At 46.1% G+C, this 101,726-nt stretch overlaps 1 protein-coding gene across 1 annotated transcript; it reads left to right on the forward strand.

Moving 5' to 3' along the window:
• Positions 1-2,004: 2,004 nt before the first annotated feature.
• On the forward strand, positions 2,005-93,041 carry CACHD1 (cache domain containing 1). Its single transcript, XM_058030076.1, has 27 exons — positions 2,005-2,217; positions 31,869-31,931; positions 40,317-40,465; positions 51,387-51,493; positions 57,764-57,890; positions 59,938-60,082; positions 62,128-62,344; positions 66,380-66,529; positions 67,549-67,782; positions 69,359-69,508; positions 69,997-70,120; positions 70,598-70,715; positions 71,505-71,673; positions 75,073-75,215; positions 76,488-76,669; positions 77,931-78,041; positions 80,595-80,717; positions 82,575-82,674; positions 82,763-82,879; positions 84,097-84,257; positions 84,830-84,916; positions 85,072-85,188; positions 85,782-85,933; positions 86,487-86,648; positions 87,568-87,645; positions 88,426-88,527; positions 91,002-93,041. The coding sequence occupies exons 1-27, from the start codon at positions 2,005-2,007 to the stop codon at positions 91,238-91,240; spliced, it is 3,840 nt and encodes a 1,279-aa protein (XP_057886059.1). The 3' UTR covers positions 91,241-93,041.
• Positions 93,042-101,726: the final 8,685 nt, after the last annotated feature.

Raw genomic sequence — 101,726 nt, forward strand, 5'->3', positions numbered from 1 at the left:
TTTGCTGCTCACTTGGACCCAGGGAAGGTTTTCCAGCGGAAGTCTAGAAGTTTCAGCATGACGGAAAGAAAATATCCTTGACTTTCAGGTAGCAAAGGCTGCTCCAGCAATGGAAATACAAGGTAACAACTAGGGCAGCTTTGGGAGGCATCCTTTGGGTGTGGATTGCTTTGGCTAAACCAAGATTCTCAGGAATATTGACTAAAAATAAAATAAAATTAAAAATAATATTAGGCTCATAAATCACCTAAATGAACAAAAACTGATGCAGCTTTTGCATAGGAAGAATTATACTTCATTTATTAAAATGAAATAAAAGAGAGTTTTGCTGATGTCCCTCAGAGATTGGCAGCAGGCGCTGCTGGGAGGAGCAAATTTCAGCTCTCAGCTCCCATCCTTGACAAAGTGGGATGAGGAATTGCTGTGGGCACCAGCACCTGGGAGAAGTAAAAAAAAAAAAAAAAATCAACCATTAGAGCAGATAGAAACCACATTTCTAGGAAATAGGATATGATTATAGTAAATAATACGTTGTATGAATGCTTGGAGGGATTGCTAACTCCTGGAATTTACTGCTACAGGACACAAGTGGCTCTGGTAGGACTCTTAAAATTTTAAATGTAACTGTGCATGTGGGTTATTGAAGCTACTGTGTCTCTACAGGCCAGATTTATTTAAACATTATCTACACCTGCACAATTATTAAGTGTTAATTAATGAAGAGTAAATCTGGAGGGTATGTGTTTCGTGTGGGCCTGGTTTGGCTTCTTGGGCTTGTAGATTTCTGGGAAGTACCTCCAGGTCCAAAATTTATTCCTTGTTTGAGTTTTTCTAACACAACCTGATGTCGTAGTTTGGTTCCTGATGGTCAGGAGTGGAGCTGGCACCTGGGGACATGGCTTGGTGCTGCTGGGTTAATGGCTGGATTTGATGATCTTGGATGTCTTTTCCAATTTACTTATCCCTGTGATTCTGGATTTTGATGTGCTGCTACAGGTTACTGGATGCAGGGCTTGTCATGCTGGCATATGGCATCCACACAGCTGTTACAAGGGCACAGTGATGGGACAAGGGGGGAATGTGTTTAAATTGAAGGGGATTAGGTGTAGATTAGAAATCAGGAATAAATTCTTCGCTGTGAGGGTGGGCAGGCCCTGGCACTGGTGCCCAGAGCAGCTGTGGCTGCCCCTGGATCCCTGGCAGTGCCCAAGGCCAGGCTGGAGCAGCCTGGGACAGTGGAAGGTGTCCCTGCTATGGCAGGGATGGCGCTGGATGGGTTTTTAAATCCTTCAACCCAAACCATTCAATGATTCTGTGATTTCCTGCCCCAAAGGAGATGTTTCTTGTCGTTTTACCCGTGTCGCTTTCCAGGGGTGCAGCAGTGTGTTTGCCGCCGTTCCTTCCATTCATTTATTTGTTTATTGCCCATGTCAGTTGCGCTACAAACATTTCCTCAAGGCTCGCTGCTCCACATGAGGCCGCGCCGGGCGGTGCCGTGGCCGGGGACGGACGGCTTCGCGCTCGGGGTTGCGAAAGGAGACGTCGAACACCGATAAAACAAAATAAATACAATAAAAGGGGAAGAAAAAAAGTTTTAAAAGAGTTTAAAAAGATTTTTAAGAAATCCGAGGAGGCAGAGCGGAGACCGCTCGGAGCACACTCAGGCCCGATGGAAGCCGCCCCGGTCCGGGGGCACGGCGGCCTCCGGGGCGGGGCTGGCGCGGGGGGCCCGGCCCGGCCCCCGCCCGCAGCGCGGCGGCCCCAGACGCCTCCCCCTGCCCGCGGCGCCTCCGCTCGGCCCCGCCGCTCCCGCTCCTCCTCCGCGCCGCAGTTTGCGTCTCTCCGTCTCTCTCCAGCGCCGGGGCCGCGGAGCGCGGGCCCCGCCGAGCGCCGTGAGCGCGGAGCCGGGCGCGGGGCAGCGCCCGCCGCCGTCCCCTGCATGGCGGGCGGGCCCTGAGCGGGGTGAGCGGGGCAGGCGCTGCCCGCGGCCGGCGCTCCCCCAGCATGGCGCGGGGCGGCGGGCGGCTGCAGCCCCGCGCCGCCGCCGCCGCTGCCCCTGCCCGGGGGGACCGGGGGCCGCTCGGCCTCCTGTGCCTGGCGCTGCTGTGCGCGCTGGGCGCCGCCGAGGCGGAGTTCTCCATCCTGGACGAGGCGCAAGTGCTGGCCAGCCAGATGAGGAAACTCGCCACCGAGGAGCTGAGGGTCGTCACCATGCAGGTACGGCCCGGCCCGGCCCGCGCCTCGCCTGGTTTTCCTTCCTTCCTCCCTTCCTTCCTTCGCTCCCTCCTCCACACGCTCTTCCCGATTCCTGCCTTGCCCTTTCTCTCTCCGTTCCTTTCTTTCTTTCTTCCATCGGTTCTTTTCTTCTTCGCAAACTTTCCCTCCCCTTTGCGCGGGCTGCCCGGCTTCTTCTGGCCCCATTCCCCTCAGCCCCGGCTTCCCCCGTCCCCGTTCCCCTCAGCCCCGGCTTCCCCCGTCCCCGTTCCCCTCAGCCCCGGCTTCCCCCGTCCCCGTTCCCCTCAGCCCCGGCTCCTCTCAGCTCCGGTTCTCCCCGTCCCGGTCCCGCTCCCTCAGCCCCGGCTCTCTCCGGCCTCGCGCCCCGCGGCCCCGATTCTCTCCGGCCACGGCTCTCCTCAGCCCCGGTTCTCTCCAGCCCCGCTCCCTCAGCCCCGGTTCTGTCCAGCCCGGCTCCCTCAGCCCCGGCTCTCCCCGGCCCCGCTCCCTCAGCCCCGGCTCTCCCCGGCCCCGCTCCCTCATTCTCGGCTCTCCCCGGCCCCGCTTCCCCCGCAGTGCCTCCCGCCCGAAGGCGAGCGGGGCCGTAGCGGCGGGGCACGGGCAGTTTCTTGTTTTATTTGCGATGTGCACAATAGGAGCAGCCACAACCGCCCCCCGCAGCCGCGGAGGGGCTCGGGGCTGAGCCCGCCGTGCCCCGGGGCAGCTCCGGGCGGGGGCTCGGACCGAGCATCCCGCGGGCAGGAGTAGGGGTAGCGATGGCTCCCGGCCCCAGAGCGCGGCCGGAGGAGTTTGTTGCGATGCTGGTTTCGGGGAAGGCTGTCCTGGTTGCCGGAGTTGTTTGCCGGGCTCTGCCGGGGCTGGTGGGGCTTGCAGGGAGCGCCGGTACCTGCGCTGCAGCCGGCGGCTGCCGACCCTCTCCGGAGGGGGGAAAAGTGAAATCGGATCCCGGGCGGCTTTCGGGGGAAGGTATGGTCAGTAGCAAATGCAGTTTTAAAAGCCTCCCAGATTGAAAAGGAGACACTTTCATAGGATCAGCGGGGGTCTCTACCCAAATGGCCTTTTATCTTCTCTAAACTGGCTGCATTCTCTCACCTCTGGACCATCATTGTGCTGGGCGGCCTCCTAGGGCTCGTTTTGTCCGGGCAAACACTGAGCTGTCTCTTGTCCTTGATGCTGAGAAGACGCGGATTTAAATGACTTCACTTAACAAGGTACATTATTGATGTACTGAATTCAAGGAAGTCCTTTTTTTTCCCCCTTCTGCCGTGCATACGCATGTGTGTATTTCCCCTCAAAAGATATAAGCATAATCCTTTGCTTTGGTGGAGTCTCTGTTAATGCAAATTAAGGCAGTATAATTGCATTGCTAAATCCGTTTCTGGCGTTAAAAAAAAATTATAATACGATCACCTCAACGCGTGTTGTATTTGAAAAAGCAGCTCACAGAAATATACATTGTTACAAGAATTAACCGTAGGACGAGCCACGTATTCTTTCCAAGAATTGCACCGATGATCCGAGCTCGGGAACAATCTGGATGCCAGTGCACGGAGATGCAAATAATGTTAAAATTCTGTTTACTATTAGTTGGATATTTAAGGCCCCGAAGTAATTTAATGTGGTGGAACTGGTAGTTAAACTGAAACCCTTTTCATACTCGGCTCTATTTTTATATGCTTCATATTTTGACTGTCTCAACTCTCATCACGCTAATGCCCAGCCTGTCCTTTGCTCCCCCCTGGAACATTGTTACAGCTGTTTAAGATTAAAAACCGGTGGGAACAAACCTCCCCTGATTTTAGAAGCTTTTTTTGCTGACCTCCTACAGTAGAATAAAAAATGTTATGACATGTGTCACTGCAGCCCGTGCTTCTCACTTGGTTTTAGGGCTGAAATTTCCAAAGCCTGCTCAGGCAGGGATGGGTGTAGCTGGCACAGAATTCCCCATTTTTTTCTGAGTGTTCAGGGCTGTGGGTGAGTGGTGGTGAGCACCTGGTGCCAGGTGCCACAGTGGGGATGCTTGGGATGATGCAGACAGGTTGTGTTTGCAGAAAAAACAGAAAAGAAAGGTGTGGGATTTCGGCAGGAGAGTGAGAACACTTCTGTGCTTTAAGTGGATACAAATCCAAGGGTGTTGTCCTGGTTTAGAGGGTGACAGGCCCCAAATCAGGACTGGAGAGGGGAAGCCATGGTGGTGGCAGGAAGGGTTGACATCCAGCCGTTAGTTTTATTTGCTCCATAAACCAGAGATGAGGAAGTGGCAGGAAGGGAGCTTCCCTTGCGTGCTGTCCCCACACTCTGTCCTTTCCAGCTGTGGCTCCACATCTGCACATCTGCTCACAGGCAGGAGGTGCTGGTGTCACCAGAGGGCTGTGCAGGAAGGGCTGGTCTGAGCTGGAGGTGGGCAGGAAGCATCCAATGAGTGCGGGAGCAGGTGGGAATGCTTCAGCAGAGCCAAGGTGAGAGGTTGCTGGGTGTGTTTTGAGTCTGGGAGAAGAGGAAGGTGTGGACAGAGCCTGTGTAAGTGCAGGAAGGCAGGATGAGCTGGAGACTCCAGAGCGGACACCAGAGGAGCAAGTGGAAGAGGTAAGAGGAGAAGGGTGGAATTAGTGAGCCTTAAATGCCTGTGAGAAGGGGCAGGGAGTGATGGAAGCTGTGGGATTTGAAATAAATCAGATTTCTGCAGGAGCTCTGGCGGTGCTGTGGACCAGCTCCTTCTCTGTCTGGTGTCTCCTTCTTGTGGCACCTTCTCCTTCTGCCTGTGCTCCGTGGCACTGCTCCAGCAGCAGTGAGCACTGGCTGTTCCTCATCAAATCACATCATTTTGCATTGTTGGGAGGAGTGAGGTGCAGCTGGAAGAGAGGATGGAGCTACAGGCAGACCGAGGATGAGAGAGGATTCTGGTGGCACACCAGTGTGACAATTGGTTTTGGCACTCACACCACTGCTTTCTATTTCCAGAGCCTTGCATGAGGGCCGTGTCTGAGCGTCACCTTTGGGGAGTGCTTTGTTTCCTTGCCCATGCAAGTGCTCTGGTTTCATTTAGAAATGTATTCCTTGAATGGTACTGCCTAGAGCAGCTGAGGATCATGTAGTGTAGGTGACAACTCGTGAGTTGCATCATTTGCTGCATGTGTTGAACAGCAGCTTAAGGGTTTCTTATTTAAATTTCCAATTAGAATATACATGTGTGTGCCGTACCAGGGATGCCCTTAGTGAGAACATGTGCTGGGCTCTGCAGTGTGTGCGTTCCTGGGTGTCTGCCTCTGTGCTTTCTCTAGGAGTGGTTAAATACTGAAAGTTCATCAGTTGTCTGATTTTCTCTGTTACTCTGATTAATTATTGCTCCCCCTCTGTTTGACAGTTCTGCCAAACCCCCAGTTAATGATGTTAATTAATATTCTGTGTCTTCCCTTTCACATGCTGGGGTCTGAGTGGTGTGTACATACACATCTTTACAGGGGTTTTTGCCCTGAGCAGCAGAGGTGATCTGTTTGTTTCTGCCCAAAGTGATTTCCCAAATCCAGCAGGAGCAACCACACCACAATCTCTTCCCTTCCTGTCCCTCCTGTGGGACGGAGGGTGCTGGAAAAGGATTGTGGTTTGTGCTGTGCCACAGTCGCCTGTAACTGTTCCTTTGTTTTTCGGCAGCCAGAGCCTGTTGGCAGCATCCCTGTCATTCCAGGGAACCCTTCTGGCAGCAGGCTGCATCCTTGGGAGGCAGGGTGCACTCCCAGCTCCGTGCTCTTGTCATTCCTCAGCAAATTCAACATCCCATGGCATGGCTTGCCAAGGGCTGCAGCTCAGTCAATGACCACTTGTGTGACAGTCCTGTAATGTGTGCTGCTGGGCAGAGCTGGCACTCAGCACTAATTAAAAGTTAAGAGCCCTTTTTTACTAAAATTATAACTGAATTGGTGGTTGTGGCATGACCTGGTCTGCGGGTGGAGTTTCACCATTGCTGTTACCTGGCTTGTCTGATCCCAGCTTCTCTGGCCTGGCTGAAATTACAGGGTAGGTTGTTGCTTGAAACAACTGAAATTCTTTAGTTGGGAGGTGAAGGCAGGAAAAGAATAAATCAGTACTTTTGTGAGTGGTTGGTTTGGTTTTGGTGAGGTTTCACCCTCTGAATCTGCTCTGCGTGAGGGGAGGAATATTTTTTGGTATTGTGGGTCAAGGTAACGTTTCCATCTCCAAAACAGGAGTATAATACTTGCAGCCAGAGTTGAAAGGAGTAAGAAATGCTTTGAAGATGAAAAGCATTAAATGCCTCTATAACTCTCAAAATGCATGTTGGTGTTTCCAGCCAGACAGTAACAAAAGTTGTAGGCCCAGAGGGCCTCGAATATTTGTGAAGGCAGCTCTGCCATCTTAATCCTTAACTCCCGCTCTGAGCACAGCCCTTCTCATTGTCTGCTGCTGATCTTGGGGGCTGGAATTAAAAACAAAATGCACTTTGAGTCTGAGAACAAAAAAAAAAAAAAAAAGGCAGTTTGGTCACTTATTTCCCTGTTTATTTTTAATATTAATGCTGTGCAAACAATAATATATTAATACATCAGGTGATGCAGTGATGTGTAAAATAACAGCTTAGTACAGGCTTCTCCTGGTTGACTGGCAAGCATATTATTTATTTATTTCTCTCCCTAATAGCTTGTCTGGCCATATGTTTTTCAAGAAGAACAGATTGTGCTCAGACAAGCACAACACGGAGACAGAGACACGTCCAAGGGTTTATATGGGCTGAAAAATCCACATTCTTTGAGGATTTTTGGGTGATGGCAAAGAGTTGGAGTCACCAGAACTGTCCATTTATTCAATCTTTTTGAAAATGAGTGCTGACAGAACGCAGCATTATTTATTTTTTCTAATGGGATGGTCTTCTGGCTAATGGATTTACTACTTAGAAGAAATAAATCCCATTTTGAGCTGTCCTGCAGACCAGTTTAAATGGCAGAATGGTGATCCCTCCATCTCTGAAATCACATTTCTCCACTTCTTTTGGTGGCTCTTTGTAAATAAATCTGTGGTGACTGCACAGCACGTGGTGTAAAACCCCACATCCTCCAGCTCTGCAACCTGGACCTTGTGCACCCTCACCACAAAAAAATGCTTATTTTTTTTCCCTATTATTTTCATCTTGTGAAGCTGAAATACAAAAAAAAACTCCAATAAATAAGGAAGGCTGTTAAGTGTTCGATTGTACCTTTTTGGGTTATTTTAATATTATTTGGCAGTAGTAATAATTACAGAGCAGAAACCAGCGGAGCAAAACCTCATCTGTTTCCCATGATTGTGCCTTAGTTCGAGTCCAGCCACAGCAGCTTTATCCGAGGCTCTCTGACATCCCAAATTTTTTATCCTTTTCCACACATATTCCTTTTTTTCCCCTACCATGAAACACTTCCAAAAGACAGCGAGAGGTCCTGGTGGAAGGGCAGGACCAAATCTGAATTTTTAACGATGCTTTGAGCCGCCTCTTCAAAGGGTCGGGGCATCCTTGGTGCCGTGGCACCAGCCAGGGCTGACATCGCACTTCAAACGCCGGGAACGCAGCTGGCCCGGCCAGATAAAAGTTGGGCAGTGCAGCAGCAAGGTGGGCTGGCAGATAACGAGCTGTGCCCCAGCACCCCGGGGACAGCAGGAATCCAAATCCCCCGGGAGAGGATGGAGGAGCTCAGCTGTGCCAGGGCTGATAACACAGGGAAGGCACACGGGGAAATGCACTCGGATTTTTTGGAGTGGTTGGAGCCGGAGAGGCTGCTCTGCTGTCATAGCCTGGGCAGGCACGGGGAGGAAAAAAACCTAATTTTTGTTGTGAAAAACGTCGAGAAATTCTCTTCTTTCAGAGAGGGAAGATGTGTTTGAATTGGAAAAAAAAAATAGCAAGTTTTCTTGTGTGTGTGCGTGTGTTTCCCAGTTTTTCTATCTATGTTTTTAAAGGGAGAATTAAGAATAAACAGATTTTTTTTTGTGGGTTTCTGGTGAGGAATTGACCAAGAAATGCTCGGAGCCTTGTCAGTTCATTGCCCTCCTGTGTGGAACTGCCCAGCTCTAAGGAATTACCCCAGATTTTGTTTATTTCCATTGTTGGGGCGCTCCATAGCTGGGACTGGGGTTTGGGGCTGGACCTGAGCTTGGGTCTCTGTGAGCCTGGAAATGGCAACACTTCCTAGATAAGGGTTGGATCGTGGCCCAGGAATGATTTATTTTGATGCATCTGAATAGGAAAATACTAGATTTTTTTACTTTCCAATTTTTTTTTCTGTAGATGAATAACATAACTTAATAATTGCAATTTTAGTGCCTTATCTGAGGAATCCATCTTTGTTTTGTATGTCAAAAATTTTGCTGAGGTTTTGATTAATAGCTCTTGTATTGTAGGTTTAATGCAGAATAAAGTGTAAAAATATAGAGAGCCTGCATTCCTCAATCATCATTTTCCTGTAGCTTGTTGTTGTTCAATACCATGTAGTGTTAGTGAAATCTGAAAGGATTTCCATGGAAAAGAGAACACAAGGATAACAGTATAAAAACACTACTGCTTATGCAATGTCTGTTGTGGAAATTTTCCTTTTCTGATATAAAACATAAGCCAAGTTATTGCTTGAATCTCGTGCTCTGTGTGTTCTTACCCTGTGCAGAAATCTGGATGAAATTATGTGTCTGCCTCAGCAGTGAAAATCTGAGCTGACTTTTGCAACAATCCTGGTGCCACAAATCAGGAGCACTCATTCCCAATCCCAGGAAAAGTGTTAATGGAGTCACTGCATCAGCTGCCTCCATGGAGAGCCTCCCAAGAGATTTTGCAGAAGTATATTTGCACAATTACAATAATTAGTAAAAGCAAACTGTTACATCTCCCTTTAGCAGCTTCCCAGCCAGGAGCAGCTGATAAAAACAGCTTTTTGTGGAGCTCTTGGCCTTTGAGCTCACAGATTTGCACAACTTGGACTGTTTGAGTTGAACTCCCTTCCACCTTTTGGATAAAAAACTGTAATTTTCCTTTCAGCATGTCTGCAGAACTGCAGCTTTGACCTTCTCCTGCACATATCCCTGCGATGCTGTAGGAACTTCTGGCTATACTTTGGCTTGTCACAGGTGGGAATGAGGCCAGGAGAAAAAAAACCCTTTAAAATAGACACATCTGGAAGTTGCCATAAAAGTTTCCAGGAGCAGGAACGCCTTAAGCAGAATTTCTGGTGTGTTCACCCATGTAGGGTTGTTTTGTGCTGTTTTTGGGAGATTTCACACCAAAGTTCATGTGGAGATAAGTTCAGCTTGGCAGAGATGATGTGGTGGTACCACAGCAAAGGGCTGAGGTGACCTCCCTGGCCCTGCTTCTCTCCCTTTCAGCAAAGGAAGCATTGCAAACATTTCCTTTTTTCTGTAAATAAATTTTTTCTGTGTGTCACCTCAGGACTCACATCAGACAAACCCTGGGGAGGTGTTTGCAGGGGTTTTAGGATGAGGGTAGAGAGAGAATTTTGACTCTATGTTTTAGAAGGTTGACTTATTATTTTATGATGTATCTTACATTAAAAGAAAATGATATATTAAAAATATACTACAAGAATAGAAGAAAGGATTTCATTAGGAGGCTAGAAAAGAAAAGAATAGAATGATAATAAAATGTTGTGACTGCCCACAGCTTCAACAGAAGTAACTATCACTAGTGTCAGGTGGGATTGCTCCAGGGTGGGATGGTGGCTCAGCTCCTGATGCTTCCCAAAACCTGGGAACTGGGATTATGGTTGTGTTTGACTTGTATTTGAAGAGAAAAATGAGTGGTGTGAGGCTTTTTGGGCTGCTGAGGTGTTGGATGTGTTGCAAGCCAGGAGAGCTTTTTTGGAATACCCTACAATGAACTCCTTGGGGTGGCTATGGAATTGTGCATGTTGTGGGAGCAGAAGAAAATTCTCCAAAAAGTAAATTTTGCTTTTTGTGGTTGCCTGTCCATGGCAAACCAGCCCAGGAGGAGGTGCTGGTGGGAGGTGGGTACAGGAGGAGGTCACATCAGGATATTTTATTGCCTTGTTCGTGGTCAGTGAATGAACAGATTGGTTTTCCTCTTTTCTCCTATATTGAAATCATGGGGGAGTTCTGACTTTTGATAAGGACTAATGAGAAGAAATAGAAGAATAGGAAAGAAGAAGGATCTCCCATCATTGCAAGGAGCGTGAAAGGAGGAGGAAAAGCCACTTCCGCTCCGTGGATCCTAAATTGCAGTTCATATTTTGTTACTGGAAGCTTAAAAAAAAAAAAAAAACAACCATTTTTTCCCCTCTATTCTCTATTTCCAGTTGGCAGCAATCTGGTCAAGCCCTCATGGACAGATGTATTCCATAGGGGCCAAACCAACATTTTGGAGACAGGATTTTCGTGTGGTGTGGAAGGCACAGAAGGATAAAAATAGAAGTGTTTTTAATTTGAGGTTAATACACTTAGCAGTTTTAACAATGAAAGGATATTTAATTGAAATCAGCTACAGCTGTAGGTAGTTTGGCTTCCTTGGGCACATTGTTTGCCCAAGGAATTGTCTGGAATATGAATTTCAGAATTGTCTTTGATCCCTTGTGCCAGTGGCTGTCCAGGGCTGCCAGGTGTGCTGTGGGATTTGTTCCCTTGCTCTGGTTTGGTGGAGTTCAGCTGCACGCAGCATTTAGAGGGAAAAATGCAGTTTTTGGAGCAGGCAGGAATAAGCACTAAGGATGCTTGTTTGTCACAGTAGGCAGCTGTGGTCAGGCAGCTGGCTTTAAACTGCACATTTCAGTCTTTGATCTCTGTGATTAAAATTAGAAATTCTTATTCCTGGGTACGCAGTCTCTTGTGTCTTCCTTGAAGGAGGTTTTGATTTTAAAAATGGAAGTGGATATTTGCATACATTGCAGGAGGAGGATGGGAATTGTGAACTTCTGAGAGTTTTTAGCTTCAGATGAGCTTCACCAAGGTGGAAGTTGCAAACCCAAACCCAATGGCACTAAGTAGCCAAGCTTCTCATTAGTGCAGGTGGGGAAAACAAGAAATCTTCTCTTTAATTTTTTATTTTTGACTGAGATGAGGCTATAATTGTAAATGATCCTATTCTGGCCCTTCCTTTTGAATTCTGCTGCTGTTATATTTTACAATCCCTAGATCATTTCAGTAGCTGCTTTGATGGATGTGCTTGATGGTCTTGAAGTTGTTAAATTCAGTTCATGGTGATGCAGCTGTTCTTGGCAGAGAGGAACCTCTGCTGTGCTGAGCTCACCACTGGGAACACAGGATTTTATTCCAAAAGTTGCGTTTGGTTTCTGAAATTTGACATACTGACATACTGGTGATGCTGTATTTCCATTAGAACTGCTGCCTGCAGAGCCAAAATTAAAGCAACCCCAACTAGGCCATGATAGGAGATAACTTGTTTAATAGAAATAGAAATGACCAGTTGTTTATTTTTATTTGGTGTGAAATTCAATCTCATGAATTTTAAAATATCGATTCACTGTGATGTCACATAAATAGAATTTTGCCTTCCCCTTCATTATTTATGTATTTATTCAGCAAGTGGTTGGCTGAAAGTCTAGAAATACATTTTTTTAAAAAAAGTATATTCTGGTAATTGCAACCTCAGACTTTGAAATGCTGCTTTTTCCTACCTTTCCAAGAATAGAACCTCAGCCTCCAAAAATAAATGAAGCCCAACATCCATCACCATGGTGTTCAGAGCTTGGAATGGTGGAGTTCTCCTGGAGGTGCAAAGGTGCAGCAGCTATTTTGGGAAGGGGAGATGTGGGGTGGGGATGGAATGAATGCAGAGCTGCTCTGGGAGGGCTCCTTGGACACCTCAGACCTGCTTGGGGTGTGTGTTGTGTTGTCTGGTGGCTTCAGAGCCTGAAAAGTCACTATAAAGAGGAGGAAAAATAAGCAGGGAAAGGGATATAGTGATTAACATATTTAGTGAAGGCACTTGTGCTCACTCTGCACAGCTGGGGTGGCCTGGTGGCAGCTCTGGTGTGGCAGGGACCTCTCCAACAGTATTATTTTTATATATATAATTATTTTTATATACATTATTATGTATACAAATTTTATATATATAAAATTTTTATCTATTATTTGAATATACATTATTATTTCTATATCTATTATTACGCATATACATTGCATATAAATTTTAAATATATTATTAATATATACATTTTTGTATATACGTTGTCATGTATATAAATTATATAGATATTTTTTATATAGAATTTGTATATACATTATTATTTTATATACATTATGTATATAAGTTATATATAATTTTATATATTATCCATATATACATTATTTGTATATACATTATACATTATTATTTTATATACATTATGTATATAAATTATATATAATTGTATATATTATCCATATATACATTATTTGTATATACATTATTATGTATATAAATGATATAAATAATTTTAACATATTACTCGTATATACATTATTATTTGTATATACATTATTACATTTATTCTATACTATATACATTTTTATATACATTCTTATTATTATTCCAATAGGGAATAATTATTATTATTCCAATTAATATTATTCCAATAGAGAATGGAATAACAGGATGCCACCAGATCCCCTGGAATTTTGTGCTTGGTGGAAGATATCCGTGGGGGGCTTTTGATGTGGAATGGAGGGATAGGAGAAGGAGGAATGGCTTGGAACTGAGAGAGAGCAGGTTTGGCTGGGATATTTGGAGGGAATTGTTCCTTGTGAGGCCCTGGCACAGGTGCCCAGAGCAGCTGGGGCTGCCCCTGGATCCCTGGCAGTGCCCAGGGCCAGGCTGGATCCCTGGGACAGTGGGAGGTGTCCCTGCCTTGGGATGGGATGGGATTGGAGGCCCTTCCAACCCAAACCATTCTGGGATTCTCTGTTCCTGCAGGGATGGATGGATGGATGATGGATGGATGGATGGATGGATGGATGGATGGATGGATGGATGGATGGATGGATGGATGGATGGATGGATGGATGGATGGATGGAGCACACACCTGATGCTGGTGTGCCTGACAAACCCCAGCAGTTCTGCCACCATCAGCTCTTCCTCCTTGTCCCATGAGGAGCTGCACTGGAGTTTAGCTGCTGCTGCCCCTAGGAGAGGACATTTCACTTCAATCCTGCAATAGATTCACAGCCTCTTTGGGATCCTTTTTGGGATCCTTTTTGGGATCCTTGCTCAGAAATGAAGTTACAGCCTGTGTCAGCATCGGGCCCTGAGTCTAAAAATATATTTAAAATATGGAAACCTTGGTGAGCAAGGCTGTGGTTTGCACAGGCTGGAATGCAAAGCTGGCCCACAGCCACACCCATGCTGGGGAGGATTCTCAGCTTCTGCCTTTGCTTTGATGATGTAGAAAGAAAAAAGATTTTTTTTTTTTAATTACTTTTTTAGAAACATCTTTTTTCCTTTTGTTGGACAGAAGGTAACATTCTCTGTCCCAGAGCTGGCAGGAGTCTGTACCTACCTTAGTTATTCAGAATCTCAGGAGATGCTGAGCCCCTGTGGGAAAAGGAAAGGGAGGCAAAAGTTGGAGAAAGAGGATAAAGTGGCTGTGCACTGCTTTGGTGTTGGTAAGAGCAGGAGTGGCAGCTCACCCGTTCATCCTGATCCATGGTGTAACAGCAAGATCTGATCTGTTATTTCTGTTATTTATTTATTTCTATTATTTATTTATTTATTAACTTTCTGTTTCCAGCCTGCCAGAGCAGCGATTCCAGCATCCTCAGAGCATCATGTTTGGTGCAGGAGCGCTGTCAGGGCTTGAATCCTCTTTTCCATGTTTTCCTAAGCAGTGTGAGGTGCCTGAGTGTCACCAAACAAATAAATGAAAGCCTTAAAACATCCAAAATCCGCCTTCAGCTGGGTCACCAGGCCCTGGGTGTTACTCAGAGGGGCTGTGCAGCATTCCCAGCTCCTCATTGCAAATCCCAGTTTTCCAGTGACAGACTTAAAAATCTCATTGTGCAGCTGAGTTAGTGACTGAGCCCTCACTTTATAATCACTTTATAAAGCGCATGCACATTAGCAGGACGTGTTTAATGGCCACACGGCCCAGATGAAAGGGCCCTTTGTGGCAGGAGCCTTTTGTGCCTTCCTGGATCCCTCAGCAGTTCCTGCCGAGCTTCCCAAGTCTGCCTGACACGGCGGGGCCGGGAAAAGCCCTGGTGGCTTTCAGCTTGAGTGGAGAATAATGGGGAGCAGGATGGCAGGGGGAGGGCTCCAGGCTCTGCAGCTCCTCCCGCCCCAGCTGGGGCTCTGCGTTCCCAATGACCTTCCCGGCTCGTGTCCCCACACCTGGGGACACTGCGACACCTTTTCTCTGCCTCTCAGGTTGGTCTGTGATGGCCACGTGCCACAACAGCATTTGATTTATTTAATATTTTTGTTATTTATTGTTTTTGTCAGCTGAGACTTGATGTTGTCTTTCATCTTCTGTTTAATCTCTCGGCTACGTTTTGTTTCCCGTCTGTGGCTCTTAAAAAAGCTTTTTCTAACCTTACCTTTCATCCTCAGAAAATAAGGCTGCAAGGTCATAGATGTGTTCAGCTTGGCCTGGCAATAATCTTCACAAGAACAAGAATATAGTGGATATATATTTAACTTTCCATTAACAAAAAGAGGGAAACTTCAGCAAAACAATCCTGGATTGTCTGATAAAGAAAAAAATCCTGATTGTTTGTTTTTGCTAATTCACGTGGTGCTTTGTGGGGTCACAGGCAGAGAGAGTTTCAGCTCCTGCAGAAACTTTGGGAAATCCATTCCAGTTTGGAAATTGCTGGGTATAGTTGAAGTGAGAGAAGATTATGAACAAAAAGAAAAAAACAAATGGTGGAGATGGGGGAACATACACAATAAAATGCAGATATTTAATTAAATTAGAAATTGGATAGATGTGATTGGAGTAGGGTTTCTAGTGTGGTCAGATCCCAGAATCATTAAGGTTGGAAAAGCCTTCCAAGACCATGGAGTCCAAGCTGTGCCCAATCCCCACCTCCAGGGATGGGCACTCCAGACCTCCCTGGGCAGCCCCTGCCAAGGCCTGAGCACCCTTTCCTTGGAGAAATCCCTGCTGCTGTCCCCCTGAGCCGTCCCTGGTGGGAAGGTCGGTGTGCAAACGCTGCTCATGTGTTCCTGGTGAGGAATCAACAGGAGCTGCTTGGGCAGCTTCAGGCAGACACGTGGGGATACCACAGTGACCCTCCCCATGCTCCTTGCCTTGGGCTGCCTGTCTCCATCTCATCCACGTGTTTGCTGTTGGTTTTCCATGCCGGAGATTCCATCGTGTGGAGGGAGCCAAAGTTGTTCTGTCTGCCTTGAGCTGAGCATCTGCAGCTTCTGAGAGGGCAGAGCTGTTGGTTGTGGGGTGGAACCAAGGGCTGGGCTGCACCCAGGTGCCCTCAGAGGGGTTGGGAGGGAATTCAGCTGGGAAATGCTGCCAGGGGAATGTGCATGGCCATGGGGAGCAGGAATGGGGTGAGAGGCAGAGGGCTGGGCTCTGTCCCTTTGGGGCTTGGGAGCACTTCTGTCTCAGGATCAACCAACATGTTCTGCACTGGTGGCATGGAGCTCTGTCCCTTTGGGGCTTGGGAGCACTTCTGTGTCAGGATCAGCCAACATGTTCTGCATTGGTGGCATGGAGCTCTGTCCTCCTGGGGCTTGGGAGCACTTCTGTCTCAGGATCAGCCAACATGTTCTGCATTGGTGGCACGGAGCTCTGTCCTCCTGGGCCTTGGGAGCACTTCTGTCTAAGGATCAGCCAACATGTTCTGCACTGGTGTTGTTGAGCTGAGGGAGGATTTAATCTGAATAACTGGAAGAAGTTTTTGGAGATGAAGCACTCAAGGCCTTTTTGCCAAGTGAACTTGTGGTGTTTTCTGTATTCTGTTTTCTGAAGGTCCTCACTCTGTAAACCAAGTGAGGACCTTCCTAGGTGTGCCCATAAATGGACGTGTGCCAGGTATTCCTCAATCTCCTCTCACAGAAGTCAGATCTGTGATTTAATTCCTCTCCAAGAGGAATTCGCTTGTAGTTCCTTGTTTTCCCCCCACTTAGCTGTGTTTAAGAAATCCATTCTCTGGGAATTTGTGCAAATTTTTTTTCTCTCCCTCTTTTTTTCATCAAAATAGAAGAAAATCTGGCAAAGGACTGAGGTTTTTTTTTTTTTTTTTAATTTTTAATTACATCTATTTATGACTTATCTTAAGTCCAGAAAGATCTCTGGTTCATGAACTTTCCCCCTTTTTTTTTTCCTGTTTTAGTTCTCAGTGCTGTCCTTAGCTCATTAGCTAGAATCTCCTCTATAATTATCTGTAATTTTCTATCCCACTTGCTCAGTGAAATACTTAGAGAAACAAACATTCTGTGGTAGTACTGTGAACTGGGCTTTTAATTTTAAATTCTTCATTAATTTCACTGCATATTTGCTGCAAGTTTTGTGTTCTGCATGTGATCTTCAGTTTTTTAAGAGAGTGTTGAACATTGAATTGAAATCAGCTTCTGCTTTGTCAGATGAAGATTTCTCATGAAAAATAATATAATTTTCCTTTTCATGCAGCTACTGCTTTGCAAGCTGGGAAAACAAATACTAATTTTTTTAAAATCAGCAAAAAAACCCTTCTATTATTGTTATTGTTATTGCTATTTTATTTTTGGTGACTGTAAAACTGCAACAGGAAATGACCCCAGCCACAGTTTCCATGACACCCTCTCACTTGAATCCAGTTTTCAAGCAGATGAAAGGCCCGAGCAGCCTTTTGATAGTGAGCAGCTAATTGGGTGCCTGATAGAGGCAGGTTTTGCTCTGGGGAAAAAATAAAGGAGCCAAGAAGTGGAACAGCTGTGTTTTGGTACATGTGTGTAATCCCAGATAAAACTCTCCAAGGACAAGGAAATACAGTAATACCCCACAGAAAGGAAAATGAAGAATCTTTGGAAACCTAAATGTGGCTTTTTTTGAGGGGGAGCTCATATTTAAAATAATAATCTGCTGGAGCGAGTGTGGTAATAAATTATGGAGTTGTAAAATCTGAGCAGAGCTTCTTGTTCTGTGAGATGTGGTGCTGGGATTTGTTTTTGTCTGGGCAAGAAAATGGCAATTTGGTCTTTTTTGTGTGTTTTCCCTTTGCTCAGTACATTTCTACCCCAAAAAACGAGTGGTTGGAGGCTGTTTCCAGCTCTTCTGCTCTCGGATGAGCTGCGGGTCATGGACTCCTCTTCTGCCACTGTGTGCTGAAAATGGCCCTGTGGAGAGGAAGGTAGAAATGTGTCTTTTTGGTGGAGAAACTGAAATCTGAGCAGCCTCTTCTGGTGGCTGTTGACCTCTGTGTAACCTCTGTGGTGAACAACAATCATCAATGGTGTGGCAGAGAGGAGAAATATTTAAAACAGAGGAAATAAAATCGCAGATTATTCTGAGTTGGAAAGGACCCATGAGGATCATCAAGCTCAACTCTGAAGTGAGTGGCTCATGCAGGGATCAGGCCTTGGTGTAGCATGAGGACTTTGTGGTAAATGGTTTGAATCTCAGGCCTGGTTTTGATTGGAGGGATAAATCCTGATGGAACCCCCTGAAATTTGAATTTTGGAAGGAGCTGGGACTGCTGAGGGGGCAGTTTCTGGGTCAGATGGTGATGATTGCTCCTGCTGCAGCTCCTGGGCGTGTCACAGAGCTGTGACTGATGGTTTCTTGTCACCTTGTGTGGGTTACCTTGGTTTTCCTGGGAACTTCTGAATTCCTGGGCAGGAAAGTTGTAGGAACAGTCTGAGATGGGGACCTCGTGCGCTCCCCATGTCCCTGTTGGTCCTGGAAGTGCTTCCAGATCATCAGTGCTATTTCCAAGTGTTGTGTTCTCCTTCTGAAGTTTCCATGCAGAATATTTAATCTCCTTACTTCAAACAAAGTGAAATAATCTGAGTTTTATCTCCTGAGTAATGGAGCAGCCTGGTCTGGTGGAAGCTGTCCCTGCCCATGGCATAAGGGGGAACTTCAAGGTCTCTTCCACCCCAAACCAGTCTGGGATTCCACAAATATCAAAGAAACCTCTTTTTTTGTTAATTCAGGGGTGTAAAATTAATGTAAAATGAATCTTCAGATCAGGTGGAACAACAGCTAATTAATAAGCTGTTAAATGCAATTTTGGGGTTTTTTAAATCAATACCTCTGTTTTCGTTAGGGTTTTGTCAGCAGTTGAATATTAACTTTTTAATTGTAGGTTAATTATAGCCACGCAGATTGGGTGTTGTTGTTTTGTGTGGGTTTGTTTTGGTTTGTCTTTCAGGGCAGTTTTAGTGCCTGATCAGGATATGCCAAACTCTAAAAACAAAACTGATTTTGCAACTTGTTAACTTCAAATGGCATTGACACTGTAGAAACCACTTGTCTCATTGTATCACCTCTCTCCACATCAAAATGAATTCAGTAACCCTCAAAGTGAATTCAGGAACCCTCCTTCCCCCAGTTTCTTCTGCACTTTATGTATTTTTTAGCTTCATTGTGGGAGTCTCCTGCTCTTTTTTGATTAGTTAAATGAGAGGATCCAATAACTTTTATAGATAGAGTAGTTTATGATTAATAATGGTGGACATTGGATGCAAATGCGTAAAAAAATATCCAATTAACATAAGCAATTAGTGATTGCTGAGATTTATCAATCAGAATGCATTCCTAAACTGTCCTGAATTCCAGTAATTCTCATTTATTAACCCCTGATTGGTGTTTGAGAGGATTGGGTTGGCATTCCTCATTTTCCAGGTTGGGGCAGGGCTCACCTGCAGTGTCTGTGAGCATGGGGAGCAGAGTAAACCCAAACACACCCTGGGTTTTCTGTGTGGATAATTGGTGTTTCTGGGACCTTTCTGTGTGGATAATTGGTGTTTCCATGAGACAATGCTCAGACTGGGAACGTTTGTGGATGAGAGAGGGAGCCAAGCCTGGCATGGGGGGATGAGGGGCTGCAGAGCCAGGAAATGTGGGAAAGACACTGGGAATTGGTGGTAGTGGCTCCTTGGGATTTTGGTGATGTTGTTATAGTGGCCACATTGTCCTTTTTACTTTAAATTTCGCCTAGATTCTTACCACTTATACACGGTAAGATACAGGCAGCTTCTTCCTCTTGCCACTTCATTCATCTGCAAGTGAGAAACAGGAGCACATCCCCTAATTTATAACCCTGATTTAACGTGTTATGAGACACTGGAGAAAGGATTTGCCTTGCATGGCTCTGAGAATTTTCATAATTTACTTTTTCTTCATGAGAAATTCAATATTCTTTCAATTCATTCTGACTCAGGAATTCTCACCCTTCATTTTCATCCTCTGTGGTTGAGGATGGACATCACTTTTTGGAATGTTTTGAACTTTTTTATCTCCTGATGCTTTTGATTTTGTAGCCTTGTGTTTGTGTCCTTGTTAGGAGTGAAAAACCAGGATAAAAGTCCAGCTGGGGAGGTGAGACAGGAGTTTTGAGCTCTTCCACTGTCTGTCAGTTCCCAATGCAAAAACTACATTGTGAAAACACACATGGAGTCTGGAAATTAAAATACAGATTCCATGCTGAAACAGAGACCTAGATTAATTCCTGGGTATTAGCAATTTATTAAAGTTAAAATTTATTCATTAATTTGTGGAGATAAATTATCACTATCAATGAAAATTTTTCAGCTCATTAAGTCTTTTTTTTTTCCCTCCTCCACTTCCTGACAGTCAAATCCTGCTAGCAGTGCAGGAGTAGCTGTGAGACAACAGGAATATTCATTCCCTGAGCAGCATTAATCCACTTCCATTCTCCATTCAAAGCAGCGTTAATGCCTTTATTTCTCCTTGGAGCCTGAAGTCTCTAATCCCGATCCCAAAGTGGATTATGGTGTCGTTCCTGCGTGTTCAGACAGATGTGCAACACACAGATAATTGCACAGAAAGGCAACAGAAAGGGAATTTCTTTAGTTGCTGAGCTGGAGGTGGTCTCTATCCAGCCTTAAATCCTTAATTCAATTTCAGGTTTGCCACTCAGTCCTGTTGGCCTCGTGCTCAGAGCGAGTTCTAATTGGAAAACTGCTTGGACTGATCCATATTTTATGTGCATCGAAGCATCCTCGAGAATTAAATATGAATGGATGTTAGGAAATGTTGAAATATTATGAAACATCTAATTTCCAGTGCAAATATCTGCCTAGGGATTCTTGATTATCTTTAATGAAGATGACACTAGCCATGATCAGCACAAGTGCCTCTCTAATAAGAGAGTTCATGGAAGGAAATCACAGCAGAGATTTGTTTGGAGTAAACGAGCAGCCTTTTCTCCAGAGATTCCAAAATACTTTATTTAGACAAAGTTAAACATGAGTGGAGATTTAAAAAGAGGTCAAATCATCCTCTCCTGTTTTGAAAGAGAAATTGGTTTGTGTTCATTTACCAGGAGCAGTGGATTTGCTTCGTAGTTTGTAAACATTTTGTGAAAAAGCAGCTTGTGATAATATTTATAGAGGGAATGAAAAATAATAATTGCCTCTGTCACTGCTTGAATTTTAACAATGTGTGTGCACTTGAGGCCTTTTTGATCTTTTTAATAGGTACAACCCAACTGGCAATGACATCACATCAGGAAAGGAATTAATGCTGCCACTGTCAACTTCCTGGCTTGGATTTTTTCTGAAAAGCTGCTTCCCTGCAGTTTAAATCCCTTTTTTTACAGTAGAAATCCGCTCCCACATTCTGTTGGCTGCCCTGTCCTCGTGATGTTGTGCTCTGTTGGCCAGAAATTACAAGTCTGTGTGGATGGGCAGGGACCCAGGGCTGTGCTTACAGGTTTGTGGCAAGATCTGCTGTGATTTAGGCTGCAGAACATGAATCTGATATCAATTTGAGATATTAATTCCATCCTCCACAGCTGGGATTGTGCAGTTCTCATCCCAGTCTCTTCCTGGATGTGTTTGCATTGGGGAGGTAAAAACAACTCAGAGCAGAGGAAAAAACAATGTTCCAAAAGAGCCCAGGCTGTTTCTAAACATCCTGAAAGCTGCTTTCTTTTTCCTCTTTGCTCTGCAGCTTTTTTGCATTGTGATTTTTGTGATTTCTCTCCCATGTTTTGCTCTATCTTTGATCAATAACACTGGCCTCATAAAAAGCCCCAGATGGGCAGTTTTTCCAAGCAGAGCCGAAGCTGCAGGTAGTGCATTTCTCCCTTGGAAACTTGAGGGTACCCGGTGGGAAATCTGGGATAACCCAGCAGAACTCTCCCCCTGCAGTGACCCCAAGGATGTGTGGCTGGAATTTGTGGGAATCTGGAGGCAAAGAGCATCCCTGGCATTGAAATAACTGCACAAAGCTCCTCCCCGAGTGGAAACTGAAAAAATCCTGCATAGGAACTGAGGGCTTGTGTTTGCACAGGTGAAATGCCTTTAGGGACATTTTTGGGGGGCAGTTCTTGCAAATTTCAGCTGCTAATTTGAGGCTAATTTCAGACACTGAAATCATTCAGGGTTGTTAATCAGAGCTCCTCAGAAGAGCACACTGTGATGTTTAAATTGGAGTTGAGTGTAGCTTCTTGCTGCTTAGTGTTTGAAAGGTGAATATATTCATTATCATTTCAGCACTGCTCATCTTTAGAAGGCTGGGATCATTATCTTTATTCAGGATAAACCATATTTGAAAAACCCCTCTCCATCCCTGCTGTGGTGGGACCATCCCAGAGCCAGGACCCCGGAGCCCCCACCCTTGGCTTGTTTGGAAAACAATGAGGGGGCAGCAATAAAATCAAGTCCCTGCTTTGCACAACATCTGATGGTTTTTTGCTCCCAAAGGCTGGATGCAGCAATTCCTGTGGGATGGCTGAGAAAGCACCGAGGCGAGTTCTGCTCCTCTCCTTCATCCTCGCCTTCCCTCATTAAATCTGGAGCTTTCTCTCCTTTTTCTGGGTTGGAATCCACACTGTGCTTGATTAACACTGGAGGTTTTGTTTGAGTTTTGGTTGTTGGTTGTTTTTTTGGGGTTTTTTTTACTCCCCCCTCTTTCATGTAAATGATGTCTTGCTATTTTGCTTGCTTTTTCCCTTTTTTAATTAGAAGAATAAATGCTTGCATTCATGCACAAATTGCTTTGAAGTGCTGTAAGAATTCAATTCATGAGCTTCCTCCAGTCTCAACCTTTAATTTTTTTTTTGCACACTGATAACATCTAATGGCTGTGCTCTTTCCAGGAGATTTCATTTGTTTTCTGAGGGCTGCTCTGCCTCCTCCTGTGTCCCGAGATAATGAGTTCAACACAGGGAGAAGTTCAGCAGCAGCTCCCAGCGAGCATTCCCAAGGTTTTGGTACTGGGAATTTTTTTGTGCTGGGCCAAAAAAAAAGAGGGAGGGAACAGTTCCAGGGCCTGTGGTGACCTCTGGGTGCTGTGGGACAGCTCAGCTCCTTGGAATAGTGCTTCCTTCCAGGGATTACCTTCTTTGCTTTATTTACCCAGGAATCATTTGCTACTTTGCACCTGTCTGTTGTTTTTTGGGCTGCAGGATGCAGTTTGTCAGTGCTGTCAGTGTGTTTAGGGTGTTGGTGGTGATGCCTTAGGATTTTGGCTTTTCTGTTTTTCTGTATTTGTGATCCTGCAGTTCTTTAGTGCACAACTCTAAACTCCATATTCAGTGTGAGCTGCTGCTGTCCCATTTTGGGCAGGCACAACAATTCCTCTCCAGGCCTGGCAATCAGGGACTCCTCACTGCCTCAGGCCCTGAGAGATGGAAACAAAAATGAGTTGGGGGGAGCAAACTTGGGGTGAATTAATTCATTACCTGAAGCTGTAATTGGGAAATTAACCCCCAATATAGGGGAGTTAACATGGGCCAAACTGATATATGAAAAATGTGACCCATGGTCCATTTTGGGTGTAGCCCCTGAGGGGGCTTTGTCTGCCCAAGATACACCTGAAGGTAATCTCCAAGAAATGTAGACAAAAGTGATTTGAGGGGTGCAAACTTGGGGTGAATGACTTCAGTACCTGAAGCTGTAATTGGAACATTAACCCTCAATATGCACATGGGCCAAACTTATAAAAATATGAAAACCTCTGACCCAGGGTCCATTTTGGATGTAGCCCCTGAGGGGCTTTGTTTGCATAAAATGTACCTGAGTTTTCCAAGGAAACAAATTTATGAGAATTGTGCTTTATTTTGCTCCTTTTCAGTCTTGCGCCTACTCCTTGTCCTCCCTCTGAGGCCTGAAATGATCCCATGGGATTTTACCTCCCATAGCTGATACAGAAATGTTAACTGCTTTTGGCCATCAAAATTAAGATCTAACTTGAAGGCCCCTCAATAACGATAATCACATTTTATTCCCTTAGTTTTGTCTGGCCTGTGTTTTTAGTAGCCCCAAAGAGGCATCAGTGGTTCCAGGTGGAATTCTGGCCATGGAATGCCAAGCTGTCAGATCCATCACCGTGCTCAATGTCTGAGTTCATTCCTGCCCTGTTTTGGGAGCAGAGGGGAAGAGAACCCATTTCCAGCGCTGGTGGATGAGTAATTCCCTTTTCATTAGCACTGAAGTGTGGCAAAATGGTGTTTCCTGGAGCCCGCAGAGCCTCCCAGGGGATCCCAAACCCCGAGGTCACATCAGTGCAGCTCAAATGGCCTCTCCTCTGCTTCTGCAGGTGTTTGGAGACTGACCCCCCCTTTTAAATGTGGGGTCACAGCCCTGGGCTGGCCTCGTGTCCCCAGGGAGCTGCTGAGGTGGCACCAGGCCTGCTGAGGCCCTGCTTGGCCAGGACGCCTCTCCTGGTGTGTCTGCAGTCACTTTGGAATGCTATTTTTTATTTGAAAATAACTTTACACCCAGGGAGTGATTGATAGAATTAATGCAAAGTGGTTTATCTTCTTGAGTTGTTTTTTGAAGTTCTTTTAAATTGCCAGTGAGAGATTCAACCTAAGAATGTAAAATCGCACAGATTTGCACCCCCCCGTTTCTGCTCAGGAAAAGAAGGGTGGGGATTATATAAAATATAATTAATATACAAGTATTCAAATATACAAATATCATATAAAAATGATGCAGATGAGGTATTTAAGCAGGCGACCTTAAAACTTCTGTACTTATTAATACAACTAATACTGTAAATGAAGGCAACCTTGTAGTTTTTATTGCAGACACTGACTCACAGGGAGATAATTATGTCCTGCCAGTCTTTTTCAGGTTACTACTCATAAATTATTTATCCCTTGACAAAAGTCTGGATGTTTTGGTGCAAGAACCTGCACGTGGACTGCAGTTTGTGTTAAAACTTTAAACGTGGGTGTCTCTGCAAGTGCAGGCACTGGGAGACAGCTCCTGTTCAGAGAGGTTGTAGGGAAGGCTTTTGGGACATTTATCCTGTGGATGCTGATGGTTTCCTGCTGAGAGATCCTGAAAAATTATACTCTTGGACATTTAAAGCAAACATTTCTGTAATTAGGTTGCCATCAGCCCATTCATTTCATGCACAGAAGTCCAGCCTTGTGATTTATGATCTTTGAATCCCAGGATTTAAGGTTGTCTGCTTGGGTATTGTTTTTTTAAAGTTCCTGTGCTGCAGCATTTCTCCAAGCAAAATCCTTAATTATGTAAAGCTGATGAGGGAACAATCACCTCTCTTGGTGTGTCTGTCCCTTTGTGCTTTGGGATTTTTTCCTGACTTTACTGTAAAATTACAGAGTCCTGCCTGGAATGTTGCATCAATTGATCCATGGTTTTTCTGCAGACTTGCAGGACATTGACTTCATGAGCGAATTGGACAAGCACAGTAATTACACTTAAAGTGGTATCAAACCCTTCTGGCTCTAGGATTGCAGCTATTTACAAGTCTTGGGCTGCTGCTTAACATTTTCCCAATTTTGAGTCATTTTGACATGAGTTTGAAAGCAAACCAGAAAACTGAAACCCAGAGCTCTCCCAATAGAATGAAGGCTCTGGTCAATTTTGCTCCTTGAAATGCTCAATTTTAGGTTCTTTTAAAAGGAAAAGGAGCAACAAGATGCAGTAAGGTGAAAAGAGTTCACTAATTAAAATGCTCTCAATCTGAAAAAAAACATAGAAATTATTTAAGTTTTACATCCTGGAGGCTGCAATGAGGAATAAGTGTAGGGAAAAGAAATCCAATGCCATTGAGAAGCCCATCTGCTTTGTATTTTAAGGGTTGGGTAGCATGACTTTCTTTTTTTCTGCCATACACATTGTCAGGAGAATAACCTTAGTCAAGTTACATTGGCTAAATGAATAATCTCTTGAACATGTGGAACTCATTTTCTTGGGGTATTTTCCCCTCTCACCCCTTTTCCCTTCCTCTGCTCTGCTCCCTTGAAAAAGAAGACCAAAAAAACCTGCTGGTTCCTGATTGCATGTTTTGGCACTTACTCAGTTTTCCAGAGTTTTCTCTCCTTGCAAATGCCCAGAGTTTTCCAAGGAAACAAATTCATCAGAATTATGTTCTCCTTTGCTCCTTTCAGTGTTGTGCCCACTCCCCATCTCCCCTCTGAGGCCTGAAATGGGATTTTACCCCCTACAGCTGATATAGAAATGTTAAATGTATATATTTATATATAAATATATAAATGAGATGCTTTTGGCCATCAAAATTAAGATCAAACTTGAATCCCAGTTCTCCTGTGTTGCCCAGAGTATATTCCAGTGCTGCAGAAATGTGATGGGCACCTGGTGAAAGGTGGTGGGAGCTTGAGCCTTATAGGGATAACACTCAAAATTTGGGATAAATCCCAAATAGGGATTCGGTGAGCAATCTTCATGAGATGAAAAAATGGGAAAGGAGATGATGATTTCCCACTTAAAACCTTAAATCTTGGGGAATGTGTGCAGCCAGAGGGTGTGTTATGAGCCTGCAATGTTCATTGGTTCTAACTCACATAATTCTCTTTATTAATTAGTGTTCTATCCTCTGCTGGTGATGGATTTCTCAGTTCTCATGCTAATTAATCCACATTTTTCAGTATTTTCATTATATTTTTCCCAGACAGGGAGTTTATAGCACATGCTGATTGTCTTTGTTAGAATCTTCTTTACCTTCTGCTTTCTGCAGCATTTCCTTGGAGGGATGTAAAATCTGCATTTTAGGTGTCCAGTTCTCAGCCTCATTGAAGCTCATCGGGGTTAGTTCAGCAAAACTTCAAATTTTGCAATTTTCCAATGAAACTCCAACAATATGAGTTTGAGAAGAAAGGTAGCTACATGCCAGCTGAAGTGGAAATCACACTGCTCATGATTAATTAAAACAATTGATTAGAAAAGTGAATTAGAGGCATTAATTAGAAAAATGAATTAGTAAAGTTCTAATTTCCTGGAGCCTGTGAAGGCAGACACTGAGCTGAGCTCAGCATCACTTTTCTCTCTGGTTCAGGTGTCTGTGGCTGCCCCACAAATCATGTAAAGAGAAAGAGCATTAATTAGTTAAATCCCTTCTGAAAACATGTTTTTTTTTGAAACCCACAGGAGGAGAAAGGCATTTGTGGGGTGGTGTTGGGATATTCCTTTCAGATCTGTAGCTGCTGCCCTCAGTGCTCCCATCCCTATGGATGTGCCTTTCCCTCTGTTTTCCTCCAGTTCACTCCAGCTTCTTCCCCGTCTCACTGGAAATTCCTGGAGGAAAGCACAGAGCATGTCCCTGCTCTCCTGGGAAGTCTCTAGTTAATGTTCCTTGGTTTTAGAAAATGGTAACAAAACAGAACACGAGATGGCTTCAGACACTGCAAAAATAAACTCCACAGGTTTCCCTGAAAACAGCCTCACTGGGTGAGCTCCACCAGGAAAAGGATCTGTTGGATATTTGTTGGCTCACCACTTTTTAAAGCATTAACCTTTCATGTAGGAACCAGACCCTGCTTAGGGGCTGCTTGAAGTTTACCAAGTACCACAGCCCTGCAGAGCTGAGTCTGCCTGTGTTGTACACACCTACATTTTATTATCCTGTGTAACTTCTTTAATGTTATTGATTTTTGTCATGGAGTCCTTACCCAAATATGAGAGCTAACAGCAATCCATGCCCCAAACCTGCAGAAAGCTGGATGCTTTGGGTTTTTTTGGGTTTTGTTTTTTTTGTTTGTTTTTTAAATGGCTTGTATGCATGGTGAAGCAGCTTCAGTATATTTACAGCTCAGTGGCTATTTTACTAATCCTGTGTTTGTTTTCCCTCATTCTCTTTGTCTCAAAAAATGTTATTTTTGTTGTCAGGGAGATGGATTCGTGTCTTGTCTGGCAAGTAAAGTGATGTGCAAATGGTTGAGTGCTCTGCAGAGCAGTTGGTGCCTGTGTTTGGTTGGGGCCTTGGAGATTTGGGGGTGGTGGATTTTCTGTTTGTTCTGATGCTGTGCTGACGGTCAGGCTGGGCCTTTTGGAAGTGTTTTTCTCACTGCAGTGCATTTTCATCCTGAGGGAATGAGCCAGTCAACATTTTACTTTTTATGCAGTGCTTGGTTTGGAGTCTTCTCCCAGATTTAAAACCGAGTTGCCTTCAGTTTCAAATAAATAAAAGTCTCTCAAGTAAGGAGTTTTTAGGATGCCACAGAGGTGAATTCGAGCTTATCTCTGGCTTGGTGGGAAACCTGACTCCATCCTGCCCTGAGATGGGGTTTGGGTGCTGGGCCCATCCATCACTGTCAGACCCCACCTGTGCCAGCCATTGGATGCTGGTGGCCCAAATCTTCCCTGTCCCAGCCCCCTGCCCCTGAATTCCTCATTCCTTCCTGATTCCTCTCTCCTATCAAATACTTGTCCTGCTGTCCAAAGCTACAGCCAGGCAGCTGGAGTCATTAAAGGGTGTATGGAGGTACCACAGAACAATTCCCTAGGAAGCTGCAGGTGCTTTGACCCCACCAGGTACTGCAAGAGCTTGGGAAAGCAAGAGTGGGATACTCTGGGAATTTGTGTTTGGAAAACAAACCTCAGCTTCCTCAGGGCTCCATCCAGGGCTCCCTGCAGGCTCACAGGACCACGTCTCCTGGCTTTCCTGAGGAGCTCTCATGGATCCCTGGTGTGATCCCTGCAGATACCTGGGTTTTCTCAGTCCAGGCTTGTGTTTGTGTGGCCAGGCAGGAGGGCTGGGCAGGGTTAGGAGCAGCAGTGATGTGCCCAGGATTTGGGTGTTGCCAGAGGCCCAGGGATGGTTCAGGGCAGGGTTAGGAGCAGGAATGATGTGCCCAGGATTTGGGTGATGCCAGAGGCCCAGGGATGGTTCAGGGCAGGGTTAGGAGCAGCAGTGATGTGCCCAGGATTTGGGTGATGCCAGAGGCCCAGGGATGGTTCAGGGCAGGGTTAGGAGCAGCAGTGATGTGCCCAGGATTTGGGTGATGCCAGAGGCCCTGGGATGGTTCAGGGCTTTGTGCTCAGCCCCTGGGAGCTGCACTGAGCCTAAACCTGAGCGGAGAGCTGCAGGTGCAGCCAGGCAGGTGCTGTGGCTCTCCAGTGTCTGAATAATTCCAAAAGAATCTTTAGGAAGGTTATAGTAAGTTTTGAAATGGTACAATTAGAGAATAATCAGGTTTGGAACAGACCTTTAACATCATCAAGTCCAGCTGTTTCTCCATCCCTGCTGGAACATTAAACCACATCTCCCAGATCCAGAACTCCTCAGGGATGGGGATTCCAGCAGCACCCTGAGCAACCTATCCCAATGCCTGAGCCCAAAAGCAATGAAAAAATTTGCCTCGTATCTAACTTCAATCTCCTGTCTCCGTTTAAGGCTGTTTCCCCTTGTCCTCTTGCTGTTGTGGAAAGTGTCAGGATAAATCAAACTCTCCAACACTGTTTTCTTAGTGTTGGAAAGTAGACATTGCTTCAGTCACAGTGCTGGGATAATTCCACCAGAATGTAAAAATAAAGGGGTTTTCCCAGTTAATTACTGCATCCAAAGGCAAATGAAGGAAAAGAGGGTGGCATTTGAGGGCTTGAGGATGTGTGTGCTGGGATTTTGGGAGTGGAGATATTCCATGGCTGGGGAGAAGCAGCTCAAGGGAAAAGGCTGAACCAGGGCAAGGGATGGATCCTGAGCCAGGGGAAAGGCTGGAAGGTGATCCAGAGGAAGGGCTGGATGCTGAATAAGGGGAAAGGCTGGGGGCTGATGCAGATGCTGAGCTGGGGAAGGGCTGGGTGCTGATCCAGAGAAAGGGAAGGCTGAATTCTGAATGAGGGAAAAGACTGGATGCTGATCCAGAGGAAGGGCTGGGTGCTGATCCAGATGCTGATCCAGATGCTGATCCAGATGCTGATCCAGCACAGCCTTCCCGCATTGGGAGGGTGAGTGCTGATGGGTTATGGCAATAACACCGGGCCAGCATCTCATTAAACACGTGTGGGGTTGTTCTGTGAGGGAGCTGAGCCTGCTGCCATCTGCTCCACAGAGCCAGTTCAACAAGAGGGGTGGGGAGAATAAAGTACAGATGCTAATGGGCTGTGTAAACTGCAGGGCAAGTTCTCCTAAATATTTAGACTGTTTTCCTGAGGTTGTGTGTGGGGCTGACTTTCTCTCTGCTCTGTGAAGTTCCCTCCACTTCATTTGAGGTTGCCACTTAGCTCTGATTGTCTGGCTAAAGTTGGGGCACTTTTAAGTCAGTGAAATTAGCTTAAAGATGTTTTTTCCCCCTAGGGTGGGATTGTGCCCAGGAATTCTTGAATAGGGAGCAGATATCCTGAGTAGGGACTGGACCCAGGCAGGGGCTGAGCAGTTCATGTGTAGCCTCGGGGCTGGATTCTCAATCCTTACTCGATTTTTACTGTTGGTTTACTCATTATATGTGTTTAGTTTGACTGAGGAATTCCTGCTCCCCCCTCTCAGCCCTGCATGGTGCTTTTAATTAAAACAACAGAATATACCAGAGCATTTTAAAGAAATTAACTAATTCAAAATCAAGCAAAATAGGTTAAAAACCAAGCCAAATAAATTCCTGCTGGCATCGTGACTCTTACATAACCATGGGCGATGTTCCCTGGCATTATTTTGCTAGTTCATAAATGGGCTACATGTGAAAAGGGTGGAAGAAGGTCAGCTTTGTGTTAGGGACAGAAAGCTCCATTCTCAGGAGCTGACAGTTGATTTCCTCCTTGTTCCTTTTGATGTCTGCACACTAAACGCTGCGTGGACAGAAAAATTCAATTCATTTAAAACATTTTGCATCAAAATGACATGCTTTAATGTATTTCCTTCTGATGTTTAAGTTATCTTTTCATCTCATGAGGGAGGGAAGAAAAAAGCCAACGTGTTTGTAGTTAAAGTACCCAAGCAGAACTTTAAACAAAGGTCTCGATGAAGTCTCGATGTACAGGCAGCTTTTAAGGGTAGAAACCTTTTTTCCCCCTCCCCTGCCCCCCCTTCTTGGCTCTCTGAGCCTTGTAAGCCAAGGAGATTTATTGCTGCCCTTCCAAATGCTTCTTCAGAATGAAGAGTTCACATTTTTGAAATTCCTCAAGTCCTCAGGAGGGAGAGGGATAAGGGCAAGTGATGATGGGGAGCGCACCAAAGGATTTTCCAGGCTGGTTTTGCTGCCTGTAACTGCTGGGAGGGAATCAGCTGAACCTGCATCAAAAGAACTCTTGGAGCTGTGGACTCCAAGAGTTGTCAGGGAGATGAATTTGGATGAAATTGGAACTTTTTAGTGATTGCAGTTGTTAGTGCTGATAATGCAGTCCAGGGTGCTCAGGAATCCCTGTCCTTGGCCAGATGCAGCCACGTGTGTGACTCAGCACTGACAGAACTGGGCTCCATCCCCTCCGTGAACCCCCAGCTCCCCTGGAGAAATGTCTAAAGAGCCTAAATAACCTCCATTTATTGCCATTACAGCTATTGATACCACTGATTGCTGTTAAGAGAGCAAAGGAATATTTTGGGGATATTGTACAGTTGTACATTTTCCAGTGGAGATGGCCCCACTGTCCCCAAGGGGAAAGCTGCCCTTGGCCGTGGGGAATCTTGAAAGAGAAGCTCAGGTGATCAGGCAAACCTTTTAGTAAAGCTGTTGGTGTAACCCCAAATCTTTCCAGTCTTATTTTTCAACTATTACAAGGTGTTGAGTGATTTTTCCTCTGTGTCTATAAGCAGGGATGGCAGCAAGGCTGTCACCTGTCCCCCTGGGAGCTGAGCTTCCCACAGCAGGACGCAGCTCTCACTTCTATCTTCTGATACATCTCCTTTTTTATTGCTATTAATGAGGTTGATCTGGTTGTGTTCAATTTGGGTCTCACTTGTCTCTTTTCCGCATATTAAATTTGTCTAAGTTTGGCTCCCAGCCTCTCATGTTTTAGTTGGAAAGAAGCATTTTTAAAAGTAGTTATATTGGGTTGAATGTTTAGCAAAAGAAGGGTTCATAGTTTGCACGTGGAACTATTTTTAGCACCTTAGGTCAGTTTGGTAAATAAACAGATATGTGGAAAAAAACCTGTTATGTCTTTGCCTTCCAAAGTCAGCCTCTGCATGCAGATCCCACATGGAGACGTGATTCCCTTGGGAAGCCTGGCACTGGGAGAGTCCCCAGGCCCTTCTCTGACCCCATTTCCTCACCCATCAGCCCCTGGAGCTGCTTTCCTGGGACATTTGTGACAGAAGAGCCTCTCACGCTTCCTTTCTGCTTTTTCTTGCAGAGGATATTCAACTCCTTCGTGTACACAGAGAAAATATCAAATGGAGAGAGCGAAGTTCAGCAGGTGAGTACAAAACCCCTTCACCTCCCCTGGCAGAGTCAGCTCAGGGAATTCTTTCTGTCCCAGCCTCAGATCACTGCCAGGAGCAGGATGGAAATGGGGATGGGTGCATGTGCTGATGGTGATGTTGAGAATTCTGCAAAGCTTTTCCATTGCTCGGTGTGGGGCTGTCTCTTGGAAACAAAATGAAGTAGCTCCCATTAATTGTCAGCCTTTCATGTTGGAAGTGCCTCTTTTTGAATTTCAAATTCAAAGTAAACCCATTGATATTGTTCTGATGTGGGAATATGGGACAGCCACAGCCTGGTGCATCCCAGGTGTGCTTGAGGGGTATTTGTAATTTTATGGGGTTTTACAGGAAAACATTTCAGCATTTAACACTGAGATACTACATGGGCAGTTTGCATTTGAATACATGTGTATATTTTTAAAATTAATTTTGGATCAGTTTTCAAACAGATCAATTAGGTCATGTTTCATTCTTTCAGAAATTAAAGTCCCAATTATGTTTGTGGTAAAGGTGATGGGTTCTGGTCAAAGAAATGGAACAAAGAACCAGCTTTTCTTCCCAGTCTGAGCATGGACTTGCTCAGCCTTCAGGAGTAACCTGACCTTCCCAGACCCCTCTCAAACCAGTTTGAATGTTCAGGAGAACCAGAGCTCCTCAGAGTGGGGCTTTCCCTGGGCAAGAGGGAGCTGCAGTTCAGCCCTCAGGCAGCCCCACTGTGGTTCCCAGAGCAGGTCAGTGCATGGCATGTTCACGTGGGCTCACACTGCTCCTGGAATACAGAAATAATTTACTCTCCCAGTTGTGCTTCCTGGAAATGGTGACATTTCCAGTCTTCTTTAATTGTTTTACTGAGGAAAAAGTCAAAGCAGAGCTGGTTCAGGTGGGATTGTAGGGAACTTTTAGGCTGGAAAAGACCTTTAAGACTATTGAGTCCAGCACTGCCAAGGCCACCTCGTGTCCCCAAGTACCACATCCACAGGGATTTTAAATCCCTCCAGGGATGGGGACTCCTGGGCAGCTGCGCCAGGTCTGGAGAACCCTTTCTATGAAGAATATTCCCAAATATCCAATCTAAACATCCTCTGGTGTAACTTGGGGCTGTTCCCTCTGCTCCTGTCCCTGTTCCCTGGAGCAGATCCCAAACCCCTCCTGTCAGGAGCTGTGCAGAGCCACAAGGGCCCCTGAGCCTCCTTTGCTCCAGGCTGAGCCCCTGCCCAGCTCCTCAGGGATTCTGCAGCCCCTGCCCGGCTCCTCAGGGATTCTGCAGCCCCTGCCCAGCTCCTCAGGGATTCTGCAGCCCCTGCCCAGCTCCTCAGGGATTCTGCAGCCCCTGCCCGGCTCCTCAGGGATTCTGCAGCCCCTGCCCAGCTCCCTCAGGGATTCTGCAGCCCCTGCCCGGCTCCTCAGGGATTCTGCAGCCCCTGCCCAGCTCCTCAGGGATTCTGCAGCCCCTGCCCAGCTCCTCAGGGATTCTGCAGCCCCTGCCCGGCTCCTCAGGGATTCTGCAGCCCCTGCCCAGCTCCTCAGGGATTCTGCAGCCCCTGCCCGGCTCCTCAGGGATTCTGCAGCCCCTGCCCAGCTCCCTCAGGGATTCTGCAGCCCCTGCCCAGCTCCTCAGGGATTCTGCAGCCCCTGCCCAGCTCCCTCAGCCTCTCCTGGATCCCCAGACCCTTCCCCAGCTTTTTGGAGGTTTTGGCATGCCCAGGTGGGTGCTTGCAAGCAGAGGGGCCATGGGAATGTAATTGTCACCTGAGTTTAACAATTTAAATCCCACCCCATCCCAGCATCCCCCAGGATGGGCCCTGTGGCTCTGTGCTGTGTAGGGCAGCATTTCCAGGAGTGTTTCTGGGTGGTCTGTGCACCACAGAAGGGCCATGTGGGCTGGATCAGACGTATCAGATGGCTTTTGAAAGGCAAAACTGTTTTTGGGAAACCAAGAAACTGGATTAAAACTTCTTTGAAGTCCTGACTACGGATTCTCTGCTGAGGAAAAGACAGTCCTTGTTTCCCAGAGCAGATGTCTGTGTTCATCCCAAGTGGATTTAAAGAGCTGTCCAAACACTGGAGGTGGGATGATGGATTTGGAGCTGTCAGGGGAGAGAACGGGGCTCTGCTCAAGTGTAATTACTGTGCTTAAAAGCTCTACACTGAAGTGGATGGAAGAACAATTGAGCACTTCTGGTTCATTAATAACCAGATCTTCTAGCCCTAACGAATCCCCAGCAACAGAACCTGAATTTTGTAAGAGTGGGACATTGAATGGGATCATCTTGAGCAAAGGCAAACAAATGTAAGCAGATGAAATCCCCTGCCAGAGAAATCTCATTTCTGCTTTGCTCATTCATTAACAGTTTTGTAGCAACTGATATCCAAAGGCAATTAATGACAGTTTTATGTCAGCTGGGATTTGGTTTTTTGGCAGAACGCTGAATTGTTGTGGGGGTGGTGGGATTTTTGTACCAAACCATGTAAATAATGACTCTCAGTTTATTGAAAAAGTGAAAGATTCCAGCTGTTGGCCTTCAGGCCTAACTGTTCAATACCTTTGGCTTGCTTTGTGCCACACAAGGAGCAGTTTTACCTCTCAGCATTGAACTGGTTACACTTTTAATGTCTGCAGTTACAGAATCACTGTGGCACCTGACAGATAAAACCTTTTCTGCCTGATATAGGTTATTAAAAATGGGATGGCAATGGCCAAAACTGACTTGGATTCCTTCCCTGGGAGTTATTTCAGTATCAGAGAGCTCTCAAATGAAATGAGAATGCAGTGCTGTGAGTTAGTGATGTAAATAAAGTGGGACAGGAGGAGTTTTATGAGGGGAAAATCTACATTAGCTGATTTCAAGGAAGTCAGTGTGCGTTCAGTGTCCTGCCAGACATCTGCTTTCTGTGATGTGGACAGCAGGGATCTGGGCTCCACACAGGAGAGGGGGTGAAATGCTCTCAAACAGGAGTAGATTTACCAATTTTGAGGAGAAAAGGCTTGAAAAGCTCAGGCCATGCTGCCATCGGGTTGGATTTTTAGTTTGGTTGGTTTTGGACTGGGCAAAGAAGCCTTTGGGGAGGAAATAGATCTGAAATGTGCTGAAAAAATTACATTTAGCTGTTGAGCACAGCACGTTCCCTGGCTGTGAAACGTGGTGTGTTCACACACATTAATAAATTGTGAGCCTCACAATAAAAGGCAATTATTGTGTGTTTAATGTGCTTCCAGAATGATTCAGCAATTGTGACCTCTCTCTAGGTTTTGCTGTGCATCCTGTTTAACATCTTCCTCGGAATAAGTCTTGGGAGGCTTTGCCAAAGGTACTGGCCAGTAGAAAACCTCAAATGAGTGCTGGTTTCCGTGACAAAATGCACTTTGGAAAGTGGTTTCCTGCATCCTGGTTGCAATAATGGAATATATTCTCAGTGTCATGCAGAGAAGCAGGAATGGGGGCTTTCCACAAGGGAGAATGGACTTGAGTTAGAGGAGGGGAGGTTTAGATGGGATTTTAGGGAGAAATTGTTCCATGTGAGGGTGGGGAGGCCACAGAAGCTGTGGATCCCAGTGTCCCAGACCAGGCTGGAGCAGCCTGGGACAGTGGAAGGTGTCCCTGCCCATGATGGGGTGGACCAGGATGATCCTTGAGGAGGTCCCTCCCAACCCAAACCATTCCAGGACTCCATGAATGGTTGGAATCCTTTAAAACAGAGGTGTGGGATGCAGCTGGAGGTGATTCTGTGATCCTTCCCTGAGCCATGTCCCTGCTCACCTCTGGCTCTTCAGGGTTGGTACAAAACCAGAGGTTTCTTCAAGAGCCACGTAGATGAAAAATAAATAACATTAAAAGTTTCCTAGATTAGGAACCTGTGGATGCACAGTTGTGATAGAGCAGCAGGACGATGAATCCCTGGTAGGTGTTGGAGAGAGGGGCTTTTTTCCCAGATTTTTCTGGTTTACAGAGGGAATTTAAACCTCCAAATTCTAACTCAACTCTTCCATGTGTAAGCAATCCTTTCCAAGGAGCTTGACAGTGTTAAATCCCTGTCTGTGAGTCCATCCTGGCATCACCCCACTGATGCATATTTCATATACAGGCTTGGAAACATGAAAAATACCTTGGCTTTCAAGCTGCAGCAGAAATAAAACCTCACCTTGGAGCTCTGCTTTCCCTCAGAGCTCCCTGCAAAGGGAAGACTTCAGAGCTGTGGAGCTTTGAGGGGGAAGAAGCTTTAAAAAAAAGCTCGAGGGAACGATGCAAATGAGGGAAATGTCTCTGGGAAAATTAGAGGAGCTCAGTGATGTTGTGATGAAAGGTTGTCAGTGGAGATGGTGACAATTGAAGTGCATTACCCAGGGGTGCTGCAGTAATAGAAACAGGTGTTACAGTCCAACCTGTCTGCAAACCCAAGGGCTTTGGCTGCGTGTCAGCTGCCAGAGGAAATCCAGGGAAAACAGGGCTAATGGCTGCATTGTTCACAGACAGCACTCTCTGCTCATTGTTTTGTTTGTTCAAATCAAGGAGAAAACACAGAAATCTGAAAAATGCCCACGGAGGCTTCCCCTTGCTGCTGTTTTTGAGATGAGACAAAGAGCACTTTGTGTGGGATAGTAATATTTATGTCAATCTCAAGGTATCCAGATTGATTTCAGTCTCCATTAAAATGGGTGAATTGGAGGATTTCTGTGGGAGCAGGAAATGTCTGTCACACTTGGTACCCACCCAGGTGTGGGACACCCCTGCCCCTTTCCTGTGCCTGACTGAGGGCAGGATTTTCCATTTTGCCTTAAAAATACTTCAGCAATTATGTAAGCACGGTTTCATAGTTCAGCCTTCTGTCCTTTCATTATTTGTTATCTCTCTTTCTCTACTTTGGAGGTTTTGTGGGTCTGGCATCCATCAGCATCCAGCAGCTCTCCAGCTCCAGGCAGGTTAAAAAAAGCAGGCTATGTGCTGGATAAAAACTTCAGGTTTTTATTTAGAAAGAGGAGAAGGTGATTTAAGCCTGCAGCTTTTACTGTGACAGGCTCCAGCAGCCGAGTGCATCACCCTGCAAGGGGAATAAAGAAAGTTTGGGAGGGAAGTGAAGCCCAGCTATGGAAGAAAGGTTTGTTTTGTTAGGCTTCATCTGGGTGATGCTTCTCAGTTTGATTAATTAGAACCATTTGTTTCTAGTATTTCATTGGTGGTTTACCCTCAGTTTCTTATCACAGTTTATTCATTTGAAGAACTTTTCAATGGAAAATTATTTTTGGATCATCTTCTCCTCGGTGACTTTATTGAGCTTGCTGGTTTTGAAGCGGTGTGGATTGTTGGGAGCATTGTCTCGGTATCAGAGGGCAGTATTTTTAGAGTTCTTTAGATTAGACCAAGTGAGATGCTGCAGCTGTGGGCAGGGACGGTGTCTGGAGCTCTGGGAGGTTTCAGATCCCTTGCTGCTGACACGCACTTGACTCCCGCCCCGACCAGGGCTGGATCCCCTTCCAGAAAAATAACGGAACGACTTTGAGCCACGCAGAGCTTTTTCCATGGGAGACGCGCGTTGGGAACAAAGCATTTGCTTTTTGTCAGCTTCTGAAGTACAGGATCTTCTGAAAAACGCATTTGTCAGATCTTTAGACTCGGCACAGCAGGGTGAAATTCAAAGGCTGTGGGGTGCTTTTATCGTTCAACTTAGAAGGTGAAAACTCATCAACACCAAACCCTCAGCTTGAGCAGCATTCATTTATCAGAGAGCTGCTCTGATTCCAAACCAGAGGCCTTTTGTTCTGGGGCCCTGTGATGGTTTTATGACTGTTAATGATGCTCAGCAAACTTCAGCTCTCTCCCCTCTTCCTGATTTCAGGTAGGGAAACCGAGAGGGAAATCTCAGATTCAAATATCTGGTTTGCCTTGGCATTTCAGTTGCCCAGCCTGAGAGGAGAACTTTGTATGCACCAAATCTAAATGCTTTGATTAAGGAAACTTGGCTTGTGTTTGTTTGAGAGCACAAACAATTTGTGCTGTATGACTGCTGCACCATTCCCCCATCCATGATGGAGTGAGTATGAAATTCTGGAAATCCTCATGCTGTCATTTAATCTACAAAGAAAATGAGGATTTCTTTGCAAAATAGACTGAGTTTTCTGCTGCTTTGGATAAAACCAGAGAAGGCAAAACTCCAAAGGTGCCTCTTACCTTATCCTCATCTTCTTCTACATTTCTCCCACACCAGTTTTTAATGGTGGGTTTTAAACAATTCCAGGAGAATCCACTTCTGAAGAACACATTTGAGGGGTACAGCCAGACACAAAGAAAGCTTACTGGAAAACAAGAGAAGGATCTCCCCAACAGCTTATTATCCTAACAACTGGGAACAATTTAATAGTGCTGGATGCCTAACATGGAGGAGCCCATTAGCAGTCCTCTGGTGCCTTGGCAATAAATCATTCCACAGAACTAATTAGGTGTAATTCTGCAAGTCATTTGAGCAGGGTCCTATTAAACCTGTGCTCCTTGGAGCCCTGTCACGGTCCCCAGCATTCCCTGGAGCAGGCAGGCAGGGCAGTGCTGTTATCAGGGAGGCCTCCTGCCCCTCAGAGCCGAGTAAATCATGACAAAAGGGCCTGTTGGTGAGAGTTAGGAGAGACATTTGTTAGTGCAGGGATCTGGAGAATCCAGGGCTGTTTGCCAGCGCACAGGAGCAGCAGCACTGTTCAATCATCCCTGCAGGGTTTGGGGTGTGCAGGGAGCAGGAGTGCTGTGGATTGAGGAGATGATTTAGCTCTGGAGAACTTTGCAGAAATGCAAAACAGTATTTCTGATTATCCAACACCTCTGTTTGCTGCTTAAGAGAAGATTCTTTCATTTGCGATTGGCTGATTATTAAATATGTAATTGGTTGGCACGAAAGGGATGCAGAATATGCAGAGCCAAATAAAAAAATCCTGATCCATTTCATCAATTCCTGCCTTTGAGGAAAGACCAGAAGTGAAGATCTCAGTAAATGTTCCTTGTGAAACCTGATGCCTCCTGGTAACTGTGTTCACTGTCACATCTGCTCCAGCAGCAGCCACAGATTTTCCTTTCCCCTTTTCCCTGGCAGTCATTAGTCAGGCTCGCTGTGAAGTGCCCAATGAAGGGACACAAACGAGCTCTTCTGTCACAGCACAGTCACTCCAGCAGCCTGGGATGTGTCCCAGCAGGCTCAGCCCTTCCCAGTGCCTGGAATCTGCCTGGCATGGAGAGGGCAGAGATGCCACAGGCACCACCAGCCCTCAGATCACATCAGCTTGGGAGTATTTGCCAGGAAAAAAAAATCATTAATTTTACCTTTATTTTAATTTTTTGCAGAAGGATTTAAAAAGAAGGGCTGAAGTACCCAATTTGCTATTTCGAAAGTGAACCACCCTATTTTTTTAATGATCTTAGAATTGCACGGGAGGGGCCACAACCTGTTTGTTTTCACTTTCTGAAAGGAGCAAAATTGGCTCTTTCAAATCACGGTGTCACCTCTAAACCTTGTCCTGATTTATAAGGAGTCCCTCTGACAACAAAAGGCTTCAGGAGGAATTTCACTGGTGCAAGACTTTTGTCATTATTTTCTTGCTGCTATAGTGTAACATCGGTTAGAGATTGTTCAGTTTGTGGCTGAAGCTGTGGATTGTGAGAAGGCACAGTGAGCTCTGGATCGATGGGGAAACCACCCAGGCACTGCTCAGCCTGCCAGGAAAGCAGCAGGGAATGCAGCTGGAAAGCAAAAGCTGGGGTGGTTATTTTGCCCAAATCTCCATGGGAGAGGTGGTGAAATGGTTCTGCACAGATCCACCTGCTGAAGAGGCTGCTGAGGAGCAGAGGAATATTCACGGCAGCATTTGGGGTTATTTGGGTTCCTTGGATCCAGAGGTTGATCCCATCAGTGGGAGATTTGCTGTCAGCTCTTTGCTCCTGGAGCAGCAGCAGTTCTGTACAGTGAAGGCATCTCTAACACCATTATTTGGGCTTTCCTGAAGTGTCCATGTATAGAACTTCAATAAATTCACTTGTGGCCTGGTTTATTCTCCATCACATCCCTGTCAGGCCTTGGACCAAGCACCAGTGTCACATCCAGCTGTCAGTTCTTAGTGAAAGGGAAGTTTGTGTAATGGAAATCACACTTTTCACACATGTAAAACTGTTGAAGCATCCATTGCTGGATGGTAAATGTATTTTGTTTTCTTATATGGTCTCCTTGCTGCAGCCAATATTAATTACTTGACTTCTTGCTTAAGCCACTAAAATAAAAGCACAATGAGCAAATCAGAAAAAAAAATTGTCTTTAACACAGGTTCTGATTGCTTGTTAAGGAATGGGGTAATACAGAGAAACTGGGTTGATTTTTAAAAAAATTCCTTATGGTTTTTTTTTTTTCAGTTGGCAAAAAAAATCCGTGAGAAGTTCAACCGCTACCTGGACGTGGTGAATCGGAACAAGCAGGTGGTGGAAGCCTCGTACACTGCCCACCTCACCTCACCCCTGACTGCCATCCAGGACTGCTGCACCATCCCCCCTTCCATGATGGAGTGAGTATGGGACCCTGGAACTCCTCGTGCTGTCTTTTAATCTGCAAAGGAAACAAAGGTTTCTCTGCAAAGCAGCCTGAGTGTTGGGAAGGATGAAAGTTTGACAAGGGAGTCTCACAGATGCTTGGCAGAAAGATTTTTTTTTTAATGTAGAGTCTGATGAAGGAATAGAGATGGAAGCAAGTTTTGATATAGAAAAGAATTGCTGAGCCAGTCTCACTGGATAACCAAGGAGGCAAAGGCTGTGTGAGTTAGAAGGGGTTTGTATGGCTTAGAGCAAAGGATAAACCCACCCCAAACAAGAAGATAGCAGAGAGCACAGGCAAACAAGGCAGCAAATGTGGCAAGTAGAAAAAGGTCTCAGAATTTTCCACTGCAAGAAAACTGAAAAACAACTTCTAGCTTAAACTGTAATGTACTGACTTTTAGTGATTGGAGAACAGTGACATGAATACGGTAAGTACAGTAGTTATGACAGGCTGAAGGTAAAAGTGAAGGTATAGATTGGTTCTGCTGTATTAAGATGCTCAGCAAAGTATATAATGCAATGTAACCAAAGAAAAGTACATAAAGCAGTGTAACCAAAAGAAAAGTATATAATGCGTTGTAACCAAAAGAAATTTATATAATGCATTGTAACCAAAAGAAAAGTCTGTAATGCATTATAACCAAAACCAAAGGGTCTCCAGGCCTGCCCGCAGCTGGAGCTGACAGCTGTAGGCACAGCTCTGTCACCCATGACCCTGGACTGCTGTGACACCTTGGATGGAATAAACTGCATTTTGGAGAGCCCCTGAAATCCCATATCCCTCATCCATGCTCTTACTCCTGAGTTTTCTGCTACTTTGGGTAAAAACAGAGAAGGCAAAACTCCAAAGGTGCCTCTTATCTTGTCCTCATCTTTTTCTACATTTCTGCCACACCAGTGTTTAATGATGGGCTTTAAACAGGAGCTGGGAATCAGCTGGAAGCAGCAAAAGGAAGAAAGTTTGTTCACGGTGTTCTGTACAAAAAGAGTCTGTCTAGATCCAAGACACTGTTTCTGCCCTGAATAACTCTCCTCAAGCTGGTCATGGGACCTTTTCCTGTCCTTTGAAGTAGCCAAAATCACGAGCTGGTCAGTCCATCACATGCTAACTGCACTGTGCTCCACTTTAATCAGGTTGACATGCTGCTGTTTGATAGCAGAGCTTTCATGAAATCGAGTTCATTGCTTGGAAACTGCATTTGTTCATGTTCAGTTTGGGTTGGTTTTAAGTACAGGAGTTTTGAGTAGGCTAAATCCAGGCAGTTGGTCATCTTTGAGCATTTCTGTTTTGCTGCATGTTTGCAGAAATTTCTTTGGGTTTTTTAACTGTAAAAGGGGTGATAGAAGCCCTGATTTTTCCAATTAAAGAGGAGTAATTTTCTTGAAATACTGAACATTTTAAACATTTACTTCCATTTATGCAAACCTTGATTACAGACTGATTGTTATGGTTTATATCTCAGTCTGATTTAAACCCATTTGAGAGGGAGGAAGGTAATTTGGGCCATCAGGTGACTCCAAGGGCACAGGTTTGGAGTTTCTGTGCAGTTCCTGCTGGACAAGGTGCCTGTGGAAAATGCTGCCACATCCAGGCTGTTGGCAGGGTGGACAAAAGGGTCAGGGATTCTTTGAGGATGGAAACCTTTCTGCCCTCTGCTCACAGAATCCATGCAGGAACACCTTCCAAGCAAGGGCTGAGGGGAAGGAGAAATGGGATTTATCACCCCCTCAGTGTGGCCTCATTTTTCATTAAAAAGAGAAGTCTGCTTTTAGTCTGGAACTTTAGTGAAAAGGAATACATAACTTTAGTGAAAAGTCCTTCAGAGATTTCTTTACCTGTGGTGAACTTGCATAAGAAATCCTTCCCAGTAAAAGGTTTAAAACACAAACAGCTGGCAAAGCAGAGGGGGGAATTTGCTGTTTGCACAGCTCCTCATTCAGGCTCTACAATGGGATTCTCATCATTTAGTTGCTTGGATCAATAATTAAATAATTCCCAGAAGAGTTTATCAGCTGCAGGATGCTTTGGACCTTGGCAAGACCTGGTTGAGACTTATCTGACCATTGGACACAGTGCTGTCTATAGGAAATCCTCTGCAAGACAAAGAAATAATGTAAAAATGTATTTTCTGTTTGAAACTTCCAAGTTTTAGCTCCAATGAACAATGCTTTGTTCATTACCTGAATTTGTCTAAATGCTTCTGCCATAATTTCAGTTTTTCTCCTCTTTCTGCCTCTCCCATCTCCTGCTCTTCCTTTCATTTTCCTTCTGTGTGGCATCACCTTTCTGGGAGATTCCCCATTTTGGTTAAGTATCAGGAAAGAAGCTGATTCCCCTGGATATTGTGATCAGATTTTGAATTCTTCCATCGTTAATTCGTGGACTAACTGGGCCTGCACTTGCAGGAAGTTAAATTAGATGTGCTACTGCTGATAACAGCTTATCCTTGGTGCTTAAAATGTTTAATGTTGGTGTTAAAGCAACAATAATGAAATTTTTTTGGTTAAAGTATTTATTAACTGCAGAAGAGGTCGTGTGGAAAAAGACCCAGATTTGTCTGTGAAAATCTCTTTTTTTTCCCCATGAGATCCTTTGCCTCAGATTGTGCCTTCGCCTTGTCTGAGTCCTCAGGGCTGTGGTTTTCATTCTGGAGGGTTGTGAAATGTTTGTGTTACAGCTCCTGAACTCTGTGTGTTTTCTTCTTCTGGCTGTTTCCTCATGTGGCCTCTGCATTGAGCAAACATTTGAAGCAAGAACAGTGTCAGAAGTGCATTATCTATGTGGTATTTTTAGATATTTTAAAGTATTTTTAGGTATTTTTATGTATTTTTACTTTTGTGTTCTTTTTCTGGCTGTTGCCTCATGTGGCCTCTTCATTGAGCAAACATTTGGGGCAAGAACAGTGTCAGAAGTGCATTACCTTCAGTGTATTTTTAGGTATTTTTAGGAAAGTTTGAAATTTTTTCCCACAGTGTTTAAGGCTGTTTGTCACTTGGTGTTCAGCCTCTTATTGTCCAACTTATTGATATTGAGTTGGGAATGCTGCAACTTTGGATTGGTCTGGGGAAAATTAACTTGGGAAGGACGAACTATTCTGTAGGGAAAGGATTTTTAAATTGTTATTGTTCTTTTTTTTTAATTGATTGCTGGCCTCAGTTTGTATTTGTTGTTACCATTAAGAAAATGATCCATCAGTTTGCTTTCATTTCTCCTGAAAATCCAAGCATTGGTTTGTCATGTTGCTTGGGATAAACTGTGAGATTTCCACACCTGGTGACTATAAATAAATGATAGAAAACAGCACAAACTGGGTTAGAAAACAAACCTGGCATTTCAATTGGTTGTTTAATGAGCAGTGAGATATGATAGAGAAAGCAATCTTTATTTTATTGCCATTACATGGTGTTGGCTCTTGCAGTGGAGAGCCCAAATGAGTGAGTTTCTATGTGATTCCAGTCTGGATTAAAATTCCCAGCCTGACTGTGCTCTTGGTTGCTGTTTTGTACCCCAAATATTCTGGTTTCCCTGGTGTGAGACCAGCAGTTGTGTCTGTGCCCCCTCCAAGGCAGGGTTGCGCAATGGAACTACCTTGGTTTGGAAAGTGGTGAGAAGAAATAAATTGGAGCTTGCAAACCCAACTGGATGAGGCAGCACAGTTGGTGGCTATCGAGTGGTTTTGGCAAGGCCTTAATTCAACAAACATTTCCTGATAAAATTACACTCAGCTGCTCTACCAAAGCCTCTAAATGTGCTTGGGCACAGGGAAATAATCCCACGCCTAAATCCATGTGCAGGGGGCTGCCAAGGAGGGGTGAGCAGGGCAGGAATTGTGTTCCCCTGCTGGAATCCAAAATGCAGGGAACTCTCAGAACTTTGGGCCTGTAAACCAAAGCTTAGAATTAAACCCAAGATTTGACCTGAGAACTTGGGAAAGGCTCCCAGACTTAGGGGCTAGAAGTGAGAATGTGGCTTTCTAGTTTAAATCAGAGACATGTCAAGCTAAATAAAAGAAAGTTTAAATTTTAGAATTTAAGATATAGAAAAATATAAAGGTAGTTATAGAAGCAGACAAAGAGTTTACAATGCAGCACCGTAGGTTTTTGTGCCATAACATGATTGGCTAAGAAAGCTCAAACTGTAGCATGAGTCCATAAGACCAAATATGTAAGGATTGGGTCAAAAGCATAAATATCCTTGTGGGCAGTGTTTTATTGGTTAATAAACCCTTAAAAGGATTGTGACTGGAGGGCTTGTGACCCTCTGAGCCATGCAGTGAAGATGTGAGCCCAGCTCACCCTTCCTGCCTGTGGAGAAGATAAGAAAAACAAATCCCATCATCTGAAGCAGCTCAGAGGTCCCATCTCTAACTCATCCAAAATCCCCACATTCCCCTTTGGTTTTTGCTGATCCTTTCTCCAAAGGCAGATGATCTCTGCTGGCATTTTCAGCTCTACCTAACCAAGCTCTGGGAATGGCACAGGGGCAGGCAGGGAGCAGAGCTTCCCAAGCTCTTCCCACGTGGTTGGTGTGGAAATTGGTGCCTGTGTTTGTGTCCCCGGGGTCAGACCTGGCACCAGCTCCTTTTCCCAGGCGCTGGGGGAGAGGCTGCTCCAAGCAGACAGAGTTAATCTGGATAAAGTGCTCCAGGCTCTTAGCAAACTGATGGGAGATAAGGAAAATGGATGTCAAGTGAGGTGCATCTTCTAATCCTGGAGGAAATCCCTGCTGGAAAAACAAGCCTTGTGTCCCTCACCACCACAGGCTGCTCCATAAGCCATGAGGAATGGATTTGATGCTGTCTCCAGACATTCCCTGTCACGATGGAACTGGGTGGTGATTTACCAGACAATGTTTTAGTTAAAGTGTCTTTCTCCTGAAGAGGATGAAAGCCTTTGTGTACAAGTTGGAGTCTCCTGGTTTTTGTGCCTGAAAGGCCTCAGCAGGTATTGAGGGAATCTTGGATCTGGAATGGGCTGATGGAGCAGCAAGAAGGGAGGGAAAGAATAAACAGAATTTATTTATTTATTTATCAAAAGTCCTGAGTACCTGCAGTGGGAACTCTTGGGATGTGTGTCAGTTGTGGGAAGTGTCTAAATAGGGGTTTAGAAATGAGTTTTGGGAAGCAGGTTTGGAAGCTTTAGGGGGTTCTACCTTTGCAGGTCTGCATGGTCTGGCTTGGGAGTGATGACTGGAATAACTTCAGTCATAGGGATGTTAATATGCAAATGAAATTACATAAGTTTAACTCATATTTTGGGTGAGATGGCAACAGGCAGAGAGGTGGCTTATAGTGAATATTTGCAGCTGAAAGGAAATCAGACTCCTTCCACTCTAAGATTAAGTTGGATATGAGGGTAATGGTTGAGTATTTGTCTTCTACCCATTACACAAAATGTCTTTTTCTGGAGAAGTTGTGATCGATGCTCTCTTGTGGGAGACTTCCAGAAGTGGCTTTCTGTAGTTGCAGTTTTCCAGGGAAGTTGGTTGTGTTGGGGGCCCATAGAGCACCTGCCAGTGGTTTCTAACACGGCAGTGGCTTCAGTAGGATCCCCTTCCAGAAAATGAATTATTCAGATGCATTTGTGAGGAAATGCAGCTCTTCCTGCAGCTTTTCCAACAAAAACCAGGTGATGCTTTTAAAGGGAGACCAAAAGTCTTCCCTGAACTAACCTTGATCCGGTTTTGATACCCATCACTCTGATGTGCTCCAGCGTTTCATGTCCGCATCTCTGGGAGAGAAGGGAAAGGCAGTTTCCATGGGATGTGAGCAGGGAGCTGCCCCAGTGTCCCTCATTGCTCCTCCTCGTTGGACATGGGTCTGTGTGCTGCTGGAATCATCCCCTCCTGCCCTGGATTTCCCTGCTGGCTGTCCAAGGGAAGCTGCCCAGTGTCCCTCATTGCTCTCCTCGTTGGGCAGGGTCTGTGTGCTGCTGGAATCATCCCCTCCTGCCCTGGAGCCACAGCTGGATTTCCCTGCTGGCTGTTCAAGGGAAGCTGCCCCAGCTCTCCAGAATCCATCTGCTCAGGGGCACCGCTCTGCATTAATGCTCCCACTCTGGCTGCCTTGCAAGGCAGCTGCAAATCTGCTCTTGCTCTTTATTTAACTATGCTGATAAGAGCTTGGGGAATGCATTTATCCAAATTTGTGCAAGGAGCTGGAATGGAGAAATATTTGTTGGTAAAACACCCTACTTGGCAGTGGTGCATTGCAAACATGAATGGAGCTGTTTGAATAAGGGAGTTTACAAACCTCTATTTGAAAATCATTTACTCCCTGGCTGTGATACTGCCTTCAGAAGGGGTCTGCTTTTTGCTTTTTTTTTTTTTTTTTTTTTTTAACAGATGGTTAAATATTTGCTGTTGCAGTTCAATTTTTTCACAGCTCTTTCTGTGTTTATCTTTGCTCTCTGGAGCAGTTAAGTGGGAGATAACGGGAATCCCGTTCAGTTCCTTGGCTTGCTGCAGTACCTGAAGAGCTGCACTTCCAGAGGGGGCCTGGGGGGGCCACAGTAAATGAAATTTAAGATGTATTTGCTATTCTGACAGAGTTTCAGGCTGCAGTACAGCCCAGGGCATTCTAGGAAATGTAGGGAGTATGCACAGTCCTGGCATTTGTCCATAAAGTGCAGCAGGTATTTAGGAAATTTCTCTCCTGTGCTCTTGCTTTTACTTCTAATGTGGCCAAATTCCTCATGAAAAAATGGGGTTAGGAATAGAAATTCCTCATGAAAAAATGGGGTTTGGAATAGAAATTCCTCATGACAAAGTGAGATTTGGAATAGTTTGCATTCCGGAGTTGAATCCTCTTTCCAATAGTACATTCTCTTTACAGCTGAGAGCAGCTATACTTGGATTTTTCAAGAATGCTTGAAATAATGGGAACAGCTTTGGTGGCTTGCCAGAAGAAATTGTGTAACTGAGCCATCAGTAGCTTTTTTCTTTTTTTGAACTTATTCATAAAAACATTGTTTTCCAGCATTCTGTTTAGATGCAGTGGGAACCCTATATTTAAGTATTTATGTAAAATATGAGTTAAAATCTTGCCTTGCAATCAAGCAAACAAGGCCTAGCTGGGAATTTCAAAGGAAACCCTGAATTTTGAGTGAACTTATGTAATTTCATTTGCATATTAATGTCATCTTGAATTTGTATGAAGGGAGAGAAAAGCAAAAAATGAGTGTTAAAACAATATGAAGCCCTGAGCAGCTGCTCAAGTGCCGTTTTTATCCACATCTCCCTCGTTTTCCCCCTAAACTCCAAACACACAAAAGAAGTTGATTTACACTGTAAATTCAGGCCGAGCAAAATCCAATTGGAGCTCACTCGAGCCCCTGTTTTGATGTCAGATTCAAAGCTCCTGCAGATTCATTTTATCTCCTGTGCTCGCCCGGCTCCCGCTCGTAAATCCCGCTGAAGGAGAATGGAAATGAGCGCGGCCCGGTGGGAATTTCATGCGTGAAGTTCAAAGCAGCTTGCACATCAGAGGCAGCGTCAATCACGGCGGGGTCTGGGGAGGCAGGCAGGGAGCGTGGGGCTCCGTGGGGACCCGATCAAAGTGGGAGTGGCGGCTCTGTTTGCTCCCTCGGGATGCGCCTTCCATCCCTTCTTCATTAAAGGGAATCCAGGAGCAGGACGGGGAGAAAGGGGGAGGGTGGGCTGCAGGAAAGCTGCCTTGGAAGTGGATCTCTGCCAATGGGTTTTATTGGCTTTAAATCTGTTAAAAAAAACCACTCGGAATTATAGCGCGGTAATGTCGGTGTCGGGTTTTCGGTGGGGATTTTGGAGGGTTTTCTAAGTGTTGTCGTCTGGAATATTTTGGGTGAAATCTCAAGAGGCTTTTATTTGCCTTATTGTCGTGCTTCTGGGAAAAGTGGGAGGCACTGGTGGAAAATCAAGGGAGGCACTGGTGAAAATCAAAGGAGACACTGGTGAAAATCAAGGGAGACACTGGTGAATATCATGGGAGACACTGATGAAAATCAAGAGAGGCACTGGTGAAAATCAAGGGGAACACTGGTGAAAATCAAGGGGAACACTGGTGAAAATCAAGGGAGACACTGGTGAATATCATGGGAGACACTGATGAAAATCAAGAGAGGCACTGGTGAAAACCAAGGGGAACGCTGGTGAAAATCAAGGGAGACACTGGTGAATATCAAAAGAAACACTGGTGAATATTGTGGGAAACACTGGTGAATATCAAGGGAAGCACTGGTGAAAACCAAGAGGAACACTGGTGAAAATCAAGGGGGATGCTGGTAAAAATGAAGGGAGATAGTGGCAAGAATTTAGGGAGACACAGGTGAAAATTAAAGGAAATTCAGGTTAAAATTAATGGAGACACAGGTAAGAATTTAGGGAGACAATGTGAAAAATTAAGGGAAATACTGCTAAAAATTAAAGGAGAAAGTGGTAAGAATTCAGGGAGACACTGGTAAAAATGAAGGGAGGTAGTGGTAAGAATTTAGAGAGACATAGGTAAGAATTTAGGGAGACACTGGTAAAAATTAAGGGAGGTACTGGTAAAAATAAGGGAGATGCTGGTGAGGATTTAGGGGAATACTGGTAAAAATTAAGTGGGATACATGTAAGAATGTAGGAAGACACTGGTAAAAATTAAGGGAGACACTGACAAAAATTTATGGAGACACAGGTAAGAATTTAGGAAAACACTGGTAAAAATTAAGAGAGGCGCAGGTAAAAATTAGGGGAGACAGGTAAAAATTAAAGGAGACAGTTGAGAATTAAGAGAGGTAAAAATTAAGGGAGATACTGGTAAGAAAGGGAGACAGGTAAGAATTTAGGAAAACACTGGTAGAAATTAAGGGAGGCACTGGTAAAAGTTTTAGGAGACACTGGTAAAAATTATCTGCTCTGTGCAGAGAAAAGGTGCTGGTCAATACTTGTCTTCAAATATTAAGACACCAAAAATATTTGTATTTTAACTTTTTCCAAAGTGAGCTATGGGAAGATCTGTACAGTTTGAAATGTGAGGGGAAAATGTGCAAGGTATAAATGTGATAGGAAAGGTAGAACTAGTATTTACAGCTAAGAAATACAAACATCCATTGGAAAGGCTGCTTAGCAGTGCTGGGGCTTTGGTTTTAATTGTGGCTCTAATGGGGAAGATGCTCAAATATATCAATAATGCGTTCTGAATGAAACTTAGAAGCACGTGGAAAATTCTCCAGTGTCATTAAAATGATGACAAATATTGCAATGTAGATTTGCCCCAGTGCTGCCAGTTCCTGGGCCTGATGTTCAGCTGTGTTGGGAGCTGCTCTCTCCTCCAGGTCCTTGTGCCATGGAACCAAAACCACTCCATTGCAAGGGGCAAAAAGTCAATTTTAAGGCAAAGAGCAGCTGAAAGGAGATTTGAGGCAGGCATCCCACCCAGCCCAGTCTGGGGCAGCCCTTGCTCAAGGCAGGCAGGTCTGGTCTTTCATTTATGGGATGGAAAACAATTTTTCATCTTTTATTTATACTTTTTTTTCCTCATTAACTGCATTTCCCTTTTTGCTGTAAGAAGGAGGGATGTGATTGGGCTGCAGGAATTTTTTTGTTTCGTTCTTCAGCCGTGCTGCAGAGTATTTAGACATCCACAAATTCATCTTCCTGGTGGGTAACTGACAGGGGCTTCCTGAGAAGAGCTGAGGCCTTGGATGATTTTTGGAGCATGTTGAAGCATTTTAATGCAATAAATGAATAATGTTGGTTGCTAACAAGGCATCCTGTTGCCATCACTAATAGATTTTGATGGGAGCTCTGGGATGATCCGTTTACATCCTGAAAAGTCATTATTTTTCACTGTGGGGTTGTTCCTCAGCCTTGCTCGGAAGTATTTCTTTAGGATGGAGATGTTTAATGTGCAGTTTTTTGGGTTTGCCCCAAGACAAACACGATTTTTGTGGAACCCATCCGTTATCAATCAATCTTAGGCTGGAGATTCCTCAGCCAACAAAAAATCAGCAGCAGTTTTGCTCTCTTGGAAAGAGCCGTGATTTTTTTTTTTGAAGTGGTTCCATTTTGGGGGTGATAAGAAAAGCCACAGGCTCCATCCAAGAGCTGCATTCCTGGGAAATGTCTTTTCCTTGTTTTTCCAGATTTGATTGGAAATTCAACAATAATCTCTACAATTAATAGTTACTTATACGGAAACATTAAGTAGTTGTGTTTCCATCGTAAATGTGGGTTTAATAAATGTTTGATTGCTGCTCCTGTTCTTGTCCTTCCATATTTGATGGGAATATCAACATCAATCTCTTACTATTAATAGTTATTTACAGGGAAACATTAAAAAGTTGTGTTTCCATTGTAAATGTAGGTTTAATTAATAATGTTTGGTTTCTGTTCCTCTTGTTGTTGTCCTTCCATATTTAATGGGAATTTCAACTCTGTATTACTATAAATATTTACATTGAAACATTAAAAAGCTGTGTTTCCATTGTAAATGTAGGTTTGATTGCTGGTCCTGTTGTCTTTCCAGATTTGATAGGAATTTCAACTCTCTGTTACTATAAATAACTGCTGACATTGAAACATTAAAAAGCTGTGTTTCCATTGTAAATGTAGGTTTAGTAAATAATGTTTTATTGCTGATCCTGCTGTTGTCCTTCCAGATTTGATGGGAATTTCAGCACCAATCCCTTACTATTAACAGTTATTTACACCAAAACATTAAAAAGCTGTTTTTATATTAAATAAATCATCGTTCAATAAATCATGTTTAATTGCTGATCCTGTTGCTGTCCTTCCAGATTTGATGGGAATTTCAGCACCAGTCTCTTACTATTAATAGTTATTTACACTGAAACATTAAAAAGCTGTGTTTCTACTGTAAATGTGGGTTCAATAAATCATGTTTGATTGCTGATCCATTGCTGTCCTTCCAGATTTGATGGGAATTTCAACACCAACGTTTCCAGAACCATCAGCTGCGATCGCCTCTCGACCACTGTCAACAGCAGAGCCTTCAATCCTGGACGTGACTTAAATTCTGGTGAGCAGCTCACTTCTACTTTGGGGCTTTTTTCCTTCTGTTGTAGGGCTTTTTTCCCATTAGACTCCAACATTTCCTTGGCACAGAGAATTTGCATTGATTGCCATAGCAACGAGCTTTTATTTCTCCTTGCAAGTGTCACACTGCTCTTAATTTGAGATTTCATGATTGAAAGCTGATACCTAAAGTAATGCCCTTAGTCTAAGTACTTTATAAAAACGTCATGAAGATTTTATTCCAGCCTACCGTGGATAATTTTGTTGTGGTTTCTGCACTTTTTATTTCTTCCTTTTTATTTTTTTTTTTGCCAAGGTTTTCTCCTTCCTAGGCCTGTCTGCTTTGGCATCAGCAGTGTCAGCTGCTGCAGGGGCCACACAGGGAAGTTTCTCTGATCTCCTTAGCTGAGTTCAGCCCATGTGAGGCTGCCTTTGCAGTGATATGCAAAAACGACCAAATATGAGGGCATCTTAAAATATTCCCCGTCTTTGTCTTGTCAGGGCATTTTCTCAACACATTAAGGACTTAGAAATATGCTTAGAACCAAAATACACACGACTTATCCCTGAAAAATTCAGCTTTTGGGCCTCTGCTGCAGCAAGGTTTTCTTCTTTTTTTTGCATCTTAATCAGTGTGGATTAATACAGGGATTTCAGTTGGGTTTAGTCAGACTTTGCCCCAGTTCCATCTGACTTTTCAACTTTTTATGGTGCTCAGTGTTGTAAATTAGGGAACATTAACAGACTTTGTGGATTTTATTTTGGGGAGATGTTGTCTGTTCATTCTTTTGGGGGAATAATGCAGATTTGTTATTTTATTTTATTTTCATTTTCAGAGGTCTTTTGGAATAAAATTCTAATGTATTTTATTAACTTGACTGATGAAGAGGCAACCCTGCCATTCCACCCTCACCATCTTGCAACAAACAGGGGGAAAGAGCCCCAGATTTTTATAAACTCCTTTACTGTTTCATTCTTATAGCTTTGCTCTCTGGATTTCTAATGGAATATAAAAATGATCAGTCCCCAGAGATTGTTTTCCATCCCATCCATGGTATCCCACATCTTGGGTGCAGGTGCTGGCCAGGCTGATTTCCTGACAAGCCATGATTTGTGTGGTGTTTTCCATCCCGAAGCCAGGCACTCTTTGTTCACTCTCTGTGATTTGCTGGGCTTTGTTTTACTCATCTCTTTATTAAAAAACCAAACCCAAACGACTCATTAAAATAATGTTTAAATCACATGCAGTTGTTAATTAATCAGAATAATTTTTGAAGGCAAGTTTAGAGCCACTGTTGTGAGAGCAAAGCATACAATGAATCACTTCATGGTGTTTAATTAAATTAAATAAAGATCTTTTCTACTGCAGAAGTTGGAGGTTAAAAAAGTATTCAGGAAATATTCCTTATTTTTGAGTGATGAAAAACAAATAAATTGCCGTTTCTTGTAAACATAATTTAAATTTTTGGTTTGAATTCTCAGAGAAGTAAAGTGAGTGTTCAAGGCTCCTGCTGTCCTGGCCCAGCAGTGAGGCTCCAGTGCCTCCTCTTCCCTTGCCTCTGGCTTGAAAGGTTCCTGATGAAAGGAGAACCTTCAAAACGTGGCACTGGCAGGAAAGGGCAGCAGGAGAGGAGAGGGAATTGGGGGAGAGTAAGAGCAGGGGTTTATTGACAGCAGACTCTCCTCTGGCTCTCCTTTTACAGAAACAGCCTTGGGGGGAGGTTTTGATTAGGGAGGAAATGTCTGTGAGAGAGAAATGGGATGGGAAGAGTGGATTGAGGCAGGAAAATGGGATGGAAATGGTTAATTTGAGGAGCAAAAGTTGGTACTGGGTGCACACCTAGTGAAGAGAGAAGTTTTGTGTAGGTGAGGCCAAGGAATATCCCTGGTCCTTGTTGTGTTTAAAAAAAAATTCCCCTAATCCCATAATTTTCTTTCTTCCCCCATAAGTATCCTCATGCAGACCTGGGGAGGAATATCTGTTGCACTTTGGGTTTAGGCTCTACCTCTGCCTCATTTATTTTTATGCTTTAAAACCTGTGGGTACATCTGGGTGTTCTCATCGTTGTCTTCCTGAATGAGTTTTTCATTTCATTCTGCACATAAAAGGCAAAATTCCCATGGGTATCCCCCCTTTTCCCACAGGAGCTCTGCAGTTTAAATAATCCTGCCTATAAAAAGCTCCTGGCAAAACACGAATTTCAGCTCTGCTCGCTCGACCTCGAGCTCAGCTCTGGAAATGTTAATCTTGGCCCAGAGTAAAAAGTGGGATCGGAGTGCTGAAGTTGGAGGTGTTGGAAGGGAACGGAATTTGCACCACAAAGCCACAGGAACAGAGCCTGGGAGAGCCCTCAGGGAGAGCAACCCCAAATTCCACCCTGGGCAGGGTGTTAAGAGGGGTGATGGAGCTCATGAAACTTTTAAATCTGTTTTTTCCGTTATTATTATTGGAATTTTTTTTTTGTTAAAACAAACATTAATCTTAGGGGAGGGAGAAAGAAATAGATGTGTCCCCTCAGCTTTAAAAAATATCACTTTTCCCACTGTTTTTTCTTGATATTACGTGGCTTTTTAAATGTTGTTTAATGTCTTGAACAGATTTTGTTTTATCTTGGTTGGAGTTTTGCATCTGGATTACTTTTAGCCATTACTACAAAGCAGATAAGGAGAAAGTCTTTATTCTCCAGATGGAGACACAGGCTTTGGGCAGTTAGATGAAGAGATCTGTCCTCACCACTCTGAATAGTCCTTTATTTATTAAATCTTCCCCAGAGCCTGTGCATTATGTTATCAGATTCCTTTGGAGTTTTTTTTTTTGCCTTTTGAATAAACAGGGAACCAGTAAATCTTTCTCCTTCTCATCCTTCCAAGTGCTGAAATGTCTGTTCCAAGGCAGGCAGCTCTGGCAGAGTGCTCCTCCCCAGAAATATGCAGAGATGGCACAAATTGCCCAGCAAATTTTGTCTGTTTTACTCGAGGTGTTGATCATTTCAAATCTTAGAATCATAAAATATCTGGAGTTGGAAGGGATCATCGAGTCCAGAATGTGGAATGTTCCTCAAATTGCTGTATTTTACACTGACTTTTGGCTGAGTTAAAATGGCTGGGAGTTATTTGAGCAGAAGAGTTAAAACCCCTCCTTCCAAATGCTTTTAATGGAGGAATCTGGTCCCATTCCTTGAAATGAAAGGGTTTTAAACTTATTTTCCCTTCAGAGCCCTGAGGATTGAGCAGGGCTCTGTCCTGGCTCATGCCACCAGCAGAATGTTAATTGTGGCAGGGCTGCAGAGCTTTTATTCCTGGTGACAACACAGGAGCTGCAGTTGGGTGTGACTTGGAAAATCCTGGATCTGATCTGTCTGGGGAGTCAGGGGATGTCTTCACTCGTGCAATAAACACATTTCTTTGTGCTGTTTCTTCACCAGGAGGGTTCTTAATGGAGGGACTGGTCAGAGGAGAGCTGGAAATGAAACTTCCCTGGTTTTTGTGGGATGGGATCCGAGGTTGGCAGTTCAGCAAATGTAATGCTAAAGAGGAGGGCTGTAAGAAACCCTTTTATAACAAGCAATTATGTTCAGTAGTTCCTTTTTTCCCCCTGACTGTTTGTGCTGTTCTTTGAAGATTAATTAGTTAATGATTTGGCTGTGCTTTGAAGATGTAAAGTGGTATCTAGAAGTGCTAAGTGTTATCATATCGCATTCCCTTTGAAGTTTTATAAACTCTATCACACAGGGCTTTCTTCCTAAAAGTCCTTTTTGCCTTGTGAGATATTTATAATTAGAGGGAGCCATCATTTCAAATGCTGTCATCTTAATATTTCCCAACTTTTCCAGTCTGCAGCGGGATTTGGGGTCAGATCTTGCTGAGGGGACAGAGTGACCTGGCAATGCCACCTCATGGGCAGCTGGCCACTTTTATTCATAATCTGTGCCCAGAACTAAGGAACCAGCTTTTATTTGGATGGAATAACCTGTCCAGGGGCTGGTTTTCCTGGGAGGAAGAGGTGGGAATGAACCACAGGCAATGAGGGTGTGGAAAGTTTGGGGTAAGTGAGATTTAGGTTAAAAAAATTCGTCTACTGTGTGTCCTGGCAAGGAGCAAGAATTGAGGAAATATCTGCAGGGCATTCTTGCAGCTTGAGTGGATGGAAAATAAGAATGTGTTTAAAGAGAAAAAGTCTGGATTTTTCAGCCACGGCTTATCTGCAGGGAGATTGTCTGCTGTGGTCATAGGAAAATGAAAAAAAAATGGGAAAAAGCAGAGTTTGGATAAAATTGGTGGTCCCTGGGGAGGGTGTTATTGAACTAACACTCGCTGGAGGAAACATGAGCACAACTGTGTGAAAAGGAAGAACAGCAGAACTTGAGTTTCAAAACCAATTGTTTTATGGGGAAAATGAATACTTCTAAATCCACATACTCTCGTGGGGAAATAAATACAGCTCGTGGCTTTGCAGGAATGAGAAGTTTATCTTTAATATAGCAAGGATTAAAAAAAGCCAAAGCCTTTAAATTATAAACTCCTTTATTGTAATGTTGTTGGTAAAATGAGACTGGACAAGTTGTTTTGTCCGGGCTTTAACTGGGTGTTCACATGTCAGCTTTGAAATTACATTTTTCAAGTGCTGTAACTCAAAACAAAAACTTCAGCACCAGAAATTCAGCCTCTTTATACAAAACAACTTCACCCCCAGAACGATGAAATCCTGATGGTTGGGCATAAAAAGAAGGATTTAAATGTTTTATAGCCTCATGGCCCTTCTGCCTGCAGGAGGAAGCAGCAGCTCAGAGAAAAAAGATTTTGGAGGTGAATGAGGAATCTCTGGCAGTCCCCGGTTCATCAAGGCAGGGAATTGTTCTCATGAGAAGCTGCATTTTTGCACAGAGCTCAGCAGTCCCAGCCCAGCATCCCAGTGGGATTTGTAGGCACTGTGGGAAGTGTGAAATGCTGTGGCAAAGAGGAGTGGGGAAAGCCCAGGACAGCGGTTTTTGCAGGGTAATTACACTGGGCTGGATGTGGAGAGAACATCCAGCCACAGCCAGACTGGGAAACCTGAGTAAGTGCTAAAGTGTGGAGGATGTGGAGCTCAGGCTGCCCTCTCTGTGGGTATTTGGGTGTAGAGTGTCTGGCTAGGGCTTGAATGTGCCCTGCAGTCCTTTCCAACCCAAATATTGGCATATTTGATAATGAGGGAGATGAAACTGGCCTGTTTTCAGTGCCAGTCCTGAGGGAATGCTGGAGGGAAATGCTGAGCAAAAGGTGAAGCACTGGAAATCAGAGCCCCCCTCTGCCAGTTCTTTGAGTTCTGCAATCAAAGAACATGAAAGGAGAAATGGCAAAGAAATATTTTCTTTTTTTCATGCATTTTAAGCCTGTGTGATCCACTTTACTTGGTTGGTAAAAACTAAAGATTTGAAATATCCAGGATTTTGTTTTCAGTCTGCTGCAAACAGAGAGGGTGTTCAGTCCTGAGTGGGAAATAATCCTGTTCCTGCTGTGGTGCCTCCCATGCTGATGATGTCCCATTCCCTCTCTCCTGGGAGCATTTCCCTTTTGTTTTAAAGGAATTAGAGCTGCCTGGAATCAGTGGTGTGGCAAAATTGGTGATTCCATGGATGAACATCAATCCAGGCTGGAGGGAGAGCAAACAGGGTCTGTGGGACATTCCCACTGCACCACGAGGCAGAAATCTCAATGTCTGTGGGATCTGTTCTTCCTAATGTCCATAGGATCTGTTCCCAGTGCCCATGGGATCTGTTCCCAGTGCCCATGGGATCTGTTCCCAGTGCCCATGGGATCTTTCCTTTCGTTGGTTATGAAGCTGTGAGCACCAAACCTGTTGAATATCTTGGAGTTATTCCACCAAAAAGAACAGGATTTTTTGACATGAAGGATTTTTCCTTTGTGGAAAGGATGTTGACAAGGTATTTATTATTACATGGAGATGTAGGGTGTATATATATTATATGTAATTGCCTTAATCTCTTCCTTCCTTACTCTGGCCTTGCCTTCCAGGACCTGGGGGTACTTCAGAGATTCAGGAGCTGTCATCACATGTTAAACAAAATCTGTCCAGTCCAGTGTTGAGTTTCTTGAGCTGTTTGCAGACCAGTGGAGTTTCCCCAGTGTGTTTTCCCCATCCTAAGCAGAGCAGTTTGTGTTTCAGGTTGGGTTGTTCTTCTCCAAACTCCACCAGGGAGGCTCTGAGTAACAAACCCTCTGAGTCTGGGCTGCCTTTTGTAACTCTGCTTCTCTCTCCCTTTCCACCCCGCAGTCCTTGCTGACAACCTGAAGTCTAACCCAGGGATCAAGTGGCAGTATTTCAGCTCAGAAGAAGGGATTTTCACCGTGTTCCCAGCCCACAAGTTCCGGTGCAAGGGCAGCTACGAACACCGCAGCAGGTAGGATCTGCCTCCTTCCAATTTCCTGGGAAAAGCACTCACACTGGGTTCCTCAGGCCCTGATTTCACTCACTCCTGTCCTTTCCCAAGCTGCCAGCCTTCATGAGTAACTTCTAATGGAGTCCCTTGGGCTTTCTTAGGGCTGTTTTTTAAAGCACCACTTTCCACTTCTAAGGAACTAAACTAAAATTCCAAACAGGTTCCTCACCTCTCCCAAATTAAGTCAGCTGTAAACAGCAGTGACTTGGAAGTTGTAGGTCAGCCTGCAGGCAAAATCTGACTGATATTTCACTCATGCCTGACCCCTGTTAATAAAGCAGTGAGCAGACATTCTGCTGATTTGGCAGGTGCATCACTTGGGGAGGGAGGGGAAGGATCAGAGACTGGCACATAGGTAGGAGCATTTTCCTCCAGGCTGAGGTGGCACATCGTGGATAGCAGGGAAGCAGCAGTGAAAATTTCTTTCCACTAAAATAAAAGAGTAAAAATAAAGCATCAGGTGGCAGGGTGGTGGCAAGATTTCCTGCACAGGGATTTCTGTTGTCTAAGCCAAGAATTTGAGGTCCAGTATTTTTCCCTGCTTTTTCCATCAGTACCATGGGATTGATGCAGGCTCGAGGGTGGGAAGGTGCAGTGGCTTTAATGTCTCTGGTCATACATTAATTAATTGTACAAGTTAATCAGTCTGGGCAGGAGAAGCAGCAGCACATCCAGGAGCCTTTTGGGGACACTAAGGAGGGTTTGGTTTTCTGTCAGGGTTGAGCAATCAAAAGTTTACTGATGGTATCTTCAGTGTGCCACCAAAGCACAAAGTTCTGAGCTTGAGTGACTTTTCTGGGGCCTTGGAAAGGTGAGGGCTGAGGAGGTGAGAGCTGGGGGTGCCCAGTCCTGCTCAGAATTCGACACTAAAACCATCAGTGGTTTTATCCAAATCACTTGTCTGGGTCATAGTTCCTCCATGGCTAAATCAGGGGTCTCTCTTTGCTAATATTTACTTCAGAGGGTAGTTTGGGTGAATTAATTAGTTAATGCTTCAGTGCTTTGAAGATCAAAGGCCCTGTTTCAGTTGCAGGTATTAATCCAGGCTAGAGCTGCAGGCTGTTTTACAGTGGAGAACTGATTTGTGCCAGTTGTTTACTGCAGTGCCTTGTGTCAAATCTTTCCTTTCCTTTTAATAAGATTTCTGTGTCTGCCTTTGATATAACAAAATTTAGATCCCAAAACTCTCCCTTGAGTGTAACTAGTTTTGTGTCTGGACTAAGGAGGAAAGAGAAACTTGCCATTTTACTTTAATCCTTCCTCCATGCTGAGGATCTTCCTAATTTATTCCAAGTTGAAACCTTGGCATGAGAGCTTGTGAACTCTTTCACACCTCTCTCAATATTGAGCTGGATCTGCAAACAAGATTTTTGGTGTCAGCACAGGCACATGGCAAGCACTGAGAGTCCCCACTGGTGTCAGCTCACTTTGGGATGTAAAACTGGGCAGATCCAGGGGCTTGTGCAGCATGACCCGGGTGAGAGGCATCCCAGGGCACCCTGCCTTGGCCAGGAGCCTTCTTACAGCAGCCCAAACACCCTGGGCTGATCATCTCCCTGCAGCTGCACAGGTTTTTACTTGTCTTGGCCCCAGCACATCCCCACTGTTGCACCCAGTTCACGTGTGGGTGAAGTTCCCAGCAGCCAGGATTTACCTGGAGCATTTCTTGCTTCATTCACACCTTGCTGTGAACTACTGCAGTGATCCCAAATGCTGCTGCTGTGTAAGCAGCAGGGTTAATTCCTGAAAGCTTGCTGTGACAGAGAAGAACCTGATTAGGTTAAAAAGTTCAGGAAGTGAGGGGCATTTCTGCGTGCTCAGATTCTCAGCTGGCCTTTCCTGGTAAAAGTTCTGATAAGGGGAAAAAAAATCCTGTTATAATTCATTGTTTCTTCCTGCTTGTTTGCTTGGGTGTTGTAATCCCTGCCTGTTCCCACTGTGGGCACTGCAGTGAGGGTGACAGGGTGCTGCTGATGGTGATGGTGGTTTGGGTGTTGTCCCTCCTCAGGCCCGTCTACGTCTCCACCGTTCGCCCTCAGTCCAAGCACATCGTGGTGATCGTGGACCACGGGGCCTCTGTCACAGACACTCAGCTCCAGATTGCCAAGGATGCTGCCCAGGTCATCCTCAGCTCCATAGATGAGCACGACAAGGTGAGATTTCTCCAGACAAGCCCTGCTTTTCCTGGGTTTTCAGCTCTCACCCAAAGTGGGGTTTTCAGCCTCCAGAAGATCTGGAAGCTGTCTCCGAGGGGTAACAGAGCCTTGAGCTCACTCTTTCTGCTGCAGGGAAAACATTTGGGGTCTGCAGGCTGGGAAAAAAGTGAAATCCCACTGATCTAAGGCAAAATCTTGTACCTGAGCAATCTTTAAAAGCTCCTCCATCTCAGCAGATATTTTCAGTGGCGGTCAACAGGAAGAGGAACCATGCTCCAAACATGACTCCTTCTCACATCCTAAACTGCTTTGAGCAACTCATTTCACCTCTGGGCCTCTCTTTTTGTCTTGTGAAAGTGGAAATTATTTATTCTCCTGCAGTACTGGGGTGAGCTGAAGCATAATTAGTGTTTGGAAGATTCATAGATAATTATGATACCAGCAAAGGGCTGAGAAATCTGGGTTTGATTTTTTGCTCTGTCCCTGGTACTCATTTGACAGTGAGAAAGTCACTTAAACTGTAATTTTTTTTTTCAGTACAGGCAACTGTGGACTCATAAAGTGCTTCTGTAAAAAGTCTGCAGTTTGGTCTTTTAGTAACTCTCAACTGGTGAGAGCTTGATCAGTCTCTCTGCTTGGGTTTTCTTTTGTGTTTCAGTTTCAGGGGGAGTTTCGGTTAAATCAAATTTAAGAAAACTGATGATAATCTTTGCCTTAAGTCTTCTCATGAATAGTATGAGAAAACCACTTGTAACATGGTGCTTTTAAAGAGATTTAATATGGTAAAGTAATCTTACAGTTCAGCAGGATTAATAGCACTTAAATTGAAGTGTCAGAAGGGTTTGTGTGAATACAGAGAATACATTTATACACCTATTCCTTGGTCAGTAGCTCAGTGGTTATAGAACCTGTTACACAGGTATCTAATTACTGCTTAATTCTGGGGCTGTCTTGCCTCAGCCATGCTTCCTAATGAAGTTTGTCACTCAGTTAATGAGTCTGATGTGTTAGATGTCATTAAGGCATAGAGGTAGCACTTGCATTAACTTACTTACAGGAAAAGCTGATGTCAGAGTCTCCTTGCTTTGACTGAAACATTAAAACAGCAAAAAGCTTTGCTGGGAGCAGTCCTTAGAGGGGTTGTTTATTTTTTTTTTTTTCATTTCTCTGTGCACTCAGCTTCTCTCTGGGCTCTCCAGGCTTTCCTGGAAATGCTCTCTGCTGATTCCCTGTCAGCTCTCCCTGGCGCACTCAGGCTCTGCCCAGAGCGGTGCATTGACCATGGTGAGGGAGCAGAGTGAAGCTGACTCTGCTGAGAAACAAAGACCCAAATCTCTTTTCCTTGAACTCCACATAATCCTTTTGAAATCTGACAGCTTTATGCCTCAAGCATTTCTTTTCCAACAATGCAGTTTTAAACCCATGGAATCTCCTCCGTTGGCTTCTCCAGTGTTGTGTGTCTGGGTGTGTAAAGATGATGCGAAGATGTGTGTTGTGTTCTCCATGCAGAACAACAGGACTCCTGGACAGCTAATCAATGTCATTAAGCAGAAGCCCCTTCATTGTTTGCATTAAGCTCTATTTATACATTCTAACACTTCTGCACAAACAATCACACATTTTTGATTGGTGCTTCTACCTTGTCCACATGTTCTGCATGCCCTTCTCAGGATATGTGATTGGTTACAGTCCAGTGCTTCAAGGCCCTCCTTTACCTAATTCTTGTAGTCTTGGCATTTTGTTTCTCAGCCTCTTCTTTCTTAATGTAGCACAACTTATGTCTTAGTAACCTTGATAATCCCACAGGCTTCTGGTAAGAATAACTAAAAAACAGTTTTGCTGGAGCACACTGTGGCCTGAGCTGTTCAAGCGCATTGCTCCACCTCCAGGGGAGGTGATCCCATGGAACCTTTTCCTCGTGGAACCTCCTCCCCATGGAACCTCCTCCCCATGTAACCCCTTCCCCATGGAATCTCTCTCTTCCCCACGGAACCTCTCTCTTCCCCATGGAGCCCCTTCCCCACGGAGTCTGTTCCCGGCAGATCTCGGTGCTGACGGTGGCGGACACGGTGCGCACGTGCTCCCTGGACCAGTGCTACAAGACCTTCCTGTCCCCTGCCACCAGCGAGACCAAGAGGAAGATGTCCACCTTTGTCAGCAGCATCAAGGCGTCTGACAGCTCCACGCAGCACGCCCTGGGCTTCCAGAAGGCTTTCCAGCTCCTGCGGAACACCAACAACGGCACCCGGCTCCAAGGAAGTAAGGCAGCCTCTCGTGCAGGCCGGGCTGTTCCAGGGCCTTGCCATGTTTGCTCATTCCACATCCTCACTTTGGCAGAGCCCAAGTGTGTTCAATAGGAACAGAAACGTGCTCCATCCCCATTTTTGTTTTAAGGAGCATATCCTTGGGCTGCAGTCCACGTGAGGGCTGTGGGATGTGTCCATTCTCCATGAGGGGCTGTGGGATGTGTCCATCTCCATGAGGGGCTCTTGGATGTGTCCATTCTCCATGAGGGGCTGTGGGATGTGTCCATCTCCATGAGGGGCTGTGGGATGTGTCCATCTCCATGAGGGGCTGTGGGATGTGTCCATTCTCCATGAGAGGCTCTTGGATGTGTCCATTCTCCATGAGGGGCTCTTGGATGTGTCCATTCTCCATGAAGGGCTGTGGGATGTGTCCATCTCCATGAGGGGCTGTGGGATGTGTCCAATCTCCTCATGAGGGGCTGTGGGATGTGTCCATTCTCCATGAGGGGCTGTGGGATGTGTCCATTCTCCATGAGGGGCTGTGGGATGTGTCCATTCTCCACGTGAGGGCTGTTGGATGTGTCCATTCTCCATGAGGGGCTGTGGGATGTGTCCATCCTCCACGTGAGGGCTGTTGGATGTGTCCATTCTCTGTGGTGGTGTTCACAGGGGTCCCAGGATGAGGGAAGAGATGAGAATGTTGACTCCATGTTTCAGAAGGCCGGTTTATTATTTTATGATATATATTACATTAAAACTATACTAAAAGAATAGAAGAAAGGATTTCGTCAGAAGGCTTGAAAACAATAGGAATGGGATGATAATAAAATCTTGTTACTGACCACACAGTCCAGACAGCTGGACTGTGATTGGCCATTAATTACAAACAACCACATGAGCCCAATCACAGATGCACCTGTTGCATTCCCCAGCAGCAGATCACCATTGTTTGCATTTTGTTCCTGAGGCCTCTCAGCTTCTCAGGAGAGAAAATCCTAAGGAAAGGATTTTTCATGAAATGTGTCTGTGACAATTCTCCACGTGAGGGGCTGTGGGATATGTCCATTCTCATTTGTGTCTCTTGCTGCCTTGCCTTTCTTTTGAACTGAAGGAGGAGAATGCAGGATTGACCTGTGTGATAGCTGAGTTATTTCCTCAGTCTGTATGGGGGGGCCTTTCCAGGAAAACTGCAGCTTCTGCAGGTTCATTTAATGAGTGCTGGCACATTTGCATAGGGATGATGTGCCTTACTGGAATCCTGGGGAAGTGGGTCCCCTTGCTTCCCAGGAAAATGAGGCTTTGAGGATACCAATTATGGGTGATGTCTTTATCCTTCCCCTCCTCAAGACTGGGGCTTTTCTGGGTGTTTTTTGTAGTGATGATGTGGTGAAAGACATGAAAAGATGGATGTGAAAGTGGGTGGCAGATTTGCTTGCCTGGAAGCTGTGGAAGGCAAACCCTGTGCCCTGGGTGCTCCTTGGGTTTGAGTAAGGCTGGCAGTGCCAGGGCAGGGTTGAGAAGGGAGGGAGCAGCCCATCTCCATCAGGATGCTGGGATTATGTAACTCAGCTCCCAGCCCTGGCCCTGTGCCTGCTCCAGTGAGAGCAGAGCCTGCAGTGTCCCAAAGGGCACCAGCTCAGAGCCTGTGAGAGCCAGAGAGAGAGGAAAAGGCCAGGAGTTGAAGTGCTTTGGAAAGAATGAGGAAATACCCCCCATTCCACGTGACTTTCCCTCGGTTTATGGAATGGTGCTGTTGCTACCAAAGGCACAGCCAGTTCCTGAGCTTCAGGCCATTGGCACAGGGAGATTTCGTGTGACTGGACAAAGGGTAAGGTTGGCAAGGGCAGGATTTTACCATCCTCTGGCAAAATGATGGCAGGGGAGCAACTCCAGCAAATGCAGAATGAACAGTGCAGGGCGGCTGCAGCTGGCTGGGATAAGATGAATTTGTCACCAGGATTTATTCCAAGAACATCAGCTGAGGAGTCTTGGAGCATCCTCCTGCATTTCCCCATCCCTGGAAGTGCCCAAGGCCAGCTTGGACAGGGCTTGGAGCACCAGGGATGGTGGGAGCTGTCCCTGCCCAAGGCAGGGGTGGGATGAGATGAGCTTTAAGGTCCCTCCCAACCCAAACCATTCCAGGATTCCATGTTTTTATGTCTGGCACTGTTTTATGTTTGGAAGTTTTGACATATTCATTTTTCACTAGGTTTCATATCAAGCAACTATTTTGGGGCACAAGCACAGAAAGTTAAAATGCAAATGCTTTGGATTTAGGTTTTGTCTCCATGTGGAAGATTGTGAAGATCTAACGTGTTTATGATGAATTTCAGAATTCCTGGGGTGAGACACAATAGGTTTGAGAAGAGGATGTTTATAAAGCATGTCTCATTTTCTTGTAAATAATCTTTTCATCTTTTTAAAAAAAGAAAAACAAATCTAGCAAAAAAAAAAAAATCCTTCATTTCACTGTTAATTTTCTAACATCCTGTTCCCGGAGAACAATGTGTGGGTGTGTCAGGGAAGCTGTTGAGATACAGCCTCAATCCCAAATTCACACTGGCACAGCCAGAAGGGAGCTGCTGGTGTGAGGTGGGAGAATTGTGGTGTTCAACACATCTGGATTTTCTGCTCCAGGTCCCACTGCAGTCCTGCTCAGCACATTCTCATCCCACAGGGTGACAGGATGCTCCAAAAGCTGCCTGCTCTGGTCCCTCGTGCAGATTTAGGACTGGCTCTTGTTGCTCCATTTAGGCTGCAGCACCATGCCTGGCTGCAGATAGAATATCTCTGCTGTAGCCTAGGAAACACAGCAACAATTTTCCTTTAACTCCACCCAAAGCTGCTTTTATACCTGGCTTTGCTTTCTTTCCTTACAGAAAACTAAGGTAGGAATTCCCCCAAATTAACAGCACCTCCTATCAGTGTCAAAATCTGGTTCTGGCTGAAATTCTGGTCAAACCATGAGGACAAAAATGTGCAAGTGGAAGCACTGATACCTGTTTAATAAATCAGTACAGCAAATCCACCAAAAATCCAGGAGAAACAAGCAAGTTGGGATGTGACAATGCCAGCCCAATGCTCTGCATTTCCTGTGGGTGATTTTGATCTGTATGTTCATTATAAACACAAACCACTCTCAATGCCAAGATAAAAGTGATGGAACAGGTTGGGGAGTCAGCACAGGGCTGTGGATTGTTGTGTTCAAAGGCTTTGGGGCAGGACGTTGGCCAGGAGCATCCTCAGCCTGAAAAACGTGTTCATGGGAAAGTGTGAGGGGCCAGGCCACATTCCAGAGAATTCACAGAATTCCCAAGCTTTCTGCTCTGCCCTGCTCCATGGAGGGTGTCCTGTGCAGCTCCAGGCCTTGGGATTGCAGGGGGGAAGGAGAACAGAGGGGCAGGAGATGAAAAGTGCAGGATTTGGCCTTGTGGAGCCTTTTCCATGGAATTGGAGCAGCTGCTGGATCTGTGTGCTCCTGTCTGGAGGCAGCCAAGCTCCTCGCCTGGGAGGAGTCCTTAGTGCCTAAGGAGAGCTCAGAGGGACTGGGGACAAGGATGGAGGGACAGGATACAGGGAATGGCTCCCACTGCCAGAGGGCAGGGATGGATGGGAGACTGGGAATTGGGAATTGTTCCCTGGGAGGGTGGGGAGAGGCTGCTGGAATTCCCAGATATGCTGTGGCTGCCCCTGGATCCCTGGCAGTGCCCAAGGCCAGGCTGGACAGGGCTTGGAGCACCTGGGACAGTGGAAGGTGGGACTGGATGGGGTTTAAGGTCCCTTCCATCCCTCCCAAACCATTCCAAAGCCAGAAGGTGCCTGTGGGGTTTGCTCAGGAGAGCAAGCCCCGTGCTCCTGGGTGGCCAGCAGGAGTTTGGTGAGTGCCAAGAGTGAAACTTGAACCCCAAAGCTGGAATCCGTGTGGCCGCAGCGTGTTCATCCCCTGGAGGGGCTGTGGATCCCTGGGAGAAGCTGCTGTGAGCAGATTCCAGGGCTCTCAGCACAAGAGTTAAATCCTGATGCACTTTGTGCTGTGATTGTGTTTCAGATACTGACATGGTCATCATTTATCTCTCGGCTGGGATCACATCAAAAGAGTCCTCAGAAGATGACAAAAAAGCCACTCTGCGTGTCATCAACGAGGAGAACAGCTTCCTCAATAACTCAGTGATGATCCTCACTTATGCCCTCATGAATGGTGAGAGATGCTTCTGATTTCCAGGCCATAAAATTCCCTTCCTGGCACAGCACAGCTCCTTTATTAAACTCATCCCAGGGTAATTCCAGGCCTTACTGGGAGCAGTTTGTTCATGGATTTTTGGCACATTTAATCCAGAAGCTGCATCCAGATGTTGTTACTTTGTGTTTATAGCTGTGCCACTCTATCTTTGTGTATCCCAGTGCAGCTGCAGGGATATACAATATTGTGGCCTGGATTGTCCAGACTGAGGTAAATTTGTTAATTATTGCAACTGCAAACCTTCCTGGGGGCTTCCAGGGGCAGCAAGCTGGGACTAAGTGTGACTTGATCAGCCAGGGAGGGTGAATGGGAGATCAAACCAAATCTGAAATGGTAACCCAGCTTTGGTAACCTGGGAACTAACCTGAGAGTGAAGTTAAACATGAAGATCACCCACGCATTTTCCAAAAAAGCATTTTCAGCACGAAGGCAGTTTGTTGTATTACTGAAAATAGCCAAGGAAGTGAATGCTCTACCCAATGTATGATTTGGTTGTAAATTTAAATGTTCATTTGAGACTGGGGCGTGCAAAAGGCTTTGATTTGTGTGCAGGAGTTGAGCCTGGGACTTGAGTGAAGTGTGAAACTGGAATGATTCAGCTGGAGAACAAAGGCTGTTATCTGCAGGGCTGAGGATTGCTCCTGGTCCTGCCTGTGGGCGAGCCACCGTGGAGAACAAAGAGCTGTCCTGTGGATTTATGGGGCACACTGCTCTTTGCTCCCCGGGCTTTGTTTAAAGGGGGGATGTGAACAGCGTGGCAAATCTTTTGCACTGTGCAACAGCAGGAGAGAGGCAATCTCTTTAAATTTGGTGTTAGTAATTAATTTTCTTCTAGCCAATCTTTAAGCACTGAAATAAAATATGGAATTTTCAGTGCTGCGATACAGAGCGTGGATCATTCCTTTGGAGCAGGGGGCAGGAGCCTGGATGGGAATGGAGCTGTTTGAGCAGTTTGCCTGTGTTGTGTGTCCCTGCAGAGGGGGTGACGGGGCTGAAGGAGCTGGCCTTCCTGCGGGACCTGGCTGAGCAGAACTCGGCCAAGTACGGCGTGCCCGACCGCAGCGCCCTGCCCGTCACCAAGGGCAGCATGATGGTCCTCAACCAGCTCAGCAACCTGGAGACCACCGTGGGCAGGTTCTACACCAACCTGCCCAACAGGATGATCGACGAGGCCGTGTTCAGCCTGCCCTTCTCGGATGAGATGGGGGATGGTGAGTGCTGCCCTTGGCTTTGGGGTAAAACCATCAGAGATCGGGTTCTCTTTGCTTTCATGTCCCCAGATACATGTAATCCTGTGTCGTAGCTGAGATGGAGACAATGCAAATGCACTCCATTTTCAGAAGGATTGAAATTGTTTTTATTATGGCATGCACATTTTTTATACATTTTTACAAAACTCATCGGTTTATGCTTTACTCATTGGTCACGAGACAAAGTGCTCATTGGAATAGTTGCAGGTTTCTCTTATTTATCCTTCTTTCTCTCTTGGTTTCTATGTCAGCAACCTTGGTAGAAAATTCTTTCAGGGGTGAACATGGGTCCTCTTACCAAACTTCTCTCTGGCTCTCAGAAGTCACTGTAAAACCTGTTCCACAATCCTACAAGATTTTGGTTCGAGGCGTGTTTCCAAGCCTTGCTGTCTGTAGCATTTTCATCTGCAGGAGGTTTAGTTGTGAAAAAAGTGCTAACAAGACATGGAGTTGACAGATTTAGTTTGGATTCTTGTGGTGAAATTTGTTCCTCTGTATGAATACATAGGAACAAATAATCCATAATTTAATCTGTGGAGAGGAATTCTTTGTACTGGAGGGAGATAGGTTGGAATGGCATCCATGTCAGCCCTGTGTAAGAGCAGGATAAAAGCAGCCTTGCAAATGGCACGAGGAGAGATTGTTAATTATTGTTAATTATTGTCCCAAGCTGGCCACCCTCCCTTCTTTGGCTTCAGCACATCTGGACTGTCCTGAGACCCAAACTGAATTTAAGGCTGTCCCTGAGGAAATCTGGGTCTGAGCTTTTGCTCCCTCCCTCAGTGATCAAACTCTGTTCCTGCTCTCTCCCAAAGGGAAAATGGGAGCAGCAAAGGATTGGGAATGACGCAATAGATGGGTTTGTCTTACAGGCATTTCAGAGTGTATTTAAAGGCTTGTACATGCAAATGAGTTTTATATTGGGGTGAGGGAAGAGCTGCTGAGTTTCCAAGCTCAGAAAAAAGGAGTAAGAAAGTGTTGCAGAGTTCTCACCTCAGGGATGAGATCAATCCCAAACTGTTGGGTAATTATGGATATGATTCCCAGCACAGTGACAATTCTGGGATTTAGTTAGGCAGAGATTTAATATTCTGATTATGCATTAGATGAGAAACAACTCATCCCAACTGTTGCTTTACAAGGGCAAAGTAATTTCCTTCTTCTTCCATCTTATTTTTTAATGGCCTTAAATTTTGTTGAAGGAAGAGAATACTCTGTTGACTTTTCACACAAATTTATTTTATATCTATAAGGAATCCACTTGGAGACTGACAACCTCTCAAACATCAGTTGTGGTGTGTGTTCTAATAAACTGATGAATATACTTCAGGTCACTATCAGGAACACAGGTTAATTAGAGAGAATTGCTGACAACAGCCAGACACAACAGAAACCCTGCTGAGCTTCCCTGGCCACATTCCAGCAAGGAATAGATACAAAATTTAATTGTGTAGCATCTCAAAATGCTCTGTTTCCTCTCAAAATAATGACCCACAGGGTATTTCTGATGGTTTTGTGGTGTTTCTCTCCCTCCAAGGCCTGATAATGACTGTCAGTAAACCCTGCTACTTTGGGAACCTCCTGCTGGGAATTGTTGGAGTAGATGTCAACCTTGCCTACATCTTGGAAGATGTCACCTATTACCAGGACTCCTTGGGATCCTACACCTTCCTCATTGATAATAAAGGTAATTTTGACTCAGATCATCTCCTCTAGTCCCACTGAGCTCGTGAGCCACCAATTCTGAATTCTCACATTTCTGAGTAATGAGTGATAATGTTTATTAAAAGTTTAATTGCACGTTGTTGGTTAGTTCTGCCTGAATGTTGCTGGAGATTTTAGGTGGATCCATGACTTGAAACTTCTGTCCTGGGGTTCTGATTTGGAAACTCTTGCTGTGGGGATTTCCTACACCTGTGCCATCCAAGGTTTTCTGGGAAAGAGGGAGAACTGCTGTTAATGTGCTCTTTCCCTGTGATCCAGCTTATTGTATTGCTGAATTTTTCAAGCTGCTTTTCATTTGCAACCCCTTTGATGACGAGATTGTTTGGTCACTGCCATCCTTGCCAAAATTCTATGTAATTACTGTATATTTGTTTTTCTCTCTAAAATACCTCTCCCTGGGCCCAGTTTTGCAATGCATCCCACGTTTGGGGCTGTGTGTTTGTTTTTTAGGGTACACTCTGATGCACCCCTCCCTGACCAGGCCCTACCTGCTGTCTGAGCCTCCCCTGCACACAGACATCATCCACTACGAGAACATTCCCAAGTTCGAGCTGGTGCGCCAGAACATCCTCAGGTAAGGAATGGATGCAGCACTGGGAATATTTCTAGAGGAATTTAAGAGTATATAAGGTAAAATTCCTTTTCCTACAATATCTGGATCCTTGGATGGATTTTTTTCCCCATTAGCAATTCTGGTTTGATTTTTCCTCCCAACTTTTTCAGTTGTCGTTTGTGTTGTGGTGTTTCCCAGCTGATCTGGGGAATATTCCTGCTAATCTCTCTCTTCCCTGTCAGGAAGGTTTCCCACTATTTGGTCTGGGTTTTTTCTTTATGCTTTGCCTATTCTGAGAATTTTTAAGCTGAAAATGTGAGGGTACAGAAGTGCATTTGCAGCACACACAGAGGCTTTCCTTCACCAAGCACAAATAACAGTTAATTCCTTCAATTCTTATGATAATTACATAAACACACAATAGAAGGATTTTGCTGAAGTCCTAACAGTTTTGCTCAGTGTTTAATAAACTGCTGGGTGTTTTATCTGCCCCTGCAGCATTCCCTTGGGCAGCCAGATCATCACAGTTCCTGTGAACTCCTCGCTGTCCTGGCACGTCAACAAGCTGAGGGAAATCGGGAAAGAAGCCTACAATGTCAGCTATGCCTGGAAAATGGTGAGGACAACAAGTGTGGGGTGGCACAGGGGGAATTCATGGCTCTGCTGCTGTCCTTCCTTCAGTCTGGGAATGTCTGATCACTAATCTCAGCCCTGGGGTTAAAATGGAATCTGAGGTTAAACATAATCCAGGTGAATTCACCGATGCCAGCAAGAATTTGTGCCAACAAACTCAAGAAGGCACTTGTGGATCATTTCACAGTATTAAGTTAAATCCAACCTAAAGGATTAAGCTGAGCAGTTTTAAGATATTAAATCTGTCATTGTTTAACAGAAATTCACATAAGAAGGTGTCTGGAGTTGATTTTCTAAGATTGTAACAATGCATTTAATACCAAACTCCCTTTGTAGAGCAGCTGGGACACTCTAAGGTTTGCTGCTCTGGTGTAATTTAGAGTCCTTAAAACACCCAAACCAGTAAAACATGTGGCACATGCAGCACACAATTGAGAGTGGAAATAATAAAATCTTGCATTTGAGAGTTAATTTGTCTGTACTCTCCATAAAGGTAACACCAGTGTGTGTCCAGCAGCTGGAAACCTGCAGCCTCTCCTCTGTTAGTGACAAAACATAACCATGAAACAGTGTTAGAATTAAAAATTATTGCTAATTAAGCAACAAAATGAAAGTCTTGTTTGGTTTTCAGGAAAAAAAAATTACAGTGTTTTTATTTTCTGTGTTAACTGTGGCAAAATTTATTTTGTAGAACTCAGTGGTTCTGAAACACAGAAATTCTGTTCACCCCCCACCCTTTGGTTCTGTTTGGTGACAGGCTGGTGTTTTGCAGGTGCAGGACACGTCCTTCATCCTGTGTGTGGTGGTGATCCAGCCAGAAATTCCCGTGAAGCAGCTGAAGAACCTCAACACCGTCCCCAGCAGCAAGCTGCTCTACCACAGGCTGGACCTGCTGGGCCAGCCCAACGCCTGCCTGCACTTCAAGCAGCTGGCCACCCTGGGTAGGGCTCTGCCAGCCTGGCCTGGCCACCTCAGCTTGGAAACACCTCCAGGAGCCAGTGCCAGCTGTGCCCAATCCCCAGCTTGTGCCCAGCCCGGAGCTCTGAGTGCCACCTCCAGGGATGGGCACCCGAACCTCCCTGGGCAGTTCCACCCTCTCCATGGGGAAATTCCTGCTGATGCCCTGCCTGAGCCACCCTGGCACTGTCACAGCTCCTGTGTGTTTCTGTGGAGTGTGGCAGCTCAGTGCCACCTCCAGGAATGGGCGCTCCAACCTTCCCTGGGCAGTTTCACCCTTTCCACGGGGAAATTCCTGCTGATGTCCAACCTGAGCTCCCCTGGCACTGTCACACCTCCTCTGTGTTTCTGTAGAGTGTGTCAGCTCAGTGATGCTCCAGGGATGGGCACCCAAACCCCCCTGGGCAGTTCCACCCTTTCCATGAGGAAATTCCTGCTGGTGCCCACCCTGAGCCACCCTGGCACTGTCACAGCTCCTGTGTGTTTCTGTAGAGTGTGGCAGCTCAGTGCCACCTCCAGGAATGGGCGCTCCAACCTTCCCTGGGCAGTTCCACCCTTTCCATGGGGAAATTCCTGCTGGTGCCCACCCTGAGCCAGCCTGGCACAGTCACACCTCCTCTGTGTTTCTGTAGAGTGTGGCGGCTCAGTGCCACCTCCAGGAATGGGCACCCAAACCCCCCTGGGCAGTTCCACCCTTCCATGAGGAAATTCCTGCTGGTGCCCACCCTGAGCCACCCTGGCACTGTCACACCTCCTCTGTATTTCTGTAGAGTGTGGCAGCTCAGTGCCACCTCCAGGAATGGGCACTCCAACCTTCCCTGGGCAGTTTCACCCTTTCCATGAGGAAATTCCTGCTGGTGCCCACCCTGAGCTCCCCTGGCACTGTCACACCTCCTCTGTATTTCTGTGGAGTGTGGCAGCTCAGTGATGCTCCAGGGATGGGCACCCGAACCTCCCTGGGCAGTTCCACCCTTCCATGAGGAAATTCCTGCTGGTGCCCACCCTGAGCCACCCTGGCACTGTCACACCTCCTCTGTGTTTCTGTAGAGTGTGGCGGCTCAAAGGAAAGCTCTTCTCACAAAACATGGGAAATACTCTTCCCTTGAGAAGGTTTTATTTCCAAGGCTGATGTTCTGATCAGGTTTTGCCTTCTCACAGCTCTCCTTGGCCACTGTGGCCTGCTCAGTGCTGAGCTCCAGGATCACAGCAGAGCCTGAGCTGAGTCCCAGGGGGATCCATGGAGCTCTGCAGGGAAGGCCCACCCAGGGGTTGAATCCATAACTTTGCTGCCATCAGCACCAGGTTTTAACCAACAGATTCACTTCCTGCAGGATGAATGAGTGAGGTGCTGCTCAGAGGAGGGGATGAATGCCCTGGGGGTCCAGCAGGGTCGCTGGCAGCGCAGTGGGACCATGGAGGTGTCTCACCAAGCTCAACCCAAGTCCTCTCCTGGCTCTGAAGCACCTCCCTGAGCAGTACCAGAGTAGGATAAGTCCCAGCCAGTTGTGCAGGACTCTGCTGCTCTTTTGCCCTGGATTCATGGGAGTTTTGCACTGCCAGAAGCATTGAATGCCTTCAGAGGCAGAGGCTGAGCCTGCTGGGGAGAAGGAGAGCTTCAGTGCTCTGATGGTTTCCAGACCCTCCTCACCTGCTGCAAAACTCTCAGGTTTTGATAGGCTAAAGTGGCTCTGCTCTTCCTGACTGATTTCAGACATTGCTGGGGAAAAGGGAGAATCTCCATGGCAGTTCCAGTCTGGGAAGGATGGAGAACTTAAAACCCAGAAATATCCCAAGAACAGAGGGGTTTTACATAAACATCCTACACTGCAAGCTGTAATATTTAGGTATAGCCTTGGGAGGTCCCTAAAATCTCTACTATGAGAAATTCTGAATTAAATACTTCTGCTTGTAGCAGGGTTTGAAGGTCTCATGGTGAATTAGTGGCACAATTGTGGATTTTTCTTAGCTCCTTGGAGCCCTGCAGAATAGCTCAGTGAGATCAGACTGGAGGAGGGACCTGACAAACCTGTGGAAATTGCTTTGCCAGTTGTTTAAAACACAGGGATTTTTTGTTGATGTTGTTTAATGTGCTGCCTAATCATGATTATCTTATATCCAGAAAGATATAAATGGAGAATATCCCAAAAATGCAGTACTAAGCTGTCAAGTGGAAAAACTTCATGCAAAGCAAAATCTGAATATTTGCTCTGGGAAGCAGATGAGGGGCTGGAGTAGAAGTTTGGAAGTGGGGACTGCAGCACATGTGTGGGGATGTGTTTGAGAGGAATGTGACTAAAAGCAGAACACTTCACATTCTGCACTGCAGCTTCTCCTCTGGAGACCATTCCACACAGGGAATTTGGGTTCCATGGGTCACATCCTCAGAAAAGATCTTCTCAACCCTCAGCCCTGCATCATCATGATCATTTCTCTTTGTTAAAAAGGAAAAGCTGTCTGGTTTTGCAGATTTTGTGTGATGAAAGTTTGCTTTTGAGTTTGTTCTGAAAGCCACTCCAGACAGCTGCACTTTTATTGGGGAGCTCCTCTTCTGCACTTGGGATTCTCCAGATGTTCATTCTCTGGAACTGAAAATGCTAATTTTCATTTTCCTCTGGGATATCTAACCTAAACAGGGATACTTAATTTCTTCTTAAGCCCATCATTTTTTCTTAAGGGAAAACAGCTTCTGTAGTCTCACAGAAAGCAGTAATTCAGAATTATTGAGGCTTTGGGATCAAAGGCATTAAATACCAAATGACACATGGAGATCAGAGGAGGGGGCTGATGCTGTGACTTCTGTGTTTTGAGGCAAGAAGGGGAGGAATTCATGTTCAGCCTGAGTTTAGGATGAATCTCTGCTGGGAAGTGCTCTGGGTTGGGTGGAAAAATGGATGTTTGCCCTCCCTCCCAGTCCAGAGTGTCCTGCAGGAGCTGGGGGTTGTAGCTGAGATCGAGACAATACAAATACACTCCATTTCCAGAAGGCTCCAAACTGTTTTTATTATGGCATGCATGCTTTTTATACATTCTTACAAAACTCAGAAGTTTACACTTTACTCATTGGTCACGAGACAAGCAAAGTGCTCATTGGAATAGTTGCAGGTTTCTCTTATTTATCCTTCTCTCTTTCTTGGTTTCTATGTCAATAACTTTGGTAGGAAATTCTTTCAGGGGTGAACATGGATCCTCTTACCAAACTTCCCTCTGGCTCTCAGAAGTCACAGTGAAACCTGTTCCACATTTGGGCCCTTTGTGTGCTGAGGTGTGGGAGAGCAGCAGGGTCATCCCTGCCACAAGGACAGCAGGACAGGGACCCTCCCGTGGTACAAACTGCCGCGTGTGCAGCTCATCACACTGAAATTCCTGGTGTTTGGTGTTTGCAGAGAGCCCCACAGTGATGCTGTCTGCAGGCAGCTTCTCCTCCCCCTACGAGCACCTGAGCCAGCCCGAGACCAAGCGGATGGTGGAGCACTACACGGCCTACCTGAGCGACAACACGCGCCTCATCGCCAACCCCGGCCTCAAGGTGGGCACAGCAATCCCACCCTGGGCTGCTCTGCAAGCCCCACATCCAGCACTTTGCACTGGGAGGGGCCTTAAAGCCCATCCCATCCCATCCCATCCCATCCCATCCCATCCCATCCCATCCCATCCCATCCCATCCCATCCCTGCCATGGCCAGCACCTTCCACTAGCCCAGGGTGCTCCTGATGCCGTGGGATTTTGGCTTTTCTGTTTTTCTGTATTTGTGATCCTGCAGTTCTTTAGTGCACAACTCTAAACTCCATGTACAGTGTCAGCTGCTGCTGTCCCATTTTGGGCAGGCACAACAATTCCTCTCCAGGCCTGGCAATCAGGGACTCCTCACTGCCTCAGGCCTTGAGAGATGGAAACCAAAATCAGTTGAGGGGAGCAAACTTGGGGTGAATGACTTCATTACCTGAAGCTGTAATTGGCAGATTAACCCCCAATATGCAAATGGACCAAACTTATAAAAATATGAAAAATGTGACCCATGGTCCATTTTTGGCTGTAGCCCCTGGGGGGGCTTTGTCTGCCCAAGATGTACCTGAAGGCCCTGAGAAATGTAAACAAAAGTGAGTTAGGGGGACCAAACTTGGGGTGAATTATTTCATTACCTGAAGCTGTAATAGGAGGATTAACCCTCAATTTGCAAATGGGCCACACTTATAAAAGTGTGAAAATTTGTGTCCCGTGGTCCATTTTGGATGTAGCCCCTTGGGGCTTTGCCCAAAATATACTTGAAGGCCCCTCAATAAACAGAACTGCTTTTTATTCCCCTGGTTTTGTCTGGCCTGTGTTTTTAGGTAAGCCCCAAAAAAGGCATCACTCCAGCCTGGCCTTGGACACTTCCAGGCATCCAGGGCAGCCACAGCTTCTCTGGACAAGCTCACCCTCCCAGCCTGGAATTCCTTCCCAACATCTGATTTGAGACTGGAGAGAGGAGGGGGCAGAACTTTGCTGAAACAAACCCTAGAAAAGTTAAAACCACGCTAAGTTCTTAGCAGAAGCACCTTGGTCTTCCTAGGCATACAACTGAGAAATCTCTGTTTTCTGTGCGAGCAGCACAATATTTACGTTTACTCCAAGTTAAGCAAAGCCACAGAGATAACACCCCCAACATTTCACTCGAATAATCTGCTTGGAATGTGTGGTGTGAGAAGCCTTGAACCAAGTAATTGAGCCGGGATGATCCCCGGTGGCTCTCGGGGAAGCTTTTATTATCTCGCCATGCGAGTGCTGCAGGAGCCCCGCCAGCTCTGCCTTTGTTTTGCAGTTCTCTGTCAGGAATGAAGTAATGGCAACCAGTCACGGCACGGATGAATGGATGACCCAGATGGAGATCAGCGGCCTCAACAGCTACATTGTCAGGCGTTACATAGCAACCCCCAATGGGGTGCTGCGCATCTACCCCGGCTCCCTCATGGACAAAGCATTTGATCCCACCAGGAGACAATGGTGAGTTTTTCAGGGTCCCTTCTGCAAAAGCTTTGAATCATCTCCCGGGGCAAGGAGGGAAATGTTTAAGAGTTGATTTCGTAGAGTTGGTTTCGTTTTTGGAGTTGATTTCGTAGCCTGTGGGTTGTTTGTTGTTTTGGTTTGCTTTTTTTTTTTTTTAATTTAGTTTAAAATGTTTTCAGCATGGGGAAAAAGCTTAGAGCCTAAACACAGTTCAAACTTTTTTTGGTTTTAACTTCGGACCTTTTTATTTTGTGGGATAGTTGGTGTTTCATAGCCCAGCTATGGCAGATGGGGACATAAATATTCAGAAAATGAGCATCCCCTTCAGGGATTAGCTAACTCAGGAGTGTTTGAGCTCCTTGGGCCCTTTCTGGTTGTTCATATCTGAGCCTTTTTGTTTGTTTACTGTGGGTTTCCTCACTGCTTTCAAGGAAGGATTAATTATGCAGCAGCATCTGATTTGGGCAGAGGGCTGGGGACATTCCAGCTGGGAGCAGCTCTGGGTGTGCTCCGAAGCCTGGGATCCGTGGGAAGGAGCCAGCCAGGTGCTGCCACACTGGGAAAGACACGGATCCCAACCCTGTGGCTCTGCAGTGCTCCTGGCAGCTCTCCTGCCCCCTGTTTTCCTAAGATTTGTTGTGTTATGGGAAGAAGGTGCAAGTGGGAATAAAGCAGAATTGGGTTAAACTGCTTGTGGGTCGGTGCTCTGGGTAGGGAGAAGCAGAGTGGTCACTTTTTCTTACATAAAAGTGTTGCCAAAAGTTTTATCAACTTTGCTATGACAGTTTTACCAACTCTCCAATGACTGTGGCTCATTTTATGCTGATGGGAGTTTTAAGAGGTTGTAATTTATACTCTCTGTCTGATATTTCTGAATTTTCTTGCCTCACTTCTGTTTTTTGTCCTCAGTTTGCAATGTAATCATTTTGCCAGGGTTGAGTTTGAGACTCTGCTGGCACCAAGCCCTGCATTGTTCTGGGGGAAAATGTCTGAAATTACATTAAATGTGTTCTGTGCAGAAGTAAACTGAGCTTTTTTAATGCAGCTGGATCTACTGGGGGACCATTTACTGAGCCAGTCTGGGTTAGTTTGGAGTCCCAGTTGTGTTTAGGTACTTGTTTGATATTAAAAACCAGTAATTTGGTGGCTGTTGTTCACAGTGTCCAAAATTCAGTGTTGTTTTGGGAAAGTCAAGGATTCTGTCTTGAAGTTACAGACTTTGGCACTGATTGTGAGCATTTCTTTTGGTTTCCCTCAGGTACCTGCATGCAGTGGCCAATCCAGGACTCATCACCTTTACTGGGCCCTACCTGGACGTGGGAGGGGCTGGATATGTGGTGACCATCAGCCACACTGTCCATTCCTCCAGGTGAGGGGCTCTGGGCCTTTGGGGCAGGCAGGAGAGCTCTGAGTCACCAGAGCTGGGTGACTCTGGGTGCTCAAGCACTGAAAACCAAAGCTGCTCCTAAAGTGCTGCTGGTGAAATGTCATCTGAAAAAAATGGGGCATTGAAACACTGGGAGAAATCCAATTTATAGGAATATGTGAATTCTGTGGCTTTATTGGTAGAGGACTAATAACAGTATATTTTAAAAGAAGGATTGATTGGTGGGAAAGTGCTCCTGGATGAACATGAGGTGGGAGCTCCAAGAATTGGGAGGAGGAGAGGGATTGCTCTCCTGAGGCACTTAGGGAATTGTGTTCCATCTGTGCTGGGAGTTCACTCCTTCTCCATCAGGACTGCCAAGCTCCCCATCTCCTGGGGTCCCCCACATTCCACCTGTGGGGTTTTGAGGAGCAGGGAGGTGTTTGGAAGGAAACTGGAGCCACAAAGGGGGTTAAGGACAGAGCTGTCCTTACTCCAGGGATTGGGGAGCTCCTCTCCTGGGCTGCTTCAGTCCAGCACTTCTGGGCTTCCAAAGCCTGTGGAACTCCAAGAGCCCTTCCAGGATTGCTGGGAGCAGCAGGGCCAGGAGCTGGGCTGGATGATCCCTGTGGGTCCCTTCCAGCTCAGGATATTCCATGGTTTCATGAAATGACTTTTTCCTGGAGGACCAGGCTGTTGCTGTTCCAGCTCCCTCCTGGCCAGGCCCCAGGCTGAGGCCAGGTTTAGGGATGCAGGATGTTTAAAGGAGCCCAGTTTATAAAACATGGACCCAACCTTGCTGTCTGTCCCAAGCTCTCCCAAATTCCCAGAACCTGTCCTGGTTTTTACATGGAGTCTCCTCCAAGCTCCCTCCCCAACAGCCCACCAGTACCACCAGTGCTGTACTGGGACCCCAAAGCCAGCAGGGATCAGGACGTGGCTCCTCACTGTGCCAGAGATTGCCCTGCTCTGGGTGGGATTTCCCAGCACTGCACCTCTGCCTGTGTGTTCTGGCAGGAGCATTTTCAGCCCCAGCCCCTGCGTGGTGCTTCTCACCCAGGAATTTACTTTGGGGAAACACTTCTGTAAAGGAGAGAAGTGCAATTAATCAAAATTCTGATTTTTATCTAGCAAGGGATGGTTTACTCAGCTCTAAGAACTTAAAGCTCCTGTGGGTTATTAGAACATGATTAAAGAGCAGTTAAACAAAGTTTGGCAGATGTGAGTGTGATTCCTGGGTAAATATGACCTCTGAAGCTCACAGTCACATGTGGTTATAATCCCCAAAGAGGCCTGAGCTCCAAATCCAGAGGGGTGGGGAGGAATCTGTGGAGTTAAGAGGAATTTTGGCATTAGGGACTGCTGGGAGGGTTTAAATACCCACATCAGGGCAGCCAGAGCTGACACCTCTCATTCCCATTTTATGTGGATCTTTTTCCTTTTTATGGAGGCTGGGAAGAGAGGATTTATGCCTGATGTGGTTTAATGCAGTTGGCATCAGCAAAGCAGGAGGATTTAATGCTTGAAAATGAAGCTAAAATATTTACAACATCCTAATGGCTTTATGTCTGTTAGGACAGAGCAGAACTTCAGAGCCTGATGCCTTGTCACACATGAAATGTGTCTGTGCTGCTTCACTGCCATCCTTCCCTTCCTCCTCCAGGAAATGTGAACAATAAATCAAATACAGGTTTTAAAAAATCTGTATTTATCTGTCTACAAATGAGATTTGACTGCATCTCCACTGCACCTCTCTGGAAAGCAAACAAACCTCAGCCCAGTAAACGGAGCTGGGTTTCCATGGAGCAGGGGTGGCCAGAGCTGTTTGTGCAGCCCAGCTGGGCCTTGCAGCATCTTCTTTATTTTTTCTTTTTCTAAACATTTGCATTCCTGTCTTCAGAGACTGAATAAAGGAGAAAAGTGAATTTTGAGGTGTAAGGTGCACATGGGTGCAAATCCCACACCCTTGAGCTGATCCTTTTGTGTCCTGCAGGGCTGAGAAGGAACTGCTCTGCCTGTGGCCTTTCAGTGCCACTGGGAGCAAACTGGGAGCACTGGGGTGTTAGGAATGGAGGAAGGACACAATGCAGCCTCAGGCTGCTGCACACCGCCACATTACAGGGTCCTTTTCATAACTCACCCCAAGAAATGTTATTTTCTTCTAATTTTCTGCCTGCCATTCACAATCACTCCCACACTCTGGAGTTTCAGGGATTTAGCTCAAAGTCTGGCACCTTCACATTCATTCCTCCTGCTGGGGGCTGAGCAGAGGGGGTGCAGGTAACTCCTTCCAGCTGGGGGAATTGGAAAATACAGGGGCTGCACCCTTTGTTTGTGTGGATGGGGAATTTTTAATCCTCATTTCTGTCGCTCAGGATTCAATGTCTGTAGGTGCTGGCGGTGTGTGTAGGGTGGGATCCCCACCTGGGCTTCTCCTGTGCTGGCTGTACAAGGGGTGACAAACAGGAATTATTAATATTATTATTATTGCCCTAAATAAATATTAATTTTTATTATTTATAATATTTATCATTTTCCCCTTTCCCCTCACTGCAGTGCTCAGATGTCCTCAGGACACTCCGTGGCCGTGATGGGCATCGACTTCACCCTCAGATATTTCTACAAAGTCCTCATGGACCTGTTGCCAGTTTGTAACCAAGATGGGGGGAACAAAATCAGGTAAAAATAAATAAAATATTTCTTTTCTTTAACCAGGTGACCCAGAGGTCGTTTCCAACTTAATTTCTCCAAGGATTCTGTTACTTTCAGTGTGTGCTCTCTGATTTCCAGTAGAACTTGTGCTTGTACCTTCTCATAAAGATTATGTGGATGTTTTTGTTATTCCAGATCAAACTGCCATCAGCTAAATAAACAATCTGCAGGATTACAAAAGCAGAAGATAACAGATTTGATTTGATTTTTTTGGTTATATTTAGATTTCTTTGAAATTCTGGGTAGAAAAAACATTCCTTATTAAATGAACACACTTCCCAGTTCTCCTGTTTGTTTCAATTTAACCTATTTAGTTCCTGTGAGCGTGTAAGAGTGATACAGGATCTCAGTTATTTTAACTCCAATTATTCAAATACAACTTTGGGATGTTTTTCTCAGAAATCCATAGCACAGCCTAGGCAGAAGAAGCCTGATTTCATCTGGAGTATCCAATTTCAGTCGGACCCCTGGGTATCTTAATTGTTCCTTTTCTGAAAAATCCTGTGGGGGTGGGATAAATTCTGGTTTGGATCTGGAGTAACTTGATAACATGGTTTGGGCATTGCTGTTGGTTCCTTGTTTGTTTTTAAACCTTAAATTTGGGAAGGGAAGTGGTTTTCTGTCGTCCTCCCAGTTCTTTTCTGGTTTGGGTATTTCTCTATATATTTTATGGCATATAAAAAAAAAAACAAATCAGGATTTCTGGTTTGGCATCACTCCCTCCCAGTAAAAACTGCTGCTGATCAGCAGGGTCAGATGCTTTATTCTGTTCCTGCATTCCCCAAATGAGGAATTTTGAGATACTTTTCAGACCATTCTGATGTAGAAATTGGATCCAGTGTTTCCAGTCTCGATATAAACGCAGGTGTTTGGGGTTTTGTAGTGTATCTCTCCTAAGCTTTTCCTGTCAGGAAAAAGAGCAAACACCACATCTCTATGTGGATTTCTAATGGAAAGCCCACAAAACCTCCAAGTTTGTACCCCTGAGGAGCACAGAAGCTCCCCCTGCTCTCTGCTCCCCTGAGCTGCTGTGGGTTCCTTACACACAACATGGGAATCCCACTGAAAGCTGCTCCAGCCCCGGATCCAGGCGTGTCCCCTCTGTGCCAGGGCTGTGGCTCCCACCCTGCTGAGCTTTTGGGAGCATCAAGAGCGGTTTTAACCTCCCCCTGTCCCCTCTGTGCCCACCGAGTCCCTGATGTTGGTGCCACCCTGGTCCTGTGCCTTCTGCAGCGCTGCCGTCTGTGGCCATGGAGACAGGAGAGGGGAAAAGGGAAAAGGGGATGGATTGAACTCCCTGGATTCTGGATTGAACTCCCTGGACTCTGGACTGGGACACGGCTCCAACGTGGGAAGAGCTGAAAAGGAAGAGGAGAGCTTGGGAGGGCTGAGAGTGGAGCAGGAGTGATTTATCCCCCACTCAAATCGAATTCTGAAGGGGGAGGGCATTAAAGGAGAGTGTGAAATCTCTCTTTAATTGGCCACATAGTAAATTAATAAACCATTAAAGCTTTCCAAGTTCATTAGGCTCTGTTCATTTCTGGCTCTCCCCCAATCAGACAATGCACTGATGGCTTTTCCTTTCTGGTTTTAATCAGCTCTGTTTTCAACTCCTTGATGGCCCTGGCTCTCTGGAGCAGTAACAGATGGAAAAGCTTCGGGGAAATACCCAACACATTCTTTAGGACATTTTGCAGGGAATTTCTTTCATGGCTGTGTTAAATGGAAACCTTTCAAAGCCCTTTAAGACCATGTTTTATGTCACCCCGTTGTCCTGAAGCCCAAGGAGGTCTAACAGGAGGCTCTCACTGTGTTTTGGGGCAGGTGCTTCATCATGGAGGACAGGGGGTACCTGGTGGCACATCCAACCCTCATCGACCCCAAGGGCCACGCGCCCGTGGAGCAGCAGCACATCACTCACAAGGTCAGCCTGCTTTCCCTTGCCTTATTCCACCTCTCATTCCTGTCTGGGTCTGACTCCAAAGGCATCAAATGCTGCCTTTCGCCCTTAGGAGCCTCTGGTAGCAAATGACATCCTGAACCACCCCAACTTTGTCAAGAAGAACCTCTGCAACAGCTTCAGCGACAGGACCGTGCAGCGCTTCTACAAATTCAACACCAGCCTAGTGGTGAGCGTGGCTTCTCTCTGGTTTGGCTGTTGAGTGGGCTCTGCTTGGGCTGGGTTTCTCCTGGTGGAAACACAGGTCCCTGCCAGGCTCAGCCTCCAGGGCTGGGAGCCAGCCTTCTGTGGGGATTGGCCTCTGCTCCCCTTCTCCAGACACAAGCCAGGCTGCACACACAGAGTCCCTTGACATCCTGGGTTATGGATGTGAGCCCTGGCCAAGTGTGCCTGCTCTCTGCAGGGTCTCAGCCAGCAGCAGGGGAAGTGGGGCAGCTTGCTGCTGCTGGGTGAGGATTTTCCAGCTATGGCTGGCATATGTTGCTTTGGATCTGAGCTGACCTCTGGCTCCAGCTCTGGCCAGTGTCACAGCCTCCTGTCAGGTCTGTAATAACTGATCTTTAGGTGCTCAAATAAATCCGTGTACTGGTGAGCGTTCCCAGGCTGTCATTTGTGAGACTGAAATCTCTGGGGTCCTGCACACTCTGTGCTCTCCATGGATCCTGTGTGAGCTTCCCCTCATGAGGAGTCTAAACCAGGGGCTGTAATTCCTCACAGAGCCACAGATCCACCCTGCCAAAGTCCCTCCACAGTGATTCCAAAGCTGCTACACTGTGGGAGCAGATTGGAAAATATTTGCAAGTCATGTCAGAATACATTGATTTATGTCAGGTTGGCTTAAACATTTTCCCCACACTTGAAATACCAAGTGGGAAGTGTGATGTTGGGAAGGAAATTGTGTAGGACGGAGCAGAAACTTGTAGAAATGAATCAGGAAGGAGTCTGCAGAAGCTGGGCAGTGCTGGGGTGGCTTTTTCTAAGGCTCAGGAAGTTTCCAGCACGTGGTGGTGGCTCCCATCAGAGCCTTGGGGAGGTCACTGAGGGCTGGCACCGTGGGGATAGAGAGCGTTGGGTTAGACTGCTGGGAAGGAGTGGAATGTCACCTCTGCTGCCACATCTCATTTTCGCAACTAAGCCAATTCCCTTGTATCTTCAGCAAAGCCTTTTCACCCAGAAGTATCTGAGTAGCAAAACACATCCACTCCTTAATCAGCCTTTGTTTTGTGAGCGTGGCACTCCCTCACAAAACTCCTGAGGGGAGCCACCACCTCTGGAAGCCGTGGCAGAATCCGTGTCCCCACAGCTCTGTAGGGCTCTGGGGAAGGGAAGAGCCTTCAGCTCCCTGAAAGAACATCTGACACCACCGACACCTTGTTTTTTGCCCAGGGTGACCTGACCAACCTGGTGCACGGCAGTCACTGCTCCAAGTACAGGCTGACGAGGATCCCGGGCACCAACGCCTTCGTGGGCATCGTCAACGAGACGTGCGACTCGCTGGCCTTCTGTGCCTGCAGCATGGTGGACAGGCTGTGCCTCAACTGCCACAGGTGACAGTGCTGGATGGGCTGGGACACTGCTGTCCTCGGCCCTGCTCTGGGGCTCAGACAGCACTGCCAGTTCGTCACTTCATTCAGGGGGAAATCAGGGAAAATAGGAGTGCTCTGCCTGTGCTCCTGTCAGAGGTGCAGGGTATCAGAGAGTTTAACCCAGGGGAGTTTGGGTGGGTAATGCTGAAAGACACTGAGAGATTCAGTGGCTCATGAGCAGTTACTGTGAGTGAGACAGAAATTCCCATGGCATAGAAATTCCCATGGTTTTCCATGGACTGGGGGGTTTTCCTTGAGGGGATCCAGGAGGTTCTGCCCACACCACCCTGAGGTGTTTGTGGCACTGCCAGGAAGGATCCCTACGTGCAAATGTGAGGGACTCCCTGCTTTTGGGATTCCAGGGGTGGATCACCCTCAGTCCTGGTGCAGGACAGAGCAATCCCTGTTCCTGGGGAGGGAGCAGAGTCACTGCACAGCCTTTTCATGGGAACTGCTGCTCCAGGGCTGCAGCACCGTGGGGTTAAAATCACAGAGGTGTCTGATGGGTTTTCCCTATGCTTTGTGCCCTGCAGGATGGAGCAGAACGAGTGTGAGTGTCCCTGTGAGTGCCCACTGGAGGTGAACGAGTGCACTGGGAACCTGACCAACGCTGAGAGCAGGTGAGAGCCAGCACACTGCAGGAACAAACTCCCTGCTGGCCCTGCTGAGATCCCACAGGCAGGATCCTCAGTACAGTGAAGCAGGTGACATGCAGGAGGTGAAGCTGATTTGAGTGGACTGTGCTCTGAGTGCTGTATCCTTTGCTGCCATGCAGGAATCCCAGCTGTGAGGTGCACCAGGAGCCGATGACCTTCACAGCCATCGATCCCAGCCTGCAGGATGCACTCCCCCAGTGCATCAACACCCAGTGCAACCAGAGGACAGAGAGTGGGTAAGGTGGCCTTCCCCACCCCTTGGAATACTCTCTTGTGGAAATAATCCAACGGCAATAGCTCTGCTTTAAATGTTTCAAAGAAAAAAAATAGAGGGGAATAAAAGCATGATGCCAGAATGAGGTTCTACTCCTGGCACTGAGGGCTCATTTTTGCTCATTATGGGCAATCTCGAAGGACCTGAGATGGGTAAAACACACCAAGCTCTGATCAGGCTGCCCAAATCCTTTCTTCCTTCTTCCAAAGGCTGCAGAGAAAGGCTGGAACTGCAGCCAGACTTTACCACACTGAGAAATGTCTTATTGGAGGAATCACAAGTAGGATTCTCATTTTGCTCAAGCTGAGTGGTGCAGGAAAATACCAAAGCAAACAGAGCTAGAAAAGGGGTGCTGGAAATGCAGCTTCCCTGTGTAACTTCCCTTGTGGTACTCGAGCACTCCCATGGGATTTTTTTCTGGCTAAACTCATGTACTTGAGGGTCTACAGATGCTTTTGGCCTCCCTCTGTCTCGTGGCTCTAACCCAGAGTGAGCTTTGCAGAGGAGAGGTGTTAAGCTGGAAAGTGACCGTGTCCCACTGGTGTTGGCATGCAGGGATTGCTTTGGAGTGCTGGACTGCGAGTGGTGCATGGTGGACAGCGATGGGAAGACCCACCTGGACAAGTCCTACTGTGCCCCTCAGAAGGAATGCTTTGGTGGCATCGTGGGAGCCAAGAGTCCCTATGTGGATGATCTGGGAGCAATAGGTAACTCTGCCCTTCTGAACTGCTGCTGCTGCCTTCAGCTCTTTGTGTCCCAGAACATCCAGGAGGTTCTGCACGTAACATTTACCTCTTAGTCAGTGCTAAATCAGCATAAAGAGTGCACCAGGCAGCAAAGACATGGTGAACATCCCCTTTTGGAAAATCCTATGTGGAGCTGAGTTTAACTGTGCATTGCTGTATTTTCTCTGAGTTCCTTCTCCTATTCCAAATGAGCACCGTCAAGTATCCAGAAATCTCTGCAGAGCTTCTCCATGTTCCATATTGTTGATTTAACCCTTCCTGTACGTCTCGGAGTTTCCTCTCCTATTCCAAGTGAATACTGTCAGCCCCAGAAATCCATGCAGAGCTTCTCCATATTCCATATTGTTGATTTAACCCTTCCTGCACCTCTCTGACTTTCTTCTCCTATTCCAAGCGAGCACAGTCAAGCACCCAGAAATCCTTGCGGAGCTCCTCCACGTTCCACGTTGGTTTAACCCCTCCTGCAGAGCACTGACAGTGTTGTTCTCCCTCTGCTTTGTCCCTTTTGCTTTAGGAGATGAGGTGATCACGCTGAACATGATCAAGAGTGCCCCGGTGGGCCCCGTGGCTGGAGGCATCATGGGCTGCATCATGGTGCTGGTGCTGGCCGTGTACGCGTACCGGCACCAGATCCACCGCCGCAGCCACCAGCACATGTCCCCGCTGGCAGCACAGGGTGAGCTCCTCTCGGGGGCTGGCCATGGAAACAAACCCAGCAGCACCACTAAACCCAAAGGAAAAGCAGTCCCAGAGCTGCCCCCCGGGTTTGTTGCAGCGTTTCCCAGGTTTTAGTCGGGTTGGAGCTGCAGGAGCCGGGCCTGGCGCAGGGACTGTGTCTTGCTGCCCTCTCCTGGGTACAGCCAGAGCTGCTGCTGCTGCTGCCCAGGGAGCCTGCCCAGACCCGGAGGGAGATAAGCTAAGCTTTGCCAGAGCTCAGACACTAATCCCAGCTTTCTGCAGCTCGGCCCAGCAGATGCATCATGTGTCTATTCTGTGCAGCTGCTGGGAGTGACACACTTCTCACCCCCTTTTGCCTTGGGTTTGGCATGTGTCTTCTTTCACTTGTGTTTCCTGGTACTGTGATGTTCATGGAATGCCTGTGCAAAGAGACATGAAACTACTGAAGTCTGAGAGGCAAAACTGTGCTGGGAGAAGGGATACTGGTACAAAGATAAAGATCCAGAGGTGAGAACACCTCCCTGGAAGTGTTCCAGGCCAGGCAGGACAGAGCTTGGAGCAGCCTGGGATAGTGGGAGGTGTCCCTGCCTGTGGCAGGGGCTGGAAAAAGATGGGCTTCTAAGGCCCTTTCCAACCCAAACCATTTGGGAATTTAAGTGTGGTCAGAGCTAATTACCTCTATATTTGATTATCCCCAGCTCTGTTGTAAATCAGAACTTTAAGGAGTCCCTTCCAGGGGGAGGTGGGATCCGGCATTTCCTGCTATCCCAGCCCCATCTACGTTGGAGGAAGAGCCCTCCCCAGCTCAGACCAGTAACACAAAGTGCTTCCACTCTTGGTCCTGGGGTGGCAGCTGGCAGTAAGGTGGTGCAGAACCTTTCTCTCACCAGCTGTATTTTCTGTTTGTAACTGTGTAGAAATGTCAGTGCGTATGTCCAACCTGGAGAACGACAGGGACGAGAGGGATGACGACAGCCATGAAGACAGAGGAATCAGTAAGTACCAAAAAACTGGGGAAAACTGTGAGATTCAATCAGCCATTTGTTTTTTAACCCCTAGATTTGAATATGTGAGGATGCCCTGTGCTGATCAGCAGTAGAAAATGAAAGAGCACTGTTTTAATTTAGACATCTAGTGCACCTTTAGTCTCATGCTGAAAAATGACATTTTTCACTCTTAAAAGATAATTCTCCATTGGGTGTGGAGGAGTTTTGCCCCTTACAACCCCTTGTCATGAGCACTTCCAGAAACAGTTCTGATCAGCTTAAAAATTGCCAATGTGACAGCACAGGGTATGGATAACCCTTCCTCTGTTTTGGCCTTAGAAAGCAGGAGCCAAGTCTGGCAAGTATGGTCAGCAAACACGGCACTAAATCCATTTTGCATTGATTTGGGGTGCCTGCAGTTCTCTGCCATCCAATAAAAACAGCACTTTGCATGGTCCTGGTGTGATGTAAGTTAAGCTGGTGCACCCAAACTCCAGAGTCAGACTGGATCCCTGGCTCTGGGCCCTCACTAAAACGATATTTGAGATTTGAAGCATATCTGAGTTCCATGGCTTGCACCTACTGCCTCTCCCCGTCCCTTTTTGTTCCCTTTGGAGCCCTCACACTGTTGCCACGGGACCCTCAGCACTGGCACAGCCCAGCTGAAGGCTCCTGGCTGGATGCTGAGCCGTGTGCAGCCCAGCTCTGTGCTGCTGTGTGGCTGGGCAGTGCCCTGTGCAGCAGAGGGCTGCAGGCTGCTGTGCTCTGAGCTGTTTGTGTCTGTCGCAGTCAGCAACACTCGCTTCATCGCGGCCGTCATCGAGCGCCACGCGCACAGCCCCGAGCGCCGCCGCCGCTACTGGGGCCGCTCCGGCACCGAGAGCGACCACGGTGAGTGCTGGGCCCTCTGCAGGCCCGGGGGCTCCTTTCCCTCAGGGCACTGGCTCTGGCAGGGCTGGGGGCTCCTTTCCCTCAGGATGCTGGCTCTGGCAGGGGTGGGGGGCTCCTTTCCCTCAGGATGCTGGCTCTGGGAGGGCTGGGGGCTCCTTTCCCTCAGGGCACTGGCTCTGGCAGGGCTGGGGGCTCCTTTCCCTCAGCAGGCTGGCTCTGGGAGGGCTGGGGGCTCCTTTCCCTCAGGACACTGGCTCTGGCAGGCCTGGGGGCTCCTTTCCCTCAGGGCACTGGTTCTGGCAGGCCTGGGGGCTCTTTACCTCAGGACACTGGTTCTGGGAGGGCTGGGGCTCCTTTCCCTCAGGACACTGGCTCTGGCAGGCCTGGGGGCTCCTTTCCCTCAGGGCACTGGCTCTGGCAGGCCTGGGGGCTTTTTACCTCAGCAGGCTGGCTCTGGCAGGGCTGGGGGCTCCTTTCCCTCAGCAGGCTGGCTCTGGCAGGGCTGGGGGCTCTTTACCTTGGGACACTGACTCTGGCAGGGCTGGGGTCTCCTTTCCCTCAGGACACTGGTTCTGGCAGGGCTGGGGGCTCCTTTCCCTCAGCAGGCTGGCTTGGCAGGGCTGGGGGCTCCTTTCCCTCAGGACACTGGTTCTGGCAGGGCTGGGGGCTCCTTTCCCTCAGCAGGCTGGCTCTGGCAGGGCTGGGGGCTCTTTCCCTCAGGACACTGGCTCTGGCAGGGCTGGGGGCTCTTTACCTCAGCAGGCTGGCTGTGGCAGGGCTGGGGGCTCCTTTCCCTCAGCAGGCTGCCTCCCTGCAGAAGCAAAGCCTGACTAAACACTTTGCTCCTTCTGGCTTTGCTGTTGGACAGTTCTGACTGGTTTGTTCTGGGGGAGATCTCACCGGGGTACTCCACATCCTCCTGAGGGGCAGCTCTGCTCTGTGCCCCCTGTGACAGGGACAGGACCAGGAATGGCTGGAGCTGTGCTAGGAAAGGGCTGGCTGGAGATCAGGAGAAGGTTCTTCCCCCTGAGGGAGCTGGAGGGACAGGACAAAGGGATGGTTTCACACTGAAAGGGAGTGGGATTAGATCAGACGTTAGGAAGGAATTGTTGTGCCCAGACCAGATGTGGCTGCCCCTGGATCCCTGGCAGTGCCCAAGGTCAGGCTGGATGGGGTTTGGAGCACCCTGGGAATAGTGGAAGATGTCCCTGCCATGGCAGGGGTGGGATGGGATCATCTTTAATGGCCCTTCTAACCCAAACCATTCTGGGATTCTCTGATCTTCTAGCACCTTTAAGCTGGGCACCATTAGCCTCAGGGGGTTGGGATGTGTCTCCCCTGCCCTGAGACTAAATCTCCTTAAATCTGGCAAGCTGCTAGAAGGGTGTAATGCTGTTGACCCATGAGGAGGCTTAATTTATTAGGAAATGAGGAGGAGGAGGGCTAGACAAGGCAGTCTGCAAGCTGTCAGCTCTGCAAGGCTGGGCACCTTCCAGCAGACCTGGGCCAGCACTAAGACTCTGTTGCACTAATGGAATTGGGACAGGAAACCCAAAGGCCAAAGCCTTGGGACGTGGATGAACAGATGTCTCCTGGACAATCTTGCTCTAGGAGGAATTACCCTGGATTTGGGGTGAGATTACCTGTGCTGAGGCCGATTTGCCAGATTAATGCTCCCTTTGCTCCTTTTCTTGCAGTCCCAGCAAATCCTTCCCATCTTTTAGTCATCCTGGGTTAGCAGGGGAGCTGTCTACCTCCATCTGGAATGTGCACTGCTATTTTTAGTTTCTGTAATTCCATCTTCTTCAAAGGGCTGCCCAGGCTTCTTCCCCAATTCCTCCGTGCCAGCTCGAAGCCATGACTCAGAGCATGGCAAATGGGAGGCAGCTTTGGGGGCTCAGCTGCTATTTTTACCACCCTCCTTTTACGTGTCTCCAGCTGAAAACCTGAGTGAGATGCTCAGGAGCACCAGTGCTTCCCCAGCCTTTAGTCCTTGTTTTTTGAGAAGGATTTATTTCCAATTCAAGCAAGATCTCTTTCCTTTTAAATTTCATTTGGTTTTGCATTTAGAGATGCTGAGGGGGAGATGTTTGCCCTGCAGCCTGGTTTGGGTAGTAACAGCTGATTTGGATAAATCCAGGTTATATCTTAACAGATTTTTTGGGGGTGGTATCTTTGATGTTTTGGTTTGAAATCAGTGCCAGCAATTCTGTTGTTACAAACTGTTGAACACGTGGGTGCTGTTACTGTTTGGAGTGGCACAAACCACAGGTCCCCAAAGCTTTGAATGGCAGGGAAAGGGATCCAGTATGGACTTAGAGGAGAGGATGAGTCTGTTGGGGTTTGTTCTAGTAAGATAACAGTTCTGTCCCCTCTCTAAGCACCCTGTGTTGATTCCACGATGGTGCCCAGCCAGCCCTGGGCGTTCTGAGCATCCAGCCTTGCTGTGCTCACTGCTGCTCGTTCATTCCCAGGCTACAGCACCATGAGCCCCCAGGAGGACAGCGAGAACCCCCCCTGCAACAACGACCCTCTCTCTGCTGGGGTGGACGTGGGGACCCACGACGAGGACCTGGAGCTGGACACGCCCCCGCAGACGGCAGCGCTGCTGAGCCACAAATTCCACCACTACCGGCTGCACCACCCCACCCTGCACCACAGCCACCACCTGCAGGCCGCTGTCACCGTGCACACCGTGGATGCCGAGTGCTGAGGACAGCACAGCTGCCACCCCCTGCAGGCTCTGCCACTGGGGACACCACAGCTGCCACCTGCAGGCTGTGACACTGGGGACACCACAGCTGTGACCTGCAGGCTGTGCCACTGGGGACACCACACCTGCCACCTGCAGGCTGTGCCACTGGGGACACCACAGCTGCCACCTGCAGGCTGTGGCACTAAGGACATCACAGCCACCACCTGCAGGCTGTGCCACTGGGGACATCACAGCCGCCACCTGCAGGCTGTGGCACTGAGGACACCATGGTCACCACCTGCAGGCTGTGACATTGAGGACACCACAACCACCACCTGCAGGCTGTGACACTGGGGACACCACAGCTGCCACCTGCAGGCTGTGGCACTGAGGACATCACAGCCACCACCTGCAGGCTGTGACACTGAGGACACCACAGCCACCACCTGCAGGTTGCTGGCACCGTGCACTGAGGACGCCACAGATGCCACTCCAGGGTCATGGGGACTGTGCTGCTCCCCAAGGACAACCTCACAGGCTTCCCAACCAAACTGAGGCATCAGAGCTTTGCATTTTTACAAATGGAAGGTTGGCTCTGGCCCGCAAATGTGCTTGATGAATGGACCTGCCAAAATATGGAAAAAAATGGAGCAGGAGGCACGTTAGACCTCCAGGAACGGGGATGGGAGTTTATCCAGCAGCTGGAGTTTGTTGTGCTGAGCCAAGAGCAGACAGAGAGCATAAAGAGCCAGAGATGATTTGGTTTCCTTAACTGGAAGAGCAGGAATGTGCAGCTGGAGAGCCCAGAAGTGGCAGGCAGAGCAGGAAGGCTGCTGGTGGAGAGCTCCTTGTGCCCACGTTGCTCTGCGGGACCCGGGACAAATGCATCTCAAGATTTTTAAGTAAAGGATTATTTTTCTACTATTTATTGAACTTGAAACTTTGGGGGGAGGGAGGGGAGAAAACCTGTTAGGGATTCTCAGCGAGTACCACGTGCATTCTGTGCTGGGGAAGGGGCTCTTCCCAGGAAAGCAGCTGTTCCCTGGGAGCTGACCTTCAGCCAGTGCCCCACTCTGCAAAGGGAAAATGAAGAAGCCCTCTCTGCCTCGCTGTTTACATTAGGATTGCTTTCTTTTCCACACTTCTTTCCTGTAAATATTACAGCCTGATTTCTATTCCAGTATTGTCTTCCTATCTGCAGAGGAGAAATCCTGTACTCCGTTACTAAAATTCAGAGAATTCTGCCCAGAAACTTCTCCATCTTCATCTCTTCGCTCATCCTTAAAGGATTCCTGTGTGGAAGTAATAAAGAATTTCTTTAGCATTAGTTACCAGATAATCCCAAATGGAATCTGTGCCATTCTTCTGTTTCCTTGGACCACAAGTAGGGATAAACCAGTGTTTTGTAAAACTTGGGTTACTGTGGAAGGAACCTTGAAACCATAATGAGAAGCTGCTGCTGTTTGTCTGGAATTTTAACCTTGCTTGGTAATTCAAACAAAGATTAATCAATGTCTACAACAAAGGGCATCATAATTATCAGTATGTTTTCAATCACAGTGTTGTATTTTAGATTCACATTTTGTGATTACAATGATATCAAGCCGTTCTTGCACTGTGCATATGGTAAACATCCATTTATATGTAGGTTTTTTTTAAAAATCACTTGTTTTAATTAATATGGTACTTAATACTGTATTATGTAAAAAATTGGTTCTTAAACAGTACAGTAAAATAACTCTATGTGTGATACCAGGATATCCCTTTATACTATGTATAAAATCAAAATCTCTAGTGAAATAAACTGTATATAAGTATAGATCTGTGGAGAAGTGGCTGCACTGCAATGATTCTGCCTCAGTTTCCTTTTCTGGCTGAACAGGACTGAAAACTCACTCCAGTTCCTCCAGTTTTATCAACAGCCTTGAGAAATCTAAACTTTAAATATAAATGACAGTATTGATGGAAGTTGTAAAGCCTTTTTTTAGCTGGTTGGTCATTATTTGGGAAATGACCATTTCTGGAAGTGGTCAGCCACTGCTTAGAGTCACCAAAGCAAATAATTGAAGGGTTTTATTTCCTGATCCTCTCCTGAAACCTCAGTGGCTCTGGATTTGCTGTTGTGCTGTGTTTGTGCAGGATTTGGTGGAGGGTTTTGCTGAGCAGGCAGTGCAGGAATCCACTGAGCCTCTGCTTTGTGCTCTCAGAGCTCTCAGCTGATGGCCTGGGTATCAACCAGGCTGGGATTCATTTCCAGTTTGGAATCCAAATTTGTGTTGGTGCTTGGATACCGTGGGACAAATCATTTTTGATGAAATGTATCAGAAATGTCATTAATAGCCACATCCATTGGAAAAAGTCATCAGGTTGAATGACAATATTACTTCAGGGGAGAGGATTTTTGGTGGTTCCTCACCTTCCCTGCCAGCAGAAGGTCCTTGCAGGGTTCTCTTGCAGCTCTGCCAGGAACACAGAAGCTTCCAGAACCTCTTGGAACAGCTTTTGGAAGTCCAACCATCAAACCCCTTTTGCTTGTGCCTTAAAAGCTTTTGAGAGCTTCTCCTCGCTGCTGCTTCATCTCTTTTCTCCTGGGATCTCTTTTCTTCTCCCTGGTTTGCTGTGAACAAATGGTTCTTGATCTGAGGGGTCTGCACAGCCCTGCTTAACCTGCAGTGATGGGGAGAGCCCGAGCTCTTGCTGGTGAAAATAATGACAGGGACAGCTGTGATTTCCAGGTGTGCCAAATGGCAGCTTCCAGTGCTGGCCCTGACCTTGTCCCACAGGAATAAATGGGATGCACTGCTGATAATGGATGGGATTGGGGTTTGGGAGCTGGCTGAGAGCCCTTCACTTTTATTGCCCGAGTTCTGCCGTGGCCTTCCCTCCCCAGCATTGTTTTACTGTATTGACTGAGGAGCAAGATCATAAAAGCAGCAGTTAAACCCTGCATCCTCCTTCCTGATAAGACTTTATGGCCATTAATTTTCCACTTATTTCATTTTCCCAACTTGGCTGTGTTAATTTCCTGTGGGTTTTCTTTCATTCTCCCAACAACAAAAAAAGGTTCTTTTAAAGTGAAAATGAGCATTGCCTTTAATTTGTGTTCATGAATTTTAAATTGACTCAATGCTTGCAGTATTTGAGATGTGCCAAGTGTATGGATTTTCCTCTATCCAAGGAATCATGAAGAAGCATTTCTTTGGGCAGAATATATTGATTGAAAATGCATTGTGATTATTTTTTTTAAATTTATTTATGCTATTGCTTGGCTAAAAAGTGGGATTTGCAAAGCCTGGTACAGTTTCCCCATGAACATTTTATAAGGCCACTTAAGCCATGAAATATTATCTTTATCCTTGCCCTTGGCAAGGGCAGGGAGGGGAGGATGCAGGGGAATTCAGGAGACGTTCACATGCAGCAGGACTTGTGACTATAACTGGGCAAAGGGAGATCTCTCAAAGGCTTTATTCTGTCAAGTGACCCAGAAATGGGCAAGAGCACAGAAAGTGGATTTGTCAGAGGAAAAACTATGGGAGTAAGCTGGCAGCAAATATGGAAAAGGAGAAAAAACTAGGATGCAAAAGTCCTGGATGCAAGAGAGTGCAGGTAATCCAAAAGGCTGTTGGTGAGTTCCAAGATGAATTTGCAGCGTTCCCAGCTCTTGGCTGCCCATTTCAGTTGTTTGTAAAAGAGATTCCCAGCTATGGCTGGAGTTTTCAAAGGAGCCTGCTCTGGGCTGTCAGTGATGTTTGGAATATTAATTCCTGCAGCAGTTAACTCCAGAACCATTGGATTGTTTTGCTGTACAAACCCCCCTTTGCCAGGGAGCCTAAGAGGGAGAAAGGAACATCAGTGCCATGGAATATTTCATATTCCTGCCTGGCAGCCCTTGGGCTGATGAGAGGTGATGATTTTGTGCTTTGTGCTCTGAGCTGAGCACAGAAGGACCTTGGCCCAGAAGGGCTGGCGTTCCTGGAGCCAAGGCTGCAGTGGAATTTGGACACTGCAGTCCAAGAGTGAAGTTCTCCAAGCCCTGCCTCGTTAGTGAGGTGCCAGGCACAGCTGGGGTGAGTGCCAGCCCCTGCTCAGAAGCACTGCTGGTTCCTCCTTGGGAGGAGATCCCATGGGATCACTGACACCCTGTGGAACGAGATCCCATGGGATCACTGACACCCTGTGGAACCTGGGAGGAGATCCCATGGGATCACTGACACCCCTGTGGAACTGGGGAGGAGATCCCACGGGATCACTGACACCCCTGTGGAACGAGATCCCATGGGATCACTGACACCCTGTGGAACCTGGGGAGGAGATCCCATGGGATCACTGACACCCCTGTGGAACCTGGGAGGAGATCCCATGGGATCACTGACACCCCTGTGGAACCTGGGAGGAGATCCCATGGGATCACTGACACCCTGTGGAACAGGGGAGGAGATCCCATGGGATCACTGACACCCTGTGGAACCGGGGAGGAGATCCCATGGGATCACTGACACCCTGTGGAACAGGGGAGGAGATCCCATGGGATCACTGACACCCTGTGGAACCTGGGAGGAGATCCCATGGGATCACTGACACCCTGTGGAACCTGGGAGGACATCCCATGGGATCACTGACACCCCTGTGGAACCTGGGAGGAGATCCCATGGGATCACTGACACCCCTGTGGAATGAGATCCCATGGGATCACTGACAGCCCTGTGGAACTGGGGAGGAGATCCCATGGGATCACTGACACCCTGTGGAACTGGGGAGGAGATCCCATGGGATCACTGACACCCTGTGGAATGAGATCCCATGGGATCACTGACACCCTGTGGAACTGGGGAGGAGATCCCATGGGATCACTGACACCCCTGTGGAACTGGGGAGGAGATCCCATGGGATCACTGACACCCTGTGGAACTGGGGAGGAGATCCCATGGGATCACTGACACCCTGTGGAACAGCCCTGCTGTGGGCAGAGGGGTGGCAATGTGATGCCACAGGCAGAACACACCCTGGATCTGGAGGTTCTCTTCAGTTCAGAGTGGCCTCTTCTAAATCGTGTGGAAAAAATGATCCCTGGACTTGTTTCTGCTCTGGTTTGTTGGAGGTTTTGGAGCTGGCACTGGCAAATCCACCAGGTCAGCAGTGCCCTAGCAAGTGCTCTCTGCTGGGACAGCAGCAGTGACAGCAGGGAAGGGAACCTGCTGGCCAAGGGCACAAGGAATCCCTCCAGCTCACCTTCACCTGGCTCTGGATCAACTCCATGGAGAAAGGGAACAGCCCCCAAAACTGCCAAGTCAACACTTTTCACAGGAAAAAAAATCACTTTGTAGGAAAAATGTGCAGGAAGGTGTTGGCAAGGTCCTGACAAAACTGGTGGTCTTTCCTTAAATCCAGTTGAGCCATCAGACTGCCAAGGATTCCCAGCTGGGCCAACACTGATGGATTTTTCCAATTTTAAATCTCCTCCAATTCACAGAGGTAATGAAATTGGGCAGACACCACGAGATGGGCTGGCACAGGAGCAGGAAACTGGGAATGCAGTCAGAGAGTTTAATATCCTCCTTTTCACTCCTCCAACATTCTGACACTTCCACAAAGTTGCTCCCAATATCCATTCTCTTGGCAAAATTCATGCAAATCACATGCAGGATTAAAGGTTGAGTAATTAACATGATCTAATTGCTGCAAAATAATAATAAAAACCTCCTTAATCATTTATTTCTATTGTAGCTGAGCCAAGAAAATCTCCATAAACAAGGCAAAAAAACCTCAGCCAGGGAACCTGGAAAACAGGAAGGGGATGGATTTTTTTCACTCTGAACATGGAGAAATCAGGCACAGCACATTGGGTGACAGTTCCTATGGAAACCTTTTATAACTGAACAGCAGAACATTTGAAAGGCTCATAAATTTTTTGGGAATGTTTCTCTTGTGTTACCTCCTTTAGGCCAGTTTTCCATATTGAACACTTTTTTTTTTCCACGTGTAACAAGTTTTTAAGGACAAAATATTGTGGGGGGTGCTGGAAATTGCAGGCTGTGCTGGCAGGGAGAAATCATGGGCTGGTTTATCTTCTCCAAACAAATTGCTGGTGCCATGCCTGCTCCCTCCCAGTCCATCCCAGCTCCTCAGTTACTCCCAGCAAATTTCCTCCAGGTTTATGATTAGCCAGATCCAAGGAGCAGGAACGGAGAGGTATGGATTCACCCTATGGAATGCTTTCACCCCCAGCGTGATGATTTCCCTGGTTTGTGGTGGTAAATGATTTTGTAATTCCCTGTGAATTGTCACTGACAGTTCCCAGTTCCTAGAAAATGGGTGCTTTTGGGGAATCTGAGACTGATTTATTTGGAATTCCCATTTGCAGCACATTCATGGGCTGGCCAATAAAAACACTCCTGGTAAGAATGTGGGGCTGGACCTGCTTTTGCCAGGAATCCAAGTAACATTTGGATGTTTTTTAATGCTAAAATTGCCAAAATGCACTTGGTTCCAATAAGTAATGACTAAATTTGAAGCTGAATGAGGAAAAATAAAGCCTGTGTGGGAAGAATGGTGATTTAAAGCAGGACATTGATTCAGGAGAAAGTGTTGCAGAGGTTCCCCTGTGAATATCTGGGCCATTTATTGAGATATTGAGAATTGTATTTGTTTGGTTTCATTTTCCTTTGTTCTCAGTTATTATTCAAGAACTTGTCTTTGCTTTGTGGTGTTTATTTTAATATTTACTCTTTTTTTTTGCTGCCTCTAAACACAAGCACACAGATCTGTTAATGATGCACGAGGCAACAAAGGTTTGAAATTCTGCTGCAGAGACCACAGGTCCCAAAATAGCCCATGACAGCAGAGGCCAGCAATGATTTCCTTGCAGGAGTTACTCACTGTGGAAGCTCCAGCTCTGAACTCTCCCACCTTTCCACTGTTTGCTTGCAGGACTCTGATTTAGAGTGGGAGCAAGGAGAAGCTGCTCAGCAGGCTGATCCTGGGAGAACCCATCATTCCCAAACTCAGGAGCAGCACATTCAGAGCCAGCAGGTCCCACTGCAAATGTTTGGCAGAGATTTTGTGCCTGGGTGGAAGAGCAGGAGTAAAGAAACATCCCAAGTTTGGGCATGTCATGGAATGGTGCATGAAGAATGCCAGAAGTGTTGGAATTTGCAGGGAAAAAAGGACAAATGAACTCATTTTGGCACCTCTGGTGTATTTTGGATGCAGTGTGCATTGTGGGTGATCTGGGTGATCGTCACCAAACGAATTATTGGTGTTGAAATGAAATCTCAACTTCTGGATCCAAAACCTCAGTGTGTGGATGAAACAAAAGGAGCAGCTGGAGCAGGAAGAGCAGGGACAAAAGAGAGTGCCATGGATTGTGTGTTTGACATGAGGTGTGATGATAAAATCCATTTATCTGACGGAATGTGCAGCAGCTGGTGGGTCCCACATCCCCCTGCAGGAAACATTGAATTGTTTGATTTCTATTTCATTAGGCTATCACTTACCTCAAATACCTGGCAATATCAGGTGGGGCTTGTGTTCAAGAGATGTTCTCAGTCTTGGCTTTCACTTGATGTGCACAGATCTGAGTTTGTTTGTACTTTGGGATGTAGAATCCCAAAAAACCCCAAAATCCTGGACTGGTTTGTTTAGGAGGGACCTTAAATCCAATTTCATTCCAGCCCTGCCATGAGCAGGGACTCCTTCAACCAGCCCAAAAAATAAAAAAAAATGTTTAATGTTTAAATTTACAATTAAAATTCTAATTCATACTCATTCCATAAAAGTTACAAAATATATTTGGCTGGTATGATTCAAAGCTGCAGAAGCACAGGGAAATTTATCTTTTTAGGAGAGCTACAAATGCAACTGCTGGGGTTGAGTACATTACTCTTAATTAGCAGGGATATTTAATGAACTAAATTAAATTATTACAAGGTGGTTTATCAGTTGTGCAGCAGCACAACTGAAGTTGCTGTTCTATTTTTTTAATAATAGATTTAATTTAACAATGTTTTTTGCTTCTGCAGCAGTATTAAAACTCAATGAAAGTATTTTAGAAAATGGGAAACTGTTTAGATCAAAGCATAAACATGAAGGGTTTGGTTTGGAAGCTCCAGAAAAGGAGTCAAAGTCATATAAATATTTCATGGAAACCTGTAATCAACAGGAGGAAATTCCTAAAGGAAATACCTGCATGCCTTGGCTCAGCCTCCTCTTCCTCCTGGAACAGCTCTGTTTGTGGGAGGCTGGGATCACCTGCACATGAACACTGGGGGGAAAAATGAATACTTTAACCTACAAAATACAATATTTTAAATATCTATCCCTAACCAAGAAAAAAAGTATATTTCTCTGATATCCTATATATTCTCTGAATATATTCCTATTTCCTCAAGTTTCTCTGGAACTGTTTACTGCAGGAATTTTGTTTGTGCCATTAAGACCAAGCTTCATTTCTGAATTCTTTCAGCAATGCACTTTAAATTTGAATGACTTCAGGGACAACTGCAACCCCTCAAAAATGACCCAAAAAAGGCAAATTTTGAGGAGACAATTGCTGTAGGTAGAATCAATGAGCACTGGTTACAGGTGAAGCAGTGTCCACCTTCAAAGTGGAAAATTAATGGTAAAATTAATTACTCTGCTTGAATTTCTTTATTAGCATAACTGTATTTTATGATGTTTGAGCAGATCCACAATTTCTGCTGTAATAGCTTGATCTGGTGATAATTTTTGAGGAGATATTTCATGTTTCAGTATTCCTAGGAGAAAAGTGTTCCTTTTTTCATGATCCCAGAATTATTTACATCCCATAATCTATGAACCCTTCACACCTCTCATTTCCAATGATTTTATTAAAAAGAATGCAAATATTGGAAAAGAAGGAACATTACCTGTTTGAGAAACAATTAGTAAAAAGGAAGCCCTTGAACAGAAGCTTGTCAGCTGTCAATTTTTAAATAATAAACCAAAAATCCTTTTGATTACTTTTAGTTTAAAAGTTCATTTTAGAAATGAAAAAAGTCCAAGATACTTTGTGTTCTTAACTTGTTTTGGTTTGGGCTAAGGCAATTTCTAAAATAATTTATTTGGTGGAGTTTTTTAATCTGTAACTGATAATTAAAATGGCACCTTGAACCTAGTCAAGAATTATCCATCAGAATTAGATTTTCTTGATAAGAATTGTTGCAAACACCCAATTTAACTTCAAGTGTTCTTCCAATTTCCTTTTTAAGACTCTTTATGTTTCAGGTCTGGATTCTCTGTTGCCTGTTCTTTGTGCTTGGCCTCGTGTCTAAAAATGGCTACAAAAATTTAAATTATTCTTCACTCATTTATAGCAATGATGACAACGTTAAGAGCTAAATTTACTGGGCTGTAAATGACATTGCAAGGGACTGTGCTAGAGGAAAAATGGATTTTCCAAAAGAACAACCTATTTTATTTTTTAAAATGGGTGCTGAGTGAAATGTTTATATGGACAGAGACCTCATGGAAGGGGAAATTTATTTTATAGTGACAATATGAAATATTGCCCTTCTGTTGTGATGCTGGGCTCCTTTTTATGGCAGGTCACAGCCCTGTGCCTGTCCCTGTGTCACCAGCACAGCAGCCAGGTGCTGTTTTCCCCATTTGCATGGATTTTAATCAATTTGCCACATTCCTGGTGAGGAATAAACCTGGGACAAGATCACTCTGGCTCCCTGTGCCTGCTGATCTCCAGTGGAGTTCTTGGGTTCTCTTGGGATTTTAGGTTGGACTTGATGATCTCAGAGGTCCTTCCCAGCCTGATTCTGTGGGACCAGCTTTATTTTGTTGCTGTTCTCTATTTCAGAATTTCCCACTGAACTACTTTCCCACTTCCCCAGCCTAATTGATTCTGTGGGACCAGTTTTATTTTGTTGCTGTTCTGTATATCAGAATTCCCCGCTAAATTACTTTTCCACTTTCCCAGCCCAACTGATTCTGTGGGATCAGCTTTATTTTGTTGCTGTTCTGTATTTCAGCCTCTCCAGTGGATCTGTATCCAGGGAAGGGGGCAGTGATGGGGATTTGGGGAATGATTGCTGCTGGCCTTGGCTTCCATCAGGATGGATCCTGGGGCAATTCCCCTCACAAGAGAGCCCCCAGCTGTTCTCCAGAGCACTCAAATCCTTCCCAAAAATCTGTCTGGAGATGGGTTACTGAGGGATGAAGTGAGGAGAAGGGCCTGAGGGTGCTGGTGGACAATGAGCAATCCCTGAGCCAGCAGAGCGTCCTGAGGGCACCTTCAGGAGGAGCATTCCCAGGTCAGGGGTGATGCTGGAGAACAGCGGGGGCTCTCTTGTGAGGAGAATTGCCCCAGCATCCATCCTGATGGGGGCCAAGGCCAGGGCATCGTCCCTCTTCCTCACCCAGCAGCAATCATTCCCCAAATCTCCATCACTGCCACCTTTCCTGGGCACAGATCCAGCAGGTCAGGGGGGATCCTGCTCTGGGGACACCTCTGGGTGCTGTGTCCAGCCCTGGGGAC

This window comes from Melospiza georgiana, chromosome 9, assembly GCF_028018845.1.
Source record: "Melospiza georgiana isolate bMelGeo1 chromosome 9, bMelGeo1.pri, whole genome shotgun sequence".
NCBI classification, from domain to species: Eukaryota; Metazoa; Chordata; class Aves; order Passeriformes; family Passerellidae; genus Melospiza; species Melospiza georgiana.

What these genes read in the sequence shown, in the direction of transcription:
- CACHD1 (XM_058030076.1), top strand. Translation starts at nt 2,005, where the DNA reads ATGGCGCGGGGCGGCGGGCGGCTGCAGCCCCGCGCCGCCGCCGCCGCT. An exon ending in TGAGGGTCGTCACCATGCAG is followed by an intron (nt 2,218 to 31,868) that starts GTACGGCCCGGC and finishes TTTTTCTTGCAG; the next exon opens with AGGATATTCAACTCCTTCGT. An exon ending in CACACTGTCCATTCCTCCAG is followed by an intron (nt 78,042 to 80,594) that starts GTGAGGGGCTCT and finishes CCCTCACTGCAG; the next exon opens with TGCTCAGATGTCCTCAGGAC.